Below are 142499 nucleotides of genomic sequence, written 5' to 3' on the forward strand. Positions count from 1 at the left end.
CGGGGATGGAGAGACTGCTCAGTAGTTAAGAAAGTGCACTGCCTTTACTGAGAGCCTGGGTTTGATTCCCAGCAACCATGTTGGGTGGCTGAAATCAAAACTGCAACTGCAGGAGATCTGATGTCTCTGGTCTCCATGGGCGCATGCGAGCACGTACCCACACGCACGTGTGCGCGTGTACACACACACACACACTGTCATCATGTACACCTGCACTGGCTTGACAGGCGCCTGCTGTAAGAGGACGTCGTGCTGTTGTTTTGAGCCCTTCGAGCTCAGAGAAAGGAGCTGCTAGGGAAATGCAGCCATTTCCTAGCCTGCTTGATTGTATTTATTAAAGAGAAATGTCTTCCTTACCATCGGAGGCATCTAACCTAGAATTTCAAGACAGTGATTCCCATAAGGAAGCTTGTATGGGGGTGGGAGAGATGGCTCAGCGGTTAAAAACACTAGTTGCTCTTCCAGAGGTCCTGAGTTCAATTCCCAGCAGCCACATGGTGGCTCACAGCCCTCTGTAATGAGTGCCCTCTTCTAGCCTGAAGAGGCGTGTGCAGACAGAACACTATATACATAATAAATAAATAAACCTAAAAAACAGGAAGCTTATAGCCAGTGGCAGAGTACTCATGGACTGGGAATGCCTAAGTCTTGTGTCAGCGTTCAGAAATAAGTTAGTAGGCACATTAGGACACTGTCTTTGTTGTTACTGGGATGTCCTGCCCCAAGTTAGGGTGGTCAGATAAATAAGAACGTGGGACATTCTTTGTGGGTTCTCATTTACACCCCACGCCTGTTTCACATTTTATGCCAGACACAGTAACAGGAATGAAGGCTACTTGTTCCTACACCCAGGGTAGATACAATCCGGTAGATGAGACAACACATAATTAGAACATTAAATAGAACTGTGCCACTTGGGAGTGGCAGGTGTGAGCTCCCAGAATAGACTGAGCCCATCTTTCTAGAGAGCTGACTTCATTCCGTAGCAAATAATTTAAACCCAAGCTGACTTACATAGAAACATTTGTGTTAGTTACTTTCCTTGTTGCTGGAAAAACAGACAAACAAACAATCCTGACAAAAGCAACTGAGGAGCTTATTCCAGCTCAGGGCTTGAAAGAACAGCCTGTCATGGTGGGGATGGCATGACCACGGGCCCACGAAACAGCTGGTCATGCCTCGCCCCCTACCTAGGAAGCAGAGGGTGATGGATGGTGGCGTTCATTCAACCTTCTCTTTATTCAGTCCAGGACACCAATCAGTGGGCTGGTGCCACCCACAGTTAGTGAGTTTCCCCACCTCAACTAACCTAATCTAGAAACTCCCCCATGGACAAGTCCAGAGATTCTTCTTCGCGGCGACTCTAGAGACCGCCACGTTCACAGTCAAGACTGCTGGTAACGCTTGCACACACTTTCAGCAGAGTGCCAAACGCAAAAGAGCCGTGGGTGGGAATGGTAGGTAGGGACTCTGAGTGTTATCTCTATTAGCAAAGGGTGCTGTGCGAGCTTCCAAGGTAGGAGAGCAGTCAAGGGTCCTGCCCAGCTGTGACACCTACGATCCACGACGGTGACCACCATGCCAAGACATCCCCAAAGTGCAACACTCATATCTTGGTATTAACTTAAGATCTGCCAAACTGGAAGGAAACACTGCCTGCTTTTGGAAACCGAGCCAGCTCTCAGGGCTGGAGAGGCCATGGGTCTAGAGGGGAACCTACGTTTACCACTTTGCTGGACCAGCAAAATTTCTAGCTGCATCATAAAGCTTATCTCTATACCCACATTCAAATATAGCTGCTACTCGTCATAGAAGCTCCTCTCTGCAGCAGACGGGGACTGTCACAGAAAACCACAACTGGTCAAAATGCAGAGAACAACGGACCGTGGGGAGCCCCGGCCCAACAGCTACATCCATACATACAACTCCTGGACTTAAGGTCAGGGAACACCAAGGAAGATGGAGCAGGAAGACTGTAAGAGGAAATCAGCCGTGAGATCATGCCCCCTAGAAACGATGGGGAAGCTACACCCGTGACGCCCCAACATTATGGCTGCCTAAACTAGACCTGAGCAATAAAAACACCAATAGACACGTTGGAACAGAAGGGGTGTTAATCTCACAGGGTCTTACCCCTGGACAAAGAACCACAGGCGGCCAATAACTGTCGACACACAGAGAAAATTAGCCCCTCCCAGGGAACCTTCTATTTTATCCAATGCAAAACGGTCGGCCATGAAGCCACATATGCACACAGTAGCAACAGGCCCAGCAGGTTTCACTCATGTGTTTCTGCCCACAGCTACAGTAAAGAAACGGAGGCCAGGCAATCCTCAGATCTTTGCTTTCCTTCCTCTCATCCGAAGCCAGTGTCCTGGTCACGTTGCAGACCACCTGCCCTCGCCTCCCCTCCCTCACTTCCCCTTTCCAGAGGATCACGCAGATCTCCTGGAGGTCCCCTCACCCCCACAGCCTATCCCTTTGTCCCCACTGCCAACTCCCACAGGCGCTCCCTGAGACCAGCCGTGCCGTGGCTGGGAAACCAGGCTGATGACCTGCAGACCATCCCTATCCCTCCTCTTCTCCAGTGCAATCCCCCAGCCTCGTCCTCAGCTCTGTAGCAGAACACCCGCTGTGGTACCCACTTCCTCAGTGTCCCCTGTTCCCAGGGGACTCGGCAGATCCTGATGGTGCACTCTGCTTTCCTACCTTGTAGGGACCCTTCTCCGTCGCTGAGAGAACCAGAGCCTCTGGTGGCCACACCTGGCAGGATCCCAGAAGTGTTTCATACCATGCAACACACAGACACCCTACTCTCCCTAGAACCAGAGAGAGCCACAGAATCCACAGAGCAGAACACCCACCCAAAGAAGACTAGATCAGATACCAGCAGATAAAATTAAAATCTCCCCCAAACCGGAAGCCCAGATACCAACGTCAAAATTCAGTAACAGCCAGGATAATATGTCTCCACTAAAGCCCAGCATCTACACCACAGCAGGCCTTGAGATATGCAATACAGCTGAAGCACCAGACAAAGACTTCAACATGGCCTTTGTGGATACCTGAGAGGTCCTTAAAGAGGAGATGAATAAATTCATCAAAGAAATCTATGAAGACACAGACAGTGAAATGAAATGATGAAAACAATTCAAAACTGGAAACAGAATAAATAAAAAATACCCAAACTGCAGGAAAACTGGAAATGAAAAAATTTAGGACAGCAAACTCAGAGGCAGGCTTCACCAACAGAATACAAGAGTTGGAGGAGAGAGTCTCAGGCCCTGAAGACACAATAGAATAAATGGATGCCTCAGTTAAGTAAAACATCAAAGCTAGAAACCATGCAGGAAATCTGGGACACTAACAAAAGACCCAATTTAAGAATAGAGGAAGGAGAGAAGTGCAGGGTAAAGGCATGGAAATTATTTTCAGCATAACCATAGAAGACAATTTCCCTGACCTAAAGAAAGAAGTTGTCTATCAAGATACGAGAAGCATACAGAACACCAAACAGACTGGACCAGAAAAGAAATTCCCCGTGACACATAACAATCAAAACACCAAGTACACAGAACAAAGAAAGAACATTAAAAACAGAAGGAAAAAAGAGCAAATAACATATAAGGGCAAACTTATTAAAATAGCACCTGACTTCTCAATAGAGACTCCAAAAGCTGGAAGGGCCTGGGCAGATGCTCTACAAACTCTAAGAAACCACAGATGCCAGGCCAGACTACCATACCCAGCAAAACTTTCTATCACAATAGATGGAGAAAGAAAGGCATTCCACAATAACACCAAATTTAAGCAGATCTTTCTATAAAGCAGCACTTACAGATTGCACTAGAAGGAAAACCTAAACCTGAAGAGGCTAAACACACTCAAGGAAACACAAGGAATAAATAATTTCACACTAGTTATGTTGTGCCCAAATTCTGAACCCCAAAATCACCAAGATGCCCATTTCAATGCAAAAGCAAAGAGTCTTTTATTGCAGTTGTTTAACGCGCCAACCCCATTATCCTGGGCCCTTCATTCATCCACAGCGGCAGATGGTTGGAGAAAGACCCAGAGCAACCTTGAGGCAGGGATCTTATAGGGCAGCGTAAGGGGAGTGTCTAGGGGTCTGCAACAGTCTCAGAATTGGGGCACATCCAGGTTTGAACGACCTGCCCTGTACTGATTGGTCAACTGGTTGTTATGGCCCATCGGCCCTCCCAGGGTGGTTGCTATGCTCTGCGCGTCACTCTTGTGCACTTGTCTATAAAGCACACCCAGAGCTGTAAAGCACAGCCCCACCAGCTAACTTCTGATTGGTTCCTTGCCACGAGGTATCTGACCTCCTAGTGACCAGGACAGGAGGGGCAAGGTCATGCAAGCACATGTTAGCCTGTCATGGCTGCTAAAACGTGGGGCTGGCCACTTCAGTTAGTCAAAAGAGAGGGGGAACTCCACATCACCACAATGACAAAATAATGGGAAGGAGCATACTGCTCATTGATAACTCTCAACATCAATGGTCTTTAGTCCTTGATGGGGAAGTCCTGTGTAGATGTCAATAAAGCACTGTTGGCCAATAGGGAAGCAAGATAGGTGGGACTAGGAGTTGAGGAGGACTCTGGGTAGGAGAAACACAGGGAGTCACCATGTAACCTCCATAGGGGTAAGAAGTCCGGACCCTTTTCTCTGGTAAGAGAAATACTTAGATTAACAATTATGGGGTAATACTTAAGTCAGAGCTAGCCAGTAAGAAACAAGAAAGGCCAACAGCTTCATAATTAATACAGCGTCTTGTGTGTTATTTGGGAACTACAATGCGGCAGAGCCCAGGCGACTGGTGGGGTAAAACCAAAGCGGCTGGCAAGGAAAAGGCTTCACTCAACAAGTCCCTAATAAAAAGATGCAGACTAACAGAATGAATTAAAAAACAGGATCTATCCTGCTGCATCTAAGAAACACACCTTAACATCAAAGATAGATATCACCTCAGAAAAAGAGGATGGAAAAAAGATGTTCCTAGAGAACAGACCTAGGACGCAAGTCAGTGTAGCCATTTTAAATATCTGACAACACAGACCAACCCAAAAAAGCAATGAGGAGAGGCTGACATTCTAGTTAATACAGCATCAAAGGGAAAATTCCACCAAGAAGATACTGCGATTCTTAACACCTGTGTTTCAAACACAAGGGCATTCAACTTCATAAAAGAAACATTATTACGGTTTAAATCACATACAGACCTTCAAAGAGTGACAGTGGGAGACTTCAGTACCCTGTTCTCCCCAGTAGACAGGCCATCCCGACAAAAATTAAAAGAGAAATACAGGAGCTAACAGGTGTTACAAACCAAATATACCTAACGGATATTCACAGAACATTTCACCCAAGTTCAAATTTTTTTATTACGTTTATTTGTTTGCATTCCAATCCCAGTTCCCCTCCTTCCTCTCTCTTGCTCCCCTTCTGTCCCCGTACCCCATCTCTCACCCACTCCTCAGAGAGGGCACGGCCTCCCCTAGGAAGTCTACTAAGTCTGTCCCATCTCTCACTGAGGCAGGACCAAGCCTCCCAATGTGTCAAGGCTGAGCAAGGTATCTCTCCACATAGAATGGGCCCCACTAAGTCAGTCTGTGCATTAGCGTTAGATCTTGGACCCACTGCCAGTGGCCTCATATATGGCCCCTATGTTAAGGGAGTCTAATTCTGTCTCATTCAGGTTCCCCAGTTGTCATCAAGGAAACATAAATTAAAACTATTTAATTACACCAGTTAGATTGTCCAAGATCAATAAAACAAATGGCAGCTCATGCTGGCAAGTGGAGTAGAAGGAATATGCATCCATGGCTGGTGGGAGTGCAAACTTGTATGGCTACAGTGGTAATCAGTGTGGCAGTTTCTCAGAAAGCTTGCAATAGCTCTAATTCAAGATACAACCGTACTGCTCTTGGGCATATACTCAAAGGATGATCAACCATGTTCATTGCTGCTCTATTCATAATAGCTAGAAATTGAAAACAACTTAGATGTCTGTCAATGGGTAAAGATTTACACAATGGAATATCACTTAAGCATTTTTAAAAAAGCGCAAAAAAACAAAAACCAAAACAAAAAATCATGGGTCTGGAGACATGGCTCAGTGGTTAAGAGCACTGGTTGCCCTTGTAGAGGACCTGGGTTCAATTCCCATCACCCACGTGGGAGCTCTCAATTGTCTGTAACTCTAGTTCCAGGGGATCTGACATCGTCACACAAATGCACATAAAATAAATTAAAAAAATAAAACCAAGAAAATTGTAGGCAAATGGATGGAACTAGAAAAAAATCCTTCCGTGTGAGATTAGTCAGATACAGAAAGATAAATATGGCATGTACTCACTTATATGTGGAGGTTAGCTGTCAAGTCATTGACAAGCAAACTACAATCTATTTAGCAGTTAAATAGGGAGTATGGGACTATGGGAGAGATTTGGATCTCCCTAGGAAGGGAATATAGAATATATAGTAATGGATAGATATGGCAGGGATTGGATTGGGAGAATTAAACAGTGAGGGTGGGGAGAAGAGGTCAGGAATGGAACGATGGACAACTAAAATTAAGTGCCATTTGAGGGGTTTTATGAAAACTGAATACAGCAGAGGCTTCCTATAATATACACCTATATAAAGGCGATCTAAATGAAATTACCAAATTTCTTTATAATAATAATGGATGAGACAGAGCCTGAACTGGACATCTCTCATTGCCAAATGAAGTTTCTAGTACCAGTAATGGGTTATATATAATCAAGTTCTTGACCAAAGGGGTTGCTGGAGAAGGAGCTGAGAGTCCTACATCTTGACCTGCAGGCTACAGGAAGTAGTCTGAGTGTCGTACTGAGTGAAGCTTGAGCACGGAAGACCTCAAAGCCCAACCCCAGCAGTGACTCCAAGAAGGCCACACCTCCTAATAGTGCCATTCCCTTTGAACTTACAGGGGCCAATTACATTCAAACTACCACACGGGGTAAACTCTAATGCTACTCTTTAGCTAAAGAGGTGCAATAATAAAATGACTGTTAACGACATTCTTTTATATTCATAGATCAGTGCCTGGCTCAGACAGCATTAGAGATGCTTCCTCCTGCAAGAGATGGGAAAAAATAGAGAGACATTGTGGAGAGAGAGAGAGAGAGAGAGAGAGAGAGAGAGAGAGAGAGAGAGAGAGAGAGAGAGAGAGAGACCTAGACCTTGGAACACTCAGCCCTAAATGGCATGTCTCCGTCAAATCCTTCCCCTCATGGCTCAGGAAATGTTGTGGAAGAGGAGGCAGAAAGAGTGTCAGAGACAGGGGATGGAGGAGCCCAAGGAATCAAGGCCTTCTAGACACAACATATGAATTCACAGAGGCTGAAGCTCCAAGGCATGGGGCCTCCATGGGTCTGCACCGGGTGGGGTACTACAGTAAAGAGAAGTGGACACACTTCCCCACCACTACCCAGAAGCTATCTCCAATTGACAGCCACTCCTAAATGAAAAATTAGTTTTCCCAAGGAAGTCTCACAGGGGAAACAAACTCCCCTTAAGGGTAGGGCCCATGTGTATCAGTAGATGGTCAACAGGAAATGAAGTCAACAACATCTCTGGAGGTTCCTTGTCTCATAAATGTTAAGCCAGGCTTATAAGAATTGTATAGGTACTTTGCATATATATATGGCTTCCAGTTTTGTGTTTTTATTGGATTCCTGTCTGTGCAAATGTGTGTCTCTGTGTCTTAATGCATTTCTTATGCTTTTCCTTTGGCCCTGTCTCTTGTTTTGTCATATTTCAATTTGTTTGTTTTTCATTTATCTTACTGTATTTTATTTCGTTATTATTGTTTCTTATATGTCTGTTTTTAACAAGAAGCAGAGAATGTGTGAATACGGATGGGAGGGGAGGGGAGAGAAAGTGGGAGGAGGGGGGAGGGGAAACCATATCAAAATACATTGCATGAAAAAAATCTATTTCCAATAAAAGGAAAAAAGAAATGGAGGCCATCAATGTGAGAGAGTGTGTGAGGGGTAACATACAAGGAGAAGGAGGAAGGGACACAGGAGGGGCCAGTGGGGGGCGAAAGGGAAGAGGTGTGTGATATGATTATATTTTAATTAAAACATTTAAAAGGTCATTAGAAAATGGGTAAAACTTGTCAGAGTCTTCCTTTTTCCTTCAAATATTGAAAGTGAATCAAATCGGAGAAATCTGGGGAGTGTATATTCCAGGAAAGTGACCAGCTTTGGTTAGGATTCCAGCCTTGGTTACATCTCCCCAAGTAGCCGTAAACCATCACAGTCCATAGTCACAGTAAAATCATCATCTTAGTAGTCATCATAGGAAGCAGACATGCGAAATGGCTACCGTTACGTGCTGGTTAAGCTGTCCTCAGTAACCCACTTGTAAGAATGCCTCCCCATGACCCATGTGTGTGCTTTCACAGACTTAAAGGCAGTTTTGCTCCAGGGCATCCTCTGAAAACAGTTACAGGCAACTGTGTGACTTCATGGATGTCTGGGGCAGTGACAAACACACTGCAGACTAACCAAAATCTTTGAAAGAAAAATCTGGGGAAGTAGGTACTCATGGGCTGTTCAATATTCTGGAAATAACCCTGTAATGAGGAGACTTCAGGATATAACAAAAGAAAAAGAAAACGGAGATTGCATAATCAGCTTTATAAAGTATACAAAACAAAGAAGCAAAACAAAAATTCTCTGGAGCTAGAGAATTTGGTGTTCAGGGTAGTCAAAAATATATGTTATGAATCATCGCTTTTAACAAAAACAATGTGACCCCTGAAAGACACAAAGGCAGGAAAATAAAAATAACCAGTAGACTCTGTTTGCAAGGAAGTATAGATGTTGGACTCACCAGACGTGAGTTTTAAAGCAGATGTTTAGATCCAGTTTAGGGGTATATGTCCATGGCCCCAGCTGCTAGGGAGGTTGAGGCAGAGGATCTCCTGAACCCAGAAACTTGGGCTTAGCCCAGGCAACACAGTAGGACCGTTTTTCTTACAATTTAAGTATATTCTAGTGACAAAGAAGTTAGGTTACACTAACAGAGAGAACAATATCAGAACAAATAGAAATGTCAATAAAAGCATAAAAATGGTCTCCATCTGTAAAGAGAAGCTTTTCCTTGCCAGCCGCTTTGGTTTACCACCCGCCAGTCGCCTGGGCTCTGCCACGTTGTAGTCCCCAAATAACACACAAGACGCTGTATTAATTATGAAGCTGTTGGCCTCGCTTGTTTCTTACTGGCTAGCTCTGACTTAAATATTTACCCCATAATTGTTAATCTAAGTATTTCTCTTCCCGGAGAATAGTTCCGGGCTTCCTACCCCATGGCGGTTACATGTCGAACTCTCTTGTGTTTCTCTTACCCAGAGTCCTTCTGGACTCCTAGTCCCTCCTATCTAGATTCCCTATTGGCCAGACAGTGCTTTATTGACAAATGCACAGGACTTCCCCAACATCTCCTCTTTTCTGTTTAAGCAAAAAGAAAGGTCTTAACTTTAGCATAGTCAAATTGTATATAACAGAACAGTTATCAAATAAGAACATAGTTACAATATTTTAGCAAGATTTAAAGAAAATATCATCCATCCCATTCTTGTGAGTCCAAAGTTCTATATGTAGCTTATCTTTTATCATAACTAAGGAAAACTATAATTATAACTATCTGTCTTCAACTCCATCAAAGACCACAGAAGGATAATATATAAACACTAGGATTGACAGAGACATCTTACTGCCTGGACAGTCACCCGAAGTTCCTCTGTAGCGTTGGAGCATCCATCTTCAGCCCATAGGCCACAATGTGTCTGGAACACTTCTCAGCAAAGCAGGAAATTTCAAACTGTCCATCTGCATTGGCAGTCTGTCAGTCATTTTTCTGTGTCCTGCAGAAAGTCTGGTAGACTCTTCCATGAAGCAGGAACCCTGTAAGACTGAGTTCAGCAGTCACTTTCCTGTGGGTCCTGCATGTCCAGTTTATACAACAACAGTCAAACTGTCTAGGCAAGAGCAGTTTCTTGCTCAAATGGCTAATTTTGCCATGTTGAAAGCAAACTCCATAACAAGTTTCTTCGATGCCCATCTTCCTCTCAGACGTAATTGGTGCTGCCAGGAGCAGACATTTCTCATTGTCAAGAAAAACCCTAAACCATTTTAAATGCCATTTTCTTAAGGTCTTTGAAAGGTTTGAAGACTATCTGTCTCAAATATATCTCTATCTATCTAGAAAACCTAACTTACCTAACTATGAGTTCTGTTATAAGTAACTATCTATAGTCTGTATTCAATTATGTATTACATTTTAAAAGGTCAGTATAAGCACAATACTTAATCAAGAGGAGAAATATACACATCACAAAATTGACCTTGAATTTGTATCAATAAATGAAAAACAATACCCATATCATAATTCCCCTTTTTACCATTAAAAAGAGATTGGTTGTGATCATTAACTAATTATAAACAATCCCATTTAAATGAAAACAAAGATTTATAAACAAGATGGGAATTGGGACGTCGCTCATTCCAAACTGCTTCATGCTGGAAAGGGGGCGCTGTTCATACCATGGGGATCATGGCAAAACTCAGAAACCTGTCTAAGTCCTTATTTTCGTGGTCTGTAAAGCTGCATCATCTTAGCTGTCTCAATTGTTGGAACACCTGGTCCACTGCTTCCGGGGGTCTTGGTTTGTCAAACCACAGAAGCCTGGAAGGAATCCTCAGCTTTTCATTTTCTGTAGAAACATAAACTAAAACTCCTTTTTCAAGTAACATATTCTTATACTTAAATTTTGAAGTTAAGGCATTTTCAAAAGATAGAAGTTTGATTAATTTAGCAGCATTTATAATCAAGTGTACTTTAGCAGCAGTTCCTTCCTGAGCAATGAAAAAACTGAAAAACACAATAGCGTACAGTATCCAGACTTTCTGTGTATTTTCCATCTTTACGTGGCTTATTTATTTACCTATTATTACTCTATTTCTTTTACTTTTATTTATTTTTCTCTGAGACAGGGTTTCTCTTTGGAAATCTGCCTGCCTCTGCCTCTGGAGTAAATCCTACGGGCGTGCGCCACCACAATGCTGGCTTTTCTATTTACCACTTTGTCGTTTCATTTTGTCTCTCAATCTCACGTATATTTTTAAACACACTGTAAACCTTTAGAGGTTTTGTTCATCCAAGTCTGACTTTACTGTAAATCTTTACGTTTTTCTGGCCACGTGTCTTATCTGTAAAACCGCGGCTGTTTTAAACTGCCGTATTTTCCAAGATGGTGGGCGTAAGCATGACTCCAGCTTACCGCCTCAGTCCATGCTGACATCCAGCAAAAACTGCCATTTCCAGCTGTACGTACACACCTTTTAATCGTTAGTAGAGTCTCTTAAAACAGCCTTGCTGGGTTTTTTTTTTCTTTTTATGCCGAGTCAGGAAGACTCCAGTAAGCGAGCCATGTGAATCTTGGCTTGTCGATAGCAAAACAGAGCACACCTGAGAAAATGCTGCTACCAAAAATCTGTGCTTCTCTCCTTTCTTCTGTTTCTAAAATTCCTTTAAATCTTTTGTTATTTTGCGTGGAAATTCAATCGGGCTCCTGACAACCATTTCCATCTATGTCCATATAGAAAAGTCTGAGGTAGACTTGGTGATAACTTACAATTCTAGTACTAGAAGTTGAGGCAGGAGGGATGCCAGTTCTGGGCAAGCCTGGGCTATGTAGTGAGACAGTGTCTCTCATTCCTTCATGAAACAAAATATTCTGGAGTTGAAAATTAAACACCTGAGTTTTTGTCTCGTCAGTGCAGACAGAAGATGAAAGAAAATCAATGACAGAACAGACGTCCATTGAGACAATCACATTTAAATAACAGTGCAATTAAAGATGAGCTGAGCCACATTCTAGAGTCCAATGGGCACCATCCAACATTGCCACACTATGCGTAATGAGGGTTTCAGACGGGGAGTTGATGAAATAACAGACGGAGGCTTAAATATCTTGATGAATATTGGCCTATGCCGTCAAGCGCTCTACACGCTTCAAGGAGGATCAATTCAGAGTGACCCACACCAATCACAATCACAGACACACGTCAAAAGGCAAAGACGGCGGGCCTCCAAGTCTGGCAGGGCCAGACAGCACCGCACAATGAGGCCTCTGGATTCTGTCACACACCTAGGCGTGTAGCCTCTACGGGATCAGAGACGCACTGGCTGGTTTGACATCGACTTGACACAAGCTACCGTCGTCATCGGGGAAGAAGAAACCTCACCCGAGGAAATGCCCCCTCGGACTGGCCTGTGGGGCACTGTCTTGTTTGACGATTGCTACAGGAGGGCCAGGCTCACTGTGGGTGGTCCTGGGTTTTCCGGTTAGAAAGCAAGCTGAGCAATCTACGAGGAGCCGGAACAAGCCGGTAACGAGCCGGAACAAGCCGGTAAGGAGCCCTCCTCTATGACCTCCGTGTCAGCTCCTGCCTCCAGGTTCCTGCCCCACTTGAGTTCCTGCCCTGACTTCCCTGGTGACAGATGGCTATCTGGAAGTGTAACTGAAATAAACACCCGCCTTCCCTAGTTGCTTTTGGTGGTGGTGTTTTATCACAGCAGTAGACACCTCACTATGAAGGAGACTGGTGCCAGGCGGTGGGCTATCGCTGTGGTGGACTTGACTGTGCTTTTGGGAGGATGGGGGGAGGACTTTCAACCTTAGGGCTAGAAAAGCCGTGAGTGCTCACACCGTAGAAACTTAGGAGGCGATGCTGAGTGGGGATGGAATGACGGACAAGAGAGGACAGAAGCCTGGTTTTGTGAGGTTCTAGAGGGAAGCTTGACAGTCCCCCAAAGATCAGTCAGGGCCACTCTGAATTAACAGTCACTGAAGTGAAACCTTTGCTTTTGGGGGGACAATTGAAACTGGTCGGCTGGGGCTGAAGATTGCCCGTGATTAACATGAGACCAGTATCGCCAAGGCGAGACCTTCTGGGCAGTGTTCCCTCAGGGTCAGCACACGGAAGCTGTGCTTTAGACGTGACTGACATTCTACCTAGCACTGCCAGAAGAGCCGAGTAAGGAGTTGTTTTCCAGATGGTGCTGGTTTTGGAGGCAGGACGGGGTCATGGAGAGCCACTGAAGGCTGGCACCACGTGGTAGGGTCAGTGTCCCCGAAGAGAGACCAGGAAGGGCTATTGATGAAGGTGTAGCCCAGCTGCAGTGGAGACCCCGAGAGTTTGCAGATGCCCGGGACCCTGGGAAAACCAACACAGTCAGCACCAGCCTGAGTCTAGGGACAAGCTGCGTGTGCTGTGAAGACAGTCAGCACCAGCCTGAGTCCAGGGACAAGCTGCGTGTGCTGTGGGTAGCACTCAGAGAAGGGCCGTCCCCAGGGCCCTCTGGAGCCTGGAGCACCATGAGTGGGTCCCAAGCTCCAAACACTGAGCCTTTTACCCCACTGAACTTCAGTTTTGCTTTGCTTTGGCCATGACTGTACCCTGGTTCCTCCATCATGGAGTGAGAAAGCATTTAACATGCTTGTTTTACTGGGGCCCACAGAACTTTGAGAGAGGTTGGAGATGTAAAGACACTAGAGTATTAGAGATAAAAAAGTATGCCACCAAACAGACTCCCGAGAACCACAAAATGTTATTAGCAGATACTTTGTAAATGTACGTTAGGAAAACCTAGGAGAAACAGAAGAATTTCTAAGTATGTATCATCTATGAAAATTAAACACGCTCATTGCAACAAGACTGAATGCAATCAAAAGTGTCCCACAAAGGAAAGCCAGGATGGGACACAGTCACTGCTGAATTCTATTGAACTTCCAAGGAAGTCTTCAGACTCGTTCTGAACAACTTGTCCCTAAAAATGCAAAGTGAAATTTCTAGATGAAAACACAGGGCCTGTGGAGACACTGGAGCAGGAAAGAACACCCCCCCCAAAAAGCCACAGGAGCCAGTCCCAAGTGTCAACAGAGGTGACCACATGAAAATAAAGAGCTCTGCCTAGCAGCAAAACACAGGAGAGCTCATGCCCCGCAGAGTGGGAGACAGCCTTTACCAGTTACGGATTCAGACATGGGGCTAATGTCTAGAATTCGCAAAGAACCGCAAGACGTTAAATACCAAGGAAATAAAACTGCCAACCAACAGATGGACTAATGAACTGAAGACACGGTTTTCAAACAGTTATAAATGGCCAATAACTACTCACATTTAAGTTGACCCATCTCTATTAATCTGCGTGTCGACACGCGGCTGTGACGTTCCCCCATTTTCTCCATCTCGCTTCCTAGGTGGCTGCTGGCTTCTCCCAACTCTGCCTTCTTTCTCCCTGTTCCTCCTCTTGGACTTCCCACCCCGATATGTTTCGCCCCGCCATGGGCCACAGCAGCTTTATTCATGAACCGATAAAAGCAGCACCTATTGGCAGTAGACAGAAGGAAGCCCCACATCACACACTTTTTAAATTAAAAAAAAAAAGACAAAACAAAGCGAGACTCTGGGAGCCAGTGTGTGGGGGAGGGGATGACTCACGTGTGAGGTGTCCCCAGTAAGTTTAAAGGTGGGCTTCTCAGCAGAATAGTAGAGGCCGGGAAGCAAGGGGTGGGGGAGAGAAAGCGAGATGACTCAGTGGGTGAAGGCGCCTAGCACCCAGCCTGATAACCTGAGTTTGATCCTTGGGATCCACACAGTGGAAGGAGAGAACCAAGTCCCAAAGTTGTCCTCTGACCTCCATATCACATGAGTCACACACGCACGCACACACACACACACACACACACACACACACACACACACACACACACACACACAAAGAATTTAAAAAATGATGGCCGGGCGTTGGTGGCGTATGCCTTTAATTCCAGCCCTCGGGAGGCAGAGGCAGGCGGATGGATCTCTGAGAGTTCCAGGCCAGCCTGGTCTACAGAGCGAGTTCCAGGACAGCCTCCAAAGCAATGCAGGGAAACCCTGTCTCGAAAAACAAAACAAAACAAAAAACCTCCAAAAAACAAACAAACAAACAAAAGAATTTAAGAAATGAAAAACAAAACACTTTGTAGAACAAGAGCTCTACATCCAGCAAAACATCTCCAAAAAAATAAAACACTCCCAGGTAAGTCAATGTGGTCAGCGGGAGGTGGCCGAGAGGGGGATGCTGGATACGGGAGTCCTTTAGGATAAAAGGAAAGAGCCCCAGGCAGTGTGAGGAAAGCTCTGGAAAGGAGCTCTGTGCACAGCTGATGAACTGAGTGTGGTGTTTGGAATGGCACAGCTCCAGAGCCTAATTTACAAATTATCTTGGGTCCTTCGTGGGTTAAAGAGCTACCCCTTGCTCACTCATCAGATTAACATCCTGATGGATAAAAACCTTTGTGATGTATTAATGTAACAAAACCCTATTTTATACTAAGCAGAGAGGCCAAGAATGTTGTCAGATAACATCTGAGACCATCCTCAGGGCTACAGCCTGCTTCTCCAGGTACCCACTGATGTGTTTTGAAACTGACTTGACTCATGACTTTCTGTGCTCTGCCGGGCAAAGCGTCCTGAAACAGCTTCCATGTGGCAACATGGAGCCTGGGGTGAACATAGATCCATGTGTTCCAAACCATGGTACCTCAAGATTGGCTCCAAAATAAACCCTCTTATTTCCTTTCAAGGCCAGAGCTGTTTTCATTTTGTTTTGTCTTGTTCTTTCTTTCTTTTCTTTTTCTTTTCTTTTTTCTTTCTTTTTTTTTTTTTTTTTTTTTTTTTGCTTTACAGGAAGGAGTAGCTTGAATGTAAGTGAGGAAATACAGAACACAGGTAAAATGGGAACAACAAAATAGACACAGAAGACGGGATGAATGGGTAAAGTTGCCGTCTCTCCTTGTTTGGTCTAAAAGAGAATACCCATGAGGCATCTGTCTGCAGCCTGTAGTGATGGACTCACATGAATAAACTTAGCTTCTATGAAAATAACGCTAGGGAGAGAAGGGAACAGAGCTTCATGAGAACAAAGGTCTGTAAACAGAAACCAACAAAGTATCAATAAGAGATACATTGGCGTGAAGTTGAGGAGTAAGTATAACAATCAGAGCAGACCGCAGGAAGAAACCCTGAAAGCAGCCAAGCAAGCGTTAAGAAAAGTTCTACACTAGAAACACCTGCTTCACACGAAAGGAGGCAGTGACAGAGGAACAAAGAAACAGAACTTGTAAGAAATACAGGAAATAAAAGTCGAAATGACAGACACAATACTCATCATATCAGTGATGACATTAAATGTCTTTAGGTTAGGAACAAAAGTGAAGCAAAAGACAATTGTCAGACTAGTTTAAAAGCTAAAACTAAAACAACTCCCCAGAACAATAGCAAAACCAGCCACAACAACCCTTTGAAGGTTAATCTCAGTTGTCATCTTGATGAGATTTAGCACGTCTGTGGGGATTATCTTAATAAGTGGGAAAACCTGCACACCGTGGGTAGCGCCATTCTCTAGGCTGAGACTGAATGAATAACAAGCAGAGAGGGAACTGAGCATCCACACCTGTAGCTTTCAACTTCTTGACTGCCTCAAGACTTCCACACTGCTGTGGGCTGTAAATGAGTCAAGATGAATCCTTTCTCCCTAAAGCTGCTTTTATCACAACTAAGGTAACTAAGATAACCTCAAACCCAACTTCCAGCTGTCTACAAGACAGGAATTAAAATTAAAAGACAAGAATTAAAATAAAAAATGTCATAATGCAATAGAAAGATAAGAGAATTGGAATGATCATATTAGAAAAAGTAGTCCTTAAAACAAAAAGCACTCTGGGGATAAATAGGAACCTTTTAGAATAACAGAAGGTCAGTGCCTTCATAAGACACTGTAAATATATACACATCTGTCCCCAGAGCCCAAAATACTTGAGTAGTAAAGGATATAATTGGATGAAAAAGGAAGATTCAAGCCGGGCGTTGGTGGCGCACGCCTTTAATCCCAGCCCTCGGGAGGCAGAGGCAGACGGATATCTCTGCGTTCCAGGCCAGCCTGGTCTACAGAGCGAGTTCCAGCACAGCCTCCAAAGCAATGCAGAGAAACCCTGTCTCAAAAAACAAAAAAACAAAACAAACAAAAAAAGGAAGATTCAACAGTAACAATTTGAGACTTGTGTAAGTAGTATTCAATCATAGAAGAATTATGCAAAAGATGGACAAATGAGGAACCAATATCAGAATAACAAAAATAGGACTGGGCTGGAGAAGTTGTTTAGCAACCACAAGGACATGAATTGAATCTTCTGAGCTGGTGCAATACCAGGAGCTGCTGTCATGGGTCTGCAACCCCAGCCTTCCTTTGGTGAGACAGAAGGTAGAGATAGGAGAGCCCCTGGAAACTCGCGGGCCAGCACAGGGGACAGGACTCCAATAGAGAGACCGTATTCAAACAGTGTGGAAGCAACTACTGACACCTGAGGTTGTCTTCTGAGCTCCAGATGTGTGCACGCCTGCACACACACACACACACACACACACACACACACGCACACGCACATGTACAAACACATATAAAATAAAAACAGCCAAAGCTCACAGACATTTCTAGAACTTTCCACCCAATAAGAGTAGAGTATGCATTTTTCCTAAGGGTGTATAGAAATTCATTCTGGAGAACTGAATATGTTAGGCCACAAAACCAGTCCTAATCAAGCTTAGAAAATCTGATATACTGCTAAGTATATTTCCACTTGAGAGTGCAGTGAAAGCTGAGGGTTGTAGCTTGGCGGTAGAGTACCAGGCTTGCATTCGTGAAGCCCTGAGTCAACCATAGGACTGGCAGGAAGAGAGAGAAAGGAAGAAAGAAAGAGGAAAGAGAAATGTATGTCAGTAACAAAAATAAATTTGAAAATGCATAAATCTACCACCAGCAAAAGGAATCACAAGGGAAATGAGACAACACTTTGAAATGAATAATAGAAAGGTAGAACACATCAAGCCAGGATCCTCCTAAGTGAAGAAAATCTCCAAGTGGTCCCATTGAAATCAGGGTGAGGCAAGGCTGCCCAGCATCCTGACTCTTTCAGAATAGTTTTGGGAACACGAAGCTGAACAGTAAGGCAAGAGGAAGAAATTTAAAAAACTACAAATAGGAAAAGAAGTCAAGCTATCCCTATTGTAAAAGGCATGGTAGAACTCACAAAAGCTTCCCACAGCCATTGTTCGGTCTTGAGGACACACCGACTCACCACAACTTAGATGAGTTTTGAGACCACTGAGAACGCGTTATGTAAAAGAAGCCAAGCAAGGGAGGTCCCTCACTGTGCGGTCCCATCTACAGGAACTGAGAAGAGAGCCAGGCCTTGAAGGGGTGAGGTCACTGGGAGATGGCTGGAAGTTTCAGGTCATTTCGTAGGGTGATGAACATGTCCTAAAAGTGACCGTGTTGATGTTTGCACAACTATGTGAGTGTACTCAAGCCGTGGAATTTTATGCTTTAAATGGCAGAAGTGTGTAAGGTACAAATCCTGCCTTAACAAAGGTGTTAGGCATTGGGGAGGAGCCCTGTTAGTACAGAGCTTGCCTTGCCAGCACAAGGATCCAAGTTCAACCTCAAGAAAACATGTTTAAAAAATAGGATGTGAGCCGGGCGGTGGTGGCGCACGCCTTTAATCCCAGCACTCGGGAGGCAGAGGCAGGCGGATCTCTGTGAGTTCGAGGCTGGGCTGGACCGATAGCCTCCAAAACAATACAGAGAAACCCTGTCTCGTAAAAACCAAAAAAGAAAAAAAAATAGGATGTGGTGACACGTACTTGTCAAATCGTGCTGAGAAGACAGAGTCAGGTGTCACTGGGGCGCGACACAGCTAGCCTAACCTATTTGGTGATGAAAGCGTCGCCTAAAAATCTACACAGCACCTGAGGGACACTCCCTGAGGCTGTCCTTCAGTATTCATATATGTACATACACAGATACATGTATGTTTCTACACACACATGCACACACAGGTACACACATGCATGCACACATACACACATGCACAACATGCATACACACATACACACATGCACACATACTAAAGGTGTTTTTAAAAAGTACATACAGCATATGAATATTTTCAGGAGAAAATTTGGACTTCAAGGGATCTGGATGATGGGCTGGAGAGATGGCTCAGGAGTTAAGAGCACTTGATACTCTCCCCCGAGCTCTGGGGTTCAGAGTCTAGTCCCCGCATGGCTTACAACCATCCGGCACTCAGATGGGCACATAATACACTCAAATACATGCAAAAATAAATCTTGGGGTGGGGGAAAGAAGCGCAGGTGTTCCCAAGTGGTTCGGAAGAGACATCCAGTGCCTTTGCGTAGTCTGCGAGGGGAAGGGTGTGCCCCCGAGCCTTGGCATCTGACATTTACAACTTTTTTTGTTGCAGGGCAGTGGCCACGGTGAGAGTTGACTTGCACCGCAGCGGGGCTGGGAACGCTCGGAAGCTGCCTGGCTGTGAGCACTGGGACCACTGGGCTCTAAAGGACAGGGTGGCTGTACACACTTCCAACCTTAGCATTGCTAAGACAGGGTTCATCCCCAGTTGCAACATGAGCCGGGCTTGGATGCTAAGAAGGGCATCACAGCTGAGGGGCCAGCTCGTCTTTCTCTCAAGACATGTAGCCACAGGGATCCTGAGCCCTTCCCAAACTCATCATGCTACTAAGAATAGGCAGAGTACTGTATGTGTGCTCCAAGGAAGTCGTCAGTATTTATAGCTGTCCCAGAAGACAGAGATCTATAGCCTTGCAGTACTGCTTTGAGAATGTCCCATGGTCTGGGCTGGCCCTGAACTCACAATTTTCCTGCCTCATCTTCCTGAGCAATGGCCGGGGTTACAGATGTACACTATCACACTCGGAAGTCGTAACATTGGTGGCTAACAACAGAAAGCACAAAGCAAGCTTGGACAGGGTCAGGATGATGGGAGCAGACACTCAGCATCGCCGGGGGTTTCTTTTCCTCTGTGGGCCTCTCCCTCCCCACCATGCCTGCTGTGTGCAGGGCAGCACGTGGCCACAGACACTTCTGATTCATCTCATCTGTATTTGACACCCGATGACCTTCCTCCTGGCTTCCGGTTCTCATTGGCTCATCCCAGGTCAGGTGCTTACTTCTGAGCCGATTACAAGACCAGAGAGGCTGATGAGCAAGAGCACGAGAGTGTGCAGAAGATCCTCAAGTGCTCTCCAGATGGAGGTCCCTCTGTAGACGGATGACACAGCACCAGACAGAGAAGCGAGGATGCCTCCTGTCGCAGCTCCCTGGTGCTTGCTGGATGGCTCTGCTGCAAAATGTGCCCTGTTTTATAAACTCCCGGCCTAGCCGAACAAAGGTAGTGCTCACGGTCTGTCATCTGCCCAACACCCCCTTTGTCACAGCAACCCTGCCTTCATGTGGGAGACTCACGGGTCTTGCTCTCAGTCCGTGCCTTTGGATGCCGCTCCTCCCCAGGCACGGAAGATGATCCAGAGGAAGTTTTCAGAAAAGTCAGTCCCTTGTCATCCCAGCAACGGCTCCTGGCTGACACAGAGACCCCCAGGGCAAGGGCTGAGTGTCCCTTCCCTCTAGAGCCTCCACAGATGTGGTGCCCAAAACTCAAAGACAGACAAACACCCAGGGGCCCTTGGCTGGATACACTGAATCAGTTTGTCTGGGCTGGTTCTACGCATTTGTGTGTGTGTGTGCATGCACGAGTGTAAGCGCACACTTGTGTGTGCACACGTGATGTTCAAAGGCAGGTGTGCGTGAGTGTGTAGGTACACATGTTTGTGTGTTAGTGGAGGCTTGAAGACAGCATTGGGTGTTTTTGTTTGTTTGTTTGTTTGCTTTTTGAGACAGGGTTTCTCTGCATAGCCCTGGCTGTCCTGGAACTGGCCCTGTAGACCAAGCTGGCCTCAAACTCACAGAGATCCTCCTGAGTGCTGGGATTAAAGGAGTGCACTGCACTAGTACCATATCTGTATTTAGAAATTTAAACTTTGTGTGTGGGGGAGGGGGTGGAGAGGATGACACGTGTGACGTGGCACATACGGAGGTCGGAGAACAACTTGTGGGCATCGGTTTTCTCCTTACACCATGGGGGTCCTGGAGACCCAACCCCGTCATTAGACAGGTAGACAGCATGTTGGTCACTCAGTCATCTCCCTGATTGAGCACTTGTGTTTTCAGTGAGCTAGTGACTGAAGGCGGGTGATTAGGGTTGGGGCTGGCTGCAGCACTGTTTCCTGTTGCTGCTGCATTGGAGAGGTCTGGGATGGGCTTCCCAAACACCACCACACTAGTTGCCGTTGAGTGGAGACACACGCAGAGCTGTTTTAAGGTGGTTCTGCTGCTTTTGAGGGCCACAGAGTCCTCCCTGGAGGCTGGACGGTGCGCCCTGGTAGGAACAAGGCCTGGCAGTTTCAGGGGCTGGCAGAGCCCCAGAGGTCAGGGCGCTGGAGAAGACAGCGTTGAAATGGACCTGCCCGTTCAGTTCCAATCAGGCCACAGCAGAATGACTCAGATGGAATGTCAGGGTCTTCTAAAATTAATCACAGCCGCGTATAAAACCGGCACCCAGCACACACAGGAGGAGCGGGGTGGACTGGCTTTCCAGCCCGCAGACATCTGTCAGCATTCAGACCCATTAGCCAGCAGTTTCCCTTCTCTTATTTTTTCCCACTGTGAAATTCTCTCCATCTAACTTTAAGCAAAGGCTATTTTTATAAGTGCAGGGTTTTGTCTCTGAAAAGAAGGGTGCAGTGTGCAGGAGCTACATGTTTTAGTACATTGTCTTGACCTTATTAATAAAATATGAGGCCTAACTTTTTTTTTTTTTGGTTTTTCGAGACAGGGTTTCTCTGTGCTGTTTTGCAGGCTGTCCTGGAACTCGCTCTGTAGACCAGGCTGGCCTCGAACTCACAGAGATCCACCTGCCTCTGCCTCCCGAATGCTGGGATTAAAGGTGTGCGCCACCAACGCCTGGCAAGGCCAAACGTAATACGAAACATTTAAGGCTTTCTCCTCCAACCAGATGAGTTTTTAAGCCTTCAGTACGTATGCTACCATCTATACAACCACAAAGAAGGTCATATAGGGAGGAGGGGCAGATCTTACAAGAAAGGACAAAATTGATCATATAGAGAGACAAGGAGGACATTGGAACAGGAGGATTAAATGGAGAGGGGGAGGGAGAAGAGGAGTAAGGGGGGGGAATGAGAAGGGACAGCTAACATTAAGGGCCATTTGAGGGTCACTTGGACACCTACCACAGTAGAAGTTTCTTAAGATATGTGCATATTTTAAAGAACTCTAAATGGAATCGCCAAGTAATGGTGGAGACAAAGACCCAACAAGACATTTCTTGCCGCTGAGTGAAACTTCTAGTGCCAGGAACGGATTACATCTGAGTTGTTGACCAAAGGGACCTCATAGAAAACCCCAAACAAGTCATGTGATCGCCAAGGCTAGTGGTTGCTACCCACAAACTGATGGCAAGGTACTATTGCTGAAGACGGCATTCGCGTAGGTCACGGAACACAGACAGACAAGTTGTGCTGGTACCGACCTAGAGCCTTCGCCGTTAGTGACCAGTGTTCACGGTATTGGTACTCTGCACACTACTGTAGGATAAAGGTAAACACCAGCACAACTACAAATCCTGTCTACAATGTGTCTTGCCTGTAAGTTATGCTGGTGTAGTAGCAGCACAAAATTTGTAGCAGCCAACCACTCTCTGGTTAGGTTTAAGCCCCATTCCATAATAAGGAACCCATGTTTGACACTGCTCAGGTAGCCAAGAACCTGAGACTAGACAGGACATTGGCGTAGGAGAAAATCTACATTCTGCTAAAGGAATGTAGCAATAGAAGGACTTCTAACAACATTCCGCTATTTGTAGATCAATGTCTTGCTCGGCCATCATCAGAGAAACTTCGACCTGCAGGAGATGGGTACTAACACGGAGACCCACAGCAGGATAATGTGCAGAGAATGAGAGACCTTGGAACGCTCAGTCCTCAATGGGCTGTCTCCATCAAGCCCCTCCCCTTGGGGCTCAGGAAGCTGCCGAAAAAGAGTCAGAAAGGTTGTAAGAGCCGGTGGGGATGTGGGACACCAAAGGAACTATGCCTCTTAGACACAGCAGCATATACAAACTTACAGAGGCCACAGCAGCATGCATAGGGCCAGGACAGGTTCAAGATGGGGTCCTAGCACATAGAGGGAATGGAACATGAACCCCCGTCCCTAACTCAGGAGATATCTCCACTTGCCAATAGCTCATAAAGGAAAAATTAGTTTTCTCCAATGGTGTCTCACTGGGTACACAAACCACACAAAACAAACTCAATAGTAGCTTCAGAGACGTTTTTATTTGTTTCATAATGCTTTGCTTAGGCATTCTTTTTCTTTAACCTCAAAGGTCTTTTGCTTATATAGTGTGACTTCAAATTGTGTGTTTTTATGGGTTTTGTGTGTGCCTGTGTATGTATATGTCTCTCTGTGTGTTTAAGTATGTGTATGTGTTTCTCTTGTCTTTGTTTTTCATCTTTGTTTTGTTTTAGTCTTTTTTTTTATTTGTGTAGACAGAGAGAAATCATGGAGTTGAATGGGTGGAGAGGTGGGGAAGATCTGAGAGGTGAGGGAGGGGAAATGGTGATCAGAATACGTTATATTAAAAGGAAATCTATTTTTAATAAAAAGGTCAGTATTTGGGGGTGGGGTGACGGGGTAGATCAATGAAGAGTTGGGGAGAGGTGACTATGACCAAAATACATGGTATGAAATTCTTAAATAACTAATAAAAGTGTTATATTAACAAAAAATTGGGACTAGGCTGGACGGTGGTGGCACACGCTTTTAATCCCAGCACTTGGGAAGCAGAGGCTGGCAGATCTCTGTGAGTTTGAGACTAGCCTGGTCTAACAGAGGGAGTTCCAGGACAGCTAGGGCTGTTACACAGATAGAAACCCTGTCTCAAAAAAACAAAGAAAAAATAAAAATTGGGGCTGGAAAAATGTCTCAGTTGGTAAAGGGCTTGCCACACAAACACAAGGACTCGAGTTTGCTCCTCAGCACCCATGCAGAAAATCTGGGCAGGGCGTATATCTTGAAAGCTGGCACTGGGAATGTGGCAACAGGTGGGCCCGAGGCTTGCTGACCAGCCCGTAGCTAACTAAGTCAGGGAGTCCAAGGATGGTGAGAGATCCTGTTTCAAAAATAAAGTAGACGGTTCCTGAGGGAGGACAGCTGAGGTAGGCCTGCAGCCTTACCATGCACGCACATATCGTAAGAGTGCACACATGTATGCACACGTAAGTGCACACATGTATGCACAGGCAAGTGCACACGATAGGTCCTCATACACGCACACCCATCCACGTGTGTGTACAACACTCAATCACACACGCCCGTGTACAGACACACAAACACACTCAGAACTTCAACATGGTGTTTGCAAAGGGTTCCGGTAATACAGGGAACTGTAGAGAAGAAGACAGTTCCTGGGGGACTCTCAGGCAGAGCACACGCTTGCTGCTGGGTATTAATGCGTCTCTTCATGCCAAAAGGTGAAATGCTCAAAATTCTAGCAGTTGGAAAGAACTGAGCATAATTTGCATATGTGGAGATAAATATTAACTCCAGGAAAGCTCTTGGTTTCTCTGCAACAAGAAAGTCACAACGGGAGGGTCTGGAGCAGTGTCTCAGTGGGCAGAGTGTTTGCTGTGCAAGTGTGAGAACTAGAATTTGGATTAGTGGGCCCCGCGAAAATGCCACTGGGGGTGGTGTCCTGTCTGTAGCGGTTCCAGCATTCTGGAGGCGGAAATAAGGGGTGTCCTGAGCCAGCTGGGTGATCTCTGCTGTGTTCATTGGGAGACCTTGCCTCAATACATGAGGTAGAAAGCTATCAAACAAGATTCCTGACATCACTTTCCGGCCTCCACATGCACATACATGGTCATGCATCCTCATACAGGCAGAATATTCCCCTCCACACACAAGAAAAGCAGGTGAAAATATCAGCTGCTTTCAGCCTCTACGACAGTGTGTTACTTCTCAGCTGTCTTTATTCTTATAATCTGGTGGTTAGATTATAGATGTTAATCTCTGTACAGGAACTGGGATTTATGTATAGAAAAATAAACCCATCTTGCCTGTTTATGGAGCAAATGCCATGACAGGGGTTTAATCTGAGAGCAGTTTTCCAAGTTGGTGTTCTAACTGTTTGCTGTACCAGACTAACCCCAAGGCACACTCCTGCTGTCTCCGCTTACTTGGGCCTTCTTACAAAAGACCATCACAGGCCGGGCGGTGGTGGCGCACGCCTTTAATCCCAGCACTCGGGAGGCAGAGGCAGGCGGATCTCTGTGAGTTCGAGGCCGGGCTGGACCGACAGCCTCCAAAACAATACAGAGAAACCCTGTCTCGTAAAAAAATCAAAAAAAAAAAAAAAAAAGACCATCACAGGTGGGCTTGCAGACTGTGGATGATTCGTCATAGAAGGAGGGACAAGAAGGGTCTAAGCCCCTCCCCTAAAAGTGTTCAACCATCCAGCCATTCCCCCAAACACTGTATGCAGTCCCGCCCCCATTGGACATGGCCTTGGAGTCTCGGGAGGGTTTGACGTGTGCAGGTGGGGAGGGACCGGGTACAGCGTCTCCTGTGCAGCCTTGGGAGAGTTATTTCCCTGCTGGGTACAGATCTCCCAGGGAGGCCACTTGGAGGTCACCTGTGCTCCTGCCCTCCCACCCACTGCTCTGTCAGGAAGCTTACCTGCCTCATTGGTTCCCCAGAGTGAGCTCTGGGGATCACACTGGGGTGCCTCACTGGGGCCACAGGAGGAGAGCATAGACAATAGAGCATCTCCATCAGGAGAGGAATTTTAGCACCACTTGGCATAGATGATAGCATGGACAAAATGGGGGGAGTTTGGGAAGAGCAACGGTGGTGTCCCTCTTTTGGAGACAAAGGACTGAAGTGAAAGGTGTGTTTGTGAGTGTGTGTGTGTCTGTGTGTGTGTCTGTGTGCGTGTCTGTATGTCTGTGTATGTCTCTGTGTGTATGTGTGTGTGTCTGTATGTGTCTCTGTGTGTATGAATGTGTCTTTGTGTATGTGTGTGTCTGTGTGTGTCTATGTGTATATGTGTTTGTGTCTCTGTGTGTATGTGTGTCTGTGTGTGTGAGTGCCTCTGTGTGTGTGTCTGTGTGTGTGTGCACACGCATGTGTGTATTAAGGGGGCTGTTTGCAGAGTAGGGCTTGTGAGAGTAGAGGCAGGGGCACGGGCAGTGCGGGGAGTAGTAAGAATGTAACCAAGGTGAGGCTACCTGGGTGGGAGTTGTCTGTAGGGGAAATCCCAGGATGGGAGTCTTCTAGGTGGTGTGGAGTGACATGCCTGCCTTGTGTGGGGTCTCCCTGGGAATGTGGAGATGCTCTGAGGCAAGCCAGAGGTCTAGAGCAGACATTATGAGCCCTGGGAGAGGTGCATCATGGGCAGAGGTAACAGCAAGCAGCTGCAGGGGCAGGCTGGCCTCCACCGCAAGCCGTGAGAGATCTGTCTGAGGCTGAGGTGATAGCTCAGAGGGATGCCAGGTGTATGGGTGGACTGCAGCAAAAAAAAAAAACAAAACATAGATACAGAGTTGGAACTTCTGTATTGACCTCCAAAGAGCAGATAAACTGCATAAAAGAGATGGAGAAATCAAGGATGTGGAGTTGGCAACTTCTGTATTGACCTCCAACGTAGCAGATAAACTGGATAAAAGAGAAGGAGAAATGGACGTGTTGTCCTGTCATTGCTTCTTAATAACTGGGGCCAAAAGAGAAAAGGGCTAGACTGTATTACTAGATTATGTTACTAGACAGCCAGCAACAAAGAACCCTTCTCGAGATCCTCAAATTCTGGGATCCATAAGAGGAATGCCAAAGAGGAAGGGAGTGAAATAGAGGCAGAGAAGACACGTCTTGAGTCTGAGCTTTGATACCAAGAAAGGGAAAATCCATGCTTTTGTGTGCAGACAGGGATCTTAACAATGGTCTTCGGGGACAGACCATGACAACCAGCGAACCCTCAGCCCTGGAATTGCTGGGCTTAGGGAAAACACTTAAGCAAGCAGTGAAAGGGTCTCTCACGCCTGACTTGTGAGGTGATGGGGTACAGGGACAGGCGGGGTCAGCTCGGGTGCTGCGGGAGCAGAGAAACGGAGGAATGTATCCACAGGGCGGTCTTTACATAGCCCGAGGCAGTCCAAGGGGACCCAATCCCTGATGGACTGGATCAGCCAGTGGAGACACTTGGGTCATCACCGGTGGAGGGCCCTGGTGATGCAGGAAGGACAGGCTCACTGAGGGAAGTGACTATGTGGGAAACCCATTTCACAGGGCCTGATAGGTCAGTGCTCACCACGGACTTAGCAAGGACCTGGAGACTGGCATGGAGCCTTGGCGGCGGTGCTGAGCCTTTGGTGGGGTGCGATCTGTATGAGGTAGGAAAGAGTTTGGGGGGCGGGTCTAAGTGACCTCAGCATGGAAGGAGTGTCCGTAAACTATGAGAGCAGATTCTGGCAAAGAGAATATGACAGAGCGAGCATGGGGAATTAGTTCACAACGTGTACAGGGGCCAGATGCAGATGTGCCAATCCTTGGCAACTTTATGGTTGGATAAGGCACAGATGTGACCCACCAAGGTGACCGGGAACAGCCTGCAATAGCCTGGGCCTGTAATGTCAAGGGTAAACAAGGTCGCTGTGAGTGGGGAGTAGCAGGTGTACCAGAAGGCGTAAGGTGGTTGATTGAGAATGGACAGAGCGGAGGGGTGGGTCGCTTCCTTAGAGATTGTTGCTAATGAGGCCTTGGGTGCCCCTAAAGGCCAGCGACACTGCTGTTGATTGCATCCCAGAGCTAGACAGTGAGACCCGTTAGCCGAAGACATCCAATGCTTCCCTTGCAGGACATGGAGAAACAAAGCTAGGACTGAGCGGGACGTGTCCCCTCCCTCCCACCCAGCTCCTGTAGTGTCAGAAGTGGCTACTAAACTTGCTGAGGATCATCACCCAAAGTCCTCACTCGGCTGTGGTCCTGCTTGCTTCACAGAGGAAGCGCCAAGGCAGGCCGTGCCAGCTAGTGCAATCGTGCTACAAATGGTCATGGACAGAACCAACTTTTGGATTGGGCTTAAGGCCCTCTTCCCAGGCTCCCGTGGAGAAACAGCTGCTACGGCCTTGCCCTGGCTAAGGTGCTGCCCCACATTCGTGAGCGCTGTCAGAGCTCACGACCACAGCCCGCGTCCATCCGGTTATTCCCCATTCCTGCTCTTTGTCTTTTCCCTCACTTCTGTTTTGTAGTTACCCCTCATAACGGCCAACAGCCGCGTTCTGGAGACTGACAGGAAGACATGAGGGTTTGGTACCTTTCTGGAGCTGGAGAACCATGTATGTCACTTCCTACAGGGCTCAGGGACCCCTGCTGAGGAGGAAGCCGGAAATAACACTAGAGCTGGAGGAAGGGGTGGCATGCTGTACAGGCCATCCACAAGCCACACTGCTCTCGTCTTCGGAATCTGGCTGAGTCTGCTTGCAAACGATCATCGGAGCTAGACGTGACGTTCCCTCGTAGAAGGATGGGATGCAGACTATCCAGATCCATCATCTGAGTGCCCAGCCGCGCCTCCCAGCAAGTTGTATGCAATTCTTCCCTGGTTGCACGCGGCCATAGGGGGCTCATGGAAGACCTGGAATGTTCAGGTGGGGAAGGACTGGGTCTTCATCTACACAGCCACGGGGGGAGTCGTCCTTCATGCTGGCTGGGTGCACACCTTCCGGTGTGAATGTTTCAAGGCCCCCTGTGCTCCAGCTCATAACCTTGTGAATAAGCCAAAGAAACTCACCGGTCCCCAGGGTGCACTTCTGTGGAACCACACCCCACTTAATTATTTGGGCCTTGAAGGAGAGACAGATACTTTTTTTTTTTTTTTTTTTTTTTTTGGTTTTACGAGACAGGGTTTCTCTGTATTGTTTTGGAGGCTGTGGGTCCAGCCTGGCCTCGAACTCACAGAGATCCGCCTGCCTCTGCCTCCCGAGTGCTGGGATTAAAGGCGTGCGCCACCACCGCCCAGCTTGACAGATACTTTTTATGTCTCCTTCAGGAAAGGAATTTTAGCAACACACTAAATTTTTTTCCCCAAGGTGCTTTGTAAGCAGAAAGAAGCAAAGTTATGTGTGAAAAATAAAGTCTTTTCCTTCTTGAAATGTAGTCACTTGAAAAACTTCCTCTCTCCCTCCCTCCCCCAACTCCCTCCTCTCTCCTTCCTTCCTTCCTTCCTTCCTTCCTTCCTTCCTTCCTTCCTTCCTTCCTGTCTGTGTTTTGTTGGAATGATGGTTTATGCTGTTAAGTGCTTTCTTTGCAAGTATGAAGACTTGAGTTACTCTTTAGAACCTACGTCGAAAGTCTGAGCATGGCGGTATGCAGTCCAGTGCTGGAGAGGCGGAGGCAGGTGGTCCCTAGGGTTCACTGTGAAGCCAGCCCTGTCTACTCAATAAGTCCCAGGGCAAGGAGAGATCCCACGGATGGCTCCAGAGGAATGGGGCTTGCGGTTGGCTTCTGGCCTCCACACAAATGATACCATTGTGTCCATGCATCTGTTCACACATGTGCGTCACCTACTCCAAAACATGCTCACACGTACGTAAATGAGTAAGTGGTGTCATTGAACCCAGTACCTCACCTGTTGCTAAGTGCACATTATCACTGACTGACTATAAACTCCTGCACGTGTTTTAAAGCTCGTGCTTAAGTGACATCAGACAGCTGCATTGGCAACTAGCCGCTGTCTTTCCCTGTTCTGAGGGATGGCGGTTTGCAGCCCAGAAGACCACTCATTGAAATGCTGTGTGTGCTGGGCTGGGTGTTGGCACACACCTTTAATCACAGCACTAAGGAGGTAGAGGCAGGTGATCTGTGAGTCTGAGGCCAGCCTGGACTACACAGTGAGTTCCAGGTCAGCCAGGGCTATGTAGAAAGGTCTTGTCTCATGGGAAAGTTCAGGTCCGAGTTGTCAGCAACTATCCTGAGTTTGGATCAGTGTCCTTAATCAGCAAGGCTGCTCTGGACAGAACAAACGAATGCACTGGAGAAGCTGCGACACTTTGCAAGTCCTTTTTCTTCCAAGTCCTCAGCGACCACGGCGCTTAGCCCAGATATGGAACCTTGGGAAGATTTGTGGGCATTTGAGGCAAGGGAAACCTGGATGCAAGAGCCCAGGGTGCACCACACAGCCGTGAGGGGCAGGGAGAGAGGGCAGGCTCAGGCAAAAACCAGATCTTTGCCTTCAGAGCTTAGTTTGGTAAAAAACAAACCAACCAACCAACAAACAAAAACATGATTCAGGCCAGGTGTGGTGGTACATGCCTTTAATTCTGGCGCTTGGGAGGCCAGCCTGGTCCATATGGTGGATTCCAAGCCATCTAGGGCTACATAGTGAGACCCTGCTTCAAAGCAAAACAAAACAAATTCCCATGTCTTCATGGTCAAAGAGGGAGGGTGTCATGGATCCACCTGTCTCTGCCTCCCCAGAAGTAGGATTCTCCTTGTCTGCCTCAGTGAAGTTATGGGCAAAAGAGGAATGGAAAGCATTCTACACTTCTAGGGAGAATGATCCCAGCTGGGAAGCGGCGTATCATCAATACTCCATATTAACTATTACCTATTAACATTAACGCTTGGTCTTTCAAGAGTACCTTTGAGCTCTAAGGTTTGCCTCTGTGTGTGCACAAATGTGTGCATTGGCAGGTGCACACGCATGTGCCTGTGCGTTTATGTCTGTGTTCATGCATATGCAGAGGCCAGAGGACAACACTGGGTGTCATTCTTCAGGCACCATCTACTTTTGTTTTGAAATTATAATTGCATTATTTCCCCCTTTCCCTACCCTCCCTTTAACGCCTCCTACCCATATGTCTCTCAAATTCATGGCCTCTTTTTCTTTAACTACTGTTTCATATGTTTGTTTCCTATATGCATAAATGCCGCTTGCTCCTCCCTACAATGATACTCGTGTGTTTGTGACCCCTGGGCTGAGAGTTTGGCATCGGATAACCGATTGGTGGGGTTCTTTGCCAGGGGAGACCAGGTCTCCTGCTCTCAGCGTTCCCCAGCCACCTACAGTTCTTTGTCTAGGGCTGAGGTCCCCTGAGCTCTCTCCCTTCCGTGTCTACACGTCCATCGGTGTCATCACTGTTTAGGTATTGTTTAGGGAGCCAGGCTGATGAGACTTCATGGGTGTGGCTTCTCTGACATTCCTAGGAGACATAATCTCACAGCCAACTTCCTGCTCCCCTGTCTCTTAATTTCGGCCCTCTCCCTCTTCGATGATCTCTGAACCTCTGGTACAGGAATTGTGTTGTGTGTGGTGATCTATTGTTTATGATTTATTAAAGCCACTGGAGATCAAATTAGCAAAGCAGCCATACTAGTTAGCTTTAGTGGTACTTTAAAGGTACACACCTTTAATCCCAGGACTCGGGATTAAGAGGTAGCCGAATCTCTGTTAATTCAAGGCCACACTGAGCTACACAAAACTGATCCAGTCCTAAAAGAAACAGCCCACACAAAGGTGATCTCAGCACCTGGGATCCCACGCCCTCAATCCCAGCACTGGGGAGGTGGAGACGGGAGGGAAGTCTCAGCGGAGAAAGGAGTATAAGGAGGAAGAGACAGGATCTGAGAGCCTTTTGCCTCTGAGGAGACAGGATTGCCATTTCATGTGGGTAGAGGTAACATCCACTAGCTTGACGGCTCTGCTTCTCTGATCTTCATGTGGGTAGAGGTAACATCCACTAGCTTGACGGCTCTGCTTCTCTGATCTTCATGTGGGTAGAGGTAACATCCACTAGCTTGACGGCTCTGCTTCTCTGATCTTCATGTGGGTAGAGGTAACATCCACTAGCTTGACGGCTCTGCTTCTCTGATCTTCATGTGGGTAGAGGTAACATCCACTAGCTTGACGGCTCTGCTTCTCTGATCTTCAGCTTGAAGCTTGAGCCCCCAATCAGCCTCTGGGTCATTTACTTATCGGGTTACAGTTGTGGATGTGTCCACTGGGACCAGGCACTACATGATGATTTGTTTCCCGCATTTTGAAAGGTTGAGGTTTTCTGTAATGGTCTCTGTCTGTTACAAAGAGAGTTTTCTTGGTGAAGGGTGAAGGGTACACTTACCTGTGGGTATAATTACAAACAAATGTTTAGACGGCAGTTAGGAATTAAGCTGATTTAATAAAGTGCTGGTTGTGGTGTTCCTTCAGGATCTATGACTTTGCTAGTCTCAGGTGGATAGCTAGATTTCCACCACTAGCCATACTTCCCAAGTTTTTGAGCATGCCTTAAGACCAGTTAGAAAGCTGTTGATTACCGCCAAGTTATGAGTGACACTGATGTTCCTTTATGGATTTCGTGCTATGCTGGTCATTGTTTTGGTTCCTAGGCATAATGGCTGTGTAGGACTATTGGTCACTTCCTGTCTTGGTTAGAGTCACTATTCCTGTGATGAGACACCAGGACCAAAGCCACTTGGTGAGGAAAAGGTTAATTTATGTTTCCACATCAGAGCTCATCACCGAAGGAAGCCAGGACAAGAACTCAAACAGGGCAGGAGCTGATGCAGAGGCCGTGGAGCAGGGCTGCTTATTGGCCTTCTCCTCATGGTTTGCTCAGCTGCCTTCTTGGAAACTCGCATGGTACCTTTTTTTTTTCTTTTCCTTTTTCTGAAACAGAGCCTCTTCAATGGCCTGCAACGTGCTGATTTGGCGAGGCTGGCAGCCAGCAAACCCTAGGAAGCTACATGTCTGTATCTCCCTGGTACTGTGATTAAAAACATGTGTAATCATGCCTGGATTCTTTTTTCCAGTGTGGATTCTGGAGATTGAACCCTGGTCTTTGCAAAGGCAAGCACTTAACCAGCTGAGCTATCTTCTTACCTCCAAATCCAAGATTCGTGATGGCGTCTAACTCTCAGCTGGAGTTAGACAGAAGCATCGATGCTCACCAGGGCCTCTGCGGCCCACGCTAGCCTCAGTCCAAAGCTGGGCGACTCACCACGGTCCCTTCCTGATCCCTCTTCTGCCTTCTGTCTCGTTCTTCACTTTCTTTCCTGCCTGCCCTGCTTTTCACTTTCCACATCAAAGAGGAAGGGGAAGTAAAAGCACTAACCTTAGAAGGTTTGCTTCTTACAGTTCCGCAGGCTTGGAAGCCGAGGCCGGGGTGAGGGGTGGGGGGGATGGGGGGGCTGACAGGGCAGGACAAAACCCAAGGCAGCCCAGGGCGGCCAGGGAGAGGGTGTGGCCAACCTGGATTTTACTTCTTCTTATCCTATGTGTGTGTTTTCACTGTGTGTTCATCTGCTCACCTGGTGTGTGTGCCTGGTGTCTGCAAAGGGCAGAAGGCCGTGTTGGGTCCCCTGTGATGGAGTCATAGACGGTTGTGAGCTACCACGTGGGTGCTGGGACTTGAACCCAGGTCCTCTGGAAGAGCGCCCAGTGCTCTTTCCTGCTGAGCCGTCTCTCCAATTCCCTTTTATTTTGATCTGAGACGGGTTTTCATGGAGCCCAGGAAGGCCTCAAACTCATGACACAGCTGAAGGTGACCTCGAACTTCTGACCCTCTTGCCTCTGCCTCAGGAGCACTGAATTGCAGGTCTGTGTTGAACTGCTGTGTTGAACTGACTTTTATAACAGACTGGCTTCCCTGCTAGCCCACTAATCCACTGATTGACTAATGGTTCATTTCATTCTCGAGGACAGGCCCATGACTCAACACCTGCCAAATTTATCACTCCTGAGTTCCATTGACATGTGACTTTAGGGATGATGTCCCAACATGAGTGTGTTGGTCAATTTTTGTCAACTTGACACAAACCTAGACGCATGCTATCTCTTCCTGGATATGACTCACAACCATCTGTAACTCCAGGACCAGAGGAGTCAGATGCCTCGGCCTCCACGGGCACCAGCACTCATGTACACATACCCACCTGTGTACACAGACACACACACCTAGTTACAAATGAAAGCAAACCTGTAGAGCTACGGGGATGTGTGCCCAATACTCACCTGAGCTACGGGGATGTGTGCCCAATACTCACCTGAGCTACGGGGATGTGTGCCCAATACTCACCTGAGCTACGGGGATGTGTGCCCAATACTCACCTGAGCTACGGGGATGTGTGCCCAATACTCACCTGAGCTACGGGGATGTGTGCCCAATACTCACCTGCCCTGGGTTCAAGCCCTACCAACAAAAACAGACAAAAACCCAACCTACGCGATTCATTGATTATATTGTCTAATCAACACCCTACTTCTGAAAACCTACGCGATTCATTGATTATATTGTCTAATCAACACCCTACTTCTGAAAATCAAAACTGATTTCCAGTTCTCACAACTGCAGATCAACCTTGAAATGAACATCCTCCCGTTGTGCGGTAATCAAGTAAGAACTGTGGCTGGTGGACTTTGGTGCCTGCATGACTTTAAGGCTCTGTGTTTTCACCTGCAGAATGAAGCAAACCGTGTGCCGTGTGTTAGTCTAGCTTGGCACAGCACAGACATAACCGAGAAGATAAGATTGCCGTAGGAAGGCCCAGCACTGTGGGCAGCGCCACCCCTGGCAGGTGTTCCTGGGATGTAGAGACAAGGCTAAGCCAGCCTCGGGGAGCCAACCAGTCAGCGGGGTTCCTCATGGCTCCCGCTTCAGTCCCTGCTCCGAGTCCCTGCTTTTGTTTCCCTCAATGGACTGTGCCCCAGGATATGTGAGACAAATACATCCCCCAACACACACACACACACACACACACACACACACACACACACACACACACACACACACACGTTGTCTTTGGTCCAGGTATTTATCACAGCAACAGAAAGCAAACTACAACAGTGTGTGTGTGTGTGTGTGTGTGTGTGTGTGTGTGTGTGTGTGTTTCATAGCAGTAGCAAAATGCCTGAGTAAATTAAATTAAAAAGAAGAAAGATGTGTTTGAGTCCACAGTTTCAGTCTGTAGTCGTTTGGTCCCACTGATTAGTGATTGTGCTGACTAAGAGCATCAGGTGGGGTGGGGGTTGGGGTTGTGATGGAGCACTCACCTCGTGGCAGTCATGACCAAGACAAAGAAATGGGGGGGGGGAGGTTGAGAGAGAGAGAGGAGCTGGACCTCCTACAAGCCCACACCCCCAAGTGCCTGAATACCTCCCCACCTCTCAAAAGTTGCCAATAGTGCCAATCTGGGCACTAGCCTCGATCACCGGGGACACTGGGAGACATTGCACCCCCCAACTATCAGACATGGTGCTTCACTGACAACTGCTGGATGACGGTGAGCCTGGGAATCCCACCAACTGAAAAGACAGAAACGTTGGAAACTCACGAGCCTCTCTGAGCCTAGAGCGGAAATGGTAGAAGAGAACTCCCAGCCAGCTCCAGGTTGGGTGGACTCTCACGTCTGCCTCCTAAAGAGCCGTCCCTCCCTCTGCCCCTCAAAAATCCTGTCTCCGTTAAGGAGTATGTCGTTTAATGTTGATTGTCGATTTGTCACTTAGGAGACAATTCTCTGGACATGTCAGTGAAGACGTTTCTGGATTGGGCTGAAGTGGGAAGGTCCTCCCTAAGTGTGAGTGGCGTCATCCCACGGGCTGAGCTGCCCACGAGCAGCAGCTGAGCTCAGCACCAGCACCCATCCCCCTGCTGCTTCCCAGGGCAGGTGCAATGCGGCCAGCTACCTGCCACTCCCGCTACCATGGCGGCATGGACGGTATCTTCAAACTGTGAGCCAAGATAAACTCTTAGTCAGGCATCCCGTCAAAGCCGTGAGAAGTGCCGGTGGGATTTCCAAGCATGAGCATTTGGTGCCCGGTTGCAAAGGATTTGCAAGCGTGGCCACCTCTGGCCGCCTCTGAGTTTAGAGTAGCCGGGACCAGGGTCTCACAAGTGTCGTTTTCCCCATCCAGGTAATTCCACACAGAACTCAAAGCCTGCTGGAAACCAAATCTAAGACCATGAGGGATTCTATAGCGTCTTCATCAGCTTCTCGGAAAGAACAATATACATTATTAATCACTGACCTGTCCTTTCAGCCTCCGATGTGGTTTTTTAATTTATAGAGAATACCTAGCTCCTGGTCCACTCGCAAAGCCCAGCAAACACCGTATTTGTGTATTACTTACTTTTCTTTTCGCTAAGATGTTGACTTTTATAAATATAGCTGAAGTTCATAAAGTTCCTATTGGAAACAATTAAAAACGTTGCAGAAGACAGATTTTTATACAGATGAAAAGGAAGTTGTAGTGTGGCTGGGTTCAAACTCTCAACCACCCTGCTTTATCCTCAGAGCTGGGCTAACTGGTGTGTGATACCGTGTTCAGCCTCCAGCACATCCCAAAGAGAAACACCATGTCAAATACGATTTCTGCTTTTGAAATATAAAACAACTGTTCAAAGGCCTACAAATATTGTTAGGGAGAAATGTACATAGTTTGTGTTCTAGTTTTTCAACAACATCCACGTGTTATTTATTTTCAAAGGGCAGGGAGCATTGGGTACCAGTTTGTAAAAAGGTAGAATCTGGCCGGGCGGTGGTGGTGCACGCCTTTAATCCCAGCACTCGGGAGGCAGAGGCAGGTGGATCTCTGTGAGTTCGAGACCAAGCCTGGTCTACTGAGCAAGTTCCAGAAGTTCCAGGACAGCCTCCAAAACAATACAGAGAAACCCTGTCTCGAGAAACCAAACCAACCAACCAACCAACCAACCAACCAAAGAAACAAACCAACCAACCAAACACACACACACACACACACACACACACACACACAAAACTTCAGTGTGTTCACAGAAATGTTTAAAAAGAAATTGAAAGGGGAGAAAAACCATTCCATTTGTCATTACCAATGACTGTCCTACCACTTCCTCATTCTAGAAACAATCTTGCGTTTGTACTTTTTAACAGGAAACATAGAAAGATGTCAGAGTTGGAAAATCTCTACTTGTGGTCTGCAGGGAGAAATTGGGTCAGGGAATGGGCCATCCGGGAATGCTGAAAGTTTCCACCAGAAGGTCCCTGGGGGTCAAGTTCCCTCCAGTGACGGACGAACGAACATCTTGCAACTCCTCTGCTCACTGTAAGGTGACAACCACCTGTCAGGACAGAGCAACGGGATCACTGGATCACCGTCTTAGCAACGGGTCCCGCCAGCATCGGGCACTCTCCAAGGTGCCACTGGTCACTTGTGCCTATTCAAAGTGTGTAATCATTAGCCTTATTTACACATTTGTGTGTGCTGTGGGGGCAAGTCTCTGTGTGGCATGTTGTGTGGACGTCAGAGGACAACTGGCAAGAATCGGTTCTCTCCTACCACGTTGGTCCTAGGGATTGAACTCAGACTGCCAGACTTGTCAACAAGCATCTTCACCTGGATAGACCTATTTTCTATGGTGCGGTTATGGCAAGTTCCAGGTTACAAGACAGACCAAACCCTCGGAAAACACTTGTCTCGTGTTCAGAATGTGGGATACTCTGTAGATACCTAAACTTCTCTCTGTCTCTGTCTCTCTCTTATCTCTATCTCCCTCTTCTCCCCTCTCCCCATGCCTGTCTGCCTTCCCCTCTCTGTATGCTAAAAACAAACAAACCAGTCAACACAGAGGTTTGGGGGAGGCAGAGGCAGCTGCTTCCCTGGGGCTTGCAGATCAGGCAACCTAGGTAAATTGGGCAGTTCCAGGCCAGTGAGAAACCCTGTCTTAGAAAGAAGGTTTGTGGCTCTTAACAATGACAACTAAGGTTGTCCTCTGGCTTCCACATGTACACACACACACACACACACACACACACACACACACACACACACTCAAGAGAAAGAAAGAAAAGGAAGCATAAAAAAAGTTCAGCATTTCTTGCGCTGTCAGGATGGTGGGGTGAGCTACACATCTGACAACTTTGCTGTGACTGAGGGCAGAACCCGCTGAATTGGACATTGTCAGATGTTTACTCGGGGCGAACAAAAACGATGATTATGTTGTGTCCTCTTCTGTAAAATGCAAAATGCAAAACCCATGATTTCATTGTAAGAGTAATGCTGGCCACCTGCGCTTTGGTGAATGCGTGTCTGTCTGTCCCAGTGAGTCTGTCCTCAAGGTCCAGTCAGGCTAAGCCCAGCTGCGGTCCCAGAGCTCCCACCAGCCAGGCGAGATTCCTAGATGTTGGCTTCAATACAGAACATCAGGGGGTGTAAAGAGAAGCCTTTTTCTTTGAGAGAAGCCTTCCCGCCAGCCTGGTTCTAGAGCCGCATCAGTCCCAAATAAACATACAGGAGACTATATTAATTATGAAGCTGTTGGCCTTGCTTGTTTCTTACTGGCTAGCTCTGACTTAAGTAATTACCTCATAATTGTTAATCTAAGTATTTCTCTTACCGGAGAATAGTTCCGGGCTTCCTTACCCCATGGCGTTACATCTTGACTCCTGTGTTTTTCCTTCCCAGAGTCCTCCTGGACTCCTAGTCCCACCTATCTTGCTTCCCTATTGGCCAACAGTGCTTTATTGACAAATGCACAGAACTTCCCCCCAACATCGGGGAAAGTGAGTTAAATATGCCAGTGACTTAAAAACCTAGGACCTGCCCAAACCTATTTTAGCTAATGTTTATGGAGAAGGGGAAAGGGTTGAGCAGATAGCTTAGCTGGTAAGGCACATATCTTGCAAGCCTGAATTTACCTCCTAGGTCCCACATTAAAGAAAAGCTGGGCCCAGAACTCGCACTTATAATACCAGAGCTAGGGAGGCAGAGATAGGCTGATCCCTGGGGTTCGCTGGCCAGCCAGTCTAGCCTATTTGATAAGGTTAGACCAATGAGAGACACTATCTCTAAAACCAAAATAGGCAATACCTGAATAATGATACTCATGTCTGTCCTCTGGAACACACACGCACCCACACCCACAGGAACAGCACATACCCCCCAACACACACCTGCCCATGCATATAAGCACAGGAGAGGAGGCAGCAAGAGTAGGCCATGAGTAAGACGATGGATAAGCAGACAGTGTCAGACAGATACACTTCCTATAGATGGAGCCCCAGGTTTAGGGAGGCCATGGTTTATGGATGAGATCCCAGCTCTAGGGAGGCCATGGTCCATAGATGAAACCCCAGATCTAAGGAGGCCATAGTCATGGATGGGACCCAAGCTCTAGGGATACTAAAGTCAATGGATGGGACCCCAGCTCTTGGGAGGTCATGGTTCATGGGTGGGACCCCAGTTCTAGGGAGGCCATGGTCTCCCCATTCTCTTTCCAGTGCCGAGGGCCACAGCGGAGCTTGGATGAATGATTCCTACAGTCCTTTCACGGCACATTTCCTGAATACTAGATCTACGCCCAGCCCCGAGGACAGTACTAAGCGTCACTGTTAACCAGACCCAGCCTCTGTCTGCTAACAGTTGAAGGCTGTGCTTCTCTAATGGATTCACCTCTGTTTAAGGAAAAACCAGTATTTCGCAAAGTGTGTTACAAGTTTTCAACGTGGCACCTGAGCAGGAAGTGATTTTTCCAAGTGTGATTTCCTCTACAATTTTAGTCACCACTTGGGAAAGTAGAGCACATTCCTCATTCACTGACAAGTTAAGACTTGGGTCCAGAGCTGGAGAAATGGATCCATCACTGAGGTTCCTGCTGCCCAAATACAAGGACCTGAGTTGGGGATCTTTAGTCTCCAAGGTATCCCCTCACAACCAAGTGTGCATGTGTATACCTGTAGCCCGAGAGCTGAAGGAGAGGCTGGAAGATAGGTGGAAAGCAAATGAGGGAGACACCTCACATTGACTCTTGGCCTATGCGCGCGAGCACACACACACACACACACACTCATCCATCCCCAAAATAATTGGCTCCAGGAGTCTGATTCTTCCATTAGGACAGACAGAACACCATTAGGACAGACGTAACACCTTTCTAGTGTGTGGGGTGCTGGGTATAGAGTATATAAGAAAGGCACAGCATTCTAGGGAAGTATGGCAAAGAGTCACTTGTCATACCTAGGTTACATGAATCAAAGAAAGCATTCTGAAAGCTGAAGATGCCAAGTAGCTGGGTTTTCACGAGAGCGTGTATGCATGTGTGTGTGTGTGTGTGTGTGTGTGTGTGTGTATGCATGCACAGGTACACACATTCGTGTTTTCCCACATCAACTAACTTGGTCCAGATACTCACGGACATGTCCAGAAGTTTGCTTCCTGAGTAGTCCTAGCTGCTGTCAAGCTGACCGTCAGTATTAACCATCCTATTGTGCTATTGCCAGTTGCGAATTTTCTTGGAGTTTCCTTGAATCATCTGTCTGCTTAATTTCAGCAAGCCGTTTCTCTTCTTGTTAGGGAGCTACAGTAAGTCCTTGCGTGTTCTGTATACAGTCCTTTGTCAGATCCATGTGTCATCGGCGGGCTTATCTGTGGGTCACTTCTTCATTCTCTAATGGTGCCTCAGGGAGAGAAAGCTTTCAGGATTTTCAAGTTCCTTTTAGCAATCTTTTGTGATCTCGAACTACTTTACAACCATTTGTTTGTTTATGGGTGTGTGTGTGTGTGTGTGTGTGTGTGTGTGTTTGCGTGTTCTGATGTGATGCTCTGTGGTATGTGAATGTCAGGTGAAAACTTTCCCCAGTCACCTTGTTTTGAGGTAGGGCCTCTCTTTTTTTCTGGCCCTCGAGTTTCTGGGCAGTTCTCCTGTCTCGGCTCCCCACCCCTGAATGCTGTAGGGGTGCTGAAACCACAGAGGGATGCCACAACACTGGGCATTTCACATGGCTTTCAGAGGTGAGTCTCAGGTCATCAGGCTGGCCTGACAAGTGCTTTTACCCAATGAGCTATTTTGACAGCCACATTTAGCTGTTTTTGATGATAGCTTCATATCCAAGTTATAGTTAAACCTAACTCGGACACAGCCGACTGCAACTTAGACATTCACCTGGGCCTCCTTTTCATCACCTCCTTTTCATCACTGAGTGTATTCCGTGTCCTAGCATAGCATCTCAGGATACACACGTTTGCTTTCTACCCTGATGCTGCTTTCCTAAAGGGTGCCTTTTGCCCTGTGAGATTCGAGGAAGCGGATACTCAGTCCTCTAGGCAACCTACAGCTTATCATTTATCCATTAGTGAAATTTCAGCAAATACCTAAAAAACGAGGCTAGTTTTGCCTTCGCACCTTGTTTAGTAAACCCTGCTCTGTTTGTTTGGTAGCAAATACGAATACAGTTTCAGCAGACTTCCAGTGAGCATGTCCCAGGATGGGTCTCATAACTCTAACCAGCGGTTCTCAACCTCACACATAATTTGACCCACTATGTGGTGACCCCTGACCATAAAATGACTTCACCGCTATTTCATAAACTGCTTTTGCTCCCGTTATGACTTGTAAATATCTGATATGCAGGGTATCTGGTTTGAGACTCCTGTGAAAGAGTAATTTGACCCCCAAAAGGGTTGTGAGCCACAGGTTGAGAGCTGCTTCTCTGCAGGATCTCAGGGGTGATTTGTTGCAGGAGTGCGGGGCAAAGGGCTGTGTGGGTTTTTTTTCCACTTCTGTTTACACATTGGTAAAGCTGGCAAAGGTCAGACTCCTGCCTTACGTGTGATAAGGGCCACACACCACACCGGCTAAAGAGACTGGGTATGCTGGTGGTAGTCCCCGTTTACCAGGGCCAGGGGAGTTTAGGTTATTTCCATTTATTAACAATAGTCTAGCCATACCAGTACGATTGCTTTCTTTTAAAAAAGCGAGTAGTAATCGACCGATTGCTACATTCACACACACACACACACACAATTGGGATTGTGTTCAGATGGAGGCCTGCGGTTGATCTCATCAATCTTCTTCCCCCATATTGAGACAGGCTCTCTCAGTCAAACCCAGAGCTCACTGATAGAGCTAGTCTGACTAATCAGCTTGCTCTGCAGGTTTCCCTGTCTCCGCCTTCCAAGGCTAGACTTACAGGCAAACCATTTCCATGGATTCCGGGAATCTGAATTCCTCAGGCTTGCACACACAGCAAGCTCTTAGCCACTGAGTAGCATACTCGGCTCAGACAGCCGCCTCCCCTTGGAGGACTTCATTTTTCTGATGGCAAAAGGAAAGGACTAGTTTATATGCTGTCCAAAGCGTTGCTGCTGTCTGGGAGCTAGCAGGTGGCCAAGCAGCTGACCCACGGGGGAGACCTCTCTACTCATCCGTGCCAGTAGCGGCATACGGTCACGTCTCTTTTCGTTACAACTGTCTCTGGTTGAATTTTTGTTTATCCATTTATTTTATCGAGGCTGGGTCTCATGCATTGCAGGCTGGCCTAGAATTCAGTACATAGTTGAGGATGGCCTCGAACTTCTGACCTTCCTGTCTTCAGCCCCAGAACGCTGTTCACATGTGTGTGTGTGTGTGTGTGTGTGTGTGTGTGTGTGTGTGTCTAGGCCAGGGGTCAACGTTGGCTGTCTTCCTCAATCATGCTCCATCTAATTTTTTGTGACGACGTCTCTTGGTGAATCTGGAACACACGTTATTGAGCCAGGCTGACTGGGCAGCAAACCTTAGAGACTGTGCTGTTCCCACTCAGTCCCCGCAGCACCGGAGCTACAGGTGCGCACTTCTAATGTGGGTGCAGGGGATCCCACTCAGTCCCCGCAGCACCGGAGCTACAGGTGCGCACTTCTAATGTGGGTGCAGGGGATCCCACTCGGTCCCCGCAGCACCGGAGCTACAGGTGCACACTTCTAATGTGGGTGCAGGGGGCTCCCACTCAGGTCCTCGCTCGTGTGTGGCAATGAGGATTGACTGAACCGTTTCTCCAGTCCCCCAAGAAAGATTCTTAAATTCTCTGTTTGGATTATGTTGGCATGTCCTGAAGCTAAGGTGTGCATATATCAGATGCAAAAGAAAAGTTTTCCCAAAATCATACTAGTTCATTTTATGTTGCTTTAATAGAAGATCTGGTTCCGGGATACATGCATGCATGCATGTATGTATGTATGTATGTATGTATGTATGTATAGACACACACACACATAATATGTGGAGAAGACGTTTACGTAGCTCACAGTCTTAGATGCTGACTATGCAGGATTCGGTAGACTCCGCTAAACTGGCCTCTAGTGCGGGCCTTGCGGCCGTGCTGTCACATAGCGGAGAACTCACACTGGGTGCAGCACCATGTCTCTTTATAACAACCTGCTCTCATGAGAACTAACCGAACCATGGGAGCTACGCTGATTCTTTCTGAGAAGGGTGCCACACGGGTTAGTCATTTTTACTGGGCCCCGTCCCTTAACAAGCCACGCTTATTAATATTAGTGCATTAAGTGTGCTTCCAACTCAAAGGAGTTAAAAAGGAGGGGACTATTGAAAGGAAACACTGACTTGATAGCATCTGGTGCCTGCTATGTATCACCCTTTATCCCGCTCACGTTCCCGCAATAGACTAAAAAGGACGTTACTCTCGTATTGCAGATCGGATTGGAACAGTTTAAGCGAGATGCTCGTGACTGGAGAAGTGTGGCACAGGGAACGGGTTTCCTACCCCACATCTGTCTCCTCCTTCTCACAATACTTTTAGATTGGCGGCATTTTACAAGCAGGAGGGAATGACAGTCATTTGAGCTCATGAGTTCCTGGATACCTTAGCACACTTTCAATTCTCTGAAACAACTGGTTCTGCTTGTACGTTCTTCTGGACCCCTGGGCAAGACAGCCATTTCCTTGTGTTAAGAAGAGAAGTCCATTCCAGTGTGGATGCCCAAAGCTGGTCTATTCCAGAGATGGCGGGGTGCTAATTAAACTCACGCAGAGTCTGCTGTCCAAGTGTCTTTGTTAAACTGATCGTCTTGGAGTTTCCATCTATAAAGGGGGGGGTAATAAAGGATTCTTTTTTTAAGTTAAAATATAATTATTTTGTCCTCTCTCCTCACTGTAAGCCTTGCTATGTGCTTCCCACTGCCCTGGCTCTTTCTCAAATTCCACTTATAAATTATATATATATATTATACATTCCTATATATTATACCTCAGTCCATATAATGTTACTTGTATGGATATGAATTTTAGGGCTGGCCACTTGTTATTGGATAATTAGTGAGGGGGCGGCTTTTATCTGGAGAAGACTTAGTTCTTATATTTTTTTGGTTGCGAGCCTAATGGCTCTCCAGCCTGAGAGGACTTATTTCTACTGCTCTCAGCATTCCTTAGTTGCCTGTAGCTCTCTGCCAACGGTTGAGGCCCCACGGACGTCTACGTCAGCATGTCTGTTGGCGTAACCCTTGTTCAGCCCTGTTTAGGAAGCCACGTTGACCTTTGGAATATCTGTGCGATAGACATATCAGTTGGGTCCGGGTACCCTACGTCAACTTGTCCTTTGCATTTCAACCAGTCCTGGTTTTCAGTAACTGCCTCTGTCTGTTGCGAAGAGATGCTTCTTTGGTGGGAGTGAGAACTATACTTACGTGTGGGTACCGGGATAAATACTTAGAGTGCAAGTAGGAATTACACTGGTTTAGAAAATGGTGGTTGTAGGTTCTCCTCCAAGATCCATGTCTTTCACCAGCCCCAGGGAGGGGGCTAGATTTCCAGTGCCAGGCACGATTTCCCTCTTGCTGAATGGATTTTAAGTTCAGTTTGACAGATGCTGGTCATGGCCGACGTAGGTGTGCCGCTGTTACACACATGGGGATTGTGTGCCATGGTGGGCTCACTGCTTTAGCTCACAGGCATTTTTAGCTGGGTGTGTTGCTTCCTTGCCTTGAAAACGTGCGTAGCACCCCCTGGTACCACAACCGAATGGTCTTAAATGTGTATCGCTATGTGAAGGGAGGCGGTCTGAAAAGGTTACACACTGGTTATGACTTGATCCTGACTTTCAAAGGAGTTTAGATGCTCGGTTGATGGCAGCTCTAAGAACACTGGCTGCTCTTCCAGAGGACCGGGTTTGGGTCCTATAACCACGTGGCGGCTCACAACCATCTGCCCCTCCAGTCTCTGGCCTCCGTAGCCTCTGAGGTACACCACAGTGACAGCCCAAAATGCTGGCTGGGTGCAGACACCGTGCTGGAACCGACCTTTCCTCACAGGAATGCAAAACGATTCAGCTACTCTCAAAGGCATTTTGGGAAATCCTTTTAACACTGAATTTATTCTTGACATTCAGTCCGGCAATCTCACTCCTCGCACGCCTTTAATCCCAGCACTTGGGAGGCAGAGGCAGGCGGATCTCTGTGAGTTCGAGGCCAGCCTGGTCTACAAAGTGAGTTCCAGGACAGCCTCCAAAGCTACAGAGAAACCCTGTCTCAAAAAACCAAAAAAAAAAAAAACAAAAACAAAAACAAAAACAAAACATTTATCCAAAGGAATCCGGAACTTATGTCTATGAACACCAGAATATGGGTGCTTCTGGCTATTTTATTTACCAGTATCCAAAATTAGAAGTAAAAAGAAAGAAAGAAAAAAGAAAAGAAAGATGTCCCTTAATAAGTGAGTGGGACAGCCATGGTGTTTGAGACAATGGAATGTTATATAGTACTGAAGGAAATGAGCCTACTAAGACATGAAAAGAGATAAAGGAATCTCGTTCCCCCCCCCCCATGAGTGTTATACCCGTGTACATATGCACGTCTTGCATGTCTGTGCATGTATGTTATACCCGTGTACATATGCACGTCTTGCATGTGTGTGCATATATGCTATACCCGTGTACATATGCACGTCTTGCATGTGTGTGCATGTATGTGGAGGGCTAGGGTTGACATCAGGGATCATTCTTGACTGCTCTTCTGCCTTAGTCGTCGAGGGGAGGGTCTCTCAGGCAACCCCAGATCTTGTTGATGCCACTTGTCTCTGCCTCTTAGGCTGAAATTGGAGGCAGGCTGCCACACTCACCCGGCATTCACGAGGGTCTGCGACCTAAACTTCTGTCCTCACTCTGGTGACTCGACAAGCGCTCTGACCACTGATCCGTCTCCACACATATGTGACAGATGTGAAGAGGGATCTCAGACACATGTTACCAAGTGAAAGAAGCCAATCTGTAAGGGCTACGTGTGGCTCCAACTATGCCGCATTCTAGAGGCGGCACACCAGGGGGGAGGGTGGGCAGATCATGCGTTGACAGACGTTGGGCATGGGAGGAGGCGTAAGCACAGGAAAACAGCGAAACTGCCCCATGTGTGTATGGGTGGCACTGTACCGGCTAGTGTGTCATTGTACGCTTGTCCAAACCCAAGAATGTGCCCCACCAAGGGTGAACTCAAATGGATAAACTATGGAATTTAGGGGATAACGATCAGGCCTATCTGCTATAAATGGGCCACTCTGAAGCAGATGCTGGTGCTGGGGAAGGCTACAAGTCACGGTTCATTTTGTCAACCGGGGACAACCTAGAATCGCCTGGGAAGAGAATGTCAGTGACAGACCGTCTAGGTCAAAAGTGGTCTGTGCGAAGTGTTGTCCTCATTGCCTTAATGCAGGTAAGACTCAATGTGAAAGTGGGCGGTGCCATTCCCGCTCTTGGGCCCTGGGTTGTAGGAGAACTTACAGAGCTAGCTGAGGACCCAGGAGGCAAGTTCGGAGTTGTGAGATACAACAAATTCCTTCTCCCCTACTGCCAGGGGAATTTATCTCAGAACAGAAGTGACGCCAGGATGCTATTTGCCAGAGTGAGTAGTAGGTGCATGAGGGAATGGCTGCTTCTTCCGCTCAGTTTCGATGCAATCCTAAAGAAGGCTCAGGAGGTGAGCATACTCCGCTCCAGCAGAGGACCAGTGCTCGTCTCTTTCTTCCTATGCTGGGTGGATCAAAACTGCCTGTAACTCTAGCTCCAGGGGATCTGACACCTTTTTCCCGATCTGCAGGCCCCTGCAGTCACATGCACACACCCAATGCATACATATGATTTAAAATAAAATACATCTTTAAAAAAAAAACTATCCTAGCCGGGCGTTGGTGGCGCACACCTTTAATCCCAGAGCTCTGGAGGCAGAGGCAGGAGGATCTCTGTGAGTTCCAGGCCAGCCTGGTCTACAGAGTGAGTTCCAGGACAGCTTCCAAAACAATACAGAGAAACCCTGTCTCAAAAAACCAAAACAAACTAAAAAACTACCCTGAAACATGGCTATTGGAGACAAGCAAGCAAGGTTTCTTTGACCCTGAAGTTCAAGTGCACAGCACACACACTCTGTCCCAAAACTTTTGCTTTCTCTCCTATCACAATGTTGCTTCCCAAATACTGTCCTCAAAGACAGTTTCCACATAATTTTTATGTTTAACATTTATGTATGCGTGTGCTTGTGTGTATGGGTACACATGGAGACCAGACAACAACCTTGGATATCATTCTCAAGATACTATCTATTTTATTTTTTAGAGCAGGGTTGCTTAATTTGAACTGGAATTTGCTAATTTGGTTAGGTTGGCTCTCGTCACCCCGCCCATGTGTGTCTGCGTGTGGGCAAGAGGCTAACCTTGGATATAATTCTTCGGGAGCTGCCCATCTTGACTTTCTGGGAAAGAGTCACCATTTAACTGGGCTGGCTGACCAGTGAGTGGCTTTTCTACTTGGGTTCTGGAGATGGAACTGGGGTCCCAGCCTTCTTTCTTAATGTGTAGCTCTTCAGAGTCCTGGATCCTGAGCATCTAATTAATTCCTACATAGAGTAAGGATAGCACATGCATGTATTTTGGTTGTCTTTTCATTTGTGGTTATGCCTTCGTATTGTTTACCAATTGTGAAGGGTTCCTGGATGGCTTCTCTTACTGCCGTGTCAACATGGCTGACCCTGAGGACCATTTTTTTTTGTTGCTATGTATTTTTCTGTCATATTTGGAAACACCAGAAGCCCAACAAAGCAGAATCTCCCATTCCCAGGGGCTGACTGTAATAGAATTTGATTTTTGCTCATTTCTTTCCTCAAGGAGTGTTGGGAGAAACTGCTTTGACAGTCCTGGGGATGTGGCTCAATTGGTAGACCACTTGCCTAGTTTGCAGGAAGGTCTCTCTGGATTCTACACACAGCGCTCTACAAACTGGGCGTCATGGCACATACTTGTAGTACTAGCACTCAGGAGGTGGACGCAGGAGGATCAGAAGTTCAAGGTCGTCCTCTACTACATAGTGAGTTTTAGGTCGAGGGATACGTGAGATTGGGGGGGGAGGAAAGTAATGACTTCAAGAGGATGGTAGTCAATTGTAAATTAGGAAAGAGATCATAAGGCAAAAATATATTTCAGGAGAACGTTGATTTAGAAACCCAGGCTATTTAGATTTTGTTTGATGGGCTCATAAATCGGGCATGAGTTTATAATGAATTTCCATGTTTGTGTGTACATATGTGTGTGCATAGAAGCGGTGTGTGTGTGTGTGTGTGTGTGTGTGTGTGTGTGTGGTGTCCACACAAGGCCAGAGTACAGCTTGAGCTGTTATTTTGGCACCGGGTTTCTGATCGGCCGGTAACCCCCCAAGTGCACGAGGCTGACCGGCCAGGAGCCTTTTGCATAAAAGCCTGGAGCATCCCGAGTATTCGTCCAAGTAGCACAGCCCCTCCCCCACTAATGACTCGGTAGTGTGCGTCATTGGATAATCTTATCTTCACGAATACTGAATGACCCTTAATCATTTCCCTGTAACCGGGTTAGGCAACCCCTTCTCCCCGCCCACATACTCTGGTGGTGAGCCTAGGAGGCAGGTAGCCTCTTGGGTGTTTCGTTTATAAAATGGTGATAAACTGGAGTCTTTCCCTCACAGGACTGTTGGAGACTGGGTGAAATAACGCTTACTTCAGCACAACGCCAAGCACGCATTAAATATGCAGTTAGGGTTAGGCGATCGTTAGAACGATAGTTAAAGACAACCTGGGGGGGGGGGGAACCAAGCGCTTGCTCGGCATGGGACCAGGCAAAGAGAAAGGGACTGACGGAGACGTGCGTTGGGGTGCAGGGAGGGAAATCCCCGGAAGGGCATTTTCCCAGCCCCGGGCGACTCAGGGATTCCAGGGCCACGCAGGCATCGATGCCCCGCACGTTGTCTTTGCATTTAGAAAGCACCCAACCCCTTCACCTGGTCGCTTTTCTAGGGTTGCAGGAGGGATCTGCTTGGAAGGAGGACTGCAGCCCCAGGATCGCGGTGGCGCAGAGCCTGGGACTGCGTGGGTGGTGCCACCCGCAGACGCGTCTCCGGCACGTCCGGGGAGTCCCTGTCCCGCAGCCCCCCGGCCCCGCCCTCCAGGCTCCCTCCTCCGGATCCCGGCAGGGCCCTTTAAAAGGCAGTGTCGTGTCCGGAGGGAGAGGGCTGGGGGCGCTGACCCGCCCGCGGCTAGTCCCTTCTCCCCGCCCCCTGCCTGCCCGGTGGGTCCCTCCCTCTCTGGATCCCCGCGTCGCTCGCTCGCCCGCCCGCCCGCTCGCTCTCCCCGCGCACGCTCGCTCGCTCTCTCCGTCAGTCTCCCGAGCGGATCGAGTGCGCGGCGCGGAGCCAGAGCCCGGGCTGGTGGGGCGGCCGGGGCTGCGGGCTGGGAGCGCGGCGCGCACGGCCTCCTTGCGCCATTCTCCGCGCTCGCTACGGGCGAGGCCGGCGCCGCGATGGCCGAGATGGGGAGCAAGGGGGTGACGGCGGGGAAGATCGCCAGCAACGTGCAGAAGAAGCTGACCCGAGCGCAGGAGAAGGTGAGAGAGACCCGCCACACCTCTCACCCCTACCCCGGGGATCCAGCCGGCCACTTCCGGATGGCCGTGGCCGAGGAGTCCCTGGGCTCGGTCTCCCTGCAGTTACGGGTGTCCCCCTTCTCCCCATTCGGGCTCCGGCGGAGGAGGGCGCAGCTGTCCACCTTGTCCCCCTTCCCCCACCGTTTGGTACCTTCTCGGCTCCCCTGCAGAGAAGCGGAGGCCCACGCTTCCCGGACGCGGGGTCCACTCTCACCCTACCCTGGAGTCCAAGGGTCAGGAGGCTGGGAGGTGACCCCCGGCTCTCTAGACCCACGCGGGCAATCCAGGCGGGGCTTGCGTGCTGGTGGGGGTGGGGGTGGAGGGAGCCTGTCTCGCCGCCCCTGGGGCCGTCCACGTCCCGGACTTCTCAGGATCTACTTTACCAGCTGGCTAGTGCGGGCGCCCACTACCCTCGGCTTCCTGCGGTCCCCGAAGAAGAAGAAGAAGAAGGCATTGCTTTCCTCCTTCCAAGAGGTGCCTGCGGCCTACAAGGTCCCGCCCAGACCCGCCAGGTTGCAGAGGGTTCTGCACCGCTCGCTCCAGCAGGGATTTGGCGGCTCTAGCCTTTGGAGAGAGGGAGATGGTGGGAGCTCCTGGCTATCCCGGTGGCCCAGAAGAGGGGTGTGGAGGGCGCCGCAGGAAACCCTCTCCCTGTGGTCTGAGAGTACTCTGGGGTTTTTGCAGTGGACGGGATCAGTGCTTCCTGGGACACCCTGACTGTGCAGGAAATGCGGGGGTTGGGGGCGGGGGTCCTTCGCTGGCCTGCCTTTTACCCCTAGCCATCCCTGGCTTATTGAATTGGATCACGCCAGCTGCTGACGCCACTTCCCCTGCCAATTCCGACTCTGAAATCTGAGATTGTACAATTTGTGTTTCTGCCAGGGATAGCCCCCTCGCGGCTCCAGCTGGGCCGGGGGCCTGGTGGGAACAGGGACCCCGCTTGCCTTCCTCTGCCAGTCTTGGGGCTGTTTATAAACAATGACTTTTGCAGCTGAGAGCTGTGAGCTCCCCAAGGATGCAGCCACGTGATGAGAGGGGGGAGCTGGGTAGAGCTCCCTTAGAGCCCTCCTCCTCCTCCTCCTCATCCTTGTGGTTACTAGCTAAGGAGGGGGTGACGGTATGAGTATGGGGAGGCTCTTGCTAACCTCTGGATCTGGCCAGAGCGCCTTGCCCCATCCAGGAGGAAAAAGAAGAGAGAGGGATTAGAACCCTGCCCCCCTCCCCGCCCCCAATAGTCTGCTGGTGCCGAGGAGACCGAGGTTACCCGGCCGGAGCAGTCGGCAGATACAGCCACCCAGGCTCCCAGTGACCTGCTTCCCCCTCCTAGAGGGAATGAATGGTAATATTGGGAGTAAGCTCAGACAAGGTCCCTGCCCTCACTACGTGGAGGTCGGCTTCATGTGGCCCCCACTGCTGCCCGTGTACACCTCTGCCCGGATGCGGTTTTCTTGATGCGACCCTGGGGTCCATAAGTGTAGGCCACGTTCCTTCCTTTTAGGTGGCCCCGTGTCTGTCGCTGGGCCACTGGAGTGCCCTCTCTCCTCAATGCCCCGCACGGAGGTTTGGGGCAGTTGGCTGACAGCTGGTTGGCCACCGAGCATGGCTCCAGCCAGCAGCTGTCCTTGCCTGTGCCTGGACCTCATGGGTTGGCACTCGCCTCTTGCCATGGTTTCTCCGTGTCCCATGGGCGGTAGCTGGGGACCATTTGCCCCGGGGGAAGCCAAAGACAGTCTGACAGGTACCCTGAGACAGTAGCCTGTTTCCCATCCTCTCCTTCCTTGGCCCTACAGACCCCGTTTCAGGAAACCCCGTGTCTTGCCTAGATACTGACCTTTTTCTGCTTATCTTCATCCTGCTCCTTGGAATCTGCATCGGCCACAGCCTGGGCAAGCTGATTATTGGGAGCCTCCCCAACATCTCCTGGTGGCGGCCCACGCTCTACTCAGTGCTCGTTGCTGATGGGGTCTCAGTCTTGCGAGCAGCTCTCACACTGGGTCCACCCTTCTTGGTCACACAGGGCAACTTTAAATTCTCATGGGAGGGTATTTTTCGGAGAAAGGATGGCAGGTGGGCATCACAGAGAGTTGGGGAGACAGCTCAGCTGGAAAGGATAGCAGGCAGGCATCACAGAGAGAGTTGGGGAGACAGCTCAGCTGGAAAGGTGCTTTCCAAACAAACACGAGGAGCTGAGTTTGACACCCCCGCCCCAGAACCCATGTGTAAAACTGGGAGCAGGAGTGCTGTGAGCTTGTGATTCCAGTGCTGGGGAAGCAGAGACAGGAGGATCTCCAGGACTTGCCCAGTCAGCCAGTTGGCCTATATCAGTAAGTTCCTGAGGAAGAGACCTGATGTTGAGCTCTGGCCTTTACACGCTCCTGCGCATGCACAGGACGTAAAAAGACCGCCTACGGTGTATTTGCATAGGGAAAAGACCCTGTTGCTTCCCACTGATTCTTCCCAAGACTCAGACAGTGACCGTAAAAGCGCAGTGTGCCTGCCCTCTGGTGTCGCGGGGTCCTGTGAGGGGTCCTCGGTGGCTGCTATTTGATTCATCAGCCTCTTTGTCCCGGGCAGGGCTGTGCTGGTGACCCTCTGGTGTCTCTCTAGCTCTGGTGGGTGTTTAGTGGATGTTTGTGAATGACTGTGGGTGCTTGCTCTTGGAGCCCAGGCTGGCCCAGGCCCCCGAGTGAGCTGGTTGGATTGTTTCCTACTTTCCTGTCATGAGGCGGCATGAGTCCCTGCATGCTGCCTCAGGCAGGAAGCGTATGGCTTCAGGCCTCCATGGTGCATGCCCCCTTACAGCCGCTGAGTGCCTGCAGTGAGTGTGTGTGTGCCTGGAACCCAGGCCTGTGGGCTTTGTGAGGTCATCTTCCCATTGCATTTGGCTTAGCTGACCCTCTATAAATGGCTGTGTCCATTTTTGGGCCTCAGAAGGGTGGCTAGGCAAAGCCAATTGAGGGTGGAGGCAGGGTCAGATGACAAGAGGATTAGAGGTTGGCGAGCTGGGCCCCCTGGGGGGTGGGGTGGTTGGGGAAAAGAACAGCTGGGGCTGCGGGGGAGGAGTGGAATCTTGCCCGCCCAAGTCCATGGCCGTGGAGTCCTCAGGGAAGAGCGTGTGAGGGAGGCTGGGTCTTGTTCTCTCAGTGTTGGGCCAGTGGTTAAGCACAGGTTGGGCATGGTGGGAATACGCAACACGGGAATGTCCCCTTGATGGCCGCGGCTGCCCCTGAGGGAGCCTGGAGTGTGGGGAAGGCCACCGCCAAGCCTGGGGTTGTCAGTGCACAGCGCGTCTCTGGCGTGTGGGACAGATGCTCCCTCGGCAGAGGAAGGGGCAGCCTGGTTATTTATAGGGCCTGGACACGTGGTGGTGAGCTGCGGCCATGCTGCCCTGTTCTGCCACCGTGACACGGGGCAGGGAGCTGCCTCGCCTTCCCCTGTGGTAGGCACATCGGCTTCCGTAGGATGGGCCGGGTTTGAGCATCACGCTTCTGGTAGCGACCTAAAGAGCAGCTAGGGTACCCAGAGGAGCAGGTGTCCCCTCTAACAGGATGTGCTTTTGCTGCCGTCCTGATACAGACCTTGCCACTGAGGTCATCTGGGCCACTGGGTTTATTTAGACAGGCGTTTCCCAGCCCGAGCACCCAGCCTAAAGCTGCTGCCTTCCACGCCTCCCCCCCCGCCCTGTGCTTCCCTCTGCCCTGGAGGGTAAGGGCTGTTCTCAGTCCCCTCTCCCATGCGGCACCATCCCTGTTCCTCTGTAACTTTCTGCGCTGGGCCCTCTCTCCTTGAGCCTGGGCAGTCTCTGCTGAACCTTCCAACCTGGATCAGATTTCCTGAAGAAAAAAAATCCCTTATGTAAATGGTTCACCTTCCGTGCAGGAGCCTGCGTCCTGTCTGAGGTGTTGGGTGCTTGGGGGCGGGGGCACAGGGGATGCTCTGGAGATCCCGGTCTCAGGAAGGTGTGGGAGAGCTGTAAGCATGTCCTCGGGATCTCCCTGAGTCCCCTCAGACCCTGCGGCCTCAGCAGTATGCTGTCTGCGGCAGGTGGGAGCCAGGCGGTTGCTGCTGTTCTGAGCGGGGAGTGGGACAGGGGGAGCCTGCTGGGGAGCCTCGAGTACAGGTGTGGGCGAAGGTGTGAAGGGCCAGTGAGGATGGCCAGCATTTCAGACCCGGGGAAGAGAGGGTGGCTGGATGAAAGGCTCGGGCGAGGGGTGGCTGGATGAAAGGCTCGGGCCAGATTTGATTAAGTGTTGCATGCTGGGGTAAACAAAAAATCTGTGTACCCCAGGGATTCTCACAGCAGCTAAGGCAGAACCACTTTCTACCTCTTCCTGACAGATATCTTGAGGTTCCCTTGTCACCTTCCTTCTCTGGCTTCTGCACTGGGTGGCTGGGGTAAGTTCTTCCCAGGTTGTGAGTCTGGGACAACGCTGGGAGTCCGTTAGTCCCCGACTCTGGCTGTAGGTCAAGGATGCACCTCATGTAGCTTTTGTCCCCCTGAGAGGTAGATCTTCTATCCGCCCATCACCACGGGTCACACATGGGGGCTCTGGTCCCCCTGACTGGCTTAGTCAGGTGACGGATCCTTTGGGAGCCTCCCGCCCCGCTTGGTGGATAAACTGAGGAGAGCGATGGCTCCTTCTCACAGGTATGCTGTGAAGAGCAGAGAGCGTTTGACAGATGCCTGTCACATAGCACATGCTCACTAAATATCATCGAGGTTAGGCGTCCTGATACCACAGAACCTCCTTGGGAGCCCCGTGTCCCTTACTCAAATCGCCTGGGAGTGTCCGTTACGGGGTTCTGTAGACAGCTAATCCCTGCTGATCCCTTAGCCTGTCAGGCAGGGCTTAGGATAGCGGCCTTGTGTGTGTGTGTGTGTGTGTGTGACACACGTACCATGTATGCATGTTGATGCGTGTGGTGCCCGCATGTGTGAGTAAGTGGTGTGAACAGCCTTGCAGGCACAAAGGCTTGGATTTCAGAGTCAGAGCATTGTAAGAGTTGACTCAGTTCCTACAGATAAACCCTAACCTGGGCCTCCTTCTCGAGTCTTTTGTTTCTTGACAGTGGTGGAGCGGTGATGGATTCGCATGTTTGTCCCACACAACATGTAGCACACACTGCGTGCTAAACACTGAGGAAGCTGGGGATCAAAGCCGTGCCGTGTGGAGCTGATGTCCTAGCCGGAGACATGCTCATCACACAGGGGCCGCAAGCAGGGGCATGCTCCATGTGAGGAGACCTATGCCTGTGCTTAGGTTTTAGATGGACTCGACTACAGACCGTGGGTGGCTGCCTTGATTTAGGGGGGAAGGCTAGGGGAAGAGTCTGGTCTCCAGGTGATAGATCACCTCTAGTAGTGGGGACTTCCTGTTGGATGTCTAGAGTATTGTGTTTTCCTCTTTGGCATGCTTCCACTGGATTTGAAAAAAAAATACAAAAAAAAGCATGCTAATCGTAAAATTCTGCACCGTAGAGCGGCAGGCAGGCCGGAGCAGATGTGTAGCTTGAGGTGGGTGTTTGTGCAGGGACAGGTGGGTGGGGGTGCCTGTTCAGAGTGCACTTTGGGGCCCATGAGGCACCTATGCTACCAAAGGTGTCAAGGGTGGCCTGGACTAGAGGGGTGTGCTTGCAAGGTCCCCTACAGGCAGTGTTGCAGTGACGGATGGTCACAGGCCGAGTGAGCTGGGGTTGAGTCATCTCCCAAACCCACACCCACACCATGCTCCTATCCTTGGGCAAATCACACCAATCTCTCTGACCTCAGTCTTCCCTTCTGGGTGTGGTAGGCCAGGTGAGGCCCGGGAGCCACCGGTGGGATTGATTTAATCTCTCAGTGCTCTAATGCCATAGAAAGGGATTCCTTGAGGGAAAGCCTGGTACCCAGGCATGTAAAGGCCCCTGGCACCCAGGCTCCTAACGCCCTCTGCACAAAGGCTGCTATTCCTGCCCAAGGAAGGGAAGCTTCATCAAATACCACGCTAATCATAACGGCCGTGGGTTACTGCATCTTTATCACTTCAGTCTCGTGAGTCTCACCCAGCGAAGACACTAAGGGCCTGGCAAGGTGGCGTGGGCAATAAAAAGGCACTTGTCATCAGCCTGACCATCAGAGCTCTGTCCCCGATCCCTGGGGATCCCATGTGTTAGGAGATGAGAGCAGATTTCCACATGCATGCTTTGGTACATGTGTGCACATGCGCATGTGGAATACACATGAATAAATAAACAGCTGAATAAAGAAACTTATTTTAGAAAGAAAGAAACCGAAGCTTGGTCCGGTGGTTGACACTTCAGACGCTCTGGGCCAACAGACTTTTCGGTTCTCATTTCTGTAGGGAGATGTACACAGGTGAGGTGGGCTTGGGCCTCTGAGACACGTGACCCTTAAATAAGATGTACGCCTAACCCACTTGAGGTGGGGGTTTACGCTGTGTGTGGTGGACTAGGTGATGGACGGCCTGGGTTTGCGGAGCAAGACTGAAGATGACGGTACGGTCTCGCAACGGAGGACAGACTAGACCGAGCCTGTGTGTGCATGTGTGTGTGTGTGTGTGTGTGTGTGTGTGCTTGCGCGCGCGCGTTCTCCTGTGGATGTCCACGTGGAGGCCAGAGAACCTTAGTTTGGTACACGACGTCTCAGTGAACCTGGAGCTTGCCGTCAGTGGGACCCTGGATCTGCCTCCTGTGCTGGAGTTACAGGTGCGCTGCTCTGCCTGGGTTTCCCACGGGAGCTTGGGATCTGAAGTCCAGTCCTCGTGTTTGCATTCACCCACTGGGGCATTCCCCCAGTTCGGAAACACCTTTTATCCTGAATTATATACTGTATACTTTAGTTCTCACCATTGCTACAAAGTCCCTTTTATATACCCACAGGGATACTAGGTGTTTGGAAATGTTCCCAGGAGGAAGTAGCTACTCTGTTGACCCCACACAAGGCAGGACGTGTTTCCTCAGCGGTGTAGCCCCCTGCGGCCAGGGTGCTGCCTCAACCCCACGGTGCTGCCTGCCTCCTCATGGCGTGCAGGCCTCCAGCTCAGCATACAGCAGGTATCTAAGCAGGAAGTCAATCCTAAAGTGCCTTAGAAAATGGATTTCAGGGTGCCCACCTTGCAGATGTCCAAACCCTTCAGAGGTCGAGCCTGTTGGGTAAATTAACATAGCATTTGCATAGAAACTGCGCATCTGCCTATATGCTGCTAGCTGTCTGTAGATGGCCTATAATACTCAATTCAGTGTAAGCACGTGCCACCTCGTATATTGCTCAGGACACACCAGCCAAAACAAAACAACAGCAACAACAAAAGACATCTGTGCGTGTTCAGACACCATTTTGCCTTCTGAGATGTATTTGGAATTCGGTTTGTCGGATCTGTGGCTGTAGGGTTGGAGGACCCGTGTACTTACTGCAGAAGGATGCGTGACTCCTGACAGCAGGCGACACTGTGATGGCTGACAGGCCTGGAGGCTGGCTGTGCTGGGTGATGGAGAGGAGGCATGCTTGTGACAGGACCAGGGCTGGGCTTGGCCTGGAGGATGCTGGTCCACCCTACTGTGTCACGTTGGGGTAATCAAGGCCTCCCTTTCTCCATGGTCAGACGGATGAGTAAGTAGCTCAGGCACGTGGCGGGGTGAAGTCTCAAGTGGATGCAGATTTGCCGGCGGAATCGTTCTTGTGGCTGGTCAGGGCTGTGTGCGTGCGTGCGTGCGTGCGTGCGTGCGTGCGTGTGTGTGCGCGCGCGCGCTCGAGCGTGTGTGTCATGTCACAACGGACGGATTGGGGGTCACATCATGGGGTTTGAGTGGGAGCGTCAGACTGTCTCTGGGTATCCCTGGGAAAGGGCGTCTCTGGTGTCCTCTGGAAGCATGCCTAGCTGCATCATCTTCCCTGTACTGAGCTGAGCCCCTGGCCATCCTGGGAGTGAGTGGGTGGCCACAGACAGCAGCTACTACAGGACTAGCTGTGGAGGTTCACCCCCCCCCCCTCGTCAGAACTGCTGCAAATCCTAGACCTCCCGTACCACCACAGGCTCTGCTCCTAATAGAGCCTCCCCCGGCACCACATCAGGGCAACCCCGGGAGCCCTCATTTTGTATACTGCACGTCTGACCTGAATTGGACTCTGGGGAGAGCCGCTCACTCACCAGGAGCCCAAGAGGGAGCTGCCTGCCTCTCACACAGTGCCCCCACAGGCCTGGATGATTAGGGAGGGCTTCCAAGAGGAGGAGGCAGACCTGAGCTGAGCTCCAGGGCAAAGTAGCAGGCTGGGCTAATGGGGACATGCTTCTGGCAGTCCTGGAGAGAGGATTTTCAGGGCCTGTTTGAGATGGAAAGTGAATGCCTTTGGGAGGGTGAGGCCTGAGGCTGAGGAAAGATAAATAGAGGCCAGGTGGGGGAGGTAGCAGTGGCTTTGTCTCAGACTGCCTCTGGCTCCTGCTTCCGGAAGCAGGTCTGAGGAGGTCAGAGGTCAACTTCAGGACTCTGTCCTTTTTTTTTTTTTAAATCAATCTTTAAGTCAGTGACTTAATCTGGAATGTGTGTGTGTGTGTGTAGTGCAGGTTTGTGTCATGGAGCCTGTGTGGAGGTTTGAAGACGACTTTAGGGAGTTGGCCCCGCCTCCCACTTTGCCGAGGGTGGATCTTTTGTTCCCGGTGCCGGTACACGCACTCTGGGTGGCTGGCTCATGGGCTCCCAGACCATTCTCTGTCCTTCCCTCCTCTCTCACTGGAGGCGTGCTGGGATTACAGGCACGCTCTACCACGTCAGGGTTCTTATGTCTGTCCCAGGGTTTCAGGTTGTCGGGCTCATGTCTTCCTGTCCTTAGCCACTGAGCCATCTCCCTGCCCCCTCTCTCGCCTTGGTATTCTGAGTTAGGGTCTCTCATGGTTTGGAACTTGCCAACCGAGTCATGCCGGCCACCTAGTGAGCCCCAGGGACCTGCCAGCCTCCGCCTCCCAGAACTGGGCTTGCAAGCGCGTGCCAGCCCATCTTGGTTGGCTCTTTTATGTAGGTTTTGGGGAGCAAAGTCAGGTTCTTTTGCTCCTGTGGCGAACACCTCACCTGCGGGCCTGCGTTCCCGGCCTCCTGGGTCAAGCCCTTTAGTGTTCTTCCTCAGCTGTAGCGGGGACCATTCTGTCTCCCCAGCTTTGGTCAACCAAACATTCACTGTTTTGGTGTCTTACTGACTCCGGGCACAGGGATCTCAGGCCAGCTGGGGTGAGGAAGTGAGCTGTACCCTCCTGCGGGGAGTAACTTTGGCCAGAGTAGAAACCAGCTATTTCCGAGGGGCCTAAGGGCCTAGATCAGGTGGTGCTGGCGGATGGCCTCCTGTATTGGTGATGTTTGGGCCAGTGGAGGGGGCTGGGGGGCTGGGGTGTGTGACATGCGGTGACACCAGCAGATGGCTGAGTAGGAGTGTCAGGACCCGCTCACTCTCTTTAGCGCTGCCTAGAAGGGCGTGGGACGGCCCCTCCCTCTTGGGTCCAGCCCGCTGTGGGCATGCCTGGCTGTCCGTGCGCCTGGCTGTCCGTCGGTGCAGACTGCAGGGTGGGAGATGGCTGGACTCTGCTGTGGGGGAAGACGGGGCAGCTGTTGGCTGGCGAGGAGGTGGAGATTTCCATGCCCGCCTGTGGTTGGAGGAGCTTCTGCCCGGAAGGGGGTTAGGGTGACAGGATAGCCTCAGCGGCTTCAGCCCCCTTCCAACAGCTGCAGCTTCTTTCTGTGGACCTTTCTCTAAGTCCACCCTCTCCCTGGGACGCCAGCCAAGATGCCTGAGCTCTGGCAAGCCTGGGCCCCACCACTGAGCCTTGGTGGTGGCCTGATCCCCAGAGGTCTTCAGTGAACCCCTTTTCCATGCTTCCGGCCCGGTGTGTTTTCCCTGTTTCTTAGTCCGAGAGGGCATGAGCGGTCTTACTCCATGTCGCACACTCCACGGGACTGGCTCAGAGACTGCACATGCGTGGTGGGGTAGATGGGGGCTCTGGCCGACACGGGACCACTGGCAGGTAGACAAGAGAACTGAAGTCCGATGGGGAAGAAGGAGGAAGAGAATTTAGTGACATCTAGGGATAGGTAAGAGGGCTTAACCTTCAGAGAGAATGGGGTTTGTCCTGTGACCCTAGGGTTTGTTTGCTCTCTGAGTCCACTTCCCCCCAAGTGTGTGTGTGTGTGTGTGTGTGTGTGTGGTGTGTGATGTATGTGTGTGGTGTGTGTGTGATGAGTGTGATGTATGTGTGTGGTGTGTGTGTGTGTGGTGTGTGATGAGTGTGATGTATGTGTGTGTGGTGTGTGATGAGTGTGATGTATGTGTGTGTGTGTGTGGTGTGTGATGTATGTGTGTGTGTGTGTGATGAGTGTGATGTATGTGTGTGTGTGTGTGTGGTGTGTGATGAGTGTGATGTATGTGTGTGTGTGTGATGAGTGTGATGTATGTGTGTGGTGTGTGTGTGTGTGTGATGAGTGTGATGTATGTGTGTGTGTGTATGGTGTGTGTGTGTGTGTGTGTGTGATGAGTGTGATGTATGTGTGTGGTGTGTGTATGGTGTGTGTGTGTGTGATGAGTGTGATGTATGTGTGTGGTGTGTGTATGGTGTGTGTGTGTGTGTGATGAGTGTGATGTATGTGTGTGTGTGTATGGTGTGTGTGTGTGTGTGATGAGTGTGATGTATGTGTGTGGTGTGTGTATGGTGTGTGTGTGTGTGTGATGAGTGTGATGTATGTGTGTGTGTGTATGGTGTGTGTGTGTGTGTGATGAGTGTGATGTATGTGTGTGGTGTGTGTGTGATGAGTGTGATGTATGTGTGTGGTGTGTGTGTGATGAGTGTGATGTATGTGTGTGGTGTGTGTGTGATGAGTGTGATGTATGTGTGTGGTGTGTGTGTGATGAGTGTGATGTATGTGTGTGTGTATGGTGTGTGTGTGTGTGTGATGAGTGTGATGTATGTGTGTGGTGTGTGTGTGATGAGTGTGATGTATGTGTGTGGTGTGTGTGTGTGATGAGTGTGATGTATGTGTGTGTGTGTGTGGTGTGTGATGAGTGTATGGTGTGTGATGTATGTGTATGGTGTGTGTGGTGTGTGATGTATGTGTGTGGTGTGTGTATGGTGTGTGTGTGTGTGTGTGTGGTGTGATGAGTGTGATGTATGTGTGTGGTGTGTGTGTGATGAGTGTGATGTATGTGTGTGGTGTGTGTATGGTGTGTGTATGTGTGGTGTGTGATGAGTGTATGGTGTGTGATGAGTGTGATGTATGTGTGTGGTGTGTGTATGGTGTGTGTGTGTGTGTGGTGTGTGATGAGTGTATGGTGTGTGATGTATGTGTATGGTGTGTCTGGTGTGTGATGTATGTGTGTGGTGTGTGTATGGTGTGTGTGTGTGTTGGGGTGGAGCTCATAGGGAGGACGCTGGTGTACTTTATACACCATTCTCAGCTTTCCTCCTTTGAGACGGGGGCTGGCAGTCCGCCAGTCCAAGCCTCCCTCCTGTTTCTTCCCTTGCCATCCACCCAGTGCTGGCTCAGGAGTTTGAACCCAGGTCCTCACACTGTCTCCTGTTGGGCCACAGTCCTGCCTTTGCCCTCCAGTGCTGCCCTCTGAATCCAGGGAGTGAGAGGGTGAGGGAGGGAGGGGTCAGAGCAGACGTCAGGTCGGAGTGTCTGTTTTTAGATGGAGCCCCTGTGTTACGGAGGCCCTGGTACATGTTTGGGAGGTGGGCGGGGACCTTGGAGGCTGGCTGGCACTCTTGAGGAAGCGAATGGACCCTTCACTGTGTCAGGGATCTCTCCGTGATCCCGGATCTCCCGTTGACTCCAGAAGCGTGCCTGGGGGAGTAAGACCTGGGTATTCTTTTGAACAGAGGTCCTTAGAGGTTCAGGGCTGTATATGAATAAAGCTAACTCGATCCCTGAGGCGGTGGTAACCAGTGGGTCAAGATATACCCGCCACCTCCGTGAAGAGGAGACTGGGAACTCTGAGTTGTTAGTGGCTCACAGGAGGGTTAAGGATACATTTCAGCAGTGCAGGCTGAATGCTGTCCTCAGCAGAAGGGCAGACCCCACTTCCTGCCCCTTTGACATTGAGAAAGTTGTTTGTGGAGCGGGACGCTATCTTCCATGGTAGAGCTGAGCTGTCACTGTTTGTTAGCCCAGGACGCTGAAGGTCAGGCTGTGGCCGTTAACAGGTGTGCGATGTGTCCCTCAGGCCAGTGTGGCTGTGCGAGGCTGCTCCGTCGCCTCCACTGGTGCTCTTAGTGTTTATGCTCAACCCAGGCCCAGCCTGGGATCCGGATGGTGGGGCTGGAGGCTCAGTGGGAAAGGAGGAAGTAAAGTCAGCTCTTGCAGGGAGGGGGCAGTCCCCGGGCCACACGGCCGGGCCAGCTCTGGCTCAGGGTCAGCCTGTGCAGTTTGTGGGCCTGCCATCTACTCCCAGCCTCACCTTGCTGAGGAAAACAACCGTACTCGCGCGGGGTATGCCTATTGATGGTCACTTTACTAAAGAAAACCACTCACAAGAGAAGCCGGTTACCAGATTGGCGCTCCGAGAAACCCAGTCTCAGCCGCTCTCCGAGACCCGACCGGAACCCCGAAAAGAGGGGGTGCCCCTTCTCAGCTCTTTATCCCACTCACCTTCTGCGTACCTGTGACCACGCCCCAACGGGCGTGGTTGGCGCTACAGGTACCTCCATCTCTTCCCTACCGTCACCTTTTTCTCCTACCCCCTGCATGGGCCCACCCCGGGGGGGTGGCAGTTGTAGAGTTTAGACAGCCGCCCTGGGGACGGGGCCGCTAGGAAGTGGGGCAGTCTGATCAGAGGGTGTGCGCGGCCTGGCTTTGGGTTCTGGAGCCTCTACCCTCTCTTCTGCTGGGGATACCATGCTGCCTTCCCTGGGCTCACCCCTCAGCCCTTCCGCTAGTAACAGATGGTGGGGCCCAGCTCTTGGCCGGGTCTACTAGAGTTCTGGAAATGTCTACTCCAGTGGAGAGGGACTGGGGTGACTTGCCCAAGGCTGCAGTAAGGTGACCGTCCTCTGGCTGCTTTCTCCTCCTCCTCCTCTCTTTGTCTCTCCGAGCTGGTGGCCCCTTAAGTGTTGAGCCCAGTGGTGCTCAGGGGCCCAGGCAGAAATTATGCCGGGGCGTTCAGCTTGCAGGACTATCCATGCTGGGCAGCAAGCCAGGCAGAGCTCGACCTCTCTGAGCCCTTCCGCTCTCCTCTGCTGTGGTCATGGGGACCTGGAGTGTGCAGCCATATGTTGGCCTCGATAGAACCACACGAGCTGTCAGAGCCCTTCCCTCCCAAACGTCCCTTGACGTTTATCTGGAGGTGAGGGACAATGGCTTCTCTGGCCTCTCCACCCTCTCTCCATCTCCTCTTTCTCTCTAAGTCACTTCCTTTGCCAGCTCAGGAAGAGTAGAGGTGCAGCTCTGCGGCCCAGGTTGGCCTTGAACTCACGGTCCTCCTGCCTGAGCCTCCTGTGCCGGGACCGCAGACATCCACACCAGTGCTATTCCATTATAGGAAGGGATTATGGAGAGCTGTAAGTGGAACAGAGTTCCCATACTTTATTCTTTCCTGTGTGTGTGTGTGTGTGTGTGTATGCGCGCATGTGTGCGTGCGTACGTGCGTGCATGCACTCACATGTGTGTGCATGCATACATGTGTAGGTTCAATAGTCAACCCGAGGTGTCTGTTCTCAGATACCCTGCGTTTTTGAGACAGAATTTCTCACTGACCCGGCGCCCCCTGATCCGACTTAGCTGTCTAATTCCTGTTCTGCCTCCCCCGAGCTGGAATTGCTGGCATGCACTACGATGCCGTGTAGTTTTGGGGAGACGGTTGACAGGTCTTCATGCTTGCAAGGCAAGCGCATCGCCTACTGAGTCGTCTCTCGAGGCGCACGATTCCCTCTTGATGTTGCTTGGAGAGGAGTAGGAATAACACATTAGTCTGTTTTAATGGAATTACGTGATTTTTTTTCTCAGTGCTTTGTTTTTGTTTTGTGGTGCTGGGAGTGGAACCCAGAGCTTCATGCCTGCTAAGTCGGCTGGTACATTAGGGCCCAAGTGCTTTCTTCCCCAGCAGGTGCTGAGGGGGCGGCAGGGGGTGGCTTTAGAGGCAGGGCCACCCCATGCTGGGCTGAGAATAGCTCCACACCTGCCAGCCACACATGTGTTGGGACAAGGAGCGGTGGCTCTGATGATGTCTCTGTATATGTGGGTACAGAGCTACAGCCAGGGGTGGGGCATGTGCCTGTCAGAACGGTGCCCTACCCAGCCTGACACGGTCATCCTGTGGCATCTCATTCCGCTGGCCTGGTTGTTAGGCTTTTGACTCCAGGGCCAAACTATCGCAGCCCAGTCAGGGCTCCCCGCAGTGGCTACTGTTGGTTCTGCAATGCTGTCCCCATGGGGACACAACTTTTCGAGGCCCTTGCATTGTCTTATAACTGTGTGTGGCAGATGCATGGAGGCCAGCGTTGTTTGTCTCTGCTGCACGTATTCTTTTGGGGCAGGGTCTCAGTCAAACCCAGAGTTCACCCGCCTCACTAGCCAGTATGTTCTGGGCCATCCCGCGCCTGCCTTCTAAGACTGGGATTAGAGTGGGCTGCCAGCCAACAGTTACATGGGCTCTGGGACCCTGGACACCCAGCGTCTCGCTTACGTAACTTGCTCTTCAAGCACTGGCCCACCTTCTCCATCCTGCTCTTTGAGAGGGAGTCTCTCGTTGGCCCGGGAGGCCAGGCTGATGGGGATCCTCCTACTTGGCCCCTCCAGTGCTAGGATCACAACCCTTCCACCATGCCTGTCTTTTTTATGTGGGTTCTAGGGCTTGAACTCAGGTTCCTCATGTCTGCAAGGCAACCAGTTTACCAACAGAGCTATTCCTCCGGCCTGCCTTACCTTTTTAACCAAGGGGGCCAGGGCAGCGGGCTAAAGCTTCTTGCGGGAAGTGTAGCCAAGCAGGCTGCTGAAGGGAGCTTGGTCTGTGAGTTCGGTGTCTGCCCCTGAGGAAGGCTAAGTATGAGCTCCGGAGGGTCACAGAGGTATGTGTGGGTAGGGTGGACACTAGGTGGGGTGGGCTGGCTTGGGTAGAAACAATCCTGCATAGGTTAGTTTAAGGAAGAGGGGAGAGGGATGGAGCCGGCCATGACTCTTAAGAGTGGATTCTGTGGCCCTCATCTTTGTTCCGGGCGTCTCTGGGTACCTCACTGCCCTGAGTGTTGCCATCTCGGGGGGTGGCGTCGTTTCTTTAGTCGCTCAAACCCAGATTCCCTCCATTTGTCACACCGTGCTTTATTATCATTTCCTGTCCGTGTTCTCGCCGCTGCAGTCTTGTCCGAATGGGTCCCCTGACCCACCCTTTGAAGAATGTCCCCACGTAGCGCGGAAGCCATGATGGGATGGGAGTCGGCCAGAATCCGGCACGATGGGTGGGAAGACGGCTCAGTCGGGACGGCGCTTACTGTGCAGACGTGAGGAGCTTAGTACTCACTGACGACGAGCCCAAGCCTGTGGTTGGGGGGGGACCTTCTACCCCGTGAGTCTCCATTCCTTGGGGTCCACCCCAGCTTTCCTTCGCTCTGACTTGGGGTCCTTCTTCCCATGTTTTTTGGGGACTGGCTCCCTGGCTTCTTGTCCCTGCTGGGGCGGGTGTGTGTATGTGCACCTGTGTCATTTCATAGCTGGCTCTGAGTGCACGGCATGGGACTGTGCTGTCTTGCGGGGAGCGGCTGGCTGTCTGAGGGCTGGAGAAAGTTCTAGGCTTCTAGGGATGAGGTGGAACTCTGTCTCTGGCTCCTTCCCAAGGCCAGCGTCACCGATACTTGTGTTACTCTGGAAGGTGGAAGGCAGAATGGTGACTGACCTGCCCGGGGCTGCACTGTAGGAGGCACCAAGGGTTGTTCCTGGCCGTGGTCTGGTCTTCTCCATCCTGGATTTGCTTTCGGACGCTGAGCCCGTGCGTGGGGTCTTGGGCCGCCCCTCTGTGCTAGGGCCGCAGCTGGGCAGGTGCAGGGCTTTGGGCCAGCGGCCTGAGCCCTCCGGGGAGGCCAGCCCCAGTTCTAGCCCCCCCCCCCCGTTCCCCCTTCCTTCCTGGGGTGGGGGTATGAAGCACAGCAACAGCTCTGTCCTGATGGGCTCCTCAGGCCTAAGCTGTCAGTGTTGGGCTCAGGTGCTTTTGCTGGGGTCACTCTGAAGGGATGGAGCGTGCTACATATTTGTTAAATAATGGACAAGCAACTCACGGAAGGAAGGAAGGGTTTAGATAGTCCGTCATGGCGGGAAAGGCATGGCATCAGTAACGTGAAGACAGCTGGCCTCGTTGCGTCCTCGGTCAGGAAGCAGAGGGGAACGGATGCTGGCGCTCAGCCCCCCTTCTCCTTTTTAAGTCACTCCAGGCCCCCCGCTTGCGGAATGGTGCTTCCTGTATTGGGGGGATCTCCCCACCTCCATTAACCCAGTCTAGAAAATCCTTCGTAGACACACACACACACACACACACACACACACACACACACACATACACACACACATACAGAGTCAATATGCTTAGACACAAAGTGCTTAGACCTCAGTGTCCGAACCCAGGAGAGACCAGCAGAGCCAGGGCCCCCCTGTGGGAGGAATATGATCTCCATAGGAGCCCACCACACTCAGCACTGGCCGGAGCAACCTGCAGGTACTGCAGCTCGGCCCCAGCCCCAACAGGTGACGGGTCTGGGTGGCTGCTGGCCCCGGTCTGTCTCTCCTCCTACCTTGACAGATCTGAGCAGCACTGACTCATAGCTATTTCAAGACCACAGAGCTGGCCCCATTCCGGTGGCCAATAGTGTCTTTGCTTGCTTCCTTTTTATTACTTTATTATTATTATTAATTATTACTGTGTATTATTATTATTATTATTGTGTGTGAATGTTTGGGAGCCCTCTCTGTCCCACCATGGAGTCTGGGGATCAGACCCTGGTCTTAAGGTGAGCGATGCAAGAGGTTTGTTTTTCCTATCAACGTCTACCCTGGCTTGCTTTTCTTATTTCTGAAGGGCGGGTGTTTTAGTGACTCCTTTCCTTGCTACGATCGCATACCTGACAAGAAGGAACTTAAGGAAGGAAGGGTTTATTTCAGCTTGCAGTTTGAGGAGGCACAGTTCATTATGGCGGGAGCATGAGGCAGCTAGTCACATGGCATCCGTAGTCAGGAAGGAAGGGAGAGAGCGATGCTGGAGCCTATGGGCTGGGGCTGCCCGTATTTAGGGCGGGTGTTCCCAGCCCAGTCTAGAAATTCTCATCCAGAGGTTCATTCCCGAGGTTATTCTGTGTCCAGTCGAGTTGACGATCTTAACCGTCACAGAGGGCGGTACTCAGGGGCTTCAGGCCCGAGGCCAGGGAGCAAGGGTTCCCGGTAGCAGTGAGGAAGGACTGACCCTTGGGTGGGGGCAGGACAGGACGGGGGGCGGGGGCGGGAGCACTTGGCTATGCTAGAAAAGAGCAGGCGGATAAATGGAGGCGTGTCGGGGGCTCCCCTGGCCGCGTTTGGGACGTTTGAGCATCGAAAAGAATAGCAGTGGAGCACAGCGAGTGCAGAATGAGACACGAGTCCCCAGCGCTTCTTTCCTGCCGTCCTTGCAGACACAAGCAGGGAGACTCCTCATAGAAGCCTGGAGCACATGGAGGGGCCGGGGCTTCCCTGTGCGTGGAACTCGGGACGCGGGCGCTGCGCAGGGGTGGCACCTGAAGCTGATTCAGCAGGATGGGGCGGAGCCTGGAATTCCGTTTCTGCACCAGGCTCTTGGCTAACGTAGCTGGTCCGTAGACCTCCTGCGTTGACTAGTTTTGTGTTAACTTGGCACAAGCTAGAGTCGTTTGGAAAGAGGGATCCTCGAATGAGGAAATGCTCCCACTAGGTGGGTCTGTTGGCAAGCCTGTGGGGCCGTTGTTTTCGTTTGATTGATGGTTGGTGTGGGAGGTCCCAGCACGCCGTGGGTGGTACCACCCTTGAGCTAGTGGCCTCAGATGCTAAAAGGAAGCAGGCGGAGCGAGCCACGAGAGGAAGGCAGTAAGCAGCGCCCTCCGTGGCCTCTGTTTCAGTTCCTGCTCTTGAGTTCCTGCCAAGACTTTCTTCAGTCATGGACCATGATATGGAGCTGTAATTGAAACACATCCTTCCCGCCCTAAGTTGCTTTTGATTGTGGTGTTTTATTGCAGCAATAAAAACTAACTGAGATACCTCTCTTTGATCACCAAGGTGGTGTGTGTGTGTGTGTGTGTGTGTGTGTGTGTGTGTGTGTGTAGGCCAACGTCATTATTTTTCCCAGTTGCTTTTTTTGTGAGCCAGTTGAACTGGGGCTCACTGATTCTGCTGCACCAGCTCCCCAGCTGGCCAGTAAGCCCTAGGACTCCTCCTGTCTCTGCCTCCCCAGTGCTGGAATCACAGACATGCCCTGTTACACCCTGCATTTTCTTATGTGGCCGCTGTGGATCTGAAGTTGAGCCCTCACGCCTGGGTTTGATCCTGTAGACTTGGATGGGGTGGGCGCACACACCTGTCATTCTGGCGCTGGGGAGGTAGAGGTAGGAGGGTCAGGGATTCAGGGTCACTGGAGTCTGAGGTCAGCCTGGACCACCTCAGAGGAAGCAAGAACAGCCCCGTCTTTCCGATGGGCAGCAGTCTGGATACCTGGTGGCCACTCCAGCCCTCATCTGGTCCTTGTGAGAGCTGGCCCAAATCACGCCAGTGTCCTCGCAGGGGTGGAGAAGAGAACACCACTCATCTCTAGGGCAGAGCAAGGTCAACGGGGATGTAAGAGGGGGCTGGGAAGGGCATGGAGGCTGAGGGCCCTTGTAGTAGAGAATAAACCCTGTGGAAATTGCTGCTGCTCTCTGCTGCTGTTGGTATCCCAGGCTGTGGGCTTGTCATCAGAGCCCTCTGGGGCAGAAGAGGGAGGTGGGAGGCTCTTGTACCCCTTCTCTGCCTGGGTGTCCACTCTGGCCACTCCTACTCCCCTGGTCTAACTTTCATGTCCCCATATCTCCCGAGATTTCCCTATGCTTACAGCCGGACACTCTGCCTCTGCCCACCAGGGAGGCCCTCTAAGTATGGAGCAGAGGGACGTGGTGGGAGGCGCCCACTAGGTTCTGAACCAAAAAACTCTTAGCTTGGCTGATCCCAGCTCTGTCTTGTATGTGTGTGCACGCTCAAGGGGTGCGGGGTGAGGGGGACCCCAGGAGAATACCCTAGCGTATCAGGGAATCTGTAAAACTCAGGGGTACCTGGACAGGTGGACGGACCTTTGGCCTGCTCTGGGGTCCCTTCCTCGTTTTTTGCCTCCCACGGGGGAAACCTGTTTGGTTTCTCACAGGGCCTTTTTGCCTCCCTTCCTGTCAGCCCCAGTGTGGGCTTGTGAGGCTGCTAGAGCGTACATCCTGTCTCCACGGTCCCCAACCACAGTCTGTGCTGAGAAGAAGAAGTTGGGGGGGGCGGGGGTGGTGCCCTGCTGGCTGGGTGAAGCTTCGTTCGGAGACACTTTCTTGCCATGGCTACGGCTCGGACTCGCCGGGAGGAGGTGTGGAGGAAGGTGAAGGCCTGAGGACTCTCTGAGGGCTTCCCCGATGGGGTGGCGGGCCCCGGGAGGGAGGCGCACAAGTGTGTGCTCTCATGCCTGTGTGTCGGTGCTGGTGAGCGATGGGTGGAGTTCGGTGTCTGCGTCTCACGGCAGGTGGGACGGCAGAGAACTTCAGCTTTCCTGCCTGGCCTGGGTCTTTCCTCCCAGGCTCCTGGGTTTGGCCCTGGGTTCTGAAACATGCATATTCCTGACTATTCTATGTGTGTACGTACACATGTGCGAGCACGCGCGCGCTCGTGTGTGTGTGTGTGTGTGTGTGTGTGTGTTCGTGCGCGTGCGTGTTTTCGTCCATCTGTCCATATGTCCCTCTGCCCACATGTCCCCACAAGGTCAGAAGGCTCGGCCTCGCCCTGGCACCGATGACGGGAGGATCTGACTGTCCAGAGTCTGAGGTTGAGCGAGTGACTGAGTGTCCTGCCTTGTCTGCCTCTACATTCATCGGGCCTCCCAGTGGGGGGAGATCCGACTCCAGTTCAAACAAGCCTGCCCTGGGGGCCGAGCCTTCCCCCAGGGATGGTAGCCATGCCTTGGCATGGACCATGGGACTTTTATAGGGGGTCTTGCCTCTGTGTGTGTGTGCAGGGGTGCGAGTTGTTGTAGAGTTGGAGCGTTTGGCAGGATGTCTCTTGTACTCGGGGACACGGCTTAGCCCAGAGCCTATGTTCTTACACAGGTCATGAGGAAGGCCACATTGGATGTTGGGGGGCTTGGGGGAGGACTTCCTCCCTTCCCAGAGGGACAGGTGGCTCCGGCATGCCCTGACCTATGCCCGACGCCTCGTCTCAGCCTCCCCGGGGGAAGTGGCCATCTCATTTGGCTGCTGCAGGGGGCCAGGGAAGCTGGGCGCTTGCGGAAGGAGGTCCGGGGCCATCAGTCGAGGTGTGCGGGCAGCTGTTGACAGACACTCCAGTCCTACTCACATCTGGCCAAGGGCTGAGGATGTGCGGAAAGGAAGCTCTGATAGGAGGTGACACTGATAAGGCTTCCTGGACTGCTGGCTCGGGGCCTCCTGTGCTGGCAAGCACATAGACATGGAGGTGTGGCCAGCGGGAGCCTTACTCTGTCCCACGTGAAAGGCTCCTCTTTGTTCTCTATGGAGTGATGCGTGCAGGGTGAGTGTGTACCGCTGTAAGTGACTCTGGAGGTCTGGGGCTTCCTTTTGCTATAGTTGCAGATTAGAATCCAGATGACACCCACTGGGATTCTCCATGTGTATCCTACAGCCAAGAGTTGGACCAGAGCCCATAGACAGCGATAGAGATAGCTCAGAAGGGAAGGATGGGTCGGGGGGAGGGGGCGGAGCAGTGCAGCAGTGTGATGACCCAAGCTCAGCTCTCTGGAGACCGTGTCCTGTTTGGGGTGCCAGCACGCTGTGGCTAGGGCAGAGATGGGGACAGGAGGGTTCCCTGAAGCTCGTGGCCTAGTGGGTCCTTAGGACTTCCAGGGCAAACAGCTTAGCCACAGAGCCTTTTCCCCAGCCTCTCTGTGATGCTTCTGGGGCCTCCCTCTCTGCCCCGTTTTCCCACTTCCAGTATAGAACTCTGGATGCCGGGTGCCACTGGGGTCACAGACACTCTTCCCTGCTTCTCCTTCACAGCTCAGCTTAATGTCCTGTGCTCCTCCTCTCCTGGTCCAGGCTGCCCCAGATACTGAGGACCCCTGCTTCCCCGGCACTCTGTGTCTGTGAGCCCAGCAAAGGAGACGCCATGAAAGGGATGAGCGGGCTCTGTGTGTGTGTGTGTGTGTGTGTGTGTGTGTGTGTGTGTGTGTCTTGGTGGAGGCACTGTTAGTCCTAAAGTGAGTACCTTGTGCTCCTGTCCCCACAATGGGGACAGGTCCCAGCATGGCTGAGCAACATTCACGTTAGGGAGCTTCTTGGACACTAGAGCTGGTCAGGAAGGCCTCCCTCCGTGGCCAGGATGTGGTGGGATGCCAGTGTGGATAGGGTACATAGGAGTCTGCCCTTGTCATTTGTCTGCTCTCCTGCTGGGAGTCCCTACAGTTTATGCTCCAGAAGCGACCATACGGTCAGCTCTCATTCAAAGAATGACAAAGGAATTTAACGTCCATCCTTCTGTGTCAGGCTGTGTTGGTAGCTGTACTCCACAGCTTGCTGGCCCTCAGCTTGACGCACCCAGTGACCACCAGGTCCCATTGGCTCAGATCTCTGCAGTTGGAGTGGGGCGTGAAGGGGGCCACTTCCCTGACCCTTGGCTGTACCACAGTTGCTGTCATTGTTCCTGTGGGCCACTTGTACCGTTCTCACCGCCCTTTCCACCCTGTGGCCTCTGGTGACCCGGTGCCGTTAGAGACCCCACCCTCTGCAACATGACCTGGTGCCGTTAGAGACCCCACCCTCTGCAACGCGACGGATCCCCTGCCCCTCCTCTACGTTGAGCTGCCGCCCCCTCCCCACAGGCCTTTCCTTTCCTGACCGCCCCACACCCTCGCTCCCACCCCCGAGCCGCCTTTGTGGATTTAGCAGAGGTGCAGGGCATAACATGGATGGGATAGTTGATAAAGAAACTATGTCATTCACCTTGCTGTTGCTGTACCAAGTACGGGAGACGATCAGGTTTTAAAAAAAGGAAAGATCTTTCTCTGACTCAGTTGAGATATTTTGGTCCATGGCTGGTCCACTGTGTTTGAGTACAGCTCAACAAGAGGCGGCCATGGAAGACCAGGTGCACTGTGGCTCCTGGGTGGGGGTGGGGGTGAGGTGGGGTGGGGTGGGGGTGGAGTGGGGTGGGGTGCCGGGAAAGGAGCAGTGGGTCAGTGAAGGTCCCCGGGGGCCACAGGATGGGACGGTCCTAGATGAGACCCCGAGTAGGCCAAGGGTACTTTCCAGGCCATCAGAGGGAGGTGCGTGTGCGTGTCAGAGCGTGTGCATCTGGGCTCCGTGATCCCTGGACTGCCTGTCCCCCTTTGTCTCTTCTCTCTCTTCTCCATCCTGGAGAACTTGGGTTGGAAAGAGCAAGGCCCAGGGAGAAAGTTGGGCCGACCCTCTGCCCAGTGCTTCCTCTTTGCCCTTTTTTTTTTTTGGTTTTTCGAGACAGGGTTTCTCTGTATTGTTTCGGAGGCTATCGGTCCAGCCTGGCCTCGAACGCACAAAGATCCACCTGCCTCTGCCTCCCTAGTGCTGGGATTAAAGGTGTGCGCCACCACCGCCCGGCTCCTCTTAGCCCTTTGACCTGGCTTCTCCCCTAGTCTTGGGTCTGCGTCTCCCAGCCTTGCCCACCTCTGCCCTACACCACATTACCCCACACTGATGAGGAAGGCCAGAGGCCACCAGAGGTAGACCACTTTGGAGGCTTCCAGGTAAGTGAAGCTGTGTGTGTGTGTGTGAGAGCACGCGCGCGCGCGTGCGTGTGTAAATATGCCGACAGGTGGAGGACTGTAGTAAGGGACAGTATGGTTGCGTTCAGGGTTGACCGCTGGGCTATGGAGGAAGAAACAGAGTGCCTTGGTTCACGTCACCTCTAACACTCTGCTCAAATAGGAAGTTGGCCTTAAGTGTCTTCAGTCAAGCCCAAGAGCCCTTACTACCCTCTCTGGTCCGTGGTGGTCTGTTCTGTGCCGACTCTGGGCCTCCCTGAAGTGTCATGGGCCTTGGCAGAGGCAGTGCTGTCATCCGAGTGTGTGAAGACACCCTGCTTGACCCCTTTCCTGCTCAGCCGACTTTGAGTGGGTGGGGCTCCCAGCCGAGCAGTGAGATCAGTAGGGTGGACATCCAGTCTCTTACACTCTGTGTCTCTGAAGCTTTCTTCTTGGTGATGTCATGACAGCCTGTCTGAGGGTCTGCGTCTTGGCTCTTGGTAGAACTTAGGATAGGAGGTGAGGAGCCTTGAGTGCCGCAGTTTTCATCCGCTCTTTGCTGGTGTGATAACAAGCAGGACCGTTGATGAAGAAAATGTTTCGCCGTTTTGGGGCAGTGGCTCGGATGGTGAAGTGCATGCTGGGTAACCTGAGTTCAGATCCTCAGCACCCACATAAAAGCTGGATATGGCAGTGCCTGTCTGTAACCCTGATGCTGGAGGCGCAGAGATGGGCGGAGCCTTGGAACTCATTGGCCACTCGGTCTAGTCAAACTGACAAGCTCTGGTCAGTCCCAAACATAAGGTGGAGAGGAACCACACACAGGAAGGAAGGAGGGAAGGAAGGAAGGAGGGAAGGAGGGAAGGAAGGGAGGAGCCAGACAGATACTTTAGTCAGCTTGCTGTTACCGTGACACATAGTTTGGACGATGGGCCTGTAAGAGAGAAAACGCGAGTCTTTCTTTCCCTAACCCTGTGACAGTCTGCTCGACGGCGCCTTCCCTCTACCCTGCCTCCATTCACCGGCACTCTGCCTCTGGTTAGCTTTTTCCAGGACCCTGTCAGCCTTCCCTTCTAGCCCATCGTTCCTTTATGTCAGCCACTGAGGCCCAGAAACCCCCTCCCCCCCTGCAGTGCTACCAGAGAGAGACCCCCAGAGGCCACACCGAGTGCTGGGGCAGGCGATTTTCTCTACCCTTCTGATCTCCTACTATGCTCTGACCGGACTTAATCCTTGCTATAGCAGCCTGCCTGCAGGAGCCCCTCCTCCCTTCCTAGCTCCACCCACTGGAAACCCCATCATTGGTGGAGAATCCCCCCACCCTCCTCTCATCCCTGACCTCTGCCCAGGCTCAGTCCCTGTCCTGCAGCAGCAGCCCCTGCTTTCTCCGTGCCTCTACTCTCTGGGACTCGCCCGGGGTGTGGACCCTGTCCTTTTAGACCTCTCACACAGCCGCCCTTAGCCCCCCCTCCTAGCCCGGCCCGTTCCTTTCTGCTACCCGCTGGCCTGCAGGAAGCACTCTCAGCTAGGGTCCCCACAGCCGTCATGGTCATGTTCACTGAGGATCCAGAGAGGGCAGCAGACACCAAAGAACAAAACATCTCCCCAACAAAGCTAAGGCGATATCAGCACCTAGAAAGGCCCCGATCATCACGGCTCCAGGTGTCCCAGACCCCGGTGCAAAAGCGCAGACATGAACAGCCAAGGCGAATGCCCGCACCAGAACCCCACAGCCCTCTCAGAGTAGACCCCGGAAATGCAGAGCAGCTGAAGTGCAGGACAGGGACTTTAGGACTGTAGTAATGAATATGTTTAAGGACCTTAAAGAGGACATGAACAAGTCCCTTAAGGAAGACCAATGAGAACACAAAGTAATAGCTGGATGAAATAATGAAAACAGCTCAAGACATGAAAGCAGAAATAGAGCCACTAAAGAAAATCGAAACAGAAACGAAACAGGAAAGGAAAAATTCAGAATGTCTAACAAAAACCTCAGAGGCAGGCCAGCCTCACCAACAGAATGTGAGAGGTGGACCAGAGAACCTCAGGTATTGAAGACTAGGTAGAAGAAACAGCTACTGCAGTCGAAGAGAGAGAATGTTGAGTGTCACACACACACACACACACACACACACACACACACACACACACAAATCCAGGTACAAAACATCCAGGAAATCTGGGACACTATGAAAAGATCAAATCTAAGAGTAACAGGAATAGAGGAAGGAAAAGAAACTCAGGTCAAAGGGACAGAAAATATTTCCAACAGAATCCTAGAAAATTTCCCCAACCTAGAGAAAGAGGTGCTCATTAAGATATGAGAAGTATATGGAATGCCAAATAGAAAAGGCTAGAAAAGAAATTCCCTGCAGCACATAATAACCAAAATCCTAAACACTCAGACCACAGGAAGGGTATTAAAAGCTGCAAGTGAAAAGGATGAAATAACATATAAAGACAGGCCCGTTAGAATTACACCTGACTCCTACGTGGAGACTCTGAAAGCCAGGAGGACCAGGCTGTGTTCTACAGTCTGAGAGATCACAGGTGCTGGCCCAGAGTATTACACCCAGAAAAAACATTTCACGTAAAGTAAGACAGTCTATGATAAAACAAATTTAAACAGTTTTCTATCTACCAATCCAGCCCTACTGAAGGTCCTAGAAGGAAAAACTTCAGTCAGAAGAGGCCAGGCTTAATCCCAGCACTCGGGAGACAGAGGCAGGCAGATCTCTGTGAGTTCGAGGCCAGGCTGGACCGACAGCCTCCAGAACAATACAGAGAAACCCTGTCTCGTAAAAAAACAAAAAAAAAAAAAAAAAAAAAAAAAAAAGAAGAGGCCAGGCACACTCAAGAAGACATGGAATAAATAATACCAGAAGAGTAAATTAAAAGAGGGGAAAAACCCACACAGAACAATGAAATAACAGAATCAGTAAACACTGTTCATTAGTAACTCTCAAATATTAAAATTCCCCAATAAGATTGGATTAGAAGGCAGATCCGTCTTTCTTCTGCATCCAAGAAACACACCTCACCATCTACTCAAGGTAAAAGGATGGGAAAAGTTATTCCAAGCAAATGAACCTAAGAAGCAAACAGGTGTAGTCATTTTATTATCTGACAAATAAGACTTTAAACAAAAACTAATCAGAGGAGACAGGGAAGGACACTCCACAAGAGGATATTGCAGCCCTAAACATTTATACATCAACTACAAGGACATGCAAGTTCATAGAACAAACAAACAAACAATTACTGCAGCTAGAATCCTATAGTGGGTGACTTCAGCACCCAATTCTCACCAATAGGTAGGTCATCCAGACAAAACTAAACAGAAATACAGGAGCCAACAGACGTTTTAAACCACATGGACCTAATCGGTATTTACAGAACATTTTACCCAAGCACACACACACAAAATTCCCTTCTACTCTGCACCTCATGGAACTTTCTCCAAAACTTGGACACAAAGCAAGCCTCCGCAAATACAAGAAAACTGAATAATACCCTGCACCCTTTCTGACCACCGTGGATTAAAGCTGGATATTATTAACACAAGAGACTACAGAAGGCTTACAAACTCAGGGAAGCTGAAGAGCTCGCTACTGAATGAAATGTGAGTCAAGACAGAAATCAAGGAGGAAATTAAAAAAACAAAAACAAAAACCAGCTGGACATTGGTGGTGCACCCCTTTAATCCCAGGACTCGGGAGGCAGAGACAGGTGGATCTCTGTGAGTTCCAGGCCAGCCTGGTCTACAGAGTGAGTTCTAGGACAGCTTCCAAAATAATACAGAGAAACCCTGTCTCGAAAAACTAAACCAAACCAAAAAAACAACAATAACAACAAAAAACAACCAAAAACCTCTTTTGAATTGAATGAAAATGAAAACACAACATAGTCCAACCTATGGGACATAGTGAAGACAGTTTTAAGAGGCAAGTTCATAGCACGAAGTGCCTACATAAAAAAAAATTGGAGCGATCCCATGTTAACAACTTAATAGTACACCTGAAAGATCTAGAACAGAGAGAAGAACTTACATCTAAAAGGAGTAGATGACAAGAAACAATCGTACTCGGGGCTGGTATCAATAAAATAGAAACAAAATCAGTACAGAGAATCAATGAAATAAAGAGATGGTTCTTTGAGAAAAATCAGTGAAGTTGATTTTAAAAATTAACAAAGTCAGAGACAAAAGGGGGACATAACAACAGACACCAAGGGAATTCAGAGAATCAGAACCATCAGGACATACTTTAAAAATCTGTACCCCACCAAACTGGAAAACCTAAAAGAAATGTATATATCTCCCACCAATGTTAAACCAAGGTCAGATAAGCAATTTAAACAGACTCATAACCCCTGGTGAACAAGAAAGGTAATTAAAAGTATTCCTAACCCCCTCCCCCAAAAGCCCAGGGCAAGAATGGATTCAGCAAAGAATTCTATCAGAACTTCAAAGAAGATAAACATCACTGCTCCTCATATTGGAAACAGAAGGAACACTGCCTTTTTTTTTTTTTTAAATGAGGCCACAATTATACTGACACCTAACCCAAAGACCCAACAAAAAAAAAATTAAACAACAGATTTCTCTTATGGACATAGATGCAAAATTTCTCAATAAAATACTTGCAGACCAAATCTAAGAACACATAAAAACGATTACCCACCATGGACAGACAGAGGTGACCTGTGCACCAGCGACACAGACGTCGTGTGAGTGAGCCAGCAGCCATCGCTCTCAGAGGTGACATGGGACCCACATCTGACCCTGCCCGGATGGCCAGGGGTCTGAAACTGGATAGACCGTGGGCTTAGGGGAAAACCAAGTCCTACTGTTCCACTAAAAGACCAGAGCAATGAAATGACTCCTTATGGCATTCGGCCACACCCGTAGATCTGCTGCTCTGTTCGGCCGTCATCAGAAGTGGGAGCTCACACGGAGACCAACGACTGAACAGCGTGCAGAAGCGTGGGAGACTCTGAGCTCTCAGTCATAGATCAGAGGTGTCCATCAAACTCCCCTCTCGGGAGTCAGGGGTCTGTGGGGGGGGAGCAGGAGGAGAAAGAGGAGGAGGAGGAGGAGGAGGAGGAGGAGGAGGAGGAGGCAGAGAGATTGTAAGGACCAGAGGGGATGGATGACTCCACGGAAACAGTGTCCTTCAGACACAACAGGACACACGTGCCCTTAGACGTGCCAAAGACATGCACAGGGTTAAGCCAGATGGGGTCCCAGTGCTGAGAAGGGCGAGGCGGGTGTGGACAAGGGCTCCCACACCTGAGACGCCATCTGCAGGTGGTACCCACTCGCAAAAGAAAAACTAGTTATCTCCAATGGAGTCTCACTGGGAAGAGTAACCACACTTCAGGGTAGCCCCTGCCCGGCAGGACAGCAGCAAGCAAACACAATGGTCTTTTTGGGTGTGTGCGCCCGTGTGTGTGCGTGCGTGCATGTGTGTATGCGTGTGTGTGTGTGTGAGTGTGTGTGTGTTTGTGTGCGTGTAACTGGCCTTTGCTTATATATTTAGACACCTGATTTTGTGGGGCTTTGTGTGTGTGCGTGTGCATGTGTGCGTGTGTGTATGTGTTTATTTGTTTGCTTTTGTTTCTGAAAGGGAGAAAAAGAAAGTGTGAAATTGGGTGAGGTTTTGGGAGGAGTTGGGCAAGGGGAAAAGTCTAATCAGAATATATCGTGTGAAAAAATTGGTTTCCAATTAAAAAAGGCAAACAGAACAGAACAAAAGAGGACATGTCGGTTGGTGCACGTGTTAGAGGTGTAGCAGGTAAAAATCCTCAGTGGGTTTGACTCATGGCTTTGGGCCCAGGGCAAGCTCGTGTGTCATATTTGGGGAGAGCACAAACGTGAAAAAGAAAGAGAAGGGGTCAGAGCCCCAGTCAGCTCTCCAAGGGCGTGTCCTCAGTGACTTCAATCTTTCCCACGAAGCTCCACCAATGACTGTGCCACATCCCGCTGGCACCACAGGCTCCAGACCAAGTTAACGTTCGGGGCCCTTGGCACGAGAAGGAGAGATGCTTATCCACGTGTAAGGGAGGATGTGTGCACTGCTCTGAGTACTACACAGTTGTATACATGGAGTGAACACCCCTGGGATTTGGTATTGGGACAAGAGTACTGGAACCACTCGCGTGTGGATGTTGAGGCAACCCACACGGCTAAACCACTCTTGATAGCCGATCTGACCCATGGATAATGATGTCCGTGAAGAAGTGCTCGTATGTGTTGGTTACCTTCCAAGGGGGTCGTACCTGCCTTGTTGGGACAACTTTCCTGCCCACACTGCCTCGTTAGGATGACTTCCCGACACTGAGGACACGCTCTGACCCGCGGCGCCGTGACAGTCCTCTTGTCCTGGACACCGAGGACACGCTCTGACCTCGGCGTGGTGACAGTCCTCTTGTCCTGGACACCGAGGACACGCTCTGACCTCGGCGTGGTGACAGTCCTCTTGTCCTGGACACCGAGGACACGCTCTGACCACAGCGCTGTGACAGTCCTCTTGTCCTGGACACCGAGGATACGCTCCGACCGTGGAGTGGTGACAGTCCTCTTGTCCTGGACACCGAGGACACGCTCTGACCTCGGCGTGGTGACAGTCCTCTTGTCCTGGACACCGAGGACACGCTCCGACCGTGGAGTGGTGACAGTCCTCTTGTCCTGGACACCGAGGACACGCTCTGACCTCGGCGTGGTGACAGTCCTCTTGTCCTGGACACCGAGGACACGCTCTGACCTCGGCGTGGTGACAGTCCTCTTGTCCTGGACACCGAGGACACGCTCCGACCGTGGAGTGGTGACAGTCCTCTTGTCCTGGACACCGAGGACACGCTCTGACCTCGGCGTGGTGACAGTCCTCTTGTCCTGGACACCGAGGATACGCTCCGACCGTGGAGTGGTGAGAGTCCTCTTGTCCTGGACACCGAGGATACGCTCCGACCGTGGAGTGGTGACAGTCCTCTTGTCCTGGACACCGAGGACACGCTCTGACCACAGCGCTGTGACAGTCCTCTTGTCCTGGACACCGAGGATACGCTCCGACCGTGGAGTGGTGAGAGTCCTCTTGTCCTGGACACCGAGGACACGCTCTGACCGCGGTGTGGTGAGAGTCCTCTTGTCCTGGACACCGAGGACACGCTCTGACCGCGGCGCGGTGACAGTCCTCTTGTCCTGTGCCCCGCCCGTTAGTGACTGGCCCTTGCCCCAGCCACTGTTGCTGGTCCAGCTGATGACTCTCCCTTCTCTCTGTGCCGGGCAGGTCCTGCAGAAACTGGGGAAGGCTGACGAGACTAAGGACGAGCAGTTTGAGCAGTGCGTCCAGAACTTCAATAAGCAGCTGGTGAGTGTCTCTGCAGGTGGAACACGGCTGCCAGGTAGGGGATGGTGAGGGCCGTATTTATGAAGTCGCGAAGCCCAGAAGGGGGAATGGCTTGGGCTGCTGCGTTTCTGAAGGACTTCCTGGAGGAGGATGGCTGGTCCCAGCCGAGACCGTCAGAGAGAAGAGGCCAGGTTCTCTGGAAAACTTACAGTGAGAAGCAGGGGAGGGGAAGCCTGAAAAAGGTGGCCGGACCGTGGCAGCTAGGAGAGGGCCGTCTGCAGCTTTTAGTGTGGGGGTAAAGCAGGCTGGGTTCGACTGAGGCATTGTGTGGGCACGGTGAATGGCCTGGAAGCATCTGAGGGCATCCTTACAAGGACATATCCCAGTCCTTAGTTATGTAGGCAGCCCGGAGCAACAGGTAGATACAAGGGAGGACTTCCCCAGGAAGGGAAAACCTTGACCATCCCAGATGGAGATGACCTACACCATTCCACGACTGGGGGTGGAGGGAGGCTGAGCTGGCCCATGCCCTGTGGCTTCTTCAGGACAGTCCCATGAGAAAATGAGGCCACAAGAATGGGGCGGGACATGGGAGGTGAGGTTAGGGTTCTGCTCTGGATATTGGGGGTGGGGAGTAGGCCCAGGCTGGGAGACTCCACTGTCGTGTACACCATCTATGGCTGAGGTCTTGGGTAGCGTTGAGGGTGCCCATGGGAGCCTCTGCAGCTGGCTGGACTAGAACCCAGGGGGAGGGTCTCATTGGGCTGGGCCTGGGGTGCGGAGGGAGTGGCAGCATGCTAGGAGAGGCCCAAAGCATGCTGGGAGAGGGCTGAAGCATGCTGGGAGAGGGCTGAAGCATGCTAGGAGAGGAGGGCTGAAGCATGCTGGGAGAGGGCTGAAGCATGCTGGGAGAGGGCTGAAGCATGCTGGGAGAGGGCTGAAGCATGCTGGGAGAGGGCTGAAGCATGCTGGGAGAGGCCCAAAGCATGCTGGGAGAGGGCTGAAGCATGCTGGGAGAGGGCTGAAGCATGCTAGGAGAGGAGGGCTGAAGCATGCTGGGAGAGGGCTGAAGCATGCTGGGAGAGGGCTGAAGCATGCTAGGAGAGGAGGGCTGAAGCATGCTGGGAGAGGGCTGAAGCATGCTGGGAGAGGGCTGAAGCATGCTGGGAGAGGCCCAAAGCATGCTGGGAGAGGGCTGGGGAGGAGCAGGGGGAGAGCAGGAGAGCATGTGAGGAGAGAGCTTAAGGATGTGTTGCCCTGGTCTGCCAGAGATATCTAACCCAAGAGATTCCCCAGGGCCGGAACGGGAGCCACCATAACTCCTTATGCCCTGGCCAGTAACGGGAGGTGTTTGAAGGCCTGAGTAGGTTCCCTGGCGGGGTCGTCTGCCACCTTAGATTCTTCATCTGTAAAACCTAAGCTTGAGCAAAAAGTCAGAAGCCCTGGCTCTGAGTCTACCTTAAGGCAGCGCATGTCCCTACTTAGCTGTTTCCCTCAGGCCGTGGGCAGTGTTGAAACCCTTTTGGAAACTGCCAATACCTGCGCACTTACTGTGGGCCACACATAGCCTGGTCAGCCTCGGAGTGAGGCCCATACTCTTTTTTTTCTTTTATGAGTTTTCTCTTGAGACAGGGTTTTCTGTATCCCAGAATGCCCTTGAACTCATTCTGTAGCAAGACTGAGCATGACTTCTCTGCCTTCATCCCGAGTGCTGGGATTACAGGCTTGCCCTACCACACAGTAGGTGTGCTTGGGCTCGAACCCAGGGATTTGTGTAGCTCTACTCACCGAGCTAAGCCCTCGGCTCCTGCCGTTTTCTTTATTGTCAGGTGAAGCAATGGGCTTCAGAGCCGTTAAGGCCACATGGAGATTAAAATTAGGACTCTGGCCCTTTAAGCTTCTCTGCTTGTTCACCCAGCCCAGAGGACAGCTGGATGCTGTGAGCTTGAAGGGAGGACTCTGGAGTCTCTTTGAAGGAGGCTGGGCTGGTGGGGGAGCAGGGGAGAGGACAAGGAATGCATAGAGGCGGGAGCTGGGTGTGTGTTGCACGCGCCTGTGCCTGCGTGTGTCCCAGTGGCCTGGTCCAACAGAGCGGCACTCCCCATACTCTCCATGGTGTTTACAGGCATGGGACTGGGATCTCTAAGTTCTTGCATTCCAGAACAAGGAATTGAACCATCAGCGCATGGGTAGTGATAGAAGCAGAGAACTCTGAGTGAGGATGTGGGTAAGAGAGCTGGGAAGAGTTCGAAGTTCAGTGACGTTTGTGCTGGTGCAGATGGGGATGGCTATACCTCACGCACTTTGTTTTTACGCATACTCTGTCACAGGTCAGCCTAAGCTAGAAGGGGTTTCTTTCCGCCTGCCGGCTTCTGTCAGATGCTAGTCTTCAATGCCTTACACTAGAGCTGCCTCAGGTTACCCTTGCTAGGTCTCTGCCCCCGGGCAAGCCCTCCCTCAGTACTCCCTGTGGGTACCAAGGCTAGGCTCAAAGACCGGCCCTGAAGTTAGCCATGGAGGTTGACCGGGCCTGGGGTTCAGGCTGCCCTGGGCTGGTGTCTGACGGTTTAGGGCTGGGGTACTTTTGGGAGTAAGCTTTGCAGTTTCCTTTGCACCTCGGTGGTTCTCACGTGGAGGTTACAGGTCTGGGACGGTCTGGGGTGTGTGAGGAATGACTTGGTAAGGGGTGGGGTGGGGTGGGGTGAGGTGTGGCTTGGAAAGGGTATGGGGGCCCGTTCTCTATTCTTGAGGGAGAGAATCCAGGAGCTGTGGTGAGCTGGGTCCTCTGCCAGCCTACGGAACCGGGATCAGAGCTGGGGTGTGGGAAGCCAGAGCTACAGTTTCTCCTGTGCCTGTGCCGGAGCCCTCAGCATAGCGAGCTCAACATAGGTTACTGTAAGGCTGTCAGTGTGTCCAGTCTCTGGGACAGTAAGTCTCCGGGACAGTAAGTCTCAGGGACAGTAAGTCTCAGGGACAGTAAGTCTCAGGGACAGTAAGTCTCAGGGACAGTAAGTCTCAGGGACAGTAAGTCTCAGGGACAGTAAGTCTCAGGGACAGTAAGTCTCCGGGACGGTAAGTCTCCTCCTCCTTGTAACCCCTGGAGGAGGCCGAGGCTGCCTGCCGTTACTTCCCTTCATGGTGACCCAGGTGGGTGGCTCTCTCTGGACCCCGTTGGTGCTAGTCACAGGTGGTCCCCTTGACTTCTGCCCTGTCTTGAGTGACTGTAATGAGCAGAGCTGATGGACCATGAGGTGCTCGGCAGCTCGACTGAGGCTTTGTCTCTCAAATGCGCTCACTTGATCCACACAGACGTCCCTTACGACAGCACGCTATACAGAGATTGTGCAGTCTTGCGTAAACAGACACCTCACCAAGTGACGAACTGTTGGGCAGAAAATGCTTCCACGGGGGAACCCTCTCCAGGGAGGGTGCTTTGGAAGCAGGCTTGGCCCATGCTTCTGGGTCCTTCAGCTGTGGCAGGCTGGGAGGATGGTGCTGTTGGAAGTTCCAGGTGGTCTTTGAGAGCAACGGTCACTGCCGACCAGCGCGGCAAAGGCGCAGAAAACTTGGTGGTCGTCGAAGCCAGACTCGCAGGGAGGCCAGTCTCAGAGTCCCTTTGCCAGTGGCCATCCATGCGGAGGCTTGAGAACACAATGCCACCGCAATCCTGGGGCCACCTCCGGAGTCCGGCTTTTTGTATTGTCCCAGGGGGTGTTAGCTCTGGGCTTTTGGGACTCACAGCTTAGGGCTGGCTGTTAACCTATAGGGACCCGCCTTGGGCTTGGCTCATATCGGAGCTGCCTTGTAACACATCTTGCAAACATTACTTTATTTCAAGAAGCCATCGCAGGCTTCCTGGCTGGCCGAGCTCTAACTCGTAGGGCTGATTGAGGCTGCTGGTCCCCGGGATTCACTGTGATGTGGAATCCTGTCCCTGGCACCGAAGGCTTAGCGGCAGGAGTTGGGGCTGAAGCTGAAGGCCCCCTAAAGACTCTGTCTGCAGGCTTAGGGTGAGGCTGAATGTAGGAAGGCCCAGCAGGGGCAGATGGAGCTGGCTGGGCTTGGTCTCCTCTGGCTCTGTGTCAGGTCCCTGCTAACATTTATGGGCCCAGCCGAGCGATGGCCCAGAAGATTCCTCCCCAGCTGGACTCCAATGGCGTTGTGACTGGAACCCAGGAAGTTCTAGAGGACTGTTGCCCAGCTGTCCTGCTTAGGGGATGGCTATTCTAGGTAACAGTTGCTCAGCCGAGTGCTGCTAATCTGCTCACAGTCAGTGTCTGGGAGGCACCAGGGCCTTGGTTTGGGTAAATCGATTAAGTGCGTAGCCAACCCAAGGAGGACCTCTTGCTTGGGTAGAGTGTGGGGACGTGTATTGTAAGAGATAGGAGGGAGGATAAAGGTGTGTCTGGGATGAGGGATGCTTAGCAGAGAGAGAAGTCGGGTATGTACATCCAGTAAGATGCTCTCTTTAACCCTCGTTTTAAAAATATTTTTTATTTAAGTTAGAAACAAGCTTGCTTCACATGTCAATCCCAGCTCCCTCTCCCTCCCATCCTCCCCTGCCCCTCTAACCCCCAATCCCCACTCCATTCCCCAGGGAGGGTGAGGCTCTCCATGGGGGAATCTCCAGAGTCTATCATTTCATTCAGGGCAGGGCCTAGGCCCTCTCCCAAGTATCCAGGCTGAGAGAGCATCCCTCACTGTGGGATGGGCAACCAAAGTCCGTTTGTGTGCCAGGGATAAATACTGATCTACTAGAAATCAGTATGGAGATTCCTCAGGGAAAGGAGAATCAGTCTACCACAAAACCCTCATTTTTGGCAGCAGCGGAGCATTTAAGGCGTTAATGTGGGGAAGCCTTGGAGAGCTGGGGTTCTCCCTGTCCAGTGCTGTGGGCTCCCATCCCCTCTCACGACGCGTCTAGGTCCGGCTTTTGTCTCCTCGTTTAGTTTGTACTCTGTGAGCCTTGGGCTTGGGTGTTCAAGCTTGCATCTGACCAGGGTTACATGCCAGGCGCTCAGCGTGTTGCTGATGTGTGGATCTCACTAACCGCCGAGTGAAGCTATTTCTAGAAGAATCAACAGCAACAACAACAAACAACGAGATTAGGCAAACAAAGGCCATAGTGTGCTATGTATATCTCGTTTGCATTATGAGTAATGCAGAGATGTGCACCGCGCGGGGGGGGGGGCGGGTAGGGGGGCGACTTAATGTGGGTTCTGTGTCTAAGTCTTCTCACAAAGGGCTTGTGCGTCTGTGGGTGTGGGGGTCTGACAGGCTTCCTGGATGAATCCCCGGTGTTTGTCAAAGTACAGCTGTCCCGGGGCGGGGGCGGGGGAGGGGGAGGGGAGGGGGAGGGGGAGGGCTGAAAGTGTGTGAGAGAGGGATTTTGTTCCTTTCACACTCTCGGTCTTATTATGTGGCATTTTACGTGTTCCCCTTAAACTGCCACTGCTGGCGTCCTCAGCAGTGAGATGTGAAATAGGGTACAGATGACAAAACAGTGGAAGGGCTCCACCCAAGTCTAGCGGAGTGAGCCACGAGTTTATTGGAGCGAGCATGGGTGACTCAAAGGCAGCTGTGCACTGGAGAGCCCACCCAGCGGGGGATGACCAACCAGAGCCGTAGCCCTGCAGTTTCCTGACGCGTCCCCGCTCCCCAGCCATGGTCACCGCTTATATAACGTGGGGCAGGGACCTCATACGTCTGTACACTTCTGGAACTTCCTGGGGGGCCCCTGTAACCAGTTACCCACCTAGCCTGGACCCTCTGGCTGCAGGTGCTCCCCGAATCTCCCCGGCTTTGTACGCTGCTGAGTGTGTTGCTGACCTCACAGCTTCCTTGTCGAGTGGTGGCGGTCCACGGGGCTCTGACCACCCAGGCGGAGAAGCACAGGTTTCAGCAGATGAGGAAGGGGGCCTGCTGGCAGGTCAGAGGGTGCTGGTCAGAGCCAGGAAGGTGGCCAGTCCCTGAGTGACCGACCTGTGTGGGCAGAGGTAATTTTCAGGTCAGGGTACTGGTCTCCTGTGGCTAGTCATGGCCATGTCTCCTTCCCTCTCCTACGGAGAGACAGGGGGCACGATGGTTGCTCCCCGGGACACAACCACCCTCAGCTGTGTGCCCATTCCCCAGGGTGAAGCCCACTCCCGAGGCCGGACTCCAAGGCCTTGGGACCTGGTGTCTCATCTGAGCCATTTCCAAGCACTTGTGGTGTGCTAGGCAGGGTCATTATTTGCTTTGTATTCCAGAGTGAAGTATAACCCCCAAACGGTATAACGATACTCGAGGCTATATAGGGAAAAGCAATATATTTATTTATCAGGGAGAGAGAGAGTCGCACATACCAGGAGTTAGAAGCTTGGCTGGCTTCCAGGAGAAAAGAGAGAGGCCCCTTTTCCTTTCACTACCTTTTATCTCTACCTTGACCCCGCCCTGTTGGGCGGATAGCTTTGTGGGGTTCACTCCTACAAAACGGTGTGCTCTTTCTCTTCTGCCATGGCCTCTGGAACCTTCCAATTAGCCCTTTGGGTAGTCCGGGCACTCTTACCCATTGTACCCTCCTGGTACTTACATCTGAGCATTCCTGGTCCGTTTATATGCCACAGGAACTTGAGGCCTGGCCCATGGTTCAATCCTCTCTGCTGGCTCTGTTGCCTCGGGAGGAGGTCTACTACTACTCTCCTAGCTCGGGAAGCTTCATAGTTGGCTGACCCCTCCTCTGCAGCGTTTTCTACTGTCCCTCTTGCTTGGGCTAGCGGCCCTTAGAGTTCCTGAAGTTTCTCTGCACCCTGCTAATACCGTTCCTTCTGGGCTTCCCTTCTCCAAGGAGTCCCCCCCCCCATCCCTCAGGAGCCTCCTGTCCTTCCTTTGGTACTGTGGGAGTCCCTGTGCCTAGGTTCTGCCTGAAACTGCAGACCAAGGTGCCTGCTGGTTCCCTGCACCCACCTGGCCACGTTTCTGTGACCGTTTGTCACGTGTTCACCGCCCCCAGGGATTCATACTGCCTCGTTCACGTGCTCTGGGTTTATGGTGTTCAGCAGTACCCCAGTGTGACGTCCACTGTGCAGGGCCTCGTCTTCCACTGAGTGGTGGCCGGCTGACGGTAACCATGGCCAGAGGGCCACAGCTGCTGTGCTCTGAGATTCTCGATCGTAGGAGAACAGGGGTTGGCGGCTGTTGGCAAGACGACAGTCTGGTTTGTCATGAGACGGGCGGTCGGAGGGAGAGGGTCGGTAGCCAGCGTCCCTGACCTGGTTCTTGGCTTTTCTGGCAGACAGAGGGCACCCGGCTGCAGAAGGATCTCCGCACCTACCTGGCTTCCGTTAAAGGTAGGGTACGTCTGTCTGCAAGGAGCTGGGGCTTTAAAGTCTTCGGGGAAGCTGGGCCACATCCGTGGCGCTGGTGTCTGGATGGGGATGGCACGTGGGGTCCATGTACCTTCTCCCTACCCCGTAGCCATGCACGAAGCCTCCAAGAAGCTGAGTGAGTGTCTCCAGGAGGTGTACGAGCCCGAGTGGCCAGGCAGGGATGAAGCGAACAAGATTGCAGAGGTAAACATGGGAGGGTGGCCTCGGTCCCTCCCCCAGGGCCCCTTGGCCTCGGTCATTCCCTCAGCTCCCGCCCCCACAAAGTCTCACCCTCTGGTGCAAGCTACCGCGTAGCCTTGGCCGAGCTGCCTTCATTTTTTTTTTTCCTGCAGACTTCACACTGGAGTTTGAGACCGCAGATTGTGGCTGTCCCTGTGTGCTAGGGCTCACTAGTCGCACAGTCCCCCTTGCTCACCTGTTCCGTCTTTACTGTATTTGAACCTTGCTAGGGACACTGCAACCTTGGGAAGCCCGGGCTCTGAGAATCCACAGAGCTTTGAGGTGATGGGCTGAGGTCCAGAGCTGGGTGCCGTGTGGCTCTCCGAAGCACTCCTGTCCCTGTGTTTCAGAACAATGACCTACTGTGGATGGACTACCACCAGAAGCTGGTGGACCAGGCCCTGCTGACCATGGACACCTACCTGGGCCAGTTCCCTGACATCAAGGTAAGAGACCTCTTGGCCCATTGTCTTGCTTTGGGCTGGCGCTTGCGGAAGGAGCTGGAGTCTGGGAGAAGCCTTTAATGGAGGGCTGGCTCAGGGCGACTGCCCTGTGGACAGGTATCTGCTCAGCGTGGCGGTTTGTCTCTTCCGGACTGGTCTCTCGGTGACCGGCCACCAACTGTCTTACGTGACATCGTGGGGGTGATACAGTGCGCACCGATGATACACTAAAGGATGAGTTTTACCCAGTTCTGCTTGGGTTTCTTGGGGTTATGCTTACCCTAGAATGAGTGACAGTTGAAAAGCAACGTCGCTGGAGCTCCCTGTACAACCTGCAGGCAGCGTGGCAACCCAGACTGTCTCCTCTCCCCAGCAACTGTTGCTGCTTATATAACCTCAGGCGGGGGCCTTAGGTGGGAGGATGTGTAAGACCCCACTCTGTAGTATTTGGTAGGGCGTGTGTTGCCTGCTAACCGTGTGTGTGTGAGCGTGTGTGCCTGTGTGCGCGTGCGTGTGTGTGTGTGTGCGTGCGTGCGCGCGTGCGTGTGCGCGTGCGTGCGTGCGTGCGTGCGTGTGTGTGTGCATTATTGAATGTTAAGAAACCTAGTTGCTTCACCTGGGACTGAGTACATGCTCGGAGCCTTGTATGATAAAGTCTCCACCAATGCTGCCGAGCCCCTAGGTGCTGTGTCCATAGAGGCGCAGGAGTCTGCGGAGCCCAGGAGGGTTGGGAGGAAATGTCTCCCTTATGTGCCCCAGTGCAGATATAAAAAGTCACTCACAGACTGGTGCAGGAAAGATCTGGGGCCTGAGAAGTGTCTCTTAAGGACCCCCCCCCCCCCCCCCCCCGGCTGAGGAAGAGCTTTGCCTCTCGTGACACTGACTGGGGGTTCTCACCGATGAGTTCTTGTCAGGAAAGTGGGTGACACAGAGGAGGACTGGGTGCCCTGCAGAGTGAGCTTTCCGCCTGCAGAGGGCTCCGTAGCCAGATTGGGGTCTACTCCAGGCCTGCTGTGTTCACCTTGCCTACTCCCTGTGGGCCCAGCCTGGGCATCTCGGCCTCGGGCCTCACCGAGCCCTCCCTTCTCTGCTCCCTAGTCACGCATTGCCAAGCGGGGGCGGAAGCTGGTGGACTATGACAGCGCCCGGCACCACTATGAGTCTCTCCAAACCGCCAAAAAGAAGGATGAAGCCAAAATCGCCAAGGTGAGGCCTGGGGCAGGGACGGGGAATCAGAGAGAGAGAGGTTTGTCCAAGGTTCCCGGCTGCGGGGGTGGGGGTGGGGTGTCCTGAGCCCAGTGCCAGAGAGCAGAAGACCCCGTGGGTGCCTAGGCAGGAGAATGGGGGCTATTGCTGGCCTCTTTCTGCCCCTTTGTCCTGCTCTGAGGCAGTTTTCCAGAACGAGACCGAAGCCAGCTTGGGTTTCCCTGGTGTGGCGCCACCTTGCTCAATGCACTGGGTGGAATTCTGTCATGGGATCCGACATGACCCTGTGTTGCTGGAACAAGCCTGTGGGCTGGTCACAGTCGTGTGGCGCGTGGGTGGGCGTGGCGCGTGGGTGGGCGTGGTGCGGGGGTGGGTGGCACAGCCCTGGGTGCGACTCCCTCTACCCTGCTTACTCCTCTCAAGAGCTGTTTTGTAGTTACAGTTCAACTCCCCTTTGCACGCCCACTTGGGTGGGACCCCCTTATTTCTCAGCCTTGGGGCGTTGGGGAGGGAGAAGCTAACCCTGCTGCGTGCTGGCCTCTGGATGGGGGCTGGCTTGTCTGACTCTGCGTGGGGTCGTTGCGGGCTTGGTGTTTAATTATCTATGTCTCTTTTTTTTCCCTCCCGTCTCTCCATTCTCCTTTGCCTTGACCTCACCTTCCCTTCCTCCCTGCCCCCAGCCTGTCTCGCTGCTTGAGAAAGCCGCCCCCCAGTGGTGCCAAGGCAAACTACAGGCTCATCTTGTAGCTCAAACTAACCTGCTCCGAAATCAGGTGATACTGGCTTCTAACCCTGCACGCGCTGACGCCTTCCGGTCTGTGGTCCCCTCCTGGGCGTCTCTCTGCCCAGCCTCTGCAAGCTTCCCTGGGATAAGGGGGGGCTTACCTTCTTCCTGGGGTCTGGAGGAAGACAGGGCTGGAGTCTGAACTGCCGGCCTGTGGCACAGGGCCGGGCGAGGTGGGACTTTTCAGATACCTCTGAGACCCCTGTTTGAGAGGAAACAATTGACGAGGTCTCCTGGTAGGTTGGGGCCTAGGAGTTGTGTATGGCCGGGGCACCCACCCAGGTCTATGCTTTCTTCAGATGGCTGACGTCCGCTACTGCCCTAACCAGGAACACCTTTGAGTGTCTGCCCTCTCTGGGGACTCCTGCCCTCTTCCTCAAAGTTATTCTGGGTATTCTGAGTGCCCCCAGAGTCACTCCTACTCCGAGGACCCCAGACCTGGTTGTAGCCGAGTCCTGGGGTGGCTAACCTGGTCCTTGGCCCGGACTCCGTGTAGTAATGAGGACTCAGGACCGGGCCACTGGAGGAGACTCCAAGAAGCCTCTGTGTTCTGACTGGGATACAAAACGCATCAGGGAGACCTGGGTCCGGAAGGGTCATCCTGTGGCGGTTACGTGGAGGGAGAAGGTTTTAAAGGGGTTTCTGCCACCACCCTGCCTGTGAGTCTTACGTCCTAAACCTGGAGCTGTGTGAAGTTGGGTCTGCTGAGGTGAGGCGTGTAGACCAAGAGAAGTTGTTGTTTTTTTTCCTTCCCATCTTGCTGAGTCTCAGGAGACTCTTCACAGCAGGGATGAGGCAGGTGACGGAGGCTTGACCCAGGAAGAGGTCGGATTTCTCCTGGACAGTGCCCTATTTCTCCTGGGCCACCTCCTGATTTCATCATCTCCAGCCACATGTATCGAATGCCCAGGAAGGGAGGGAGGGAGCTCCCACATGACATGGCTGCCTGCCTAATTCCTGACCTGACCCACTGCCTAATTTCTTGAAGGCCAAGGCTTGGGGCTAACTTGGGAGGCACTGAGGTTAGAACCACGATGACCGGTCGTGCAGAGCCTGTGGGCAGGCTTACAGGAAAACACCCGGGTAGCCTTGGGAGGTAGAGCAGAAGTATCAGGAAGCCTGTGGGCTGAGGGGATGGTGCGCGAGCAGAAGCCAGGTTTATGATTGTTCCTTCCAGACAAGGTGGGGTGCTTTGAATGCATTGCAGGGGTCCCCGGGATGCTTTAGGGCCTGGGATGGGGTCTGCCTGATGCTTTAGGGCTCCTGGGACCGGGGCGGGTGGCGAATCATGCTTGGGAGGGTCCCCAATTCCCTGTGGGGGAGCAGCAGGGGAGGCTGAGGTGCAGGATCACCTTTTCAAATGCTGGCTGTAGATGGCTTATTTTCCCCATGCGACCCCCCATTCCCTCATTTCTCTTTGTCATTCTCTCATTTCTCTTATTCTCTCTCTCTTTCTCATTCTCTCTCATTTCTCTCTCCTCTCCTCTCTTCTCCCTCCCCTCTCTTCTCCCCTCCCCTCCTCTCCCCTCCTCTTCCTAATGCTAACTGGAAACCTGGATCTCATTCTCTCTCATTTCTCTCTCCTCCTCTCCCCTCCTCTTTTTAATGCTATCTGGAAACCTGGATCTCATTCTCTCATTTCCCTCTCATTCTCTCTCTGTCTCCCCTCCCCTCCCCTCCCCTCCCCTCCCCTCCCCTCCCCTCCCCTCTCCTCTCCTCCCTTCCCCTCCCCTCTCCTCTCCTCCCTTCCCCTCCCCTCCTCTCCCTAGTGCTAACTGGAAACCTGGATCAACTTTGGAGTTGCCCTTGTCACCAGTGGGCAGCTGGCTGGCTGTGAGCTTGGACTTGGCTTTGGGGGACGGTGCCAGCCCTGCCAGCTGAGCTTGTAGAACTAGCTGGCTTCTTGTGTCCCTGGCTGGTCCTGGGAGCTCTCTAGACTTGCTCCAGTGTCTTGGGCTTGCCTGCAAGACTAGTCCAGTCTCTCTAGTCAGCCCCTTGCTTTTAGAATGGAGAGGGGCGTGGCAGGATGCAAAGCCTCCTGCTCTCCCAGAGCTCTCCCCTGCTCTGCCACTCCTGAGTGCTTCCTGAGGGGTGGCGTTTGTGGTATAGTGTGCATAGCTGCCTTCCAGATGCTTCCTAGAAGGCCGGGGTATCAGGGACGCAGGAAAGGACTCAGGCCCTGACTTTGGAAGATTTAAAGTGGACCCCCTGCTCTCGTTCTATGCAGTGTTGCTGGGGCACCCGACCCGAGAGGAGGGGCTCCCAGCTCTGATCTGACCTGTCCCAAGGGGATTGTTTGTGTTCAGACAGACATTTCCTTCCTTCCAGTGTGTGTGTGTGTGTGTGTGTGTGTGTGTGTGTGTGTGTGTGTGTACTATCTTTGTGAGGTGGGGGCGCCCTCAAGCTAGAAGAGGGAGTCTCGGATCACCTGGAAATGGAATTAAAAGGGGTCATGACCTTTCTGACATGGGTGTTGGAACTGATTTTGAGTCCTCTGGATGGGCAGGAAGCACCCTTTAACCTAACTACAAAGCCATCTCTCTGCCCTCTGCCCCCAAATTTAAAGTGGGGGTCAAACTGAAGCCCTCATGCATGTATGTACAACGAGCATGGGATTTCGTGAGCTGTCTTCCCTGCCTCACTTTTAAGGTTTGTCCCCCCCCCCCCCCGTTTTAAATTTGATTCTAGGGCTGGAGAGATGGCTCAGAGGTTAAAAGCATTGACTGTTCTTCCAGAGGTCCTGAGTTCAATTCCCAGCAACCACATGGTGGCTCATAAACATCCATAATGAGATCTGGCACCCTCTTCTGGCCTGCAGACATACATGGAGGCAGGATGCTGTATTCATAATAAATAAATAAACCTTTAAAAAAGTTAGAATCTAATAACATACACTCAGGAGCCCATGTGTTACCTGGAGTGTATGGTAATCAGAAGCCATGGAGAACCCCTTCTCTTATTCCATCCAAGACTCCAGCTTGGGGTATATGGGGTTGGGTACTCAGCGGGCTGGTCCTGGTGTGCCTTAAGCTGTGTGGAGTGGCCAGTTGGGGCTGGAGGGGAAAAAAAAGTGTGATTTTTGTCCGAGTGGTATTCTGGTCGGTTGTGTTCCAACACCAGCCTTGGAATATAATAGGGCTGCTGTGTTAGGAGTCAGGCCTGGATTGGAGCCACTCTCCACAGCCCCGTGTGTGAGAGAGACTCAGCCTCACCTGGTGCAGGGGTCTAACCCACCTCTTGGTGGATGTGAGCGCGCTGTAGAAGGAGATGTAGGGGGAGCCAGGGGTGCTGGGGATGGGCACCTCAGCCCGGCTCCTTCCTCCCTGTCTCATTCCTTTGCCCTTCTTGGAGGTACCGAGCCACTGCCACTGGTCCTGGGACAGGTCATAGGAGAGCGATTTGTGGGGGCAGCCTTCCCCAGGAAAGTAAAGAGAAACCGGAAACCAAAGCCAGGCAGGCTCTAAGAGAGCAAGCAGGAAGCTTCCTCCGGAGGGGGTCGTGGGGAGCTGTGGCCAGCCAGCTGAACCTCAGGCTGACACTCGTTAATGTGGGCAGGGTCCCACTGAGACTGGGGGCTGCCTCTGTGCCCCAGCCCTCTGGGTTGTTGGCCCCCCCCCCCCCGTCTCCCCACTCCCCCCATCCCCTGTGTGCTTGTGTTAGGCTAGGGATCAAGTTCCCGGATTGTCCCTGAGAAGTTGTGCACATTAATATTTCGAGACAGCATCTCTCACTGGGCCCCGAGGCACACTGTCTCTGTTCAGCTGGCCAGCCAGTGAGCTCCAGGGATCTTCCTATGGGCACCCCCCACCCAGAACTGGGATTTCAAATATGTTCTACCACATTGGGCTTTTTATGTGGGTGCTGGGGATCAAACTCGGGTCCTCCTACTTATCCCGCAAGCACTTTGCCAACTGAACCATCTCCCCAGCCCTGGTCTCCAGCCTTCTTACTGGCCTTCCCGCTACAGCCTCCTTTGGTGACGGCAGCTCAGACCTCCGATTCCCAGAGGCCTAGCTGTAGGCGTCCTTAGGTCTCCAGTGGGAGGTTCAGGGTGGGTATCCACATCCAGTCCGGTGTCTGTTCTGCTCAGGCCCTGGGGCCCTGCATCCCGGCAGGGGCAGGAGAGGGTGCCAGCTATTGGGGTAGGTCTGCCTCAGCCCCCCAGGGCAGAGTCCCAGGCGGAGGCTAACGCAGCTCCCCGCTGCCTCTCCATCCCAGGCAGAGGAGGAGCTCATCAAAGCCCAGAAGGTGTTCGAGGAGATGAATGTGGATCTGCAGGAGGAGCTGCCGTCCCTGTGGAACAGGTGAAGTCAACAGGGGCCCAGAACCCTGGCGGCCAGCCTGGCCCTCGGCCGCCTACCCCGCTCCAAGGCTCCGTGTCTCGGAGCCTGCAGCAGGCAGGCGGTCGCCTGTGGTTTTCACCGTGACGCCTCCCCTCCCTCCGGCAGCCGTGTAGGTTTCTATGTCAACACGTTCCAGAGCATCGCGGGTCTGGAGGAGAACTTCCATAAGGAGATGAGTAAGGTAGGCCAGGGGACCCTGCAGCGCAGAGGATGGGGCCACGGCGGGGACGGGGAGCTGTGGGAGGGGAGGGGGGGTCCAGTCCAGCCCCAGCCTGGACCCATGTTACTGAAATACGATCAGCCCCCAATGTTAATTAACACCATCGTCCTCTGGGGGCAACTCTGAGGTCTCAGGGCTAGAAACGGCGTTGGGTATTTTCCTCAGTCTGTAGGAAAGTAATAAATAAGTTACCAGAAGTTTTGTAATAAACCAAGTCTCCTGTGTTTCTTGAGGTAGTGAGGTGGGCTGCGTCTCTTCCTGCGTCTGGCATGGGAGGCGAGATTAGCTCACGCTTTTGTGTTGAGTTAGAGCGGACGCTGTGTTCCCGCGGGCGCTGGAGACGCCTGCCGTGGCAGCTCTCCCACGCAAGGCGGCTGTTTTGAGTTTGCCTCTTGGACCCAGAGGAACGGAGCGATGACGGTGGACCCCAGGTTTCGGGGCTGAAGAGAACGAGCTGGCTTGGGGCCTTCTCCTGACCACAGCCCTACAGCCTCCCTTTTCTTCCTGCTTTTCCTCCTCCTCCTTAAAGACTCGAGGCAAAGCATATAGCAGTTAGGACCCGTAACGTGGCCAAGTGGGCAGAGATGCTTATCACACAGGCCTGGGGGGTGACTTGAGCTTAGCTCCGGGAACTTAAATAATGGTAGAAGGAGAGAATTGACTCCACAGTTGTCCCCCAGTGATTAAATATGTAAGCTGAAAAAAATCAAATCAGGTATTTTAGGAAAAGAAACCTTTATGCAAAGTTAGTCCAAGGCACAGAAGGCAGAATTACATATTAAGTAGGAGAGAAGTTTATCTCTGTACTTCCTAAAGGCCAAAGCAAAACAGAGAAATGTTACTTATGAGGCCAACAGTCTGCGTGGAACAAACCTCTTGCCTTTTGGAGGAATTTCTGGAAGTTGTAGGGTGGTTTGGAAGCTTCCTAGCAAAATGACCTTAGGAACTAGGATTAACAAACATTAAATCTGCATTCTGCAAAAATGAGTTTTTTTTTTTTTTTTGGTTTTTTTTGAGACAGGGTTTCTCTGTGGCTTTGGAGGCTGTCCTGGAACTCGCTTGGTAGTCCAGGCTGGCCTCGAACTCACAGAGATCCACCTGCCTCTGCCTCCCGAGTGCTGGGATTAAAGCAAAAATGAGTTTTAAGAAATAAAATGTTGAAGTGCCTTGTGCTGGAAACCCAGCAAGCAGGAGGATTAAGGTAAGAACATTACAAGTTTGAAGCCTGGGCAATGTAGCGCACCTTGTCTTAAGCTGAAGTGAACAGAAAGCCGGAGGTGTGGTCCAGTGTCCGAGCACTGTCTGACTTGTGCTTTGGCTAAGTGAACGGCTTTGCACATGCCAGACAGCTGCTCTGCTCTTCCCCAAGTGGGAAAAAGTGAAAACTATAGTAGACTCTTAGGTGGCCTTTGGGGTGTCCCTCTTAACAGGAACAGAGCAAAGGGGGCCCTTGGCAATAACAGCTCTCAGCAGTGGGGCTCCTGTCCCGACTTCTGTGCTGTTGGTTGTCTGGGGTTCGTTGCTGGTCCCGTCTCCCAGCGATGGGGTCGGGGGAGCTTGCTTCTGGTAGTGGCAGGGGCAGCAGCGAGGAAACAGCTACTCCTGCAGACGGTGCGCTTGGCCAAGCCTGCTTCTGTTCACTCCTCCCGCAGCTCAATCAGAACCTCAACGACGTCCTGGTCAGCCTGGAGAAGCAACACGGTAGCAACACCTTCACGGTGAAGGCCCAGCCCAGGTGGGTGAAGGCGGGGAGGGCGAGGTCAGTGACTCGGGGAGCCTGCCGATCCCTGGGCCTTTGTAGAGTAGAGGGCAGGGTGGAGGCAGGGCTGCATTGCTGACAGAGGCTGTGTTTCCTGGTGTGCCAGCCTTCCTGCCTCCTGTTCAAGGTGAGGTCCGAGGACGGGGCAGCGCCTCCGTGCTCTGTCCTTCCCTGCCTTTCTCAGGCGGCCGCTAGGGGACGCTGTCTCCCGAGGGGGAAGCAGCAGAGACAACCTGGGATCTGGTATTGCACTCATTATTGGTGTGTGTGTGTGCGCGCACACGCGCGTGTGTGTGCGTGGTCGATATTGATTGTCTACGTACACATTTGATTGAGTGCCGTGCGCCGTAAGCATCGTCTGCTTCTTGGGGTCCGCTGCCCAGAACTTGGGAGCATTTCAGTGAACAGTCTTTATTCCTTTCTCTCCCCCGAAAACAAAACATGCATTTGACAGAGAGGAGCCTGCACATGTCCTGGGGGAGGGGGGAGGTGGAAATGAGGGCAGAGGCGTCTGCAGTCGGTTTAGAAAGACCTTACCCACTTGGAAAGGCTGTGGGGCCCAGGCTGGGTGGGCAGGCTCTGGTCCACACTCTCCATTAAGGCTCTCCATCTGTGCCCCGACCCTGGCGTCCTGCAGCCTTCTAGGGCAGGTCAGCAACTGCCCTTGGCAGGCAAGCAGGCGGGCGGGCTGGGACACAGGACAGACAGACGGAGGAGCTCGGAGTGCAAGGTTGAGGCGGGGAGGTCCTGGAAGGAGAGGCTAGGAGAGCCGGAGGGGAAGGCAGGGGGCATCAGGAGCAGGCTGAGGGTGTGTGTGTGGGGTGATCCTGGGGAGGAGCCCCGGGAGGGAGGCCGAGAACCGGGCAGGGGCGAGGAAGGTCTAGAACCGGCGGGGTAGGAAGGTCAGACAGGTCGAATGGGTGACACTAAGGGCAGGTGGGGCAGCTAGTGGGCGGGGCATTGCTTCGAGGCCCCGAGCAGAGATGGAGTGGGGGAGAGAAGGCCTCGTTCCCGTGGCTCCTCCTCCAAACGAAGCATCCATACCCGGCCGTCCCCACAGAAAGAAAACTAAACTGTTCTCACGGCTGCGCAGGAAGAAGCACAGGTACCGCCCCGCCTTGAGTGCAGTGCCACGGCCTCCGGGGCCCCGCCCTGACTGCGCATGCGCCTGTGCCCCGCTGCCGGGCCCACTAACCCCTAACCTGCCCGTGTGTCCGGTTGCTGGGGTGGGGGGCGTGTGTCAGGCGGGGATGGAGGACCCGGGACACCAGGGAGGGAGGAGGTACAGGGCAGGGGGCTTGAGGGTTAGTACAGCCTCGCTGTGTGCGCACCCCAGGGCCCTGACCGGCCCTGCTGCTGGCCACCGGCCCCCAGGCGGGAAAGATGCCGAGCAGGGGGCGGGGAGCCACACTGTTAAAAAGCATCCCTGTGCCCACTGTGTCCTAGCGCTGCCGTGTATTCTTTAGGGAGGCAGGTGCACCCCATAAAACGTGGCCGCCCAGACCAGGCGCCTGGGGCACCAGTTCTAGTGGGGTCCTTCTAGAATGTCTAGCTCCTCACGTGCAGGCACACCACAGCTCGTTGTTTCTAGGGACTCTTGCGCAGCTGAGATGCCGCCGTGACCCTCCTGGAGGCTGAGATGGCGGTGCTAGTCTGTTTAAGTTAAGCAGACCTGCGGTGCCTGGCCCACCCACGATGGGTCCCCTGCCTCTGCACGCTCGGTAGCTGCAGTGCGCGCCCCTTCGTGTCCCCAGGTGGACCCTGCCGCTCTTTGCCCTCGCTCATCTGTGGCGGCTCTGCAGTGAAGCCAGCCTTGCCTGGGCACGTTCCTTCAGGGTCTGCACTCAGCTGAGGAACCATGGGAGGGAAGTGTAGAGGGAGTGAGGACTCCTGGGCTGTGGTCCAGTCTGTGCAGGTGGGGGGGGAGGCAGATGGGTGGGGGGAGGCAGGTTGGGAAGGTCGTGCCAAGGTTGGTGGAGCGGGTCAGGAGTAGGCTGCTGTCAGGGGTGGACAGGCTGCTGTCTGGTGAAAGAGACTCACTTTGCCTCTAGGATGTTTGGCTTGTTTGTGCTGTGGACTTTGGGCATTTAGGCACAGGTTGGGGAAGAGACCGGTTCTCACTGGTGCACCCCTGCTTTGAGGGCAAGCCCCCCTGTGAGCCATACATACAGGAGCATGCCCTGTTCCTTTCTCTTACAATCTGTACAAGCACACAGTTCCAGGGAGGGATTCACAGGACACAGATCAGCACAGTTTTTTTTTCACACATGGATCCAATGGGGCTCACACATGGACACACAGATTTACACACAGGACCATGGGGCTCACACACGGAGGCACAGATTTACACACAGGACCATGGTCTCACACACAGACGCACAGATTTACACACAGGACCATGGGGCTCACACACGGAGGCACAGATTTACACACAGGACCATGGGGCTCACACACAGACGCACAGATTTACACACAGGACCATGGGGCTCACACATGGACACACAGATTTACACACAGGACCATGGGGCTCACACACAGACGCACAGATTTACACACAGGACCATGGTCTCACACACAGACGCACAGATTTACACACAGGACCATGGGGCTCACACATGTATGCACAGATTTACACACAGGACCATGGGGCTCACACACGGAGGCACAGATTTACACACAGGACCATGGGGCTCACACACGGATGCACAGATTTACACACAGGACCATGGGGCTCACACACGGATGCACAGATTTACACACAGGACCATGGGGCTCACACATGTATGCACAGATTTACACACAGGACCATGGGGCTCACACACGGAGGCACAGATTTACACACAGGACCATGGGGCTCACACACGGATGCACAGATTTACACACAGGACCATGGGGCTCACACACGGATGCACAGATTTACACACAGGACCATGGGGCTCACACATGTATGCACAGATTTACACACAGGACAATGGGGTTCACACACGGATGCACAGATTTACACACAGGACCATGGGGCTCACACATGTATGCACAGATTTACACACAGGACAATGGGGTTCACACACGGATGCACAGATTTACACACAGGACCATGGGGCTCACACGTGTATGCACAGATTTACACATAGGACCATGGGGCTCACACACGGATGCACAGATTTACACAGGACCATGGGGCTCACACACGGATGCACAGATTTACACACAGGACCATGGGGCTCACACATGTATGCACAGATTTACACACAGGACAATGGGGCTCACACACGGATGCACAGATTTACACACAGGACCATGGGGTTCACACACAGATGCACAGATTTACACACAGGACCATGGGGCTCACACATGTATGCACAGATTTACACACAGGACCATGGGGCTCACACACGGATGCACAGATTTACACACAGGACCATGGGGCTCACACACGGATGCACAGATTTACACACAGGACCATGGGGCTCACACACGGATGCACAGATTTACACACAGGACCATGGGGGCTCACTCAAGCACACAGCTGCACACGTGGATCCTAGTGGCTCACATGTGTACAGCACACGGTTCAATGCGTGCATCTGAGGGTTTCATGTCTATGCACATGTGATTCCCCATGGGCGCCCGTGGAGTGCTCTCAGACTGCCCCTGCTGTCTAGTTCCGTGTCCTACCGGTGTTACTGTCTTTTTGTCCTTCTTCTACAGTGACAATGCGCCTGAAAAAGGGAACAAGAGCCCCTCACCGCCTCCAGATGGCTCCCCCGCTGCTACCCCTGAGATCAGAGTGAATCACGAGTCAGAGCCGGCCAGTGGGGCCTCACCTGGGGCCTCCATCCCCAAGTCCCCATCCCAGGTAGGTTGTCTTCATGACCTGCCTTTTTGTTTTTCCTTATCTTACTCTGCTTTTATCTCCTCCCCTTCCTCCATCATCCCCTGCCTGGGGCCTACCAGGTTTTGAACCTGAGGCTGTGCTCCACGGAGGAGGACTCAGTCTGCATGGGCTACACTGAACCTACACTTTCTAGGCGGCCCTGGTCTACTTGACGGTGGTATTTGCAAACATTCCCATGCATAGAAGCGAGCACTTTCCCCTTTCCCATCTCCCTGTTTCCTTGACTCCCCAGATAGTTGCTCTGGGTTTTCAGTCCCCGAGTATCCAGTCTCTCTTCGGACTCAGAGACTGAGAGAAGAACTCCATCAGATGGTCTCACAGGACCGTCAAAGGAACAGAGAGATAATGGGCTCAGTGAGGAAAGGCAGGGGGCCGGGGGACGGCAGAGGGGGCAGATTCATGACCTCAGTCACCTCCATCCTGTCTATCCTGTTTCATCAAGCCCTCCGAGTCCCTGCAGAAGTCCTGGGAGATAGCAGCTGGGTGGGATTGAATGACTGAGCCCTCGTGTTTCCGTTCATGGGAAATTAGGACCATGGTGCCAAGAGTGGCTGTAAGAGCTCATCACCTGACCGGTGTACTGCCGTTGGTGAGGCTGGGTCCCAGGCCAGCACTGGCCACACTCCTATTCCCTGGGTCTTTTTCATTCCCCTGGGCAAGTGGGTAGAGGCCAGGATCCGAGCAATCCTTTACCAGGTCTACACACATGTGTGTGGTCCTTGTGGGAACCTAGTTCAGGCTGGCTTCCCGTAGGGATAGCCTGAGCCTCTTGGGCAGTCCCAGCCTAGGGAAGTGGAGGTAAGGTCTGTGGGAGGGCAGCAGCAGGCAGGGGAGGTGGCCTTTAACTCCAAGCTCCCTCCTAGGTTGGTAGGTAGGACAGACCCAGTGTGCCATGGGGACAAGTCAGGGGTTGAGACCGGATGGGCCACTTGCTTTGCCTCTGTTTACCCCCCTTCGCTTCTGTCTCCTCCTCCCTCCCTCTCCTTCCTTTCCGCACGGTGGGTTTGGGACCTTCATTCTCGGCTTCTTCTCTTGGGATAGCCTGTGACCTTGGTGTCTGTTTGGGGAGCAGTGACTCGTCTGTCCCCCTCCTCAGCAGCCTGCGAGCGACTGACTAACGTAACCGTGGCTTTGTCTCTGTCTTCTTGGGCCGCGCTCTGCCATGCCCTCCCGCGCCTCCCCGCTTGCTGGCCCACAGCTCCGGAAAGGCCCACCTGTCCCTCCGCCTCCCAAACACACCCCGTCCAAGGAGATGAAGCAGGAGCAGATTCTCAGCCTCTTTGATGACGCGTTTGTCCCTGAGATCAGCGTGACCACCCCCTCCCAGGTCAGCCGTGTCCACCGCGGCCCAGTCTTCTCCCCTTGACCCTCTCCCTCTCTCTCTCTTCTCTCTCTAGCGTGCATGGCCTTCCATTCTCCACCCTGAACGCTCAGCTTCTCTCAAGAGCTGGAGAGATGAGCTGGGGGCCTCCATCTTTGGTCCATCCATCCCCCCCCCATCATTCTTCCGTCATCGTCCATCCTGCCATTCCCAGCATGCACCGTTACTAGAAAAGGGACGGGATAGTGACGCGTCTCCCCTGTCTCTCATGGTGGTGGCCAGCTTGGCAGTCACCTCATAGTGACCCACGCTACCATGGGGGCGTGGAGTGGTTGGGCAGCCGTGGGACCTTCCCTGGTGCAGACGGCGTTTGCCTGGGAAGGATTCACAGACGTTGCTTTAGAGATACCAGAGCCAGGTCAGAAGGGACAAGAGACTCACTAAGTGGAGCAGGTGGCTGGCGCAGGTGGGAACCGGGCAGAGCCCTCTCGGATACTGTAGTGACCACGGGGCAGAGACTTATCTGCGAGGGCTGCTGTTTGTGTCATGAAATGCCCGCCCTCAGATGGAGACAAAAGAGAGAGGTGCCTCGTGCGGCGGGAAAGTCATCTTGTTAGGACTGGAGCGGCTGACACACAGTCACACCAGCCTGGAGTGATCAGCTCGTTGCTTCAAGCTGGCCTCACGCCTCCTAGCCTCCCACCCCAGGCAGGGCTGGTCTAGACCCTGGGGAACCTGGCCAGAGCCCTTCCCAGGTGTCTCTAGGCAATACCTTCCCCAGGTATCTGGAGAAGGGGCACAGGGTCTGAGGGCGTGAACTTGGAATGGAGAGCAGTGGCCGCCGCAATAGGAACCTAGAGAATGCGGGCCTGCAGCTCCCATGCAAGGACTGCCGGGTGGAACCAAAGCCCCTTTATGCCAGCAGAGGCAGGCGGGAGTAGGCTGTGTGGGAATGGGCTGGAAGTTTCCAGGCTAGCTTGTTGTAGGCCCTTCCCTTCCCGAGCACGCCTGTGTCTTCAGGGCACCTGGGCAGGTGACTGGCGAGTGTTTAAGATGCGAGCGTGCGACATCAGGAGGGCTAGCAGATGCTGAGCGGAGATGGCGTGGATGCTTACTCGTATTGCCTTATTTGGTTTTCAAACGCCCCGTGCGAGGGGACATACCCCATTTGCCTGCCGAGGGACCCGATGTACAACTCATCCTGTGGCCATGTGTCAGAGGGAGCCAGAGAACGGCCCGCGGGCTCCACGTGTGCCTGCCCCCCCCCCATGTCATCGCATGACTTGCTTGTTGCTGCTTCTTATGTCCTTCTGTCTGCGGGGACCATCCGTCTGTCACGGGGTGGAAGAGCCCTCTGGGTGGTGTCGCATGCCTGGGGGTGGGCTCACGCTGTCCGCAGTGCCGGTGTCCCCCGGCTGCTTGGTGTGACGTGGGAAGCAGCCTGCGTCCGTTCAGGGTCTTGGTCTTGTGTGGGGAAGAGCCATTTGCCACACAGGCAGGGCTGAGAGAAGACGGGAAACACTCTGACTGAGGCCTCCCCCGAGAGCGCTCCGGGGGAGCTGTCTGGGCTGGGGTGGCTTCTAAGAGAACTGTGGGAGAGCTGAGGTTGGTGGCCGTGTGACAGAGGTGCCTGTGTCATGTCAGGTGGGAGGCGTCTCAAAGTCCCGAGGCCACGGAGCCTGTAGCCCGGCTTTCAGGCAAGGCCGGGCTAGTAGGCTGAGGGTCAACCGGAAGCTACTCGTTCTGGGAAGTGGGGTCCACTTGGCCTGGTCCAACTGAAAGGGACCCCAGATTCCCGTGCTGCATGGGCTCGTAGTGTCCTCTGAAGAGCTGCGGGCCACACCACAGAGTTGGCTGGGATGGGCAGGGGTCTGGGGCACTCTCTGTGTGAGTTGGGCTCCCGTGGGCAGCACGGGGGGTTTAAGAAGTGACTGACCCTGACCTCGCAGGGTTATAGCCCCTCTGCCGTCTCCCAAGCGCTGGGGAGCGAGCGGGCTGAGCTGTTTCTGCGTGGGCCTGGGGCGGAGTCTGCCACAGCCCTGAGGAGGAAGCCTACGGGCTAAACAGGATGGCAGCTTCTTCAAGGCAGCCATGTCAGCCCCTCCCCAGGGAGCTGGTGTTGCTCAGCGCCTGCCCGGCCTGGGAAGCCTGTCCTGGCCAGCTACGGCCCACTCGTTCGAGGGTCTCTCCCTCATGGGGCTGGAGAGAGATACCTCCCGTGATGTGCTAGTCTGGGGTACATCGTTGGGGAAGTACTATCTCCATGTATGCCTCTGGGCCGCAGCCAGGTTCCCCAAAAGGGGCTCTGGAGGTGTCTGTGGGTGTCGTCTACAGCTGTAATGCGGGGACCCCAAGCTCCCTGACACTGGGACCCCACGCTGAAGACACTGTTGGGGCGGGTATTGCTGCTGCTAAGTCTTTCCCCTAGAGCTGGGTGGCAGGTTGCGGTGTCCCAGTAGGTGGCATGGCGGGGTGACAGTGTGTGTTAGGTGTTCAGGCATCTGCACTGGCCTATCCATGGGGTTCTGACAGGGTTTCTCAGTAGCTTTGGAGGCTGTCTTGGAACTCCTTCACTACACCAGGCTGGCCTGAACTCAGAGATACACTTGCAGTACAGACACCTGAATAGTGATAGTGTGAGGCCTCTGACGGGGGGGGGGGGCTCTTGGTGGGTGAGCCCAGCTCAGGGTCTTGTGATGCTCTTGACGCTCAGGGGCAAAGCCAGGTGAGTTTGTGGGGACAAAGGGCAGAGAAGGAGTGGAGTGGTCTGATTGTGGCGAACGGAAAAAAACTGGCCAGTTGTTGGATGTCCTAGTCGGGATCGGGTGTCTTCACGTAGGTCAGAGCCTGTACTAGTTTGGGTAGCTGTGGACAGCACTTTTACGTGTGCGTGCGTGCGTGTGTGTGTGTGTGTGTGTGTGTGTGTGTGTGTGTGTGTGTGTGTGTGTGTGTGAACCTGCTTTCCTCTGTGTGCAACAAGGCCTGGGCTCAGTCCGTCACTAACTGCTTTCTCCTCTGCCGCTGCTGTCACCAAGTTTGAGGCCCCCGGGCCTTTCTCAGAGCAGGCCAGTCTGCTGGACCTGGACTTCGACCCGCTGCCGCCAGTGGCAAGCCCTGTGAAGGCACCCACACCCTCTGGTCAGGTTGGTTGTGTCCGCCAGTGCCCACGGCCCGTCAGCCTCAGGGCCAGGCCTTGTGCTTGTGTGGGAGCCGCATAGACTCAGGGCTCCGAGGGTGCGGGGACGGCGTCCTAGCCCTTATCCCTCTTACTTCCTTTGGATGTGGGCCAGCTGCGTCCCTTTCGCTCAGGACTGTCCCCCACGCCTCCGGTCACTCCAGCATCCTGCCCCTCTGTTAGCCACGCTGCGGGCCTCCCTGAAGCCCCCGGTGCCCAACTTGGCGCCTGCTGGGTTGGGGCGTGGATGGGGTCCCCGGCTGTGCTTGCTACCCTGTCTCTAACCACTGTACTAACTGTCCTTTTCCCCATTGCTGCCGCACTCAGCCAATCCCGTGGGATCTCTGGGAGGTAAGCCACACCCCTGGGGACTGCTTCTCTGTGTAAAGACCCACGCACCCCTCGCGGTCTGCATATGACACACTTGCTTTCCCATGCCCCTATGCACGGGGGCCACCGACCATACGCCCCTTTACTCCAGTCACAGGAATGGGCTCCTGGGCGGTTCAAGAGACCGGGTGCTACGTTGGCTTTGGTTAGATTTCAGGTCTGGTGTTTACCTTGACACATGCTTGCCAGCAGGTCATCTAGAAGAGTCAAGGAGTCATGATTACAAGGCCGTGGTAGAAAGCTGTTTGTTTTTCTGGGGACCCACCCCCGGGAGCCCTGGGCATGGGGATGCAGAGACTCGGAGAGACTCACGCTTGGAATTGATCATAATAAAAGCTGGGTTCCAGACACGATCTGGCAAAGGCCAGTCAGTGTGGCAGGTACTGTTGGGTCACACAGCAGGCAGGACTCCCGGGGCCCAAAAGTTTCCGTAAAAGCGTCATGCTGTAAAGTGCTAGCCCAGTTTGACTGTCTGGAGAGATGGCTCAGTGGTTAAGAGCGCTCGCTGCTCTTGCTGGGCTCTGGTCCCGGTACCCACACTGTCAATAATTTCAGTCCCGGGGATCTGATGCCTCCTAGGCTCTGCAGGCCTTTGCACACATGCGGTACATACACACCTCTGTGGGCACACACGGACATGTAGGTAAAAACAATGAATAAATCTTTTAAAGAGATGCCAGGGGCTGGAGAGATACCAGAGGTTATCTGACTGCTCTTCCAGAGGACCTGAGTTCAATTCCCAGCAACCATCCGTAATGAGATCTGGCGCCGTCTTCTGGCGTGCAGGCACATAGGTAGACAGAACACTGTATATGTAATAAAAATAAGTAAATAAACTAAAAATATAAAAAGATACCAGGTGTGGTCGATCAAGCTTGTGACCCCAGCACTGGGAGGCAGAAATCCGGGCATCACTGGATATGGCTGGCCAGCCAGCCTAGCTGAAATAGACGGTGAGCTCAAGCTTTAGTGAGAGACCCTGTCTCAAAAACAAAATCAAAAACAAGTATATAGTGACCGGAGAGGTGTAAGAGCTGGACCTCTGGCCTCCACACATAAGATCATGTATGTCACATATGTGCACACACACACACACACACACACACACACACACGCGCGCGCGCGCGCCTTTCTGTAAAAAGGCTGGCGTGGGCTGGCAGGGCTGTTTTGGCCGTTTTGGCAGCTGCTATGCCGTGTGGTAGCATTGCACGTGCACCACGCTTTCATCGAGGCTGGGCCAGAGCCGAGGGAGGCCGTTGACCCCACGGAACCGACCAGGCTGCTACCCCAGACCACATCCCTTGTTAATGCTGGCCACTCAAGATCGCCCTCTCTTGTCTCCTGCCCTTGTCCGGTATGCCTCCCCCCCCTCCCGCCTTCTCGCTCTTCCCCATCCTGGCCGCTTGGCACTAGTCCACAGAGAGTCAAGCTGGCATCCTGCCTTCCGGGGAGCCCAGTTCTGCTGAGGGCGCCTTTGCTGTGGCCTGGCCCAGCCAGACGGCCGAGCCAGGGCCTGCCCAAGTAAGTGTCCCCTTGTTCCCCTCTCTGGGGTGTAGTGTAGACCAGGAACCAGAGGAAACACACAGTGTGGACCCTCTCCTACTCTCTTACCTCAGAGCAACCCTTCAGAGTGGGAAGAGAGGGGCGTTTCAGAGGACGTAATGTTCTATGTAGGCATTTCCCAGAGCTTTTTTTCTGGCCTGACTTTGTCGTAACCTTCTGCGCTGCATTTGAGGAGGTGGCCGGCAGACAGGTTGCATCACTGGGTTCCCGTGCTCAGAAGTGACCGAGTCTGAGTGTTGGTGGAGGTTAGCCCATGGTGGAGCCTTCGTCGTGGTCTACCGTAGTGCCCAGGCTCTGATGCTGTGCCTTAGAGATGGACTGGAAAAGACCGCCTGTTTCCTAAGCGCCTTGCTGGGTCCAGGCCATCCAGCCGGCTTTGGCTAACCCGTGAGGGGCCGCGTGGCTGGCGGAGTGGGCAGGGAGAAGCTGGGGTTTTAGAGGCAGAGGTGGGGGCAGCGTTCGCGGTGGTAATGCCACTCACACACTTGTCACCCTGTGTCAGCCAGCGTTTTCCCTCCGGTGCCTCCTGTCCAGGGGTCAGCCTGCCCTGCAGGATGCTCCGAGATTGTGTGAGACACAGTTCTAGGTCATCCGGGCCAGCACCTGTGGCTCGCTCGCACGCTGCCCTCCTGTGGCGCGCCATGGGCGTGGCACCCTGCTCCTTGTCTGATCCCTTGCTGGCGTTTTATGTTGCAGCCGGCAGAGGCCTCCGAGGTGGTGGGTGGAGCCCAGGAGCCCGGGGAGACAGCGGCCAGTGAAGCAGCCTCCGTAAGATGGCAGGGACCATGCCCTGTTTTTTTTTTTCCTCCCCCATTGTCTGTCTGTCCGGTGCTGTCTGTCTTCTGCCTGTCCACAGCTTCCCCGTCTTCCCCGTACCCCGTCACCCATGCTGGTGCGGGCCACAGTTCCCCGGAGGAGCGCAGGGCAGGGTAGTTTGGTACCGGACGTGAACTCTCCCCTTCCCTCCTTGTGGCCCCGGCTCCCCCCCCCCCCCGGCCCCCGCCGTGGGTGTGTGACCGACTTGCCTCCTGTCCCCAGAGCTCTCTGCCGGCCGTGGTGGTGGAGACCTTCTCAGCAACCGTGAACGGTGCCGTGGAGGGCAGCGGTGGGACTGGGCGCTTGGACATGCCCCCGGGCTTCATGTTCAAGGTGAGCTCAAGCCAGCTAACCCTGGTGCCTTTGTCCCGGGTGCCGCAGGAGCCGGGGTTGCCCTTGCTTACACGCTCGCTCTTAAGGCTGCTGCGCAGAGGGGCGTAAGGGAAGGCCTCCGTCTTTTCTGGGCTGGAATCGGGGTGTCCCCCTGACACGCTCTCCCCTAACTTCTGCAGGTGCAAGCCCAGCACGATTATACGGCCACTGACACGGACGAGCTTCAGCTCAAGGCTGGCGATGTGGTGCTGGTGATCCCCTTCCAGAACCCAGAGGAGCAGGTGAGCCTAGTGGTGGTCTGTGGGGGGGCGGGGGGGGGGGAGTTCCAGGGCTGCTGCCGCTGCTGCAATGGTGCGTATGGACAGTAGGGGGCAGCAGAGGCCCCCTAAGCAGGGCAAGGCTAGGTTGCGATTATCCACGCCTGCCTTTGCTTTCACCGTGTTTATTTATTATATACTTCTCCCTGCCCCCCCCCCCGTCTTTCCCTCCCATTGGCCCCCTCCGTCCGTCTGCGCCTCTCTTTTTATGTCCTGTTGTATTGCACTTCCTTTCTGCCAGCTGCCCCGCAAACTTTCTACATCTGAGTTCCTTCCTTGTCTTTGCGGTGCTCCCGGTCCCAAGGCTCCTACAGGGTTCCTGCCGCTCCTGGTCCTGGGGCTCCTATGGGGTTCCTGCCTGCAGTGAGGGAGCGCCAGGCCCTCATCAGTCTTCTGGGCTGTGCTCTTAGCTATTCCCTCTAGACATCTCTTACTGCCGCGGCCTCCTTACGCTACTTAACTTCGGGAGGCAGCCCCTAATGAACCTGGGCTACGCCTGTGTCCCTCCTAGCTTGTGGCTGACTCCTCTGCCTCACGGCTGGTGTAATTTGCCTCCGTGGGGTGCTGGTGGCACCCATGCAGACGCCGAACACCTTGGCTGGCTCTTGGCCTAAGTTAGGTGTGGGCTGAGCCGCAGGGAGTAGTACCCAGGCTTGAATCTACTGCAGCCGCAGCTGTGCGTGTGTGTGCGTGCACGTGTGCATGTGCGTGTGTGCGTGTGCACGAGCTCACAGGCCAGAAGAGAACCTGCTTGTCCCCCAGGAGCCGTCTACCTTGTGTCTTTGAGATAGGACCAGCCCGTCTCTCCTTCAGAGCTGGGATTTCAATACATTCCCCCTGCTTCTGTCTTTTCCCCTTGGTTATGGGGTTTGAACTCAGATCCTTATGTTCTAACTGAGCCATTTCTCTAGCCCCATCTGCTGCTGCTTCTGAAGTCCTAGGTCTCTGTCTCTGTCTCTCTCTATGTCTGTCTGTCTGTGGGCCACTTCCATGGATCTTTCCTGGCCGAGTGGGATATTTAAACCCTGGCCTCCAGCCAGCAGGGGGCAGTGTGTGGGTACTAGAGGTGTTGACAAAGGTTGTATATGGAGTCAGTAAAATGTGGAGATCCATAACAACGCGGACAATGATAGAACAAAATTGTAAAGACCTAGGGAGTTGCCAGGCATGACTCAGTTTTGGGACAGTCACTGTAACTTCGGCAGGAAGGTCTTACAGAGAAAACCCCCGTTCTGGTTAGTGTTGAAAGAAAAAGCAAGTTGGACTTGAATGGCTTAATTGAATGGGTCTGGGGCCGCGAGCAGGCGTGTTGGACCTGTAGCCTGTGGACCACACGTGTCCTGGGATAGCTGTGAATGCAACCCGACCTAAAACAGACAAACCTGTTTAAAACATTTTGTTTCGTTCTGAGACAAGGTCTCACGTGTCTGGGGCTGGCCCGGAACTTGCCACGAAGCTGAGAATGCTCTTAAGGTTGGGATCTTCCTGCCTCCAGAGACCTGGGAGTGCTGACGTGCAGCACCGTGCCTGGTGTGTGGGGTCAGGGATGGGCCTGGTGCACGCCAGGCAGGCACGCCACCGACTCACCACATCCCGATCCCCGACAGTACGGGGATTTTTGTTCCTTTATGCTTTCAACTCCAGCATGAACTTTGCGACAGTAGCTGTCACAGTCTCTAAAAGTTGTACATGTCTGCCAGAGACTTTACATTTTTATTACATTATTTATTTGTAGGTGTGTGTGTGTCTGTGTGTGAGTGTGTGTGAGTGTGTGTGTGAGTGTGTGTGTCTGTGTGTGAGTGTGTATCTGTGTGTGAGTGTATGTGTGTCTGTATGTGTGTGAGTGTATGTCTGTGTGTGAGTGTGTATGTGTCTGTGTTCGTCTGTGTGAGTCTGTGTCTGTGTGTGTGTGTGTGTGAGTGTGTGTGTGTGTGTGTGTGTGTGTGTGTGTGTGTGTGATATGATCCATGAGTGGAGGTCAGAGAACAATTTACAGGAGTCTTTCTTCTCTCCTTCCACCAGGTAGGGTTTGGGGATTGAACTCAGGTTGTTAGGCTTGGCAGCAAGCACCTTTACCCGTGGAGCCCTCTCACTCCCCTCCTGTGTTTCTTTTTCAGTGCCGGGGGGTCACATTGCATCAAGGGCCACGTATGCGCCCTGCCCCGCGCTACTCCCCAGCCCACTTTTTAAATTTGGGCCAGGAGCTCACTAAATTGTTCCAAGATGACCTTGAATTCACTCTGTAGTCCAGCTGACCTTGAACTTGCAATCTTCCTTTTTCAGCCCCCGGATCTGACTAGAAGCTTTTAACTGCTAGTACTTCCAGAACTTTCTGGCTGTTTATAGACATCTGGGGACTTGGGAGGACAGTTGGGGTTTTCTTGGAAGTTGTTTGAGTTTGGGAAAGCCTGTTGCAGAGAGACACACAGGAGTTGACAGAGCCATGGGTTCTGAAGGGAGTTTCAGTGGGGGGGGGGGGAGGGGGAAGGGAAGGGAGGAGGAGAGGAGAGAGGAGAGGATCTAACGATCGCAACTAGACTGTGAGATACTATGTCAGCTTGTGTTTCTGGCTGAGGCGGTGTTACCTGTCCCAAGGCCTGGGTAAGGACTGTCTGGAAGAACAGTGGTGTAGTTAGCGTGTGACGGCTATCATTTGTCGTGGCCTGTGGCCCTTCTTCATTTAGGATCCCTCCCCAGAGCAGGTGAGCGGCCTGGCTGGAGTACTAGCTATGCGAGGAGACAGGTGCCTGCCTGGCCCTCTGCATTCGAAGGGTCTGGATTCTAGGAGGGTGCGTCTGCACCTAGCACACGGTTACGGGTTGGTACTGAGGACATAGCTGGGGCTTAGACCAGTGCAGAGTCCAGGCACAGAGGAATCAGATAGCGGGCAGGCAGGCTGGCCCCTCCCCGGTCTGCTTGGGTCTCTGTCCTGGCGGGTGTTGTGATGTGCGCCCTCGTTACCCATGCTCTCTCGGCCGCAGGATGAAGGCTGGCTCATGGGAGTGAAGGAGAGTGACTGGAACCAGCACAAAGAACTGGAGAAATGCCGGGGCGTCTTCCCGGAGAATTTCACGGAGCGGGTGCAGTGACGGACGGACGGACAGATGGCCGAGCCCCCGCAGCCTTCCGGTGTGTGAAGAACACCTTTCCCCAAAAGATGTGTGCTTTTCCTTTTCTTTGTTTTTCTTCCTCTTTTCTGTTTTTGTTTTGAAACTCTTGAAAAGTGTCGGGGAGTCGGGGAGTGGAGAACTAAGCCAAGAGTCTTTCCCCAGAGATGAGGTGGGTTTCCAAAGAGCCGTCCGGCCCAGTTCAGTGGACTCCTCCAGTGTTCCCGAAGCTGCCGTGTCCCTCTAGTTGAGTTCCTGGTGCCCGCATGTTCAGGGCGGGCCTGGGGCGCAGAGCCACCGCCGCGCTTGCCTGATGCTTGGCCGTGCCACCCGGCAGGGCTTGGGTCCTCTTCTGGCAGCTGCCGTGGGTGGGGCCTGCGCACTGGCCCAGCCTGGTCCCGCTCTGCAGACCACCTGTGTGCTGTTTGAAAATAAGCCCTAGTGTTCAAAATGCAGCGAAACAACAGAAACCTGACAAAAAACCACCAGGAACGGTGCACGCGTCTTTCTTCATCTCTGTTGTGTGAGTGGGACCCGGGCCAACTGAGGCCTTTGTATTGGTGGTGTCCCTGAGGTGGGAGACTCTGCACGGATGCCACCTCCCCTGGACTCAGGGCACACTGGGGTTTCCACTGGTGGTGTGTTAGAGGCCAAGTGATGGAATCCCCTGGAAACTGCCCTGTGTGGCCCTATTTAATGCACTTTGTCATTTAGGGGGTGGGCAGATGGGTACCCCTGGAAACTGCCCTGGGTGGCCCTATTTAATGCACTTTGTCATTTAGGGGGTGGGCAGATGGGTACCCCTGGAAACTGCCCTGGGTGGCCCTATTTAATGCACTTTGTCATTTAGGGGGTGGGCAGATGGGTACCAGGACAGCGCACAGTGATGACAGTGCTGAGGCCCACAGAGAGGGTGGCCCCTGTAACGGGACCTCAGACCCCGTGAGAGCCTGAGTTCAGCCGGGGAAGGGCCAGGGTAGAGGGTGAACCAGCTGTGTAGTTGCTCCTCTCTGCCCTCTCCCCATGGCCCCTCTGGAGACAGCGTTGACGTTTGCCTCACAAACAGCTGGAGAAGTACAGTATCCAGGACTATAGAAACAGCCTGGCCTTCAGAGAAGGCCAACTAGGGTTGAGAATGAAGTCCCTGCGCCTTGCTATAGGTCACAGGGCTGCCTTGCCCTGGGCCCCAACTTGCGTCTTCTTTAGGTAGGCAGTGGTGCCAGCCGTAGCCTGTGGACTAACACCCCAGGATGGCTGTGAGGGTGGCCTGATAGAAAACTATAAACTTATTTAAAATTATAAGATTTATTTTTGGGGGGGGTTTAACTTTTTGGTAATTCGATTCATGGCTTTTGGGTGAGAACTTCATAGAAGACATCTTTCTTGTCCCGGTGTCAGAAGGTTGGACACACCTGTAGAACACATTCATTTCTAGTCACCTGCCTAGGAAGCTATAGCTTTCCCGTCGTTCCTTTCCATGATGTCCTTTCCCTTGGGGGGTTTGGGTTTGGAGCATAGACCCGAGCCTAGGATACAAGTGCCTTCCGCTGTTATGGGGGTACACAGCCAGGGTCTTCAGTGTGGAAGATTTTAAGACATTTCCACTAGAAACATATCAGCTATAACGTATTTGTATGAGGCTTTACTATTTTGAGATTCAGAGATATGTCATGAGGGCTTCTTGTCCATGCCCCCCCCAACACCCTCTAATCCCACCGTCCTTCTGGGGGACGACGACAAGATCTATTTTATAGCCCAGGCTGGTTATGATTCTCCTGCCGCAGCCTTCTGGTCCTGGAACTACAGGCCTGTCCCACTCTACCTGGTGGTGGCCGTGTACCTAGGAGCTGGGTGTCATTAGCTCCTGGCTGGGGAAGCCAGAGCCAGGCAGCCTGTATTGGTGACTTGTCTCGTTTCTGCAACTAAACACTCGATAAAAATAAGGTCAGGAGGAAGGTTGTACTCCAGCTTACAGCTCCAGGGGCTGCAGTCTGTCGTGGCAGCATAGTGGCAAGAGCAGGAAGTGTCTGGTCACATGATGTCCCCCGTCAGGGCGCTGAGCAAGGTGGACGCTGTGCTCAGCTCGCCTTCTCTTTATTCACCCCGGGGGCCTCAGCCCGTGGAAGGGTGGCGCCACCCAGACGTGAGTCTTCACACCCAGTTAACCTGGGCTACAAGAATGGGCCGAAGACTCAACTTAAAACCTGGGGTGCTGCCGGGCAGTGGTGACACACACCTTTTAATCTCAGCACTCGGGAGGGAGAGGCTGCAGGACCTCTGTGAGTTTGGTCTATAGAGCGAGTTCTGGGACAGCCAGGGCTACGCCAAGAAACCCTGTCTTGAAAGCCAAAGGTGTGGGGGGGGGGGCAAAAATGAGAAAATAAAAAACAACAAACAAAAAAAGCCCTGGGATGCTGAAACCTCTAGAGGAAAATACAGGAAGCATTTCGAGATTCCGTGGCAGCAAGAAACGGGGCTGCTGAAACCGGAACTTTTCTGCTTAAGGGGCTGGGGGAGGGGACAGCTCTGTGGTTGAGAGCCCTTCCCAGTCTTTCAGAGGAACTGAGTTCCGTGCCTACCACACATAAGGATGCTCAAACAGCCCATGGTGCCAGCCTCTGTCTACACACACACACACACACACACACACACACACACACACACACACACTAAAATCAAAGCGTTTTAAAAGTTTCTGCTCTGCAAGGGGAACTATCAGCAGAATAAATAGTCTATAGACTATGAACCTCAGATGGGGGGTGTAGAGAATTGTAAAGTTAAATACCAAAAACAAAAAACCAAACACAAAACAACCCAAGTTGCTGAGGGGTGGGGAAAAAAAGGCTAATGACTTCCTAAAAACAAACAAACAAACAAAAAAAAACAAAAAACAAAACAGAAATGGCCAGTAAGTATTTTTGCCGCCTCCGCTGATGCTAGCTGACCCCTGACCTCCACCGTGCGTGCATGCTGTGGCTCACGTCCCTCCGCCCTCAGACAGAAGATAGATGAACGTTTGGGAAAGAGATGCCATGCCTTCCCGGCTAGGATCGAGAAAACGAAAGACCCCACAGGCTGGTGAGACGCGGTGAGAGCCGTTCACCGTGGTGCCCGTGGAACCTGGCTTGGCCGTTCTAGAGGCCAGCGGGGGAGCTTTCCTAAAACAAAGACAACTGGGCGGTGGTGGCAAGCGCCCTTAATCCCAGTATGCGTGCACATCCACGCCTGCTGTTGGATTATTTATTATTATTATTATTATTATTTTGGTTTTTACGAGACAGGGTTTCTCGGTATTGTCTTTGGAGACTGTCGGTCCAGCCCGTCCTCGAAGTCACAGAGATCTGCCTGACTCTGCCTCCCGAGTGCTGGGATTAAAGGCGTGCGCCACCACCGCCCGGCCTGATGTTGGATTATTTACAGCAGCTGGGGAACAGGAGTAGCCTGGGTGTTTTTCAGCAGAGAGACAAATGGAGTGTGGTGTACACACATAGCGAGGTTTTATTTAGCCGTAAAGGAGCATAAAGCAACGGGATACCCGGGGAGTAGGAGGGATCTGCAAAGCCTAGGAGCGAAACAAAAAGGAAACCGCACAGTTCCCTTCTGAGGAGAGGCGGGCTCACAGTGAGCTGAGGCTGATTAAAATCCATCCCCAGGGAGAAGCCTGCCTGTGCAGTGACAGGGCCTCTAGTGGGGCCACTCCCACGTAGCATCGGGAATTCTTTTTAAGATTATTTATTACATATACAGTGTTCTGCCAGAAGAGGGCACCAGATCGACTTGTAGATGTGGTTGCTGGGAATTGAACTCAGGACCTCTGGAAGAGCAGTCAGTGCCCTTAACCTCTGAGCCATCTCTCCAGCCCCAGAATCGGGAATTCCTGTTCCTTGGGCAGACGTAGTTTCTGATGAACCCGAGGAAAAGCAGCCTGCTTCTTTTGGACATCGTGAACGGTTGTCTAACTGGTGGAGCGCAGAAAGTGGCCGAGGTCTGTGAGCGTCACCAGCCAACATCGGGGTCCTCTGAGCCCCTCTGCCTGTGTGCAAGTGTTAGTGCGGCCCAGGCGCCTGCCTCTGTGGATGCCCCGATGGCAACTCTGCCACCAGGGGAGCGGGCACCGCAGTCGGTGGCGAACGCTGTCGGAAGACGACTACTTGGGAGGTGGCTGAGTGGGCACAGCCCTCGCCGCGTGATCGCGGGGACCAGAGTTCAGATCTCCAGCTGGGGTGTAACGCCAGCCCACCGCGGCAGCCCTGCCTCTCGTTGAAAGGTGGGGGAGGAGGAGTTCCAGGAAGCAGCTGGCTAGCCAGACTAGCCTGCGTTGTTGAGCTCTGGGCTTGCTTGCTCAAGCCCCTGTCTGACTGTTTGGGCTGACTATGGCTGTGATAAAACACCACCATGACCAAAGCAAGTTGGGAAGGAAAGGAATGTGTCTGGCTCACACTTCCACTGAAGGACGTCAGGACAGGAACGCAAACACGGCAGGAACCTGGAGGCAGGAGCTGATGCAGAGGCCACGGGGGTGTGTGGGGGTGGGGTGGGGGGTGGGGTTCTGCTTACTCAGTCTGCTGTCTTACAGAACCCAGAACCCACCCACAATGGGCTGGGCCCTCCCCATCAGTCACTAATTAAGGAAATGCCTTACGGGTCTGCCTCCAGCCTGATTCTACCAAGGCACTTTCTCATTTGAGGTTCTCTCCTCCAGGCTGACTTGGGCTTGTGTTAAGCTGACATAAAACTGTCCTGCCCGCTGCCTCAGCCAATAAGGTAGTGATCAATAAAGGAAGATTCTCGACTTAATCTTGGGTCTTTACATGTATGTATACAAGCATGCATGTTCACTGTACACATGGGCTCACACACACGTGTGAACGTGAACACATGCATATGCTAAACAAACAAATAAATAAATAAACAAATGGGCTCTTCTAAGACACAGAGAAGGGGCCCCTGCCTCTGGGACTTTGGGCAGGTGGTGGGCACTCTTACCATCTGTGAACTGTTAGGTGAAGTGTCTCGGCACTTCCTGTACAAGAGTGAGGATTTGAGTCCAGAAAACATGTGAAAACAAAAGCCAGGCACTGTGTACACCGGTAGTACCAGCACTGGATTCCTGGGGCTCGCTGGCCAGCCGGTTTAGTCCAGCCGGCGAGTTTCAAGTAAACGTGAAAGCCTTTGCTTCGGAGAAACAAGACAGCTAGGGCCCGGATAACAAAGTCGAGGGCTCTTCTGGCTTACACACACACACACACACACACACACACACACCCGAATGTGCACCTGGACACACCAACATGCACGCACATATATGGAAGATGTCAGTGTTAGGCTGGATTTCTTGAGTTCTATTTTAAGCATGCCTGATGCTCATTTTCCTGTAAACAAGCACAGATATTAAGGGACAGGGCAATTTGATTCCCGAATAGCAACCATCGGCCTCAGCACTCTGGCTGCCCTGAATAAAAGGAATGTCAGTCAAACAGCCAGCAGCCAGGCTACCCCTGTGCCAGCACCAACCACTGAGTTCCTGCAGGCACTGGCTCCGGCAGGTTTGTGCTAGCTAGACCTTTTGTGCACTGTTAAACTTGGATGAATGCTAAACTGCACCCCCCTGTGGTCTATCTGAGGAACTACGGCGACTGTGACTGAGTGAGTAAGACTGATCAAGCCTCTGACACCCGTGAGGGATGCTGTGATTGATCCAAACACCACTTCTCAGGCTATGCAGTCAGTCTGCGGAGGCTCCGTGGATGAGCCGGCTGGGAGACACCCTCCTCCTGCACTGCCGTCCCGGAGGTTATAACACTAGTCGCGATGAAAGTCTCTTTTGGGTGGTTTGTCTTCCCCACTTTTAGTAGTGAGCTTAGTGGGAAACAGGGAGGAGTAAAACCACAAACAACAGACAAGAAAACCAGCAGAGAACACAGGCCCGTCATGGTCAACAGCGGTGAAGCCATTGGCAGGTTCAGCTGCGTTCAGGCTAGGCGGCTTGCCTGCCGTGCCGCTGACCTGAGTACAGGCAGGTGGACTGTTCAAGAATGGCCAGGGCAGGGGGAGGGCAGTACGGGGTAGGGGAGAAGGGAGGATCAGAGAAGAAGCCCCCTGTTGTGTAATCATCAAAACCCTAAATGCAGAGAACAAAGAAAGGCCGTTGGAGGCATCGCGAGAAAGAGCACGTCCCACACAGGAAGATCTAGCAGAAAGGCAGAGTTTTCAGCGGCGGGTTTTCATCAAAGCTGGAAGGAACCGGACTGATAACCTACATACACGTCAGCCCAGACCAGTATACAAAACTGTCAATCATATTTGAAAGGGAAAGGGAAACTCTCCATGGCAAACCCCAGGTTAAGGGAATTTAGGACCACTAACTAAACCAGCTCTACAGAAGATACTGAAAGGAACACTTAGGTCTGAAAAGAAGGAAAAACACACTTGAGGAGACACAAGAAATAAACAAACAGTCCCAGAACACTGAACCAGACAGAAGAGGCAGAATAAAATACCACAAAGGCCACAGAATGACAGGGATTCCACAAACGACACATACATATGCTTTCGGCATAACTCTGAGTATTAGTGGCATCAATTCCTTGATAAAGAGACCTTTGTTTAACTAGCAAACTGGATCAAAAACCAGGATCTATCATTGTGCTGCCTCCAAGAAACATACCCCGTATCAAGAATCACAGTCCTCAATACGCACACATGTTCATGACCATGCCCAACAACCTCACATACATGGACATTTGTGCTTATACAAACAAATACACAGACATAAATAAAACTAATTCTTGTTTTGTAACTACACGTTTCAACGAGTGCTTGGTTCTAGGAGCCCATGAACTCCCATATCTGTAGATGTTCAAGTGCCTTATATAAGACAGTGTAGCACCAGGGCCAGAGATGGCCCAGTGCGTAAGGCACTTGTCTCACAGGTGAGGACATGAGTTCGAATCTCCAGAACTCATTTAAAGTCACGCCCTGGTTCTTCCCTCTTGAAGTAAGAAAGCATCTAATTAAAAAAAATTTCCAGAAACCTATAGTTATGAGATCTTGGATATTTTAAAGAGACCTTGGAATTGTAGAGAGACTCGCAAATTTTGGGGAGCCTTTGGATGTTCTAGAGACTTAGGATATACTTTTCAGGCAACAGAGACAGGAGAATTTCCAGAAGCTCAGGCCAGCTAGACAGGTTGACACAGTGCTAAACAGCATGACACCCTGTCTCCAACAATGTGGAAGGTGGGAATCAAAAACCAACACACACACACACACACACACACACACACACACACAAACACACTATATACATATATATACACACACACTATACACATATATATGTACACACACACTATACATATATATGTACACACACATACATATACACTATATACATATATACACACACACTATATACATATATATACACACATGCATACACACACACACCCTATACATACACACACTATACACATATATATGTACACACACACGCATACACACATACATACACACTATATACATATATACACACATATGCACACATATACTATATATATACATACATACACACACTATATACACATATATATACATACTATACATACACACACACTATACACATATATATGTACACACACACCCTATACATACACACACACTATACACATATATATGTACACACACACACCCTATACATACACACACTATACACATATATATGTACACACACACCCTATACATACACACGCACACTATACACATATATATGTACACACATACACACACACCCCCTATACATACACACACACTATACACATACATATGTACACACACGCATACATACACACTATATACATATATACACACATATACTATATATATACATACACACACACTATATACATATATATATACACACTATACATACACACACACTATACATACACACACACTATACACATATATATGTACACACACACCCTATACATACACACACACTATACACATACATATGTACACACACGCATACATACACACTATATACATATATACACACATATACTATATATATACATACACACACACTATATACATATATATATACACACTATACATACACACACATATACACACACTATACACATATATATGCCCACACACTATACATACACACACACTATACACATATATATGTACACACACACACACCCTATACATACACACACACTATACACATATATATGTACACACACACTATACACATATATATGTACACACACACCCTATACATACACACGCACACTATACACATATATATGTACACACATACACACACACACACCCTATACATACACACACACTATACACATATATATGCACACACACGCATACATACACACTATATACATATATACACACATATGCACACATATACTATATATACATACATACACTATATACATATATATGCACACTATACATACACACACATACACACACTATACATACACACACACTATACACATATATATGTACACACATACACACATACACACACTATATACATATATACACATACATGCACACATATACATATATACACACACACATATACAGACTATACATATATATGTATACACACATGCATACACACACTATATTCATATATATACACACATACATACATACACACTATTTACATATATATACACACATACACACATACACCTATACATATATACACACACACATGCAATCACACATACACACACTATATACATATATACACACATACAGACTATATATATGTATGTATATACACACCCGCATACACACATACATACACACACTATATACATATATATACACACACATGCATACATACACACTATATACATATATACACACATACACACATATACTATATATACATACATACACACACTATATACATATATATACACACATACACACACATTATACATGCACACACACATATATTAAGGATAAAACCTAAATAAGATGGTATAGTATGGTCATATACCACTTAATAAAGACAATATGTTCTGAGAAGTGGATCTTTGGTGACTTCATCATTGTGTGACCATCACAGGGGGACTTTACATAATCTAGAATAGCTATGACACCACTGGGCGATATGCTCTTATGGGACCATCCTTATATGGTCTTTTGTTGACTAGAAATCTCATTATGGAGCCCATGACTACGTGCCACACGAAAATATTTGCTTATGCACAACAGAATACATATTGAGATGTGGAAATAATCCCAAACTGGCAAAATCTTAAATATCCATCATTAGTAGAAACTGTAAGCAAATAAACAGGCAGTGAAATCATATTAAAGATACTTATGTATACAATAGGCACTGGAAAATACCCAGACTATAATATTCAGAAAAGAAAGAAGTCAGACACAGTGGAGTGACACTGTAACTGTATTTTTCAAAGTTCGAACAAGTAAATTGATTTATGACGTTAGTGGTTGTATTAAGTACTTTCTTGATGCTGTGACCAGAGACCTCACGAGATGTGATTTAAAGGGAAGAAGGGTTTTATTCTGGCTCACCGTCAGTCAGGGACATCCCAGCGCAGTAGGGAAGACACAACAGTCGGGGGCATCCCAGCACAGCAGGGAAGACACAGCAGTCGGGGGTGGGGTGGGGTGGGGGAGGCATGGAGGCAGAGCAACCTGCTGGTTAGTCATCGCATTCACAGCCTGGAAGCGGAGTGTGAACAGGAAGTGAGGTTGGGTTAGCCAGCCTCCAGTCCTGCTTCCAGTGACCAACTTCCTCCAGTGATAGACACCCTGCCTCTTAACGTTCTGCGACCTTCCCAGGCAGTGCTCCTCATGGATTTCTCAGCTTCTTTTCTTAGAGCTCTGGGGTGAGCTGTGTTCTCCCACATCACCAGGCAAGAAGAGGTACCACAGGCTAGCCCACAGGCCAGTCTGAATGGGGCTTTTTCCCCACTGAAGTTTCTTCTGAAAGGATTTGTAACGAGCATCCTTCCCGCCTGGGTCCCACCACTGTCTCAGCCCCCAAATAACACACAAGACACTATATTAAGTATGAAGTTGTTGGCTGTTTGCTATGGTTTCTCGTTGGCTAGCTCTGACTTAATTATTAACCCATAATTACTAATCTATGTATTTTTACAAGGATTAATCTTACCGAGGATGCAGCCTCATGCATTCTCTCTTCCCATGATCACATGGCAACTTTTCACTCTTAACTACATTTCCCAGAATCCTCCTCGACTCCTAGTCCCACCTATCTTGCTTCCCTATTGGCCAACAGTGCTTTATTCATCAACCAATAAGAGAGACATATTTACAGAATGACATCTCTCATCACCTCCACTTTTCTGTCTAAATAAAAATAAAGGTTTTAACTTTAACATAGTCAAATTATATATAACAGAACTGTTATCAAGTAAAAACTATAGTTACAATATTTTGTCCATTAACATTTAGTAAGATTTAAAGAAAGTATTTTATCATCTATTCTATCTTTGTGAGTCTAAAAGTCTTATATGTAACTTATATTTTATCATAACTAAGGAAAACTGTAACTATCTGTCTTCAACTCCATCAAAGACCACAGAAGGATAATATATAAACACTAGAATTGACAGAGGCATCTCACTACCTGGACAGTCACCTGAAGTTCCTCTGTAATGTTGGGGCATCCATCTTCAGCCCATAGGCCACAGTGTGTCTGGCAGACTTCTCAGCAAAGCAGGAACTTTTAAACTGTCTGTCTGCATTGGCAGTCTGTCAGTCATTTTTCTGTGTCCTGTAGAATGTCCGGCAGACTGTTCCATGAAGCATGAACCCTTTAGGACTGTCCATCTTGTTTTGTAAGTTCAGCAGTCACTTTCCTGTGGGTTCTGCATGTCCAGATTATACAGCAACAGTCAAACAGTTCAGGAAAGAGTAATTTCTTGCCCAAATGGCTAGTTCTGCCATGTTAAAGGTAAACTCCATAATGAGTTTCTTTGATGCCCATCATCTTCTCTGATGTAGATTGGTGCTGCCAGGAGCAGACATTTCTCATTGTCAAGAAAAACCCTAAACCATTTTTAAATGCCATTTTCTGAAGGTCTTTGAAAGGTTTGAAGAATATCCATTTCAAATACATCTCTGGATATACAGAAAACGTAACTAACCTAACTATAAGTTCTGACTATTATAGATAACTATCTATAATCTGTATTTAGTTACACATTACATTTTAAAAGATCAGTATAAACACAATGCTTAAACAACAGGAGAAATATACACATCACAAAATTGACCTTAAATTTGTATCAATAAATGAAAATCCATACCAATACACAGTATTCATTTCTGTATCATATTCCCTTTTTTCCTTTAGAAAGAGATTGAATGTGATCATTACCGTTTATAAGCGACCCCATTTAAATGAAAACAAAAATTTATAAGCAATACTTGGGAATTTGGACTTTGCTCATTCCAAACTGCTTCCTGCTGGTTGGGGGCGCTGTCCATACCATGGTGATCATGACAAAACACGGAAACCTGGTTAAGTCCTTGTTTTTGTAGTCTGCACGGCTGCATTGTCTCAGCTGTTTCAGATGCTGGACTGCCCAGGGACACTGCTTCAGGGGGTCTTGCTTCATCAAACCACAGAAGCCTGGAAGGAATCCACAGCTCCTCATTTTCTGTGGAAACACAAGTAAAAACTCTTTTCCCAAGTAACCTGTCCTTATATTTAAATTTAGAAGTCAAAGCATTTTTAAAATATATAGGTTGGATTAATTCAGCAGCATTGATAATCAAATACCTTTTAACAGTTGTTGCTCCAGCAATTAAACAATTCAAAGGCAACACAATAGCATACAGTATCCAGACTCTCTGTGTATTTCATTCCTTCTTTATGTGTCTTTTTCGTTACTCTATTGATTTTACTTTTATTTATTTATTTTCCTGAGGCAGGGTTTCTCTGTGGAAATCTGCCTGCCTCTGTCTCTAGAGTGCTGGGATTAAAGGCATGTGTGTCACCATCACCCAGCCATTATCCTGTTTCTTTTTCTCCCCCAAGCCTATGTATATTTCTAAACACAGTATAAACATTTTAGAGGCTTTACTTTATCTGAATCTGATTTTACTGTAAATCTTTATGTTTTTCTGGCCATGTGTCTTTTGTGTGTTAAGAGACATGGCTGTTTTAACTGCTGTCTTTCCAAGATGGGGAGCGTAAGTTTACCGCCAGCACTGGCCACGCAAGTCTCTGCTTTTCTCTAGCAAAACAGAGCCCACCTGAGAAAATGCTGCTATCAAGAAGTCATGCTTCTCTCTGTCCTTTTGTTTCTAAAACCCCTTTAAAGTTTTTTGTTAGATTTTTAAGTGGGAGTTCATGCCCCAAGTCCAGGTGCCATATGTAACGTGCATTCTTTCCTGCCAGCTGCCTGGGTCCCGCCACTGTTTCATCCCCCAAATAGCACACGAGACACTACATTAATTATGAAGCTGTTGGCCATTTGCTATGGTTTCTCATTGGCTAGCTCTGACTTAATCATTAACCCATAAATGTTGGGTCTCAGCCCCCACGGGGTCTCTGTGAGTCGCTGGCCAGCCAACAAGTCCATCCTGTTTTCCAGCCCAAGTACATCCTGTTCTGTAGTCCTGGCTTACTGTCCTGGCCTTGCCCCACTGACATCAACATCTAGCAAGAGGAAAACACTCTCTCTTCCACCTGGGGTTTTTCCACTGTGCTGTAAGCCTGTATATAAGACTGCTCCCTCTCCATAATTGGAGAGAGACCTCTTAGCACTTCCAATAAAGGAGCACACACGCATTCTCTTAGCACAAAAGGCCAGACATCTTGTCTTTCATTTCCTTATACCTCGGACTTGCTCATGGTGCAGGAACCACACGTAATTACTAATCTATATATTTTTTACAAGGACTTATCTTACCGAAGACGCAGCCTCATGTAGGATCACATGGCAACTCTTCACTCTTGACTACATTTCCCAGAATCCTCCTTTACGCCTAGTCCCACCTATCTTGCTTCCCTATTGGCCAGCAGTGTTTTATTCATCAACCAATAAGAGAGACATATATTTACAGAATGACATCTCCCATCAAGGATTCTAGTTTGTTATAAGTTGACATAAAAACTAGGGGGCACAACACACTTTTAAAAAGTCTCCCTGCCTTCCCCTACACAAAGAAAGTAGCTTCCAGGCCTAGGGCTGTAGCTCTTTACAGAGTGTTCCTGGGTGATTTAGATCTAGTCAAGTTGACAACAATGAATGAGTATTGCATCCGCTTAAACCAAATCTCCAGAAAAACCAGGAAGAAATGTTTTTAATGAAAGAACTATTGTACAAAATGATATGTGTTTGGAGGGAGGGAGGGAGGGAAGAAGGGAGAGAGGGAGGAAGGGAGAGAGGAAGGGAGGAAGGCAGGGAGGGAGGGGGAGGGAGGATGAGAGGGAGGGAAGGAGGAAGGGAAGGAGGGGGAGGGAGGAAGGCAGGGGGAGGGGGGCTTGTCTGCAGAACTGCAGAACCTCAGAGCTCTCCTGGCCCCAGGGAGGAGTGCTTTGTACGCGGCAGAGTCACCAAGTCCAGAGACGACTTAGCGGTCAGACAACATCTGTTCTGGTTGTTGTTGTGAGTGCTGTTCCCTTCCGTAAGGGGGTAACTCTCTGACTCTTCCCTGCAAAGAGGAAAGAAATGGGACTTCCCAATGCAATCCCAGGCTCTCTGACTTCTTCCTCCTGGGAGTCCCACTGGCCACAGCCACCCCCAGGAGTCGTGACAAAGCTGTTACCATGCTGGCCTGTTCATGTCAGTGTGCAGGGCAGAGAGAGGAGCTGGCTCTGCAGGAGCACTCTGGTGACAACAAGAGGCTTGAGGGACTTTGCCCATCTGTATCCCGGGCCCAGGTTCAAATATCTCTGCACACAGCAGGCCCAGCAGGCAGGCGCTGAGCCTCAAGGCCCCAGAAAGGAGTGTATCTGATTACCTCAACAGTCTTCTTCTTCTTTCGGAGCCAGAAAAAGTAGCCGCTGGGCAAGAAAAAGGCGAGAGACTGTTCAGTCAGAGGGTGGGCGTGTGTCCTTCGGGGCACCGGAGTTGGGAGGAGCCACTCACCCGATGCCAGCCACAGCCAGGAGCGTCAGGGCGCTGATGAGGATCACAGCCCACTTGTAGGTCTGAACGACCTTGACTGGGGGGGGGGGAAAGGAGGAACCCGGTGTTTGGAGACTGGGGTGGGCAATTGAGGTTACAAAAAGGCCGTGTCCTGGGGCAGACTGGCCCTTCAGCAACGTGTTTTCTGTACCGGGGACGGCCAAGACTGGAGGAGTAGGGGACAGCAAGAAAGGTTGCTGCCACTGAGAGGTGTGAGAGGCCAGAGGAAGAATGGTGGAGGCTTGAGAGCTTGCGGTGTAGTCCCCCTTCCCCCACAAAGGCAACAGCAAAGACCCTCCAGCCAAGCTCTGTTGCATGGCGTCTTTTCTCTCACTGACTTTTTTTTTAAGTGACAACACTGAGAGAGTGGCAGGTGTGCTGTGTCCGAGGACCCAGAAGCAGTGGCTCCCAGCTCTAAAGCCAGGCAGATTCTGTTGTCTTGACCCAACAGAAGAAGAAAACCTGGGGCCATTCTAGCTAGGGTAGAAAAGAATGATGGGCAGAGATGGGGAACCCAGGGGTGGGGGGTTTGGGAAAGGGAGGATGAGTCATGTGACGCCCAACGAGTGGGTCAAAGGCCACCTACCTGTGCAGAAGGTAGGGTCATTGCAGGACAGGAAGTGCTGCTGGCAGTCAGCACACACAGTGACCTCCGTTGGGGAAAGGATGTCTGTGAGAGAGACGAACAGGAGCCTCAGATGAGGCAGGGTCTCTCGTCCCTTCCCCCAGCTCAGCCCTGGGCATACTCACCACAGGAGTCGTTGCAGGCTGCCCAGGAAAGTGAGATGGTGGAGAAACTGAGGCATCAGAGAGGCACAGACCTGGGAGTGGTGGGGTAGGGAGCAGGACATGGCACTAGGGGACTCCTGGGGGGAACCTAACCTGTGGGTTAGGAAGGAGCTCCTGGGGAGACCTTAGGAGGGACTGCCCATTGGATTCATGGACCATGGTCTAAGGATGGTGGGGAGGGGGGGGAGGGGGTGGGGAGGGGGGGGCGGGCGGGGAGGGGTGGGGCGGGGAGGGGTGGGGCGGGGTGGCCCCACCTCCTACCCCTCTGCGTCAGCTCCTGGGACCTGTCCTTCAGCTTCTCAGCCAGCAGCCCCTTCTGGACCCGGATCTCTTCCAGAAGCGCTGACTTGTCTGGGTGTAGCATACGGGAGAAACTCACTGATAAGAAGCCAGTCTTTTGCGTACATGTGCACACATATGTACTGGTACCCCGTGCGTGTGAGCCCGTGTACTGGTACCCCGTGCGTGTGAGCGCGTGTACTGGTACCCCGTGCGTGTGAGCGCGTGTACTGGTACCCTGTGCGTGTGAGCCAGTGTACTGGTACCCCGTGCGTGTGAGCGCGTGTACTGGTACCCTGTGCGTGTGAGCCCGTGTACTGGTACCCCGTGCGTGTGAGCCGGTGTACTGGTAACCCGTGCGTGTGAGCCCGTGTACTGGTAACCCGTGCATGTGAGCTCGGAACCTGGCAGTCAGCCTTGGTTGCTGTTCCTTAGGAACCACCTTATTTTTTGAGACAGGGTGTCTTACTCTTCGTGCTGTCAAGTAAGCCGCTGGGGTCCTCCCACCTCTGCCTCCTCAGCACTGGGGTTGATAGGCACAGATACTACATACATTTTTAAACACGTGAGTTCTGGGAATTGAACTCAGGTCTTCACACTTAAAAGGAAAACCTTTTAATGGTGGTTGAGCCTTCTCTCCAGCTTTTGCTTTAAAGAAGTGTGTGTGTGTGCGCGTGCATGTGTGTGTGGAAGGCATATGAGTATACATCTGTCTGCGTCCTTCCAAGAGCAGGGATGCGCGTGTCACGGCATGCACATGGGTGCCAGAGGAAACCTGGATGCCAGTCCTCACTCCCATCTTGTTTCTTGAGGCGGGCTTTCTCACCGTTTGCTGCTGTGTGCATGCAGCCAGCTGACTCGGGAGCTTCCCGGGAATCTTCTGTCTCCACCTCCCCATCTCTCTTTAGGGGCACTGGATTGCAGACACGTGCTGCCACTCCTAGATTTACCAAGCTGGGCTCCGGGGATCCGAACTCAGGCCTCGTGCTTGTACAGGTAGGGCTTTATCTACTGAGCCGTTGTCCCAGTCTCCCCTGACCCCCACACGTGGTCTCATGTATGCAGACTGATCGCTATGTAGTGGAGGGTGACCTTGAATCCGTGATCCCCTCGTCTTCACCATTAAGTGCTGGGATCATGTCTGTACCACCGCAGAACGCACAGTGGCCCCGTTGCTCTTCAAGGAAGCCTCTCTACCCACTACCAAGAATGCTGTTTAGATCAGGGTTAGGTGACCCGACTCGGTCCCTGGGGTCCTTACCATCCCTCAGCTTCTTAATGGCGTTGTCCACGTGGGTGAAGAACACAGCCGTTTCCTCTTCCAGTTGATCTCGAGCTGAGAATGGGACAGGGGACAGCAGGACGTCGGGGACAGGATCAGGCCAGGCGAATGGGTGCTCCCGTCCCTGCCCGGCTGTGCCTCACCGAGGTACCAGGGCGCGAGTAAGGTGCTGTCCTCCAGGAAAAAGGAGTGTAGGGCTTGTGAGAGTTCCGTGGGTGGCCCTGGGTTGCCCCAGAGCACCTGCAGATCATAGTCCAGCAGAGCGGGCAGCTCCGGCCAGCACTGGAGACAGCTCTTCCCGTCGGACACCGGCAGGAGGCAGATCAGCAGGACGGGAAGCATCTTCTGGAGTCTTACCCATGTGTTCACAGCCCCGTATGGGACACCACGTTGCCCCGGGGAACCGCGGAACAAAGGTAAGTTCCGTGGACACAGTAAGGGGTCGTCTGAGTCGAACCGGGGCCTCTGGCATCACCGCCAGCAGAGAGGGAGGGTGCAGAAAGGGGCATCAGCATCAGTGTGAAAGGAGCCAGGTGGTAGCAAAAGGTCTGAGCCTCAGGGTTGACGTGGGGGGGGGGCATTAAGACGCGTTGTCTGTTTGGGTGAAAACTTAGAGTTATTAGATGGCATGGGCATACAGACACGTGGCCTAGTTTTGGGGCCAGTATACGAGTGTTGTCCGACGGGTCTTCAGATGAGGCAAAAGCCCACGGGGACAGTCTCACTTGGCAGTGAACTCTGGGACAGGGCGGAGCAGTGCCGTGACTGTGCAGCCGCAAGCTTGCTTCCTTCTCTCTTGGAATGCTGGTGACTCCCCTGGGCGTCGTTTGCCACTCACGCATGGGAAACGTGATCGTTCCTGGAAGCCCCGTTTCTCGAGTATCTTCCCCTACAATTCTTTGGGAATGGATGCGTCTCAGGTTTCTTGTCTGGCGATGCCAGCTGTCATTTCAGACCCCGGGGAGCTGTCCTACTTCCGTGCTGACAGGAGGGGAGGTAGATCACCCCCATTTTTTGTCAATATGTTTTGAATGGGGTTGCTGTTTTTGAAAATGTGTGCCTATGTCGCTCACCTTTTAGTTTTGTAAGGACAGGGTGTACCTGCCTGGCTCGGTACTTGGCCAAGCCAGCAAAATGACAAGTGTTGTTTTGGTTTAAAGATGTTTTGACGTCAAAGTTGGGAAAAAACACGTTTTACGTATTTGTTTTTGCTGGAGGTTAATGTTGGAGGATGGGAAAAACTTGTTTTATAGTATGGAAGAACATGTTTGTTTTTGATGTATAAATAAAGACGGCTGGAACTATTCCAGGCCAGCCACCTGTGTGAAACTCAACTGGTGGTCGGACAGTTCATTTCTCTGAGTCAGTGTCTCTTCTCGGCCTCGGGGCTTGAACCCAGGCTGTGGCAGGGCTTGCAGCAAGCAACAGTTGTTAGAACTCAGTGGTTTGCAGCAACGTGTGTTTATTGTTATTTGCTAGTGTCTAAAAGTTTAGGTCTGGGTGAGCTGGGTTCTATGCTCCATGGATCTCAATAGGTTAAGTTTACGGTGCCATCTGGAAGACCTGAGGTTCTGTCAGATAATTAACTTTGGACTCCACCATCACGGCTCCCATCAGCATTGATTAGATTTGTGACTCTGGGTCTTTGTGCATGGCATGGTGGAGTGAAGTTCCTCATTTCCTGGTGGCCAGGAAGAGAAGAGGAAGCAAAAGGGGAAGAGACCAGAGCTCATCATCCTCTTTAGTGGAAATTCACGGTCGCCCAACTTTCTCCCGCTAGGCCTCATTTCTCAAAGGTACTGCCACCTTCCCAGACTGTCCCCTGATGAAGGTCTAAGGCTCTAACGCTGGCCTCTTGTGAGATACTCTCCCAACTGTGGCTGTAGTTGAAGGGGTCGTGGCTGTTGGACTGGAGAGAGGGGTGCTGTCAGCATCTAGGGATACTTCAGTTCCCTGCTGCCCATGGCTCCTTTATATTTCTTGAACTTACTCCTTCAGGAAGGGGTATGTTTCTTTAAAAGTACCTGCCTAAGACAATCTCTGCTTTGGTTAACTCAAGGTTATACTGATTTTTAGGTCTCAGTCATGTCTGTAGACTCCCTCGTCTTAATCCTGTGTTAAAATCCATCACGCAGTGTGACCTCACACCTGAGTGTTTGCTGATGGTCCTATCTGGATGTGGTGCTTTCAGATTCTCGTTGAAAGATTTAAATTCTTCGGAAAAAAAACCCAAAGGCTTTTATAAGTAAAGAGGAGGAGTGGAGATGATATACAGTGAGGTTTCTGCAATAGCCTGGGTTACTTAAACTGGGTTTTCCTTTTAAAATGTAATCAATCAGTTTTATTAGCTAAAGTGAAAATAGTACCTATTGATAAAGCTATTTTTTAAAGAATAAATTTTGGTTCCTTTATGGCTTCTGGAGGATGAGGAGTGGTTGCTAGGGACAATATTTTTTTTTTGGCTCTGATAAACCCTTTCACAGGGTTATCATTTACTATGCGTGACCTTTCCCATAACGCCTTTGAGTTTAATCACCTGCAGGCCCAATCATGCACAGGCATAGGATGTTAAGGAAGGGATTACACCTAAAAGTTCATCCTGGGGACACAAGTCATTTTACTGCATGCGTATTTAAAGTCAGTGCAGGCTGGGTCATCTCAGTGCCTCCGGTTCTGGATTTTTTTTTTTTCAGGACGTGTTTGGGCACAGAAGGGGAGTTGCTGGAAAGATGTTAGGACAGAGTGAACTAGTTGCCTTATTTGGAAAGGATTTTGCGTATAACCAAGTGTAAGCCCTGGGTTGCTAAGGCATCCCAGAAAACTTCAAAAGGGTTATTCAGATTTGTGTCTGAGGGGTCAGAAACCGTGAAACCATCCCAGAATTCTGCTGACTATGCCTTTGACTCCCAAATCCCCGCTCTCTGGCCATTCCACAATGTCAGCAGCTCCCCCGCCGCTGTTAGGAAGGCTCCTCCCACAGCCTCGTTCCAGGCCTAGCTGCAATGTAGTCCTGACTCTATCGACATAGTGTTAGTGCAGTTTCCATGACTCGGAGAAATCCTCCCAAGAATCCCCCACTTTAGAGGAGGGGTCAGAAGAGCCCAGCAGAGGAGTATGTTTAAAGTACATGATACACGTGCATATAAATGTCTTAGCAAAACACACTGTACAGCGACCACATACTAACGAAAATAAAAGAATCCCCCACTTTAGACACCAGCTTCAAGCTCGACAATCTGCCCAGCCACTTTCTCTTCTCATGAGGCACTAAATGATGTGCAGTCCCTACTCTGCCGTCAGATCTGGTTCACTAGAATAGCTTGCAGAACTCCGGCAAGTATCCTGTCATTCTGTTTCCATGGCGATGGATAAGGAATCAGAGCCAGCCAAATGGAGACACATGTGACAAGGACAAAGTTTTGGAGGGTCCCAAACAGAAAACCCCATGTCCTGAGGGCGGATTTCTCTGGTGTGTTAATGTAGATCACCATCAGGTGTGTTAATGTAGATCACCACCCAGGTGTGTTAATGTAGATCACCATCCAGGTGTGTTAATGTAGATCACCACCCAGGTGTGTTAATGTAGATCACCACCCAGGTGTGTTAATGTAGATCACCACCCAGGTGTGTTAATGTAGATCACCATCAGGTGTGTTAATGTAGATCACCACCCAGGTGTGTTAATGTAGATCACCACCCAGGTGTGTTAATGTAGATCACCACCCAGGTGTGTTAATGTAGATCACCATCAGGTGTGTTAATGTAGATCACCATCCAGGTGGGTTAATGTAGATCACCACCCAGGTGTGTTAATGTAGATCACCACCCAGGTGTGTTAATGTAGATCACCATCCAGGTGGGTTAATGTAGATCACCATCCAGGTGTGTTAATGTAGATCACCATCAGGTGTGTTAATGTAGATCACCATCCAGGTGGGTTAATGTAGATCACCACCCAGGAGGGTTAATGTAGATCACCACCCAGGTGTGTTAATGTAGATCACCACCCAGGTGTGTTAATGTAGATCACCATCCTGGTGGGTTAATGTAGATCACCATCCAGGTGTGTTAATGTAGATCACCATCAGGTGTGTTAATGTAGATCACCATCCAGGTGGGTTAATGTAGATCACCACCCAGGAGGGTTAATGTAGATCACCATCCATGTGTGTTAATGTAGATCACCATCCAGGTGGGTTAATGTAGATCACCATCCAGGTGTGTTAATGTAGATCACCACCCAGGTGTGTTAATGTAGATCACCATCCAGGTGGGTTAATGTAGATCACCATCCAGATGGATTAATGTAGATCACCACCCAGGTGGGTTAATGTAGATCACCATCCAGGTGTGTTAATGTAGATCACCATCCAGGTGTGTTAATGTAGATCACCACCCAGGTGTGTTAATGTAGATCACCACCCAGGTGTGTTAATGTAGATCACCACCCAGGTGTGTTAATGTAGATCACCATCCAGGTGTGTTAATGTAGATCACCACCCAGGTGGGTTAATGTAGATCACCACCCAGGTGGGTTAATGTAGATCACCACCCAGGTGTGTTAATGTAGATCACCACCCAGGTGTGTTAATGTAGATCACCACCCAGGTGGGTTAATGTAGATCACCACCCAGGAAGCTCACCAGGACCCTGGTGATCAGTTTTCCCAGAGGTTTCATTGTGCTGCTAGGACTGACTGCTAAGGCAATCAAGAGCCAGAGACCAGAGAGCCCAGCAACCTAGGATGAAGCAAAATAACGCTGGTCTGAAACATCGATAAAATGACTCCCGAGGATATTCTACTCTCCTCAGATTAGTGCCTTGTTCAGCCAGCACCAGAGAAGCTCATCCCGTCGCAGATGGGAACAAATGCAGAGACCCACAGCCGGACACCATGCAGAGAGGGAGAAACACTGGCCCACAGCTCTAAATGGGATGTCTCCACCAAACCCTTTTCCTCAGAGCTCAGGGAACCCCACGGAAGCGGAGATGGAAGCAGCGTGAGAGACGGAGATAATGGAGGACTCCAGGAGAGCAAGCCCCCCCCCCACAGCAGTGTGAAAAAACGCATGTAAACGCGTAGAGACCGAAGCAGCCCCCACATGTCTGCACCAGGTCCGGTTCACTGTTTTTATGGGATCCCTGGGTACAGGAACAAAGTGGGTGTCTGACTCTTGTGCTTTCTGCTGAGCTCTCTTCCTTCTGTTGGCTCGTCTTGTCCAACTCTGACATGACACTTTTGTTTGATGTAACTGTATTTTATTATTTTCTCTGTCTCTTTTATTGTTCCATTTTTTTGAGACAGGGTAGCCTTAACCTCACAGAGACATGCTTCTGCCTCTTGAGTGCTGGGATTAAAGTTGTGTGCCACCATACCCAGCGTCATCATTATCTCTTAGAAGCCTGTTGTTTTCAACTGAGAGATAGAAAAGGAGTGGATTCCGATGGCAGGGGAGGTGGCGAGTGGAGGAATAGAAGGAGGAGAAACTGTAATCAGGATATATTATGCAAGAAAAGAATTTATTTTTCAATGAAAGAGAAAATGCCAATAAAAAGCAAGCATTCATGGGACTGATTCAGATGCCCTGAATGTGGGTATCAATGAAGGAGGCCTAGACAATCTATGGGGCCTTGGGTAGTATTTATCCCTGATGTACAAATAGACTTTGAGTGCTCATCCCACAATTAGGGATGCTCTCTCAGCCTGGACTCTTGGGGGGAGGGCCTAGGCCCTGTCCTGGATGAAATGACAGACTCTGGAGATACACCATGGAGGGCCTCACCCTCCTTGGGGATCAGAATGGAGACTGGGTGGGAGACTGGGGTGGGGTGGGGTGGAGGGGCTGGTGGAGAGGGTGGGGGAGGAGGGGAGGGTGAGGGAGCTGGGATTGACATGTGAAGCAAGCTTGTTTCTAACTTAGAAAAAAAAAGCAAGTATTCCAGCTGGCTGGGACTACACTGACGTATTCAGGACCTAAGTGTGGCCATGAGCATTTAGAGCAAGAGGCTTTTAAAGGAAAAACTATGTCCTGTTATTTTGCTCTGCAGCTGCAGGGAGAGGTTTGCACAAGCAAGCAGTTGAACAGAAGCCAAGATAAGTTAGCTAAGGCATCTTGACATTGGCTTCCTTGAGTAGAGTTGTGTAGTTTTCCCTGGGATTCTCAATGGAGTCAAATTCTAGTTAAACTTGCAACGGCCTCAGCAAGAATTCAAGGAATCTCTGCTCTGTCTTGTCCATCACACACCTCTTTCAGTCTCCAATTTTAATGTTCTCAGCAAACGTGGCCCTGTGAAGTCAGCCAGCATAAATTTAAGGCAATGTCTGGTTGAAGTGCACTGATGCCGCCACATCTCTGGGAGGATCCCTCTGCATGGCTGGAGGCGTGAATCCAGCCTCAGGCTCTCCTGTTGATTCAGTGAGGCTCATGGAGAGCCATGAGCAGTACAGCTGTGACAGCCAGGACAGGGCACCACTCCACAAGCTCCCGTGGCTCAACATCCAAGGCAGGTGGTCAGCGTAGTGGAAGGCAGCTTGTCTCAAGAGCAGGGTAGTTTATTCCTCCATCCCCCATACATGTATTCTATGGATACTCATTGAGCTATGTCTACTCTGTGTCAGTTGAGTTCTGTATACTGATCACTGCATGTGTCCACACATGTGTGTGCCTGGATTGCGTGTACATGCATGTGGGGAGGTTAGAGACCGATGTCAGATAGGTTAAAATAATTTCATGTCCACTTAAACCAGCCCTACAGAAAATACCAGAAGACTGACAAGAGGAATAAGCTCAGCCAAGAGACCCTAGAAAGAAAACGAGCAAAGCTATAATTACTGAAACACAAACTTTGATTAAGAACATAAATAGCAAAATATATCAACTCACACCTTTCAATAATAACTTTAGATATTAATGACCTCAGCTCCTCAAACAAGAGTCACAGTAGCCTGCATCTTTCTGTTGTCCACAAGAAACGTATCTTAGCTTTAAAGATAGGCACGACCTTGAACTGAAAGGATCTATCCTTTTTTCTAAAAACATACTCCAGTCAAGCGGGATAAGGAACTAAGCAGGTGTTGCTACCCTAATATTTGACAAAGCAGACATCAAACTAAAACTAATCACACGAGATAAAGAGGGACACTTCCTTCTAAGCAAGGGAACAATTAATCAAGAAGACATTATGACCTTAGTATATAAGCAACAAGCTCCGGTGCACACAATTTTACAAAACGTGTATGACTGAATTAAAGTCACAGATTAACACCAACCCGTTAATGGCATGTGATTCCAATACCACACATTATCCAATAAGCAGGTCATTTGGACAAAAAAATAAACAGATAAACATTAGAGTTAAATGATATATGCATCAAATAGATATCTACACAATATTCCACCCAAGCACCAAAGAATACACCTTCTATTCAGCAGCTCTTGGGAGTTTCTCTAAAACAGAAAACCTACTGGGGCAAAAAAAAATCTCAAGAATTTCAGAAAGAATGATACAATCTCATGTATGCTATCTGACTACAACAAAACAAAACTCTTGATGGGGGAAGTCCTTCTTTGTATATGTTGTCCTAGTGGTTGATTAATATAGCATTGCTGGCCAATAGCAAGGCAAGATAGGTGGGACTAGGAGTTGAGGAGGATTCTGGGAAACAGAGACATGGTCAGTTACGATGTAGGATGTGGGAGAAGAGGTCTGGACCCTTTTCTCCAGTAGGAGAAGATGGCGTGGAAATACTCAGATTCACAGTTATGGGTTAATACTTAAGTCAGAGCTAGCCAATAAGAAACCAAGCAAATGGACAACAGCTTCATAATTAATATAGTGTCTCCTGTGTTATTTGGGGGCTGAGACAGCTGCAGGACCCAGGCGGCTGGTGGGAAGACTACATGTTACAAACCCTAACTTAAAATAAATAGCAAATGAATCCACACTAACTGCACAAATTCAGGGAGGTTAAATAACACAGTACTGCATAACAAGTGAGTCAAAGGGGAGAGCAAGAAAGAAAAATGTAAAATCCTGGAGCTGGATGAAAATGAAACCACAGTATATCACCACCCTTGGGCATATTAAACACAGTCCTAAGAAGGAAATTTGTAGTTCCTTGCCCTTTAAAAAACCAGGAAGAGCAAAAATGAAAGCAACTTAAGAATTTGGAAAGACAAGAACAAACCAAACCCAAGTCCAGTAGATGAGAAGAAATAATGACGATGAGAGCAGAAATTAATGAAATAGAAAAAAACAATAAAAAAATCAGCGAGATCTTTGAAAAACAAAACAAAAAAAAATCAAATAATGGGCTGGGCAGTGGTGGCACACGCCTTTAATCCCAGCACTCGGGAGGCAGAGGCAGGCGGATCTCTGTGAGTTCGAGGCCGGGCTGGACCGACAGCCTCCAAAACAATACAGAGAAACCCTGTCTCATAACCCCCCCCAAAATCAAATAATAGACCTTTGGCTTAACTAATCAAAAGAAAGAAAGAAAGGACCAGAATTAACAGAATTAGAAATGAACAGGAAAACATTACAACAGAGACCTCCTCCCAAATTAGAATATTTTGAGGGAATACTTTTAAAATCTATTCTTCATTAAGTGGGAAGATCTAAAAGATTTTCTGAAGGGAAGCAAGGAAAAGTGCATCTGGGGGAGAGAGGAGGAGGGGAGCTTGGAGGAGTGGAGGGAGGGGAAACTGTGGTTAGGATGTATTGCATGAGAGACTATTTTAAAAAGATATCAATGATATTGCCAATGCAGAGTTTAAAAAGAAGGAAGAAACAGGACTGTCAAATTAGTAATTGCAGTTCACCAAAATATATTCACTAGCAGAGACGTGAAAGGCGCCATGGGATTGTATAACAAGTACTTTAAGGATAGAAGAAAGGTTCTTGGAGGATAAGCAAAGAGTCCCACAAACCCCCCAATTTCTTAGTGCATTTATTAATAATCTGATAAACACAGATGGCAGTCTGAGACATTGCGCCATGCTTTGTGTCCATGAAATCCTGGACTCGTGTAAAAGATGCCTGTTCTCCGGGTCTAAACCCATGGAAGAGAACCAACCTGGACCGGTCAATCAAGCACCATACCAAAAGGTGGTTGCTTCCTGCAGGGAAGGAAAGAGTGATGGTTAGCGCTCTGAGAACAAGAGGAAGTCCAGCAACGGGGACCATCCACAGGGATGAAGGACACAGCACCATCTCAAGCATACCCCAAAGGATGGGTTTAATTGTGGGGTCCTGAGAGCTGCTTCCGCAGGGTCGTTACTGCCCATGCCTTGTGTGGAGTGAGTGCCTCTACTGGATCTGGAAGGCAGGAGTGCTTACCTGGCCTTATCCCTATGCTTTTGGTCCTTCCTCCCATAACAACAGGTTTTGCTCTGATGAACTCATTTACGCTTTTCATCCTGCCTGGATTTGAAAGCAAAGCAAATGTGATTTCTTTCACTTCTTACCTGATGGAAAATTAATAGTGACAACTAACTGAAAAACTAAAAGTAGGGCTGTGGTGGCGCACACCTTTAATCCCAGCACTCAGGAGGCAGAGGCAGGCGGATCTCTGTGGGTTCAAGGCCACATAGGGCTACGTGGAAGTGAATCAGTCTAAAAGAGAAATAGAGCTCACACCTTTAATGCCAGCACTGGAAAGGTCTATAAGGAATAAGCAAAGGGTCTCGTGTGAGACTCAGTTTCCAGTCACAGGGAAGACAGGGTCTCCATTTTAGCCTTGGTAGAGGTTACAGCTACTCGCTGGCTGCTTTACTTTTCTGATCTTCAGCTTGAACCCCCATATCTGTCTCTGGATTTTTATTAATCATGCTACATTAGTCCATGCACCATTTGTGGAGCTCAATCAAGGTTGTATCCCTAGAGTAGCTCAACCTGCAAAGCATCCTTCCAACCACAGTGACACTGGATGCACAACACATCTTTTTGTTTGTTTGTTTTTTGAGACAGGGTTTCTCTGTGGCTTTGGAGGCTGTCCTGGAACTCGCTCAGTAGACCAGGCTGGTCTTGAACTCACAGAGATCCGCCTGCCTCCTTTGTGGCAGCACACACCGGTAGGATTTGCTGAAGGAGGCAGAGGCAGGAGGAGCCCAGCATGTCTTACACATGTTCCTGATGCTGATGTCAGAGGCTATGTACAGTCTTAGACTTGCGAGCTGGTTATAAAACCAATCCTATTACTTCATATAACCCTTCATCCTCCCTCTATCTTTTATGGGAGCTTCCTGAGGATGCTCATATAGAAGCATCAATTAATTCAACTAAGAAACTTCATTGCTACCCAGATGAGTAATTATGTAAGCCGAAACATCAGCTGTAATTGAGGAAGAGTGGCCTGTACCAGTGCTGCCTGACCTGGCAAAGGGAAACAGCATCTGAGGACAAACATTAGCAGAGTCTAATGTGACTTTGAGATTAGCTTTGTCACACTTCAGTACTCTGCACTGGCTTCTCCTCAAGAAGATCCACTACAAGAGACTGTGGTAGCTGCAGGGTTGCGGGGATACTGACTCATCTCACATCTGAAAGCACAAGGGGTTCGCTGCTGTGTGTGTTGTCAGGATTTCAAAGGAAAAGAGTGATGTCTCCCTTTTTCAGACATGATACTAATGGATGAACTGAAGGAATTAGATGAATTGAATTGCTTTTTGCTTTTGACTTCTATATTTTCTTCACTTTTCAGAATGAAAACCAGGTTTCTTGTTTAAAAAATGAATATTCTAAGGGAATATTTTAGATTCTATAATCCATTAAGTTGGAAAATTTAAAAGAAATGTACTTATTTCTAGATTCATTGAGACCACTAAAATTAAAGGAAGAAGAGATCAACAACCTAAACAAAGTCATAGCAAATACAAGGATACCTTGTATATTGAAATAGTATTTAAAAAGCTCCCAACCCCTTTCCCCCAAAAAAGAAAAAGAAAAAACCCTGGCCCAGATGGATTCACAAAAGAATTCTACCAAATGTTAAAGAAGATCTACAGCCAATACTTGATAAATTATAAAAATAATTTAAACAGAATGTTTAGTTTTCAGTCACAATGTAGAAGTGTAAGCCTTTATCCCTCCAACCTACTTTTGATGTTTCTTCATAGCAAAAGAAACACTAAGACCAAATGTAAATCACAACTCTAATAAATCATATAAGTGGAGTTAAAGATAAAAATCACATGATTATCTCAATTGATGCAGACAAAAACCTTTGACACAATCCAACAGTCCTTCTTGATCAAAGTCCTAGTAAAAGACTAGAGAACATATCTCAACATAACAAAGGCTGAAGGCTACATACAACAAACTGACAGCCAATTCTCTCTTAAATAGAAAAGAGCTTGAAGCAATCCCAGTTAAAACCAGGAACAAGACAGGGCTGTTCACCATCCCTATTCCTTTTCACATTAATGCTTGTAGTGTTGATTAGACTAATAAGACACTAGAAGGAAATTAAAAATAGGAAAAGAAGCCAAATAATCCCTATTTGTAGATATGATATCATACATCAGAGATCTGAAAAGTCCCATAGGAAACTTCTGGAAATGATCAACATTTTCAGCAAAGTGTCAGGATACAAAAACAACTTACAAAACCAGTAGCCTTCCTATATTCCAACGATAAGCATTGCAGAAAGAGATCACTGAACCACTCCCATTCACAATAGTGTAAATAACTTAATATCTAGAAATAAACCTAACCAAGGAGGCGAAGGACCACAACCGCGAAGGCGTTAAATCTCTGAAGAAAAGGACTGAGAAAGACACTAGAATGCCCTTGCACGTGAATTGGTACAATTAGTGTCGTGAAAATGTCCCCTTACCGAAAGTCATTTCGCATTAAACACAACCCCACCCAAAATCCTCACAGCACTTCCTACAAATATACAGGGCAGATTTTAAAATTTGTAGATGACCACAAGAGACCAAGATTAGCCAAAGTCATCCGGGGGGGGGCGGGGGCAATTTTGGGAGGATTACAATTCAAGACATACCACCGAGCTACAGTAATAAAAAAACAGCACGATCCTGGCACAAAACAGGCATGCAAAACAATGGAACAAAATAGAAGACACAAGCTAACACCCATACCTGTAGACACCTGGCATTGACAAAGGTTCCAGAGCGTATGCTGGAGAAAAGACAGCATAAAGGGTGCTGAAGAGTGAAGTTAGATCCACATTTATCACCCCGGACAAAAAATGAACTCCAAATGGATCAAAGACCTCAGCGTGAAGCATAAAACACTGAAACTGATAGACGGACAGAAAAGCAGCATGTTGGTTATCTTATCAGAGCCTTTCCATATCCCAATAGCCCGAAAGTGTTATTATTCAAGTAAGCTTTCCTGTCTGGGTGATCTCAGCCCATCTGAGGTTTTGGGGTCATTAGACCTTCTTTGCTCTCCTCGGGAACCATAGAATATGAACAAAGTCCTTAATTCCAGGCACGAGATCCCCCCTCTCAAGTTGTTGGTCAAGGGACCCCAAGAAACTCCCAAAGCACTGTAGGCTGTTGCCGAAGCCCTGACTCTCCACCAGAATTTGTCTCCACTGAAGACATCATTCACAGGACTTGGAGGAAGCCACTCCCTGGGGAGGGGCTCTCATGGTACTGGAGAATGCTGTGCCACGTACAAGAGGAAAGGATGATCGGCCGTTCTACACAGCTGTCAAGCCTGTGGACCACGACGATGACTTAAAGCCGACTCCACAGGAAAGAATGTGCCTGGTACCGTATCCCAGCCTATGGCTGGAGAGCGCCTACCCCGACAGGAGATTTGCTAATGCCTGTTCCTAAGCCGGTGTGATTTCTGTCTTCTCAATGCTTATTATTGTATCCACGTGACGCTGCAACGATAAACGGCACACTTGAGGGTATAGGTAACTGTTTATTGTAGAAATTACTCACAAGAGAAAAAGGAGCAACCCTGATGAGTCCAGTAATTTTCCGCCACCGAACTGGAAGCCGAAAAGGGTGAGTGCTCTGCTGTTCAGTCTTTTATTCCTTCCTCCGTACACGCCCTTAGCCACGCCCAAAAGTGGGCCTGGCTAGAGGCATAGTTCCGCTGCTCTGTGTCTAGTCATGCATAAAGTGGGTGTGGTTAGCGGCGTGGTTCCGCCCTTTTGTTACCATCCATATGCGTCGTTAGAGCACCACATGGTGAATGGCGGAGTCCTAAATTTTCCCCTACATCCACGGACAAGTGTTGTTGGGTGTTCTGTATTGTGTGAGGCAATCAAAGACAAAAGGTCACTCCAAGATGAACTTTAGGCCTGTGGAAGCAGGAAGGTCACCCTGTGATGGTCTGGATCCTGAACTTGTGACACGGAAGTAGAAGGGGGCAGTGGGGTAGGGATGGGGAGGCAGCGGAGACAGAAGGGAGGTCAACCAAAGCTAGGTACACACCGCGAGGAAGCCTGCTATTTTTGTTATGGGCAGCCTCCCAGAGGTGACCACTCAGACACAGTCAATGGTCAGTAGCAAACAGCAACTACAACGAACACTTTCTACTGGTTTGAAGCAATGTGCAAGCAGCCTTCTCTGGTAGATAATCCCACAACGCAGGGAGAGCAAATTCTAGTCAAATCCCAGTTGGCCTCAGCAAGACGGAGGAACCTCTGCACTATGTTACCCTGTCACACTCTGTGTGCTAATTAACAAAACAGGGGCGGGAAGATGACTGTGTTGGAAAGGACCTGATCTCAGGTCGGCAGCGGCCAGGCAAAAAGGTAGGCGTGGCAGCGCGTACGCAGTCCTCGTGCTGGGGAAATGGGCGGACAGGTAGACCCTCGGACCGCTCTGGCCAACTGTCCTAGCCAAATTGGTGAGCTTCTGTTTCAGTGGGAAATCTTGTCTCAAAAATTAAGGTTGGAGTGCAACCAAGGAAGAAACTCAGTAGCAACCTCTCGCTGTCAGGTGACGGTAACACGTGGACACATACAAACATATCACACACACACACACACACACACTACACACACACACACGCACGCATGCACGCATGCACACAGTGGGTAAATAAGACAAAGTAAAAGTGCCTCGGCACTAGAAACTGGAAAGCCTTGAGGTGCTTGGCTCTCAGGATTGTCCCAGGGCGGTCTGCAGTCTGATTCTTTTATTCTAAATGACTCAGTTGAAAATGACCGCAGGGCTGTTGACTCCTTTCTAACTGTTCTTATGCTATACTTGCGTTCATCTGATTATCAGCTCTTAAAAGTGACAATTTGCAGAGAGCTGGTCCCTCCCTCTTTTTTTTTTTCTCAGCCCAGGCAAGAAGACAGTGCAAAGGCAGGGACCAGACATTAGAGGGCGCACTCCGCTCGTTCATCCAGACCAGCATGTCCTGAGTCTCTCGCGCAGTGCTATCTATAATAAGGGAAATTCCTTGCTAACAGCCCTTCAGTGCACCGTAAGAGGACAGCAGTATGAACACCATCTGGGGTGCCGCTTGCAGCCCCTTGAGCATTTTAAAAACCCTGTAGAGGAGTCACCTGCTTAGGCTAACACATCAGCACCCAGAATGTGCTGTGTGGAGGCTATGTATATTACGCAAGTGTGTTTAGGCTGTGGGTTAAATCTCCTGCACCTTACATTCATGAGCCTGTGGTCATTTTTCTGTTGCTTCCACTATTTAAG

At 50.9% G+C, this 142499-nt stretch overlaps 2 protein-coding genes across 18 annotated transcripts; one reads left to right on the top strand and one right to left on the bottom strand.

The window, feature by feature from the left end:
* Positions 1–49351: 49351 nt before the first annotated feature.
* Positions 49352–111797, top strand: Bin1 (bridging integrator 1). Of its 15 annotated transcripts, XM_040758022.1 has the most exons (20): positions 49352–49742; positions 79995–80075; positions 87328–87382; positions 87510–87604; positions 87991–88086; positions 89182–89289; positions 89970–90062; positions 94292–94377; positions 94522–94597; positions 96289–96371; positions 97456–97500; positions 100104–100251; positions 101489–101617; positions 104647–104754; positions 105114–105137; positions 106590–106697; positions 107436–107507; positions 107778–107888; positions 108068–108169; positions 111187–111797. In XM_040758022.1, the coding sequence occupies exons 1-20, from the start codon at positions 49659–49661 to the stop codon at positions 111292–111294; spliced, it is 1812 nt and encodes a 603-aa protein (XP_040613956.1). In that variant the 5' UTR covers positions 49352–49658; the 3' UTR covers positions 111295–111797. The 15 variants fall into 15 exon arrangements, with proteins under 15 accessions (XP_040613956.1, XP_040613957.1, XP_040613962.1 ...); XM_040758023.1 differs by lacking the exon at positions 97456–97500 and having other exon boundaries at positions 49355–49742; XM_040758020.1 differs by lacking the exons at positions 49352–49742; positions 97456–97500 and adding an exon at positions 49749–50255.
* A 12856-nt stretch (positions 111798–124653) lies between these two features.
* Positions 124654–128257, bottom strand: Tex51 (testis expressed 51). 3 transcript variants are annotated; one of them, XM_040758035.1, is made up of 9 exons: positions 127992–128255; positions 127828–127902; positions 126549–126638; positions 126249–126266; positions 126085–126168; positions 125460–125535; positions 125332–125374; positions 125137–125198; positions 124654–125022 (listed from the first exon to the last, which is right to left on the bottom strand). In XM_040758035.1, exons 1-9 carry the CDS (start codon positions 128188–128190, stop codon positions 124875–124877), a joined length of 795 nt encoding a protein of 264 aa, XP_040613969.1. In that variant the 5' UTR covers positions 128191–128255; the 3' UTR covers positions 124654–124874. The 3 variants fall into 3 exon arrangements, with proteins under 3 accessions (XP_040613969.1, XP_040613970.1, XP_040613971.1); XM_040758036.1 differs by having other exon boundaries at positions 128000–128225; XM_040758037.1 differs by lacking the exon at positions 125137–125198 and having other exon boundaries at positions 124813–125022; positions 127992–128257.
* Positions 128258–142499: the final 14242 nt, after the last annotated feature.

Source organism: Mesocricetus auratus, unplaced genomic scaffold (genome assembly GCF_017639785.1).
Source record: "Mesocricetus auratus isolate SY011 unplaced genomic scaffold, BCM_Maur_2.0 Super-Scaffold_100015, whole genome shotgun sequence".
Lineage (NCBI taxonomy): Eukaryota > Metazoa > Chordata > Mammalia > Rodentia > Cricetidae > Mesocricetus > Mesocricetus auratus.

Excerpts from the sequence above, each read along its gene's own strand:
- Bin1 (XM_040758020.1), top strand. The coding sequence starts at position 49,803 with ATGGCCGTGGCCGAGGAGTCCCTGGGCTCGGTCTCCCTGCAGTTACGG. Across the intron at positions 87,383-87,509 it reads CTACCTGGCTTCCGTTAAAG|CCATGCACGAAGCCTCCAAG; the intron begins GTAGGGTACGTC and ends CCTACCCCGTAG. Across the intron at positions 107,508-107,777 it reads CGGCCAGTGAAGCAGCCTCC|AGCTCTCTGCCGGCCGTGGT; the intron begins GTAAGATGGCAG and ends TCCTGTCCCCAG.
- Tex51 (XM_040758035.1), bottom strand. The coding sequence starts at position 128,190 with ATGCTTCCCGTCCTGCTGATCTGCCTCCTGCCGGTGTCCGACGGGAAG. Across the intron at positions 125,536-126,084 it reads TGACCCTACCTTCTGCACAG|TCAAGGTCGTTCAGACCTAC; the intron begins GTAGGTGGCCTT and ends CCCCCCCCCCAG. Across the intron at positions 125,375-125,459 it reads CTGGCTGTGGCTGGCATCGG|CGGCTACTTTTTCTGGCTCC; the intron begins GTGAGTGGCTCC and ends TTTCTTGCCCAG.